The sequence below is a fragment of the Tinamus guttatus genome, unplaced genomic scaffold (assembly GCF_059628265.1).
Source record: "Tinamus guttatus ecotype Peru unplaced genomic scaffold, ASM5962826v1 Tinamus_guttatus_pri_ptg000327l, whole genome shotgun sequence".
Classification (NCBI taxonomy): Eukaryota; Metazoa; Chordata; class Aves; order Tinamiformes; family Tinamidae; genus Tinamus; species Tinamus guttatus.
In genome coordinates this window covers 5,750,199-5,894,377 of record NW_028288861.1, presented here as the reverse complement: position 1 = coordinate 5,894,377, position 144,179 = coordinate 5,750,199, and the positions used below count along the sequence as shown (strand labels likewise).

Genomic DNA, 144,179 nt, shown 5'->3' with positions numbered 1-144,179 from the left:
ATTCAGCTTTGAAATTAGATGCACTTCTTTAGCTGTGAAGGTAACTAAATAGTGTAACTGCTGGCCAAAAGGAGAAGAGTCACTAGGCTTTGCTGTTTTAAAAATAGACTACATTGGGCTTTATTTCAGGTTCTGGCTGGCACCTTACACTGCCTGTGTATGCATGTGAACTGAATCCCTACACAGTCAAAGTCATGCTCTTTGGCCTAAGGATCTCTGAAACTCCATTTCCTGGTTCACCGCCTCCTTCTTCCGTGGCCCTTTGGGAAGCAGAGGGGAGAAGGGTTTGCCCACCCTGCTCTCAGCTTCCTTCATCCCTTGCAGCTCTGCAGTCAGACAACAAGTATGATCAAACCTCATCATTCAGAGTTTCACGCGCTGCTGGCCTAGGTCAGTGTAAAGGGAATGGAGATGGGCTCGTGCTCAGCCTGTGAAATGTAAAGTTGGGGGTTGAGGGGGACAAAAGGCCAGCTGAGATGATCTAGCTGTTTTCTTTAGATGTAGAGTTGAGGAAAATGTAAATGCTTGTCCAAGCCAGCGGTGCCAGGCAACCTTGCTGTCCACACACCTCTGTTGCCTTACAGAGAAAATGCCTCTGAAAACATGGTTTATTCTGTTCAGGGGGTGCTCTAACTGCTGAGAGCAACAGTCACTCATGAAGATCTGACCTTCATCTATTCCTCTTGATTTTCCTTTCAGTTAAATAGAAGTGGCTTCCTCTTAGTGCTGTTTAATGGGTCTTTCCTGAACTTGTGAAGCATGATTCTGCAAAGAAACTCTGTGGTAATAAGTCCATTGTCAAAATTTGGTTCTTCCAGGCTACTGAGTTGTCGCATGTGTACCATGTCAGTGTAGAAAGCAGCTGAGGAGCCTTCTAGTCCTATCGTTTCATATGGCTGCTGCATGTGTCTGAGGGGGCCTGGGAGGCCTAGAGCCACCTGGTTCAGGAGGGGGCCTTGCGGCCATGCTGCCTGGGGAGATGGTTACTGAGAGATGGAGCAGTAGCTGGATGCCTTCAGGGGACTGCATGGAGCCTTTGGTGAAGCTTGTAAGAGCTTCCGAACTGCGGCTATTATCTACCCCTGCATGATTTTCCTGAGAAAGGAGTGTGGTTTCTAAAATACTCTGTATGAACAATTAAACTGTTTCATGGCAAAAATAGACCCGGCTGAATCCAGGACACAAAATGCCATTGAACAACATCCTGAGGTGGGACATGTAATCCTCTCAGGAGACTGGTTGGTTTATGTGTTTCAGATAATATTCCTTATCAGACCTAGGATTTCCCCTAAATTGAGATAACAGGGACGCTTGGGTGATTTTACTTCCTCCTCAGGGTGAAATGTGTTTCATCTTCTACAATCAGCACATATTTTATCTAATCTGACGTGAAGGATGACTCTGCAGCCACCGTGTTCTCACTTGCAGTTGGAGCTGCTTCTCATGCAGACTTGACTTGTTTTCATTCCTGTTGATTTTTTTTTCCTTTAAGTTCTTTAAGTGGGTCGGCACTCTGCAACTCACTCATATTTCTTTGCTAGTCCTTATTCTGAGATGCCCATGCTTCTTGCCATCACTTGCCATCATTTAGAAACAGTGACTACAAAAGCGTCTGAGGAAAGAGAAGGGGAGGCTACTCCAGGGGTGCTTTGGCAGTCATGACCATTTTACCTGGGATGCTATCACAAGAGAAAAGATGGTCTAGAGCTGTGCTCCAGCTTGTCCCCGATAGCTCTGCTCGAAAAGCTAATGCATGTTGCCATGACCTGGTAATCACTGTCCCACAGCTGCCTGTCATTAATGTGAACAGGCTGATATCCATCAGGAAGTGTGCTGGCAGCTCAGGGTCCTGCATACCTGGAAGTTCCAGCTCTCTGGAAAAAAAAAAAAAAAAAAAAAACTTTTATCGATGTATTAGTGAGATTTTTTTATTAGGTTCATCTGTCTGTATTCAGTTATGTGTGCATTTTAATCAACTATTGATATTAAGTGACGTACAAGAGTAATGCCCCAAAATTGTGTTAAATGTATAGGAAAGTAAAAGCATACCTATGGTGTATTCCACCATAAATTAACCATCTAAATTCATACTGAGACTCAAAACAAAGAGGCAAGGTGAATTAACCTGGAATGAGCTGTTAAAACTTCATACAATCAGTCCTTTATAGAGGCTGGGAAAAGAATGAGGGGAGTGGGGGAGAACAGGGAAACTGGCAAGTTGTTCCAAAACATCTTCCAGCACAACAGTGTAGATAGAAAAACGGGAGCCCTGCATAAGTTTCCTTTTCTCCTGAGTTTCAAATTCTCTGTTCTAGTCCCACTCACTGTAAAATTTAATTGTCTCATTTCATTAGGTACTTTGTAGCATTTATTCTGTACTTCCCTGAGGCAGGCCTCACCTCTGTGTTTGTGTATTGTGACAAGAACACTTTGCGTGTCTGTGCATAAGCTTCCACATCCCTGCAAGGAGGTGACAACCATCCACTTGTCCAGTGCAATAGCTTCATTTTTTTACAGCGACAACTGCTTTTCACCCCGAGTTGCCTCCTGCTTTAGAGGCAAGGATGGAAACTCCCGTGGGTGCCCACACACTGGGCTGGCCAGGTACTTGACTGTTCCTCTCCAAATGGCAGAGGATGCAGGTTCATGAGATCTATTTGGTGTAAGCCTACAAGTGAAGTTGATTTTTTTCCACTGTGAAACAAGGCAGACTTGTTAGGGAACTGCCTGACTGTCAGAAGCTCAGCTCAGGACTCACACTGGGCTCCCAGCCATCTGCCTCTTTGAGAGGGGTTATTGCACTATTCAGACAGGGCTACAAGAGCAGGCCTGAGGGAAGTCAGATAAGGGGACTCCTTCACTCACCAGCAGAGCAGCAGAATCCTTTTAAGGAGAAACCTATGTATTCTGTACCTTGGAGCTAAGAGAGAAATGGGTCACTGGCCTCACAGGTAGATCGTTAGTAATTGCAGCCATGTAGCTTCTGATGAGTTCTGCTGTAATCTATTCTTTGCTGTAGTAAATAGAGATCTTAGGCTTTGTTTTTCCTGATTTTTTTTCTCCTGATGTTGATGATAATCTCCAGATAAAATCACAAAGACAACTCATTTTTTTCCTTGATGTAGTTGGCCATAGACAATTCATTCAGATGCCCAAGGATAAAATCTGCAATGTCTTTTCTTACAGAATGCTTATGCTAAGAGAACTACTTCAGGTTGGTCTCTTGCTGTAAAGCTGAAGGGTTCTGTTGTTCTTTCCTCACATGGCAATCTAGGGGAGTTCCCTCCATCCAAACAGCTGTCACAGGCTAAAATGTTCTCAAGCAAAATGGGAAGGCATTAAGATACAGTTAGCTCATAAAAGGTTTGAAGTATCGTCACAGACAATGTTATGTTCTTCTTATGTGTATGCGAGTTTGACAATATTAATTTGAAGATGGATAGTTTTACTGCTCCTTTCATTTTTTTTCCTCTAATGGACTGCATTATTGACAATGGTGTGTTGTATTGTATATCAAGTTATAACACGGTACTCAATGTTTTCTCATAATCTTCTGCTTCCAATATATTCGATTGCCTGTTTTCATACTAGTCTTTTGAATAATGCTGATTTTCCCAACTAGCCATTAGGGCTGAAGCTTACAGAAACTTTGGCCTTCTTCAAAGATGAATAGTAAAAAGCTGTTTTGAAATTCAGTGGTGCTGTCTGCCTTGCTTGTCTCTCAGTGGAAAAAGCCCCCAAACCTCTATGGGGAGCCTCTTCAAAGAAAGTAGAACATGAACCACACACAGAATTGTAGCTGACATTGAATTATTAAAATAGTCTGCTGCTCTCTGACAGCAGGGTCAGAAGTCCTCATTCCAAGTCCATATTTTATCTTTCCAGGCTTTCTTTCCCTTACTGCAAAATCTGTAGCTGACAAAATCCAATATAGTTTCTGAAAGGACTCTGAGCACAGTTGTTGAGTTCTATTGTGTTCTTTGATTGCTTTGGAGATGTCATAAAAGGAGTAGCAGGGATAATATTTGAAGAACTAGTAAAACAAAGTCAGAGGTGGCAATTTGAAGAGAGTCCTTGACTCTTTTCCGGATTGCTTTCAGTATTTCCATCTTCCCTCTGTAGTTTCCCACTGTGCAGAAGATGTACACTTCAGGATCAAGAGAATGGTCTCCGTTGTATTTCCTGGGAAATGTCTTTTTTGAGTTAGAGGTAGAAGGAATGCACATACACTACAAAGGTTTCTTCTGTGGTATTGTAGAGCAAGATCTGTGGAAAACACTCTGCCCATGGACTGCGTACTTTTGGAAGTCCAGTTCTGTGTTTTTTTTTTTTTTTAAAAAAAAGCTTTAAAAGTGATACAGTTAGACAAATAGTAACCTTATAATTAGAAATGTGATTCTGAAAAGGGAGTCCTGGGTTACTAAAAGTGCTACTGCCAGACAACCAGGTCATGTAAACTCCTCCAGCTGATCACACACAGTTTGAAACTAGCTTTTCTTTGTACCTTTTATCCTTACTGGAAGGCTGCTCCAGAGCCTGCCTGCTATTGCGTGTTCTTTTGAAACTTATGGCTAACTCTTGCAGTTTGTTCTTGTGCTGATGTTTTCTTTTTGATAGTTCCTTTCCTCTTCTATTTCCCCACTGTTCACAGACAATGTTTTTATAGGCAGCATCCCTCTTAGGCATCAACCTGTTAGACAAAAAATGTCGTGATCTCCTAGGCAATGTCATGGGATATCGGCTGTGCTTTTCCCTTCATTGTTCAGAGTGGGGAACCTGTTGTGGGATACTCTACTTCTCTTCTAGCCCAGCCATCTTAGCTCTCTTCCTGCGGAAACTAGGACACAGGGGAAAAAGAGGGCAGTGATGTGTCCTGAGATCCTATCCTGGAACAGGGACGCAGTCAGGACAGCACACAAACTAGGAGTATGAGACATCCTCTAAGATCTCGCAAGTAGGGAGGTCTTCTACCCTTAGCACCCATTCCACCTACAGTTCATGTTTTTCGGTCGTGGGGCTGATCACTCAGAATCTTCCTTGTGCTTTGTAAAGTACTGTTGACACTTCCTGGCATCTTTTCAAATTTTCTTGATCCTGGTGTTCTGGCTGTCTCTTTCACATCTAGATTGTACTGGTGGTTCACCAACATCCAGGGGTTTCTAATACTCTCAGGTCTTCATCCCCTTTGATTATTTCTGATAGATGTATTTATAACAGGAACCCATGACCTGCACTGGTGACCTTGTACTTGGTACCACTTACTTTAACTGCATATATTTCTTCCCAGTCAGCAAGGTCATCCAATTGTTTTTTTTAATAGCAGTCTGATATTCCTCTGTGTGGATGCCATTATATTTTGAGACAGTAGCATATTTTATTGATGAAATCAAATTTTAAATCACTTATTAAAGAAAATATGAATCAAAATTATTCTAAGGCGTAGTCCTGAGAAACTGCCTAATAATCTACTTTTTTCTCCAGTTTTTCATTTTGCTGTCCTTGCTCTTTAGCCAGTCCTTGTCCTAATTTGTAATTTAACAGTATATTAATGTGCAGCTCTTCGATGTAACATTGCTTTTCATGTCACATCATATTAGGAATTGTACTGATGTCTAGGTAGATTGAATCTGCTTTGTTTCCTCTGTCTTAATAATTATTTGTTTACCCTTACAGATTCTTCTAGCAAGCCTGTAAGCATTTCCTTCTGTGTCTTTAATTACGCTTTTCATCAAGTTTGTTTTAAAAACTTGAGTACAATTGTGGTCAAACTAATGATCCTCTATTTATTTTACAGTTGGACTAGATGATCTCAGAGGTCTTTTCCAACCATAATGATTCTATGATTCTAATGATTCTATGATTCTAACCACATTATGTTTCTTCCTGCTCTGTTATCCTCTGTCTGTACTGCCTTGTGGAAGTTTTGAAGACAAATTCTAGGTAGTGGACATAGACTTTCAGATGCGACTTCTTTTCAGGACTTGGAGATAGCCCCTCTGACAAGTTAGAATGAATGGAAGTCCCTAGTCTCTCTCTGCTTTTGTACAGTACTTTCCATCCCTTGTTTTGGTTCTTTTTATCCATTCTTTCGTTACATCTGTGTTCAAAGCGTGCAATGTATTTGATAACTGATATGATGGTTTTGATCTGAGCAGTGATGATCTTTAATCTACATCTTACTCCACTGCGATTGCAATACCTGTCCCCACCTTTTATTTTTATGTATATTCCTTAAAATTGTGTTGCTTTTAAAATATACAAGATCTAATTCTGCTTGATTTGTAACAGAATTGCTACATTCCCATTAGGTTTTGATAAGATTAAGTAATTTGTGGATTCTTCTTTTTAAATGCCTGGCAAAAGAAAGACCCTGGGATCAAAATATTTGGTACTTGTTTCTGATTAACAAGATGCCCCATCAAATTGGTGAGATTTATCTGCTTGGATATTGTGTTGGAAGAGGTAACCAGTGAAAGATTTAGCTTCCCTTTCTTGGTTTTACCAGAAGATATGGTGAATGGTTCATACACATTTTGGGCATTTTCACTAGCCTTTTGTTGAAGGGATGGAGAGGAGGAAAGCATAATAAACAATAAATTTCTTCCCAGTATCAAATGTAACCTCAAATGCCCTAACTATTAAACAGTGATGAATAAAAGAAGTATTTCTTAGTCAGTTTGATTTCCTTGGTAACTCTGCTACTATTAACCTTCTGATTCACTCTTCATTCATTTCCAAGGTAGAGAAATCCTGAGGTTTAATATAAAAACACAGATATAAAAAGGGAAAAATAAAGGGTGGGATTTTTTTTAAGTCTAGCTAAAGCACACTGAATAGACTGATCTTTGTGGGATTGGAGAGGAGGAAGGAGGACAGCACAGTCTTAGGGCTTATCTGATAAAGGATTTTCTTCAACAAAATATATTAGTGTCAAAGCAAGGAAATCCACCAAAACAAACTCGCCATCAGCAAAGTGGCTGTTCTGCTGTGTTAGCCATTAAAAGCCATCTGGAAAAATTTGGTGATGTTGAAATCCTGCTGTGGTATTTTCAAGATGGAGTTACTCCTGCTTATTTGAACAACTTGTTTTGACACTTTAAGCTGCTTTATTTATGAGATGAAAGTGTGGATACAAAAGATTTTCATTGGCCTTAATCCATTTTGCCCCAGTTTGGGACTGGAAAAGTTTTTGAAATGGTGCAGTTTTCCCAGGATGATAAGACAATTTCCTCCTCAGTTCCAATTAGCGTATTTGAACTATAATCTAAACCTCATAATTATAACCAACTTAATTTTGAGGCTACAATCCTTGTTTATTATGTCTATTGCCTAAGAGCTCTTGGCAAAGTCCAGGAGTACATGTAAAGGCATGGGGAAAAAAAAGGGCTTGCCTGAAGAACTAGCAAACAAGAGACGGTTTCTGGAGTGTTGTGATATGGGTGTTTCAGGGCCCAAGCAGACCTGGAGCTTCCTTGAGAGATGTTCCTAGTCAAGTTTGAGACCGACTAGTTCGGTCCATAAACATGGGACTGCTCTAGTGTAGCCATCAGAATTTGGAGGATTTGCCCGAGTTCAGTACGACACAGCTAGGCTTTATTTCGGTTTGGAAGCTCATGTGCAAAATATCTGACTTGTGGTAAAAGCTTATAACAATTTAAATAGAATATAATCAAGGATTTGGACATGATGCCATGGAAATATAAAACAGAAGCTCCAGTTATAGAAGCCTGTATTTAATGTTGTAAGGCACTTAAAAGTAAGTTATTCTAAAACTCAACATAAGAGCTGTAAAGTTCAAACAAAATGATTTCCATAGCTTATATAGACCCCAAATTTCATGAAATTCAGACCTATCTTATTATGTTTTTGATCTTTCAACAAGAAAGGAAGGAAAATGAGAATTCTTTTGCTTGCTCTGCTTTTCTTAATGTTCTTTATCTTGCTTGGCTTTGAGTTACAACTGTGACATTCAATTAGGTGCTGAGAATGTACTAGTTGATTTGATGCTGAAAGAAAAAATATGAATAATTCCTCATAAGAAATACTATTTCTAGAGGATTTCAAGCTCCTACTTAATAACATAAAGCCGATTTTGTGTGTGTGTGCGTGTGTGAGACTTTCCTACAAAGATTTTGATGGGAATTTGTAAGTATTAAACATAGCCAGAGGAAGGACCTTCTAATTGTTCTATGCATGCAATGAAAAAACTGTTGGGAATTAGAAAAAAAAAAGTGAGGAGCAATTCAATCAAAGCAAAAGAAAGCCCTTTCTTAATTCCTATGGCTTTCCATGGAAAAGCCTCCATCTAAGCACACTTATTGCAGGATCTTTTCCAGTGTTTGCAGTTTAATGGAATCTACGAAATCTGACTCATGAAGTGCTCATAGCTGACTCTGCAGATGCTGCCCAAACTGTTGAATGCTACCTCATGCCTTCAAAAGTTGGCCTTCCTCCTTGTCCTGTCACAGCAGGACAGCTTTGCATTGTCCTATCTGACTTTCCCTCCATCTCTTCCCTTCCCCCAGGTCCTTGCTGACTGTGCCTCCTGTGAGCTGCTCTGTGGGGCAGCTCTGGGTGATGGGGAGAGCAGCAATAGTGTGACTTGAGGGAGGGGGGTGAGATGGAGGTAAACTTGGTACCTATTGTACCTTGGTACCCCAAGCTGAGCAAGGGTGAAGTAATGGGAATGTTGTGGTCATCTTGGTCTGATCACTCTGCTTTGGAGAGTGCAAACATAAAAGATTCTCTTCACATCCTGAAAATGATCTAATTCATATCTGAAAAGCAGTAATTACAGGGGAATTTCCCTAGCTGTTAAATCCTCTTTGAGTCTTTAACCATTCTCCCTGTATGCAAATAAATAAAACATTCTGAGCAAAATCATACCTGAGATTACAGATTTGGGAATAATTTGGTGCATCTTTGTCTCTTTTCTGACTGCTCTATCACTCTGAACATTCAAATTGCTGTGTTTGTGCAACTTTGTGACATGCTCAGCCTATCTTTTTCTCTTATGCTTTCTGTATCTAAGTAGGAAAAAAAACAAAAAAGATATAAAACCAAAAATTAGTAAAGCCTGAAATCAAGCTGTCTATAGGACTCATTCTTTCTTTTTTTTCGCATATGCATATGGCATAGACTTTAATGACATAACTATATAATTTATTTTCTTTCTTGCATGAAACTTGCTTTACTTACTGTGCAGAGTAGACATTCTTGGTAGATTTGTGATGAATAGGGCAGTGGGATGCATCGTTACGTCCAAAAACGGTGTCGTTTCATGGTGGGAAAGTCATGAGCGCATCTTCTCATAAGCGACTGTTATCTCCATTTTCCTCCTTTTCTTTGTGCCTGCTGTGAGGTTTTTGCTCCAATGCATGTGTGTGCTGGTGTTTATAAGCAAATGGTTTCTGTCCTACACCAAGGTGAGCTCTCTGGAAAGTATTGCTCCCAGGATGTCTGCCTGGCTGCAGAATCATTAGTCTTCAGCCTTTCTCTGTGCCCCTGTTTGCCTTATGCGAAGATCATGAAGATCATTCTGCTTCCCCACAGAACTGAATCTAAAACATCTATGCAAGTATTCCTCTGGTGAACAGTGGGGACTGGAGCCTGTCCCCTGGGAACTGCAGTGCTGTAGTCCTTTTCATAGGTGAGGCTGCTCTTTGAAACTCTATAGAATTTACTCTTGGAGCAGTAAAATGTGTCTGCTTAGGAAACAGCTCTTCAAGTGAGTGACTTTTTGCAGTTAACAGCCCAAATGCTTTCACTCCTGTAGTGCATTAAGATGCAGAAGGTTTTCTTCGAGGGCAGTGCTTGAACCCATCAGCTGAGTATAGTATTCACACTGCTTGTTTTTTTTTTATCTTGTACATCTGTGCTCTTTGATGATGTTTGCATTGCAGTATGAGCTTGTGCTTATGAGTCTTGCATTAGAGGCAAGAGTGATTCACTGCCACACGTGCAGGGCAGACAGGGACAGAAAACAGATTTAGAAGAAATAGGCTTGGTGGATTTCTGATCTCTTAGAGCTTTCAGAAGTTAAATACTTAAAAATCTATTTCTGTTCTGTCTTGTTCTGTTAAACATCCTGGTTATCTGAACATACATAATACTAAACATATTCACTAAACACCAATTAAACAGAAGCTTTCTACAAACTTGTTCAGTGACACAAAAGGGCTCCTTCAGCCCTTCCTCCTTGGTGCATGAAGGATTTCCAGCAAGATCTCCAAAGGTCAAAGCATGATCAATTATTGCTTAAACTAAAAGGTTAAGGCACTGTGACCAAAAGAAGTAACAACTTCTGTCATAAATGGACTGGCACTGAAGGGGGAGTTATAATTTTTACCACCAAAGTCTCCTTTTTGCCTTCCTTTTGCTCTACAGTTCCGACACCAATAAGTTATTTTAATAGTAATTTGTATTCTGTTACTGTCTGGTTGTGACCAAAGCCTTAACATGCAGTGAAAAATTTCTCCTGAGGTCCTCTCCATCTGGTGCCAAAAAATTTCCATTTCCTTTTGGTGTGAACTCTTTTCCAGAGATTCTTCCTGTATGATAGAAATACGTGATTAAAAAAATTGCTTCCAAAACTCCTAGAGGAAACACTCGTTTGACACTTGTTCATTCTGAGAGTACAGGTGCCTGCTCAACTTCTGCCACATGTGATTTTAATTTCCTTTTGTTTATTTGTTTTAAGGGTATTTACCCAAGACAATGTTCAAATCCAAATCTTAGATCTTTCCAAAACTCGCAAATGAATGTTTTGTTTTATTCCATTGCAAAAATGTAATTTCTGGTTTCCTGAGTAACATGTGAATAAAGACATAAGGGTTAGATGTCAAGACCATAGCTCCAGAAATGTGCAGTGCAGCTAAAAGGTAATTCCACTTCATATATATATATATTTACTTTTTTAGATTTATACTTCAGAGAGTCAGGTATTGAACTACACCCCAAATGCATGTCCCTTCTAGCTGCTGTAGGTTTCAGATAGAAATCATGGCACTCTTCAAGCTTTTCCTCTGACTCTATCATCTGATTCTGACTTGCTTGAAATCAGAAACTGAGATCCTTCCGGACTCCTTTCAAAGATTCAGGTTGATGTTTTCAGACCATTCCAAGTGTTGCAAGCCTTTAGCTCCAGGTCTGTTTTGTGAGACCTTTCACTTTACAACAGTTTTGCCCAGACAGTGGCAAATATCAATTATTTACTTTCATGAGCTGCTGTAAATTTTTAGTGTAAAAGAAAGGATGAAAGTGCGCTTGAATATTTCCTTTTCTGAAGGTACTGCATGAACATTTCTTTGGTATGCGGGAATGAACTGCCACTATCTGCATTTCTCAAAGCTATCTAAATTCATCTCAACATGCCATACTGCAGACAAAGCTTTTCAATGTTCAGTTCTCCTCACTGAGAAGTGTTTTCCTGCCTTGGCTCTCAGCCACAGATTAATAGCCTGTAACCGAGCTCGCTCTCAAAAATGTCAAATTTAATTGAAAAAGGAAAATCAGAAAATAAAAAGTTATCTGGCATAACCCCTCTGGGTCCTGCTCCTACAAGCTCTGCATGTTCCTCTGCTTCATTAACCAACCCTGCTGCATGGGCGGGCTGAGCTGTCCCACGTGCACCTCTGCCTGGGGTCCCGGCAGCGCCATGTGGGCACTGGAGCAGCCCAGCCAGCTTCACGTGTGGCTGTGGGCTACGCAAAGCAGCTGTGGCATGGAGCACGAGTGGAGGTCTGTGGTCCCCCTTGCCTCCTTCCTCTGTGAATACGCTTAAAAAAGCAAGAGCATGAATATGGTGAAGGACTTGGTTGCCCTTGATACTCTGCTACTTCTAGGTCCAACCCTGCGCGCCCTGATGTGGGGTAGGTGCAGAATAGAAGATCTCAAAACTCAGGCACCAATAACAGAGCTCTTCGAGGAGATCATGGGTAATGTGGGCCAGAAGTTTGCTCAAGAAACAAAAGGTTAAGCACGAAGCATTTGTATTAGGACCTCCTGATTTGTTGTGTTTTGGGTGACTCCAAGGCAGAGCTGTGAAAGCGCACGACGTCCTTCCCTTTGGTGAGCTGGGAATCCGCGGAGCTGCTAATGCCAGCAACCATGTAGCTCTGGGGCTGGGTGCTGGGAGCCACCCGCTGCTCTGTGGAACTGCCTGCCTGCTCAATGTTGCCTTGCACATGGCCTGGAAAGCTGGTAGGAATATCCCATTTTCCTGTAAACTTACTGAGGGGCAGAACCCTGAGCTTTGGGCTCAATATCATTCTGGGAAAAGCTGTCAGAGCATAGAAGTTTGTCCATGACCAGCTGTACATAGTGGTTGTGAACGTTTGTCATCAGTTATTAAAACTTTCCAGTGCTTTTTATCTGACTTAGAGCCCTGCAGACTTAAGAAATTTTGTATCTTGCATCAAAGAAATTTGTTATTTTGTATCTTAGCATTACAGTATTTCCTGAAGATGGTAATAGTGCCTTGATAGGAGAGGGACTCAATATGTACCAGCCAGCCGAGGGAAGATCTCTTCAGGTGGGCCTCATAAGGCTGCTGTATCTGGATACCAGCAGAGTCCAGCTGAGCCTGTTTTCTAGTCTGCAGATGGAAAGCTGTGTTGATCTATAAAGTAGCATAGTGTTGATGATTATCCATGCAGAGAGAGCACACAGGTAAGGCTTTTCATATTTTTTTATTATTATCATGCCTGTGCCATCTGACACGATTCTTCCATTTCTTTTTCTGAGTTTTATCTCATTGGGAGGCAAAAAGCAACAGAGAAACAGCTGAATGCAAGTTAAAAAAAAATGACTTAGTCCATTACAGATGTGCAGAGTCCTCAGTATCTATACAAATCATAGACTTTTCTCTATCTGAACACAAGACCACAGAATTGTAGGAGGAGAGAAATTTATAACTGATTAGGAGCTATCATAGAACTTACCACTTGCCTGTTTATTGTTGAATTTGTTATGCAGAGCAAAAAAAAATTTGAGGAACCAGGACTGTTTTATGTGAGGTATCAGCTGTGAAAGTGTTAATTTTCATAGAATTCTCCTCCTAATTTCTTTAAAGGGCCTTTACTCTCTGATAGTCCCCCTAGCAGAGATGAGAAGACTTGGTATGGACACAGGGGGTCACTCTCAGGTAATTCATTCAGAAAAGGAGTCTGCCTGCTCTTATATGATTTGGCTCCCTCGTTCCAGCTGGACTCTTCCCCAAAGGCGGGGAGGACTTGCGCTCCTTTTGGGAACCAAAACTGGGGCATAGGGGTTCCTCAGGAAGGAGTCTTTTCTTCACTGATGCCTAAAGCAAAGAGGCAGGAACTAGAGTTGTTGGACATTGTTAGCCGACAAGAAGGTGCCAGAGCAGAGATAATACCCTCACTCATGTTCTGTGTCCCTGGCTAGTCTGTTTGAGGGAGTGGTAGACTGTAGCTGCCAAAATACCCCGTTCCTGTAGGATTGGATGCTGTTCTGATTAGTGGTTAGTAGAAGACTAACCACGGGGGTAATAGATGTTCTCTACACGGCTCTGACATTGGTTTTCCTTGGGCAAATTGCCTCAGTTCCCTTATTCCTAAATTTCCTCAGATGTAAACTGGTAATGGTCACACTTGTGCCTTTGCAAAGCCTTTTCAAGAAGTTAGGCAATAAAAACAAAGTATTAATGACTAGTCTAGGACTGTCTTCTTGTAGACAGACAATGTTTTCCCAGTATACCAAGAAAGTGCAGCAGATATTGTATTACTTTTTGTTTGTATTATAATCTCATTTTTCAGATGAAGTAGGTTATATGTTCACTTTAACTTAATTCAAGATGTTCTTGTCCCTGCTGGTGTTTCCCCTCCTATTTGACAGTGGTAAAGATCTTGCTTCCCTTTTCTATTTTTGGCATGACAGTTAAAGGCAGTTGTTCTCAGGATTTTTTTTTTTTAAGTGAATAGAAAGCAATCTGAACCAGCAACAGTCACGATCCAGCCATTTTCCAGAAAAGTAGAGAATCTACTGCAATCTCCCATGGAGTCCTCATATTCATGGGGAGGCTTCCATTTTCAAGCACTTCTAAGAAATGATGTATGCCCATGAAAGCAGAACATTCAGCTAACACTCAGCCTGAGTCTACTCATATGAAGGAATCAGCTCAAGCTGATTTTAACAAACTTACGATCCCTTTCACAAAGACTTGTTGGAACTGGTGAATAACTATTTTCAGTAAAATAATCATCTGCTTTAAAGTAACACAAGGTGAAAACGGGGAGAAATACCAGCATACAGAAATGCTAGCAAAGATGAGTAAAAGCTAGTCTCCTGGGGAATATAATGTATTTGCAAAGTTACACTGAAGGGCATTTACTGCCTACAGACATTTTTCAATTTGAACAACTTCATAAAGGCAGTGAGAGTAGCCGTCGAGCATTTATAGCAGTTTCTACTCTCAAAAGACTCTGAGAATAACTAGGTAGATTTCACTTACAGGACTTACCTACCTTCCAAATGTTCTCTTAAAGGTTAAGTACATTAACTGTAATTTGCAGTCTATCTCAACACAAGCTTTGTAAAGTTTGTGTTGGAGCCAACAGCCCCACCTCACAGAAACCTCACAGAATGGGTAGAAAGAAATGAAGATAGTTACGTGATACTAATAATTGCTGCCTAAGGAATGGAGAACTGATAATTGTTGCCTGATGAATGCAGCTGTAGCTGTCTACGATGCTGCAGGATCTCTCTGAAGCCAGCCAGGCAGTAGGTGCCATAGAAACATATCTGTCTTCAAGGTATCTTTGCAACAGATAATATGATTATGAGACAAGGCAACAGACTGAGGGTTGCAAGTGTGTTGTTACATCTGTTTCTTTGAGGCTGTGGGGCTCTGAAAAAGTGGGTCTGAGTCATTATATGTTTATGAGATGATAAGCATCATAAGGAACATCTTAGTTCAAGTGCTCTCAGTTATCCAAGCAAAAATCTCTTAAAAGCTGTTGGTGTTTCCTTCAAATTGCAGGAACGTTACTATTTTATTAGTATGTTGGACATAAGGATTTGAAATCTTCAAAATTACTCATTACAGTAATGGCTACTTTCTTTTTTTTTAACTCTTAATAATTATTGGAGAAATAATTCCACTTCTCTAAGAGTTCTTTAATAAGGAAGTGCAAGCTGTCTTTGAAGTACTAGCAGCCCAGTTTTTCCTCAGTGTTATATTGACTCATTGTGCATCCATCGTCTTTCAAGACTTTAAGCTGTACTGTTTATCAAGCAAATCAGCAAGTAAGTGAAAGCTCCAAAACTGAATCAGCCTTATCAGCAATACAGGAAATAGAATTCTGCTAGTATTTTATGGTACACACAGCCATCAAAGAATAGTCTTTATCCAAATCAGATTAAGTTTTACCAATGTAGCAACTGAAAGTAAATTATGGAGGAAGGCAAATGTACATGAAGATAAAGGAAAAAGTCCTAGATCTCAAACTAAGTGCATCTCTGCTGAAGACATGCCACTGATCAAAAAGAATTATACCAAAACCAACCAAACAAACAAAAAAAGAATGAAAACAGAAATCTAAAACATTTCTTTAAAATCCAGTGAAAACATTGTTTAAAAATCTCCAAAAATTCACAGGAGAAAAAGGATTCTTCTTAATAAAGTAGAATGATGAAAGAAGTCAAGGAGAAGGATGTTCTCTGAGAAGAGTCTAAGCCTTTTTCCACAGGGAACTGTATTTTTTGGTTTTGTTTTCCTTTTACTCTCATTATTTCTGAGATGATACTAGTAGCTTTGCAGAGTTTGTCCACTTTATTTACTTGGTTAAATTCCCAGCAAGTAAAAAAGAAAACCATACAGGCCTGAATTTTCTCAGAATAATTGCATGTCATGCAAAGTTCATCAGAGCTTGCATTCTGTGACTTTGTTTTCATTGTTGGTTGTCTGCTAGAATCTGCTGGATTTATCAGCCAAATTGGAAAGATCCCATGATTTCTCTGATCTTATTGTTCATATGTTTTTAATGGTTCCAACACTATTTTTATATTGCCTAAGGCACAATTGAACCCTGCGAATTAGGGTGATCTGTACACTGGGATAGACTTGGATGATTCTGGATAAAGTTGGAACTGCTTTTATTATAGCTACTATTGTGCTGTGTGGATATCATTTGAGATGAAGGAGGAAAAATCCATAGCGGGTCACATTAGAGGTAATTTTAGCAAAATATCCTGTCCCCAGCAGTGAGCTGACATGCAGGACAAGGAAAAAGTATAAGAACGGGAATGGATATAATGAAACTTTAAAAATAAGTGTTTTTCCAAGTTATTTTGTGTTGATGGTGCTTTGCTTCTTGTTTTGCTCAAGCAGCAGCACTGATGGCTAATACAGGCAGAAGATTACCTAAATGAAAGTATACTATCAGGTGTGAAGTAATCTGTCCTCATTTGGTATTTCTCACCGGATGACTGACACTATTCATAGTGAATTTAAGCCCTGGGATTGCCTTATCAGACCAAATGAGCAAAATGAGAATAACCAACAGTAGCTGCAGAGCTGCAGGATCTGGAAGGCGTTTGGCATCTGAGATACCTGCGGGTGTCTACAGCGCACCACCAGCCTCACCTTCCCCTTCAGCAGAGAAGTCTCTGCCAGCTGCCTTGGTGTTACACCTGAGAGCCACCGGCTGAGCAGACTAGCCCTGTGTTGGCTCTCCAGGTGGCTGGGTTGTCATTGCTGATGGTGCGCTGTTTGAGGGGGTGCTCTGTCCTCATCAGCAACACCAAGCAATAGATTTGCCCAGTTATGATTCCAGTGAAACACAGAGGTCGCTGGTAGATCCTCGGTGCCAGACTCTCCAACATCTTCCAGTTACGTCAGTATTTCAAGCTCAGCTCCCACTCAAGTTGCCTGTTTATTTGTTTATATGAAATTCTGAAGCACAGTCTAAAATTAAACTTCTGATTTTGTCTGTGGTGAAAGTTAATTAGCACCTCTCAACTTGCCGCCCAATATCAGTTTCATTTGGTGTTAAGAACAAGCTTAGCACGGAAGTCTCTCTTTTTCATAGCAAACAGTCTTTCCTTATTATCATATTAAAGGAATGCCACTGGTTAAATCAAGCAATGAATATAAATAGCTGTATTACTGCCATCAGGCATCAGTGTTTATTTAGTGGATGTGAATCATGCGTGCCTCTTTGATCTGGCTTTGACTAAGCCATTGCTGTTTTCATACAAAAAAAGGTTATTTGCAAATGCTGCAAGAGTATCGTATACATTAAACATGCAATTAATCAATATGGAATGCTCTCTGCCACTCCTGCAGCCCTGTGCACTGCCACAGTGTTTTTAAGTGTTGTGACCGTCTCTGTGAGGACCTGGGTCCCTGAAGACACTCTCTGCGCCTTCTTTTCGAGTAAAGAAGATCAAGACTGAAATCTGGGCCCTACTGAAATTAATGACTGTATCACTATCGGGTCCCTGCGAAGGGTATATATCTGGCAGCAGCAAAAAACAAAAACAATCAAGGACAACACTAATTTATTTGTGGACTGTTTTGATTATAGTGCATGCAGGAGCGTATTTGAAAGAGAAAATTTGTTGTTTGTGCATAATCAGATAAGACTACTTGTGCTCATTACCCACACTGAACTTTTTATTACTTCTCGCTCACATAAAGCTCCTGTGCAGAATTTTAAACCTGGGTGCACACTGCTCCCTTTCAACAAACTATATGCAGATTGTTGTGAGTGTTAGAAAGGCAAAAGATAACCAATAGGTACTGCCAAAATGATATTATCACAGTCACAATGATAAGCAATTTAAAATGGGACTCGTTCTAATACCAAATATTAACCTGAGCAAAATAGCTGATAGCAATACTGTTTATTCAACCAAGAGACATAACTGACCTCAAACGTTCTCTAATAAGGGAGTTGGGGGTGGCGAAGGAGTGGAAAGAATTGTAGAGATACCCTAACAATTAGATGATACTTAAACCCAAGCGTACATTTCTTTCTCTGTCTGTTGCTTCAGCACAAGGTCAGAGAAAGGTTTAGCTTTCAAAAGAAAGCTGGACCTCAAGGTTTTGAGAAATCTTGGCCTTTATTCCCACATTTGTAGCGAAATCAGACCATTTTTGTATGGTATGGGATATTTCATCATCATTTGATGCTATTTTAGATATTATTTCCCTTTGCTTTTACCAGCAGGTTTTGCAGAGAAGCAGTTTTGAACTTACCTGGAATAATAACTGTACTAGGAAAGTATAGTGGACTAGCAAACTGTTTCTCTTTCGATCTCTTATATTTTACAATGGACTGAACTATACTATAATTTTGTCTAGTCTTGAAAAAATGGTGGGAATCTTTATGATGAAAGTAAAATGGTTTTGAAAAAACATTCACCCGAAGAGGAGAAGAAAATACTTTGGTTGTGCCCTTTTCTATAAACACATTCACTCTTTATGACAATGGTACGATGTCCTCTTGTCTGATTTCATGTTACTGCATCAAAGGGCTTGTCAAAGGAACCAAGCCAGAACAGCTAAACAATGACCCAGATAAGAGTCCTTGAGGAAACAATAGAGGAGCTGTTATTGGGGAATGCCTTCTAGCTGGCCTCATCCCAAACTGGAGTGGCTTATTTTTCACCAGACTAATCTAGAACCCTAGAAATGCCTGAATCTTTGGGATACTGATAAATTCTTGATAAATTTCATGTAAAGTGAGGAGTTATGGCAAGCTTTCAGAGCTTAAATGGGAAAATCAACCAAAAAGTTTGTTCCTCGCAGCCCAGAAATGAGAACTAGCTGTACTGAAGGTTAGAGAGACCAAAGTGCTCTTATTTTAAGGGATGTTCCTCTCCTCATTCAGTGCTACATGAACAAAGGGAAGATGGGTCAATCAATCAAACCTTTGTAGAACAACTGTAAGCAATGTGACTATTGATTGGAGATGTTTTCCACTGTAGAACTGAGTCTTTGAGCACAAGCTAAGCTAAAGCTCTAAGAATGCTTTCAAACTGTCTTTTTGTTCTTTAAGGAGAGCCCAGGATTGCATCCCTTGTATGAAAATCATGGCTGTGACTTCAAGGTGGGAATTCAACCCGTTAAAATATGACATTACTTCAGACTTCTGCTTCTTGCATCTGTACCAAGGTGAGGAAAAGGCATGCATGCAAGAACATTTCTGAAAAAAAAATAATATTGATACAGCTTGTTCTGTGTGTTACTGAAAGGTTTCACTGGGTCTGTAGAGATAGTAGTGTGCTAAGTAGTGTCTTCTCACCCCAAGGACGGATGACTGCTAGGCCTTGTGTTTGGGTGTAGCTGGGCTTTACCACAGTGCATGTAAGTAAGACTGCCACAAACTCAGTCCATTTCTCAAGGCATTTTGACACTTCAAAACCTGTTTTCATCCCCTCAGTCAAAAGCTGCTTCTGTCTCCATCAAAATCATTTTTTTTTCCAATCCTCCCTATGCTGGAGTGTTCCCACCAGAGTACCAAAACACAGGTTACTGCCTTAACGAATGTTGTAACAGATGAGAGCACTACAGAAGGCACCTGAGGAAACAGCCTTTTCCCTGCATTAGTTCTGATGAACAAACCGCTGGTGACATTGTGAAACACGTTTCCAACCTTTACCCCTGCCCCGCTGCCACCCGCCCCGTGTGCCTTGGCTGTCGCTTCAGCGGGCTCGCAGGTAAGTGACGAAAGGCGAGCGCGTTAGCACTGGGGCAGCCAGGCTGCTTACCCTGCCCCAGTTCAGGTGCACAGCCAGGTGCTTCTCTAACATCATAAAACAAACAGCAGAAACTGCTGGTTGCGAAGATAAACATTTGCCACGTTACAGAACCTTATCGGGGGAATGTGTGCTTGCTGTTTGTTGGTGGGACTTTCCAGGAACTGGAGATACACGGGGTCAGAACTCCTGCCAGCTTCACAGCACTGAGTTTCCACCCGGGTGTCTCTGCTATTTGAAACCACAGTTTGTTCTTTTTGTCTTTTCCCCTGTCTGTCTCTGTTTCCTTTTTTCCCTCTCTCTCTCCGTTTCTGTCTTTCCTTCTCTCTCTCCTCTGCTCTCCTTTCTGTCTCCTGCTCTTTCTTTCCTGTTTCTTCCGTCTCTGTCTCAGAACTGCTCTGCCTTGCTTCTCTATTAACTCTAGCCTACAAACAAGGCCATAGCTTTCAGTTCTGCCCATGTCTAATGTTCTGGACAGACAGCCTGGGCAATCGTTTTTTTAAATGCACATGAGGCTGCATGTGAGGCTGCCTCTGGCTGGCAGTAGCCCTGCTGGCCCTGTCAGAAATTAGATCTTCTCTGCAAACCACTTTTTAAGAAAACTGTACACACACACACACGCACATACCTACATACATATGTGTGTATATATGTATATACATATATATAAAAATGTGGTTTACCAGACCCCTAACTCAAGGTTTTAGCATGTGGAAGGAAACAGCTCTAATAGCTCCTTAGAACTTACAAAGAGGAAACCCTTCAGGAATTAGCATCTTAATTTGCAAATTTCTTGAATAGAATTAGGCTGGTTTTCTAACATGAACGTACTCATAATAGTTTTTGAGCTGGCCATCCAGCTTCAGTGGAGGAGTGCAGAATCTGAAGATAACTAAATTCCTAGTGAGTCTATCAAAAAAGTTAGGTTTAGTGCCACAATAAAACTCAGTGCATGGAGCCTTTCTGAAGTCTGTAGATGTCTGCACAGATGGAGAGCTCTGCCTTTCCATACTTTATAGAAGGATTACGATCAAACCAATTAACTGGGCATATTAGATCCTATAAGGATTTATTTGAGCCAGTGAGTTTCCATGTAATATAATAATGTTATATTGTATTTAGATAGCTGAATATGTGATCAATCAGTCTCCTGCAGGGCTGTTCTACAAGTAGGGTTTCTAGATTCACTAAACCATTACTCTTTTGGTCTGCCCCTGGAGTTGAGTTAATTTTCCTTAATAATCAATATTGTAATGATTTATTTCTGTGTGCTTTAGATATAGATCCCAAGGGTGAATCTAAAAGAAGGGGTTAGCGGTATGCATTTCCTAAAGAAGAAAGAAGGGACGATTTCAAGTGTGTTTTCCTTTCTTATTTTGGTGTTGCAAGTTAAGCTCCTTGTGTCTTCTGTGTGAATGTACACAGCTCCTAAGTGCTTAATGTATGTTCGTTCATGGCTTCTTGCTCACCAGATTTCCTTGTATCAGCCTCTTCTCTGTGCCCCTAGCCTTGACTTGTTCCCAGCCTGAGGAGCACTCAGAAATCTCATCACCCTTCATACTGGTGGCTATCCTCCTGAACAAGAGGAGGTGAGTGTGTTTCCAGTATTGCTCCTGCACGATTTGTGAGGGTAGAACAGTCTTTATTTGGAGAAATTACTGAGGTGGGCAGGAGCTAGATGCAGTTTGTGGGTACTCGTACGTATCTGGAGTGCTAGTATCTATCTGGAGTGCATATCTATCTGCTAGTATTGCTTAGAAGAAAATGCTGGCATGCTATGGGCAGGATAAGCAGACTGGTGTGCAGAGCAGGTTTTAGCACAATGTTCTGACACAAAATTAACTCTGGTCTGAACCTTAATGCTCTAACCTGGGCACTGCTCAGAATACTCTGTTCGTATACAAAGTTAAATATGCAGCGAAGCACAGAAATCCCTAAAGACTGTTGTGCTTCCAGATGTGCTCTAGGGGAGAAGCTGGGATAGACTCAGTCTCTGACTGTAATTGCGAGACTGCCTCTTTCCCCGGGTCCTCCATTGATCTCAAGTGTCCCATGATCCCTCCCACAATACAGGCTCTAGAATCCCAAAGAAGGTGCTGATTATCCAGAATCTGAAGCCACGGTTGTTCACTTGAGGACGAGTTGGATGATTTAATCTTGTAGCTGGCTCGTAGCTTTATGAGCCTGCGGCCCAGAAGCCCAACCCTTTGACTGCTGTGTCAACTCTTGACTGCTTTTGCCAACTCTTGGGTATTTTTTATAGATGATTTTTTTTTTCTTTTTAAAGTGGATTTGAAAATATTGGTGGTGATGACAGTGCTGAAAATTATTCTATCACAAGGTTTGAGGGGGAGAGAAATGCAGATGGGATTGCCTGTTACCACCAACTGCTTCCTGGTTTTGCCACACTCTCTAAGTGTCTCCTGATGTTGCAATGAGAGAAAAGACAAACAGATCTTCAGTTCTGCAGAATCATTATGTGAAATCTACAGGGAGTGCTGGGAATGAATGAATTTGCTGGCTTTATTGTTCTGAAGAGTTGAGCTGTACTTTGTGCTAGGAGATGCCTACAGGTGTAAATCTGTCTAGACGAGAGTCTGTGTGGTGAATATTCAGTGTAAATGAAGGGTCACTCCTGGGGGATGGGGGCAGGAGCTTGAGGGAAAACACATTTCGTTTAAGTATCCTGCACTTTTTGTTTTTTGCATAGTCTTTCTTCTTGGAGGGGAAAGCCATTCATTTCACTATGAGCTATTCTGGGAGATACAAAGGCAAAAATAGAATGTGTGGTTAAAATAGAGATGGCTTATTTACTCCTCTTTCCCTTTTTCGTCCAAGTCAGTATTCTCTTTTTCTGTTTACCTGTTTCTTTCCCCCTCTTCCTCCTCTTTTATGTAAGACCCAGTTTGTTCATTTCTGTTCTTTTCCTTTCATTGTTTTTCTGTTTCTCACAGAAGTTCTCTTCACCCTAGAGCTCCCTCTTCCAGGCTCTGGGCTTTTTTTTCTTCCTTCCTTCCCAAAACTCCATCTTGCTCTACGTTCCTTCTCTGTTTTGGGGGAGGAGAAGCAGTGTGGTACCTTGGTTGCACACCTCTTCCTATCTGTTTTAAGATTTCACATCAAGACTGATAATCTGGGACTTGTGGTGGTCTCCTGAGAAGAGTCAGAGCTGTATCCCTCTTGAGGACCTGAGATTCAAACTCACAGAGATTCTGGGCTTGCTCAAAATGTATTGTTCTGGTCAGGCATTTAAGTTTAGCTTTTCCATAAAACTTTTGCTGTAGAATTCAACTGAGTTTTGTACCCACTGTTATTCAGCTGAAATAGCAACTCAGAATCTCCTTCCCAAGCAAATGCACAAAGAGAGCTTTTAATAACAGCAGCGTGACAACTGTGTGAGGCTTAGTTCTAAGTGGATAAACAAGCCCCTGAGAGACAGGGAGAGGAGGAAGATACTTACTTTCTCACGTCTCAAGAGGCACTGATGGGAGGTAAATATCTCATGATAACCACACCCCCTGTCATCCTCTATTAGTCACATCATACGCTTCCTGAGCACAACACTTCTTTATATTCCCCTGACATTTTGCACGTCTCATAAGAGCAGTGACTAGTTCTGATCCTCGGGGCTAACAGCAACTCAAAATGCAGTTCAGTGAGCCCTTACAGGAACGTTTAATTGTCTACATACAGCGTGCAAAGCTTCACAGAAGTTGTATTTATTCTTTCCAGAAAGAAAACGCAATCAAGTAAGATATGATTGGTATGTTTTGACCTTAAGCTTTTGCTGGATCAGTCAAAAATGAGCTGTATGCTTTCTAACTTTTACTACAAACCCCGAGGGCTACATGCTATGGCTCTGTCAAGTGCTTGGAGCAAGTCTGCAAGGCAGGACAAAGCTTTCCTTCTGCTCACTCCTGCATTTCCCATGCCTTGGGATCATGGGACACTGCTCTGGCCAGTTCCTAGGACAAAGACTTCTAGATGGTACATCTGGATGCTCTAAAGTAATGGGTGAGCTGATAGCTGGAAGAAAAATTTCTGTTCTGGCTGCAAATAAGTGGCAGTGTGTAAGGTATCAAAGAAATTTTGACAACTGGGGGCTATTTCAGCTAATCCTTCTTGTCATTTCTCCATTCAAGCATCATTTCTCCATTCAAGCATCGCAGAAAGGTCTTTCCAAGGAACCAAGGAGAATTAGACAACAAAATCCTATTGGCTTGTTGTGAATGATTTTAGTGGACCTCAGTAACCATCATGCCCAAATGCTTCCCTGTCCTTAGGATTTGTGTATCTACTTGTCTTTCATTCTTCTGAAAGTTTCGCATATGCAGCTTTGACAGCAGTGTATTGCAATGCTGTTTTATCTTTTGAGACAGAGGAGGCACATGACACCAGCTACATTCATTGTGGGCAGTAAAGGGTCTTCCCACTTCTTGTCTGGCCTGTTATCTCAAAAAGGTGATTTTTTTTTTTTTTCACTTGCTGCCACATTATGGATGACGACATAGAGTGGAGACATAGAGGGGAATTGGCTAGAACAGATGCTCATATCACTATGGATCCAGTCCTTCTATCAGACAAATCCAGATAAAGTCCTTCAACCCTCCTCAAATATTCCTCTTCCTACTGTAATAGGATTGAGTTAAAAATAGTAAGTTGAATTAGGCAACTGCTGCAAAGGAGGAACACAACCAAAGGCTGTTGTGGTTCAAGACCGCAATAAAAACACTATGTCCACACATGGGCCAAATACCTTTTCCTGGAACATAGGATGCTTTCTTTTGTGTGTCAGGCTCTGGCTACTGAGTCACTTCCTGTGGGTTTGCATTGTGTAGATTAGCAGGTGCAATTCTAGGCACGTATAGAAACTTCCTTTCTTACTGCTCTCACAGGGTTTTTCCTCAGCTTCCTCAGAATGTCAAACTTCTCTGCTTCCTTATCCACTGTGTATCTTTCTTCATCTCTGTCTCTAAACTGCCCTGTCCCTGCTATCTGCCCAGGCTTTCTTCCTGATAGTTTCTTTCATTTTTTTTTTTCTTTTGGCCAGCAGTTTTAGAAAAGATGGCCAGATGAACCACTCTGTTGACTAGTAAAGCTAAATTCTTATCAGAAAGTCTTTTCCAACAGCCATGGCTGCTAAATCTTGAACTATGTTTGTTGGATAACTTTTTACAAATAGAAGAACAGAGGTAGGAGAGCTTGTCAAAGATTAAATAGTCACAGAACTGGAATGGATCAGGAATCCTAGTTCTTCAAAAATACCCTACTGAAGCTATGGTCTGCATATCTTGATACTAGAACAGGGATTTCAGCTGAAGCAATGAGGTTTTCATTGTCAATCCAATGTCCTGTGAATTCAGTTGCCTTGTATTACTCCTGTATTGTCCTTCTGCCTACATATGAGAAGCTATGCTGGGATGTTACCTTCACCCTCCCAATTTTTGTGCAGCTGACCTCTCTGTTATGTTTACTTATCTTGTGAACAATTACAGGTGCCTCTTATGTGGTTTATTTTTCAGAAAAGAAAAAGAAAAATAATGGAGTATATATCATTCTTCAAACACAAATCCATCCCTTCTTTGTCTGTTTCCCTTGTTAAATTTGTAGCTTAATCATGAGCACTTCTTTTTAAGTACTGCTACGATCTTCCTCCTTTCAGACAATTTCACACTAGTCAGGAGGGACTCCTCTAGATTCTAAAGAATCGAGTATACAGTCAGGAAAAATGAAAGAAGGAAGGAAAGAAGGAAGGAAAGAAAGAAAAGGTATTTTCCCTTTTGAAGACTTATTTCATTTATAAGGATTGCATGTCTAAGGACTGCCTATCTGCCAGATAAACCTGAGAGCACAGTGATGAGTTTGTTGAACAAGAACACGCCAAAATGGAAGGCAGGAACTTACCACCAAGAATCATGCTGTGATTAACTCATATTCTAGAAGGAGAATTAAAAATTATTGTATTGTATTAAAAATACAATGGCAGAGGCAAATGGTTTCAAACTTTGCCAGTACAAATGGGCACAGGGGAGAAGCCAAGAACAATCCTGCCTGGGTTCTGCCTTCTCCAGAGCTTGCCCCTGGCCAAGGATGGGTGAGGGATGGGGAAGGGGGAAGGACCTGGACCCAGAAGTGAGTTGAATGTTTGTTTGTTTTTCCAGAAGAAAAGGAGAAGTGATTGAGATGATGGTGCTTCACATCCCAGAGGGAGTTTCGTTTGACAGATAAGCACCCTGAGTCACGAGCTGAATACGTGCCTAAACGTTTCAGTAGTCGAAGGAAATCCTATCAAAGTCTGCTGCTTGTGGTTGAACGTGCTGACTCAAAGCACCTCGTACGTGAGCTACTGGGGAGCAAATGTGGCTGGCAGGCAGTCGTGCTCTGGGCTGCCTGGGAGTCAGGGGGGCAGAAATTATTCTGTACATGAACTGGAAGCAATCTTGGTATGTGAAAATGCAAGCTGCATGTTTCAGGGAGGAGGCTGGGTTTGGCTCTATTCCATGCACTTATTTGAAGGCTATTGAGAAATGCAAATCATGATTTATTTTTACTTCGCTGTGTGATGAGATTCAAACTTTGCAGGCAGAGAGACTAGTTCCTGGACTCTGTCCAGAAACCTTCTTATGAAAAAAAAAAAAAAAAAAAAAAAAGCTCACACTTGATACAGTTTGTTTAAAATGATTATGAATACCTTTTTTTTAAAAAAAAAAAAAAAAAAAAAAAAGCTTACACGTGATCTACCAGGGACAAAAGCAGCTAATTGTCCTGGAGGGGTTAGCTCCAGAAGGAGAGACATTTTAGTCTGCTGGACAAATAACGTGAATCTACAGGGGTGATTAGGCTATTTTCCATTAATTGAATGTGCGACACAATAGGGGTTTTCACTTCTTCCCCTCTTGTATTTTCACATGTATTTAAAACACGCTTAATGTACTTCTTGTATTGCATTCTTAGCTAGCAGAGACCTCACAGAGCCTTTTTTTATTCTGGCTATGAAGAGGGCTGGCACAATTTCACAATTATTGAAAAACTCACTTTTTTCAGATTACTTTTAGAATGTAAGGTACGAACTATAACCTGGCCCATGCTGCAATGCCTTTCATTTATCATAAATCATTTATTATGATGAGGCAAAAAGACTGGAACTTAGCTAACTGTTCATTTGTTCTCTTATTTACTGTACTAAGAGAAATGTATTTCTGGATCATGCTGCTGTGCAATGCTATTTCCTTCCTTTTTACTCTAACAAACCAGAATGGTTGAAAGTAAACCTGAAAGAAACTTGTTAGAAAATACAACTCACAGAATCACTTGGGTTGGAAGAGACCTTTCAAAGATATCTTTTCCAATCTTCTGCTTAAAGGAGGCCAACTTTAACATTAGCTCCAAGATTAAATCAGTTAGAAGCTAGTCACTTGCTGAGATCTGCGAGGTCCAATACCTGAAGGACTAGTCTAGCTCTCCCTCTCAAAAATATTAAGGAATATTTAGCATATAAAGGAAGCTAATATGCAGGTGTTTTTTTCTAATTTCTGATGCTGAGTTACATGCACAAAATACAGCATCTGAATTTTGTGAAAGAGTGGTGACATCGTGTTGTTTCTGATTGCTTTACAGCTGCTACTTTTATCAACATCAATTTCCCGAACTCGCAGTCTCTCGTGATGACTGTCATATTGACCCAGTACCTTTCCCACTTGGCAATTTGAAGGGCTTTAATTGCGCCTGCTGGCGTGACTGCTCGCTGAGAAGCGAGCGGCAGGAGCGTTGCTGCCCGCGCGCCGCAGGGAACGGCGATGCCGGGTGCTAGCAGCTGGAGAGGACGCGTGCTCCTACGGCACTGGGAAACGCAGGGGCTTGGCTTGCGAACGCTCCCTTCGGGACTCTCACTCCTACTTTCTCTCCAAGGCAGGCACCCAGTTCTGATTTTCAATCCAAATACTGCCTGTGAGAACAAACCGCAGTCTTCAGAGTACAAACACAGTTGGAGCTATCAGACCACCCCAGACTTGGCCTGGGAGCCTCCTCAACAACACAGGCCTGTAGGTGCAAGGTTGGCAGCTTCTGGGCCTTGCCATTACTTGCTTATGTGTGGGAATGCCTGTATTTTCCAAGAAGAAAAGGCAAGGTAATAATATCCTTCGCATAATATTGGCCTTAAACAGTTGGTATAAGTGTGTGTTGCTCTGCTGTAAATAAGCTCCAGTACTTCATACCAGCTGTACTAGTAATCCTATTTTTGTTATGCCTTTTGCAAAGCAGATTCCACAGTGAAGAAATGGAGTTGCAGTAAGAGATTTATGAAATTGCCCATGCAATGTCATGATCATTTCTTGCCTTCTTCCAAAATTGAGAGTCCTCCTGAGAACCGAAAAGCACTGCTAATCAGGCTAGGGTCCCTAAAGCCAAGCAAAAGAGGAGGCCGAGGCTCTAATGGGTTATTGGTATGTGACCCTTAATGATATCACGGACACCTAGATGTTCGCATTAGGGGTGAACTAGGAATGCTTAAAAGATTAGCAGAATCATTTACTGCACACCAGTTGGTGATCTCCTTTCTTCCCTGGGAACGCAAAAAATAAGCAGTTCGGACACTGAGCGGGGCAGCAAGACCATGCAGTAGAAACTGTAGGCACATCCAATTTAGCAGTGAGTTGGCAGCTGGCTGGTGTACGCCACAAAATATGCTATATTTCTTTATCAAATCAACAGTAAGTGTTCGTGTTTGTTTTGGTCTGTGTGCAGGAGCTCACGTATGCCTGCATACCTCGTAACTCTGCCCAAGCAATTACATCCCGTACTTCCCTTTTGTGTGTTTCTGCTTTAAGAGTTACAACATTACATAGCTCTACAGAGAAGAAGCCTATCAGAATAGTTATCGTTATACAGCATTTCCTTACTCCTTATTACTTTGGAGCTCCAAAATATCTTCCTAATTCTCTTTTCCTTATTTATTTTTAATCGTCTATATGTCATCTTCTGCGTTTGCAGTTTGCCTTTGTCCTCTCTGCATTCTGGCCCTTGACTGTGAACTCTTATCTCTCTTTTTTTGCTAGTCAAAAAATTAGTGGTGGAGATTCACCAAGTCTCTTCTAAAGAAAACATAAGAAGCAGGAAAAAAAGTGGTGTAGAGAGAGGAGAGGAAAGAGCACAGGATTAGCCTGGCAGATGTTTGAGGGTTATGACTGGACTACACAAAAGTTAGTCCTCATGGTCACCTCAGGGAGTCTTGGAAAGCAGGGCCAGACTTGTTCCATTTACCAATTGAGATAATAGTCTGATCTTAAGCACGGGATAGAATTTGTTCAGCTCTATCTCATCATCCTTGCATGTGCTTGTGGGGTTCATTTTGAAAGCCAGCTGACATGTCATTTCTGTTCTTGCCCACCTTTCTGTTCTAGCCCCCAAAAGAGATCTTCTCTATTGCCTGATCTCAAGTGTCCATGCTAGCAATGTGGCTTTTCAAATTTGTCTTCTACTCTGTGAGAACTTTCCGTAACCCTGTAATTATCCATGTTTACATGATGGAAGTCTTTTTGCATGTCCTATTTAGCATTTGCTAACTGCTGTTTGTGCTTGCCTCTCCCTGCTAACAGTGGACTTTGGATTCTTTTTTTTTTTTTTTTTTTTCCTGCATGATTAGGACTTTGTTTTTAACTCTTACATAGTTTGGTCTGAACTACTTTAGTAAGCACTGCATTTAATATTTCCTGCTGTTCTTTACTAGTTAAGGATCCTATTTTAAATTTTCAAGAATCTTGTTTGAAAATACCAGCTAAAACTGACCTTGAGATTATAGACGAGACTGAATTCTCATGCTAATTCAATGTGATATGAAAGCATGCTGTGCAAAGCTTTTCTTTCCCTTACACATGTGAAAATGGCGAACTGATTGACTACTCCTTTCCAAAACCATGCCAAACTTGTTTACAGTTGAAGCTGCTATTATTATTACAGCAGTTCTGGATGCAGCTTCAGTATTGCTGTGATGGTTGTACAATGCTGCGTGTCCTTCCTTGCTGACTGCTGACAGCTGACTTGGGAGGGGAAGTGAGTAGAGAGGAAACTATATCTTGCTGAAGTCCTTGTGAAGTCTTAGCATGTGAAGACACTAAATGGGTGAAATACCATAGAAGGATTAATGGTTGGCCAGGCTAATAATAAAAATCATCAGATCCATAGGGGACTAAACATAACAACCCCTTTTAAATATGTTTCGTAATATGTTCTGGGTCATTGTGATTAATTTACATGGAAATGAATAGACTTAAATACAATTGGTAAAAATATGTGGACAGCTCATACAAGGAGCAATCAAAGTCATATTTTCTCCTTTCATATGACCCCTAAGAACTGACCTGGTTGTGAAAAGCCTAAGAAGTGTCTCTAAACCAAGGTCTAGTCAACAGGAAACTATAAGAACAAGAACTAAAGTGTCATTTAGGTTGTACCAGTCTGACCCGGTAACTGTATCCACACTAGCCCTTTGGCTCTCTCTTCTAGACTGTTGGTCCACATCTACTTGAGGCTCTTCTAGAGATTTCTGTTGCCTTAGGACACAGCACCTTGGGCAGACAATTGGAATCAGAGAGATTTCAATGGACAGGAAAGGCAGAAATAGACCTACGAGATGTCAGCAATATTCATCCTCATGGAAATTAAAACAGTGCAGGTTGCCAGAGCAGCTGAACAGTATTTTGCAAGTACACGCTCTGTTCAGAGCACTCTTGTATGTTGGTGCGAAGAGTTTTATGAGCAAGCTAGAAGGAATGGTTGTTAAAATGATAAATTTCTCTAAAATAGAGCGAATTTTAAAGCGCATTCTAAAACAACATCAAAAAATTTTTTTTGGGGAGGGTCTGTATACACACTTGAGCCACTTCCAATATCTGTTTGAGAAAAGCCATTTTCAAAACCAGTTCTATTTCCTTCTATAGACCAAGCTGTGAAGTGAACACACTTGTTTTAGATCTCCAAATTAAATGGTCAATGACTCAGCATGAAAACTGGTCCCTGGCAGCAATTGTGCCTTCGTTGGGATGGGTGTTTGGAACAATCAAAATGAAGTGACGGAAGCAGAAAAAAAGGAGATGAAATAGACTCTTTCCCCCTACAGATTGAAATCCTTCCTCCTTTGGTCTTCTTACTACATTTGTTTTCCTTGCAAATGCCTGGTAAATATAAAAGGATGTTAACTTTATTTTTTTCCCCTTTAAAGCCAGAATAGAAGTTTTTGGGTAAGGATAAACATTTTGTCTACTGAAAAAGGCCACCCATGTAGGTTCTTAAATATAAAACTTATTTTATATTTCCAATAGACTATTGAGCAACTGAAATCTTTGTTAAAGTATTGGGTTAGCAAAAAAAAAAAAAAGTTTCCCATAGCAACATGTTGAATAGTTCTTAATTACATCAATAGTCACAGATTTCTTTCTTTTCTTTTTCAAACTTAACATTTGCAAGTGAATGACCAGAGTTCTGAAGTTTGATTAAGGGTGAATTTTCTTGAATCCTAGCAGAACAGTAGAAAATATTTCAGGCAGTACTTTCTTGGTTTTCCTGCTATGCTGCTTTCATACTGAGAGAGATGAGAAGGTAATCTTGAGTCCCTATTTCTCATTTAACTTAATGTCCTTCTTTCATATGCTACCAAATGGAAAATGTTCAGATACATTTCTTTGAGTACGATGTTGGGAGCCTGCAAATGTGATTTCATTCAGCAATGGTATTTCTGCTACTTGTTACTGTGACAACAGAGCTGCAGTGTTTTCTAGATAGTGATAAAATAAGGGTTCTGGATACGAGTGAAATCTTCTGCTTTAAATATTCAGAGGTATCTTCCATTTTATTTTATTTTATTTTATTTTATTTTATTTTATTTTATTTTATTTTATTTTATTTTATTTTATTTTATTTTATTGCTAGTTTTATCAAAGATCCAGATGAACTTTTTCTTGGTGCATGCATCTTTTCCCAGTTGCAAGTTGTGGAAATGGGATGATATTGTGCAATTGTATAGGACCTCTCAATCTTCAAGCTGCCATGCAAACCACTGAGGTTTGGTGTGTGTAGGGCAATATGCTTAAGGCTTTGTGAAAGACAGGACTGCTGGAATTTCACAGTAGATGACAGAAGCATTTAGTTGGGTGGTGAGGAACAGCACATGTTGGAGTGCAGGTACACAAAGTATAATTAGCCAGACAGGAAATTGTTCAGACTGCAAGGGCTAACAAAAACACGCTGGTTGGGAGATGACTACATGCGAGTTTTCACAATCTGTGGCCGTGAGCTCCCTTGCAGCTCCCCCGTGGCTGCAGCACTCGGAGGGACGGTGACCAGCTCTCAAATCTGTATTGCAGGCTGCACGGAGCTGGTCATGGTCCCTTCTGAGAGAGTGATTGATCATCTTCCTTCCAGTTTATGAAACATCAAACCTCTAAAGATAGAGCTTCACAGACATGGAGGTTGCTCAGGAAGGACAGTGTCACATACTTTGTATGTCTTAGCCTTTTACTTAGTAATATGGTTCAGTGAGCCTCGTTGGCACAAAGTATTGATTTTTAATAGCACAACTTGCTGAGAAAATACAAAGTTTCTTGAATTCTCTGTGGCTTTATTTGCTATTGTCATCACAGCTTTCTAATGTGGAAGTCATTTACCGCAAAATAGGTGTGACATTAGTGCCAGGGTTGATGACTGGGCTCTGACCTCCACCAGCTAACGCAATGGCACCAGGCAACCTCCAGGTAAGGAAAATGCCTGTCTGATTCAGCTCTTGAAACTGGAGCAAATGCTACTCAGTGAACACTAAAATCTCAAGTGTTTCGCATTTGTAAACATGGGCAATTTAACTTTCTGCAATGTAAAATGTTTTATAAAATTATATTCCTTCTTCCTAGACTACATACAGGTACAAATAGGAAGCCAAGATACGTGAAGGCTCCTGACTTGAAGGAATGTTATTTAGCATGGATATTTCTCCAAATACGCAGCACATTAGGAAGCACAGATTATAGAAGGACCACTTTTAAACTCAGATTTCCATCTGCCTGGTACGGTTTCATGCTATTCCACTTACAACAATCCAGAATATAAAATAAGTTTGATTAAAGCTATACTCAAGTACAATTTCCATTTAAGTCGGTAGGAATTTTTGCTTGATCAAGAAGTACAGGATTTAGTACGCAGGAATTCATAGTAATTATTTATTTTAGTGGGAAGTTTAATAGTCTGTAATAACAAACAAAGGGGAAATAAGTTGGGATAGGGAATTTATAAGAAAGTTCCTGTGTTTGCATAAAATATTATCCTAGTTATTTTGTAACTCTTTTTCCTCTTGTAACACCTGTGTTGCAATAATCAAAAACAATGCTGCATTTTAAAGTTGGCTCATTAAAAATATTTTTTTTCTTCCCTTGTTACTCACATTTCTTTTCCGGTTTTTATTATCCTGCCCCAATGGGGATTTTCTTTTAACTTTTTTATAATATAATTGTTAGCATGTGTATATGAAAAGACCATTGACCTTTTACTGACTTGTGAGTCAGAGGATTAATAGCTCTGCATATGGCCTTTTGAAAATAGTGGAAAATTTTCCCTTAACCTGCCTTTCAGGTGAACAAATGTTGAAAACCCTACTCAGTATTTTTCCTCATTTACAGCAATGGATTGTTTCTCTTGTGTAACTGGCTGAATTTTAAAACTTGTATTTTTTTGGCTTACTAGTTTATAGAGATATCTCAATGGTATAGGTAATTTTAAGTAGTTTTATGTTCAATGCAAGTTTTCCAAATGAAAAGATTTTGTGCGTTTTGGAGGACACAGACTTTAGAATGTAAGTAATTTTTGAATCAGTGTTGATTAAGATTCTGATCCCTCCAATATCTGAATTCATGAATATCCTTACTCATGTGAGTAGTTTGAATAAAACATACTAGGAAATACAAAGCCAGTCATTTCACTGACCACTGGCAGGAGGGCAACACAGTGAAGCAGAGGATCCTCCAATAGGTTCAAAAAATGTTTAAGTAGATAGGCAAGCAATGAAGGAGCAAGGAGGCCATGGCTTTTCTATATGATCTATCCAGCAATTGTGAACACTGGCATTAGGACTTTGGATTTGCTTTCCCCAGTGACCTTCAGACTAGTGAAAATTTTCAGAAGCATTCCTTAATTTTAGAAGTCCTGGACAACAGCAGCTTTCTGTGAAATGCTTGGGAACTAAAAACCTCATCCCCAGGACATCACTGTTTTCAGGCAGCCTGTATCAAGATATCCAAAAGTGGAAGTTGCTTAGGTCAGTGTGGCCTTAACCTCTCTGTTTCTGTATAACCATCCCATATAACGCATGGAGGTTATGAAAAGTGAGAAGGACAAGGAGATATCGTGGGAGAAAGATATTTGGCAGCGATGTTTCCTGCAGAGAAAAAGAAAATAAGAGAAAAGAGACTCAAAGTACCAAGGAGCTGTTTGGGCTCAATAAGAAGGGGGAGTAAACTGGTGTAAACATCAGTTTTCAAATGGAACAACAGTAACAACATCCAATCTGTTTTAACACCCATTTTCCAGGCACACTATAGAGCCTGTAGAGAGTACCTCATTGTTAAGGTACCATGCCTACTGCCTAGAGCCAATATAATATTCCGTTTGCATGTTATTTTTAATCCTTCTTATTTTGTTTTCAGCACTATAGGGCTTTCATTATTTGTGAGTCAGCCGTACTGGGGTAGACCAAGGAAGCGTATCCCTTAGCAACAGAAAGCACGTTAGGGTTCTTCAAAACTTCCCTATTCATGTTTTCACTCATTGTTAATAGCTCTTTTACAGAGGAATTGGCTCACACTTCATTTGGAGTGCTTTAAACCCAGATTTTAGGCAGGTTTAATGAGACAATTTTGTGCATTTAATTTGACACCAAACAGTTACTGAAAATCATGTACTGGATTTTATCAATTGTGCCAAACACATCTCTTCAGGAAAAAAAAAAGGGAGGGGGGAACAGGAGAAGAGAAAGAGTTATGTCATTATTTTTGCAGGTATGAGCTAATCTACCTCAGCTAATCCACAAAGTCTATGCAGGGTAGATCATTGTAACTTAACATGTCTTCCTATGGTTTGCATCAGTCAGGCTTTAGGCATTAAGAAACTGGTTGTCCTATCAGATGTATTAATCATAAATGATTTTAGCTAAAAGGTATTTTAAAAATACAATACTTACCATATGGGCAAACTCTTTAGTTGCAGTTAATCACCAGTGAAGACAGACAATCAACTTAGATTTGTCCTTCTACACAAGTGTATTAGCTGCTTTTAAAATCCCACCAAGCTAAGATGGATGTAAATTCTATAGAGGTAAATTCTGCCCATGACTTTGTTCCAGAAGAGGCACACAAATGTGCCTGAGAAGGGAAAGCAGGCTCCTGTGACTCCTGAAAACATATTTAATGCACTGTATTTGGGCATATTACCAATCTCAGTGACTGTTTTACTTCAAGTAGAAGACAACAGTTAAAAGTAGGGAATGTCACCAGCTCTCAAGTTCTATAGGCTACTCATTTCCTTCAGCCTCCGTGAAAGCTGTGCCTGGTACCAGAGGATACTATTTGACCCTGGTTGAACTTAATTAGTTGTGAAACCTCATGAATATTCTTCTGCATGCAGTTGCCTGATAATGCTTTTCAAGGAAAACAGTTAAACTGCAATAAAACTGCTATTTCTGTATGCAGCATGAAGCAAAGTTCTGGAGCTCTTTCATACTCATTCTTCACTATCTCCCCCTATGGATCTGCTGCTTTCCACCACTCCATCATACCTGTATTGCCGGGAGCTGTAGGACCTTTCAGTACCAGATCTAGACTCTCACCCTTTGGTGCGAGATACTGTATTTTTTTAGCTCGTACTCACCAGTGGTCGCTGCCACTGTCCACCCTTCCCACCCCTCCTTGCCTGGATTCAGACAGGCCATGGATGTGGCAGCAAAGGGCATGGGACTGCATTCCCGTTGGTGGCACCGGGGACCCAGGCACAGGGCCTTCCCCGCCGTGCCCCATGCATGGCAGTGCTGTTGGCAACACCAGTTCCCACTCGAGCGGCCCACACTGTGACACTGCTTGGTTCCACACTGGTGACAGCCGATAAACCCTAGTGCCTCGTATTCATATGCATCACACACAGAACCCATGCATAGGCATGTATTTCACAAAGAAAAAAAAAGTTAAAAACTAATGACTGATTTCATTGTCCCCTGAGTATAATAAATCATGTGGCAAAATCATTAAAGGCTAAAATGGCCAAGAAGCACTGACAGGAGACGGGAATATTTCTCACAAATGGAAATAACAAAAATTATCTTGTGTGCCTTTGCTTGTTAGTGGCATCATTCAAAACACAATTTAATTGTTTTCATTTTAAACAAACGTGTTAAATTTCAAGTGTTAAAAAGCAATCTTAGCAAGCTAAAGAAAACTAAATCTTTTCCTGACAGTATTACTTAGTTAAATGAAGTGTGTTGCATATTCCTACTTCAGACCTTTCTTTAAGTGTCTGTTCTGGATTGTTGACTCAGTGAATACTTCATTTATTTTCTGGCAGTTATCTCTGAGAGGAAAGCCAAGGAACATCATCTGAATAAATAAATGTGGTTTATTTTGGCAATATCTTGTAAGAGCTCAAGTGGTCAGGTATTTTATTTTTTAACTGCAACACCCTGTCGTTTTGGATCCTTACCAACCACTTTCTGCCACTTCAGATAACTTAGTTGTTTCACTCAGCAACGTGACCACACTCTTGCAGTTCATGCACAAGACTTCTAGCTATATGTTGCTGGTTCTACTTTTAAGATGTCTGTCCTTAAAGAAATAAGCCTAGCTCTGGAAAGAGTAATGACTTTGTGGTCCACAGAGGGATGTAGCTGATGTACTCACCAATATTGTCTCTGTGGCAAATCTGTAAGTAGTTTTTATGGAAAACCCCTTAAAAACAATAAGAAAAGGAATCCTTAAGCCTATGTATTCCTGAAATTTTTCTAGTAGGCTTTTGTGAAAAGGTCTCCCCTCAAAAACCTCAGATTTGGGTAAACGTTGAGCCCAAGCCACCAATTTTTAAATTTATTTTCCCTACTCTTGGAAAAAAATATTGTCAGTGTAAATTGGCAAATCCTTTAATTCAAAAGATGCAGACATTTTCCACCAGGAGAAAAAAAATAAGGGAGGAAAGTTTTTATTAAAAAAAAAAGACCAACTTTCTTGTTTTATGCTGGCCTAAAAGACTGCTTATGTAAGTTCATTTGTATAGATAATTGTGATAGATAAGTAAGCGAGTGACTGCATATTGAAAAACAGATGCAGGCTGTAGCCTGGTGTCCTGATGTAGCCCAGTGCTAAACATACTATTGAAGAAGAAGGTGGTTCTGAGTTCCAGTTCTGCCTGTTTTGTGTTTTCTACCTGCTGTGTGAAACCCCTTAGCCATCCCCGGACAGTGCAGCGGCCGGGGGAGAGGTTCACGCAGGACCTCTCACTTGTACCAAGCCTCAGACCTGGACTCTGCAGCTGAAGGGACATGCAGCATTCTCACCATAACCAAGAAGTGTGTTAACTTCTTGGCTTAGCCGATTTTTATAAAGGAATAGTCTGAAGAGGATCTGCTTGTTTTTAAATGTCCTTCTTTTGCTTCTATTTCTACAGATGCTCTTAGGGTAAAACTCATGCTCAAAGATTTAATGATTCCTTGAGCCATTTTTTCCCCTTCCTAAATCTATTTTTCCTCTCTCTTTTTAAACAGAGAGCCATAAAGTGTGAAACAGGAACTATATGCTTTCAGAGTTTCATTAGAGAAATCGAAGTGTAACTATTGTTGAGTTCCACCTTGGCATATCACGAAGAATGACTGCCTCCTCAGTGTGTTAAAGGTCTGGTTTTTGGGAGGAAGAGGGTTCCAGCCTAATAAAAATAGGTATCTTCATAAAGAGAAGGAGATCTTCGTTATAACCAAGGGTGAAATGATCTATAGTGATTTATATCAAGCTGAATGCATGAGAAGGCCACAGGCCTAATATTGGCAGCCAAAGGGGTTCAACTCCAGGTCTGTGACCCCTGGCTAGCCCTGTATTGCAGAATTAAGCCTGTGCTGGCTGTGCTTACAGGCAAACTGTTTCTTGACTTATATTTCCTTCAGCCTTTACTTAAGTGGAAGGGGGTGAGTGGCTGATAAGCTAGTGCAAAGTTATTAGGAGATGGGATGCAAGAGGTGGTACTTTGCCGTTAAGTGGGCTGCCCACAGCTGCCAAGGAGCTGCCGCCAGTGGGATGCAAGCACCTGCAGACAGAAGCTGGTGAGGAGAGGCTAGCCAGGTTGCACTGACCTTGCTGACAGGTTACGGAGGTGTTGGTCTGGCTGTCTGGGGCGCTTGCTCCAGCTCACATGGCAATTTGCTGTGAGAATGCAGCAAAGAGTAAATCTGTCAAGTGGCATCACTACCTTTGCTGGCTTTATTTGTCAGGGTGGCGGGGAGTTGCAAAAGCCTTGGAAACCTTAGGTGTAAAGGACTTTCTGAGAATGAAGAATACTGATTTTGGAGTTGGGGGTTGCCCTGCATATATATATATATATATATATATATATGTATATATTTTTTTCCCCTAAGTTACTTAGTTGGGAAACGGAATCTACTTTTCCTGGAAAACAGGGGGAGGGTGGCAACAAGAATCACTGTGTTAGGTCATTAGTCACCAACTGCAGGAGTACAAATATTGACAAGGGCAAAGGTTTGGTGGTCTTGCTATTCTGCATAAATATCAGCAATCAGCCACACAAAGCTCGCCTGTATTTCCAGGAGGCCTGTCCCTGGGAAACATGATTACTGCAGTGTAATAGGGTGGTAAATGGTTAGACATGGGTAACACAGCTTCCACTGAACCTACATTACCCAATGTCTGGTTATGTAGAATTTTGTCTTGCAACACAAATCTCATAAACATTATGGTTCTAAAGTCAGCAAATTACTTCCTGCTAATGACAATCCTGTAAATTCATCTCTGATGACCTGATGGTAGTTCTCTGATCCCCATCTTTGGTTAATAAGCATCACATGCTCTGAAGACTGTCCCCCGCCAGAAACTGTGGTTATGTTATTCCCATGCAAGGAATAGAATTGCTGCAGGAAACAGTTTTCAGAATTCAAGCGTTCTGCAGTGAAATGGTCAGTGGAGTCCGAGCAGGGATTTTTAAGTGGCAGTGTAGATGATAGCCTCAAAAGTCTTGCTGATACTTTAAAAAGAAAATTGAAAGCTTTGAGCTGTTGCTAGGGCTGGCTGAGCTCCATCTGTTTGCAACATTGAGTGTTGTATAAGCTGAGTCACTGGATGCCACGGACAGTTTCAAAACCTTATTGATGAGACCTGCTCTGAGCAAGGCTGGAAGCTCCAGTGTTGGAGATGTCTGCAACCTGGGAGATATGCAGCCAAGGAAGGGAGGAAATCGTGGTCCTTCAGCCAAATGGTCTGCCTCCAGCCAAACTGCATACGCGCTGTCCCTTCCCCCGTATCCTTCAAGACTGAGCTGTCTCTGGAAACGTATGGTCTTGTCATCTTGTTTCATGCTGAAAATTGTAAATCCCTCTCTGCACAAGCCTTTATTTATTTGTTTATTTATTCTTTTTTAGCCAGACTTTATAACATGCTTTGGGTTTTAGGTTACCTTCCTAAGAGCAGGACTGCTGTGACAGATGCATACGTACCTGTATATAAGTAAATACTACAGACTAAGAAGGGATGGTATTAAATGAGACTTCCACTGCAGAATTCTCTTTCTGATCTAGCTTTTAAAAAATTCAACTCTCTCTAAGGAAATGCCTTCTTGATGTCTCCATTTTCTCATGTTGAGACTTTGAAATTGAAGATGTGGCCAGATTTCCTAGTTGATTTTTCTTTAATAGTAGATGTTATAGATGTTTTTTCCTAAAAGTGTTAGGTACTCCTTCCAGGGTTATTATACAGAACTTCTCCTTAATCTAAGGAAACTCCTTTCCTTAATCTAAGGAAAGCTTTTGTTTCAGCTAAACTTTTCTAAGTTGTCTAAAGCTACCATTTTCAGAAGCAATTCCATTGAAGATATTCTGAGTGACAAAGGTTTTAGTGTGTTCTTGTGCAAGGTCAATGTTAGATTCTTGTTAGCAAAAGCATTCAATAATGGAAATATCCATTTTTCAATAGCCCCCCTGAGTTTTCCTGTGTTTCAATCCATAAAATTAATTTACTCTATTTAATTTCTTTTGCCAAAATGTTTTCCTCAGCTGTCTGTGTTACATCACCTGTAGCCTATCAGCTCACTGATAAATGTGTACTTAAGGGTCATGCTCAGTCTTGGCACCAACGCATTGACTCTTGCAGTTATGACCTTCCATTGTGAAAGTAGTCACACTGATGTAAATGGGAACTCTGCCTGAAGAGGAACTGAACAAACTGAGCAAAGAGTTGGGATTTGGCCAGTGGTGTGACTCATATGAGTTGGGTTCTAAATTTACATCCTTTCCAGTAAATTTAGGGTGTCACCCAGTCACTTTCTGATGGTGAAGAGCTTGAAGCATGCCTTGCTACGTGCCTTTATGCTATCAGGCAGTTAGATAAATGTCTGCCATTTGTGAATATCCCTGGAAATATTTTTAGCATGACTGAATCACTTAGAGGATACTAAGAATCCTCTGCTTCAAGTACAACATCCATCATGCATTTTCTTCTTTGCTGTGTCAAATTTTAGACTTGATACTGTAGACACATGCAGGAGTCAATTTGTTTATAGATGTGCATTTCAGTTACTTGACTGTTCCCACAATCAGGTCCTGTTTTTTTCAGGCCCAGAAAGTGACAAAACTGATTGTTTGTTTTATTGAACCCAGTAGGGGTAGCCTACCATACGACATATACAGTATATCATACGGCACCATCCTGAGGGAAGATGGAATACAGTCCTGGAATTCTTGCCTGAGACTTACAGAGCCCATGTTTCTATTTGTATAACTTAAATGCTGCTTCTCATTCTTAACCTCTGATATTTGTCATGGGGTATATTCCAACCAGAAGTAGGTTGTACAAGTTTGAAAACTCATGTTCTGGCAAGGTAGCTATGAGGCTATTTTTTATAGACAGGCATTACTCTTAGTTTTTTTTTGTTGTTTTTTCCTTCCTTCCTTCCTTCCTGCCTGCCTGCCTTCCTTCCTGCCTTCCTTCCTTCCTTCCTCCCTCCCTCCCTCCCTCCCTCCCTTCTTCACAGTAAATTGAAGCTCATCATTGATGTATGTCATTATATTTCAGATCTGTACCTTTTCTGGTCATTCTAAGTCTATTCTACACCATAGAATAGGCATTATCTTAGCTGGGCTTTACTGCTGATTGTAATATATAACCAAGTGGCATCAGATAACTCCTGTGAAGAGGGGAAAAAACTCCCATCAACAACAAAGTTTTAAAAATTATAATTTTGCTAATACTCTTCTACCAGGCAAGGCACAAATATAAGGTTTCTGGTGCAAAGAGTTGGAGTTGTTATTGGGATTCATTGCAACAGTCATAGCGTGATTTTCTCATTGTCTGATGTTCCTCTTTTGAGAAGAGGCTAATAAAACTTCTTTAATTCATTCATAATTCTGAAGGGAATGGCAGTTTTGAGAACGAGATCCCAGACTCACTAAAAACATTGTTGCTCAGTGAACAGGGTTTTGTGGCCTGGCTCCTCAGTGTTGCACGTTTCAATGTAGATAATTTCTATGTAGTTATACATCGGTTTCTGCGAAAGACATATGCCTTTTCGTTGCAGTTTCAAAGATACATGGCAGTATGGAAATGATGAATGCCACAGGAAAAAAAAAACAGCAACAAACCAATAAGTAATCTATGGCTAGAACACAGACCACCAGCTTTGAGACCATTTAATTCTCAGCCATATTCTCCCAGTGGAGTTCCCATTGTGCAAAAGAATTTTCCAGGAAAATTCTGTTTTGCCTCAGCAAACCTCATCATTTTAGAAATGATGCTTTTTTGAACTCTTCGCAAATGAAAGAAAGCAGGAGACAGTCTCTGCTGTTTTGCTTATCCAGTACATTGTGGTTAGTTTTGCCCTGTATCCCGCGTATTCAGTTGGGCAATCAATTTCTTGGGAAGTTTTGTGGGTTTCTCAAAATGCAGTATCATGTGTTGCTATTTATAACTCTTGGGGATTGTGACAGCAGAGGATTTATCAGGGAGTACAGAGGCTGATGTAAAGCTATTTGTTGTATTTGGTGTTGGGTAGAGGGATGGTGGAGCTGCCCTCCTCTCTACTCCAATGTGGGGATTTTCAGAGCTGTGGAGGGCATTTCAAACCATGGAAAAAAAGAGCTATACATTTAACGCGTATTATGAATCACATCTCCTACTGAAATCATAGCATCTACATTAGATCAGATCTTGAAGCTGAGGTAAATATCCACCAGTGGCTGTTGTGTGGACATGAGTCAGGTGTTAGCGGTTGGGCAGAGCTCAGATCTAAACGAGGCTGTGGTTTGGATGTCTGATTCTGCCTTGCAGCAGGGAGTCAATGGGTGACCTCTTGAGGTCCTTTTCTGCCTTTATTTCTGTAATTCCAAAAGCTAAAAGTAAATAGTATGAGGCATAAACCATAGATGAAAGATAATGTCTGTGACAAAACCTATATGTAGCTCAAATACTTGTTTTCTTGTTAGCATAACTACAACAAAGCTAAAATAAAAAGTCAATGGCGCAAAGCCATATTTGAAAGAAAATCTCAGTCTCACTCTTATTTCCTGTATTAGTGAGTGATAATGGAATAAACATGGAAATGGATGCACTTACATAAAGGGAGAAAATAAAAAGACATTGAAGTGAAATACTGCCATTCTGCCAGTTCAGTTACTTGCCATACCAACATGAGCATGGCCTATAAAAGCAGCATTGCTAATTCCTTCAGTGCTCAAGTACTCGAGCTCTGAAAAATAATCACACTGCAGTGTAGTTATTACCTATTATTGCTTATGTCTTGTTGTGGAAAACAGCAGTCACATAGCAGTAAAATGTGACTATAAGCACTGGCTATTTTAATGTCTATACAGAGTAATGTTGTATGACATAACAAGTAATTCTAATCATTTGCTAACCTTTGTGAGTCACTTCGTAAACCTTGAGATGACTGGCCTGCAGGAATATCCCCCATCTCTCTCCTGATTCTCTGTACCAGCTTTTACAGAAAGTGGACAATATGGAAATTTTATCCCCAAAATAGGATGTGATATGGTGTGAGGTTCCCCCTAATGCTGAAGAGGGTTTGGCTAGACTAATACCTTCATGGAAAATCCATTAAAACTTCTATATGTAAGAAATTTTGACTAATCTGAAGGAAAGTGCAGTGGCTGACCAGTATTTATCTTCTTGTATGGATAGTCATATTCAGAATATGTGACTTTAATATCACTTATTCCCCTAAGGTTAGATTCAAACAGGGCTTCAGGAGCATATAGCCTGAGTTATTTCCAGACCTGTGTCTCAAGTTTAAGGACTAAGAATATCTTTCACTTGATGTTTAGGACTGAAAATATTTGGACTCCTTTAAATTTGGGCCATTTGTTTCAGAAATGTTAGCATCTGCCCTGGCTACATTCCCAGTTACATTGAGAATGGATTTAAGGAATGTGGAGAGGAATCTTGGAAGACATGAAGGTATCCTCCTGTGAGGACTGTGAATAATGTGAATTTAATTCTCTGCTTTGGCAAGTCCATGTTTCTTCCTTCAGCCCTCTCCAAAAGTTCAAAGAAAAGAGGAGGATTGCTGATGGGCAGGGGTGGGGGAATAATGGCATTTTTTTCTGTGAGTAGTTCTATGAAGATAGACATCCTCAAGATTGTCAGGTTTTCAGAATTTCTGCTGGTACGAGAAAATTAGGACTTGAGAGTTGAGAAGGGGAGCCATGTGAGAGGTGATGCAAAGATGACCATGGGAAAAACAACCCCGAAAAAGACTAATAGAGTAGAGTGGCTGGACAAGTGTATGAACTACATCAGAGATGGAGAGAAAATGTCTGCAGAGTAGAAAAGACTATGGGAGTTGATAGGTGGCTGTTTGAGGTCCTAAGTGGTATTAGAGTTCCTTCTGGAACTGGTGTACTGGATCTGTCTCTCCTTCTGCCTTTGGTAGCTCTGGAACTGATTTACAGATTAAATAAAGTACTTTGTCGGCTCTGTGTATCTAGCACTGAATTTGTAAATCCATCCTTTCTATTTCAGTCAGGCATGACTGGGTGAACAACCTCTATAAGTAAAAGAAGTGACATGAATAATTCTGCCTTGAAATAAGGTCAAAGTTATCCTCGAATGACTTGAGCTGTGTGGAAGGAACAAAGACTTACATCAACCTGGTGCCTTTAGCAACAGTAGGTGCAGATGTATTCTGTAATAATTCTCAGCTTATAATTAAATTCATTATAGTTTTCTCTGTTTTTACAAAAACCACAGTATTCTTCATAGAAATGTATTTCAGCATCAAATTCACCTTGGAATGAAAGAAATTTTAAGTCATAACATAACAGCTTTTGTGCTTTGCCCTTACCTCAGCATTCAAACTGAAAAATTTACTAACCATATTTCTAGTATTCATATACTTCTCATTTGGTTTTCTGTTCCTTTAGGTAATTCTAACCTCCCATTTCTGTATATAACAGAACTTATTTAAATGACTATGTCAGCTACCTTTGCTATACATATGGTATTTTAAATGTAAAAAAATGGTAATGGTTGGTGCAGCCTGCTGTTGTTTTCAAACGGCACCAGAAGGCATCTTTCTTTTAAATGTGCAATCCTAAAATAGCTTAATTTAGTGTGGAAAGCCTATTTTGTACTTACCACGGACAGAAAGGCCAATTCATTATTTTCCCCCACAGAATGATAGAATAGCACCAGTTGCCCTGTAAGAGTAAAGAGCACTATATATTTCTAGTAGAAAATGACAGTATCTTTAGCAAAATAGATTTTTGCGTAGACTTTTATTGCTTAAAGTATTTTGGATCAAGTCATAGGTAATCTCTTTAGAAATGCTTAAATTATCTGTTACTGTCATATGATACTTTTGCTAATCTATCAATAGAAACACACACATCACACCACATCTGTCTCAATTTATTTAGGAAGAAGCTATAAGATAGCTGTATTTACACTGTAAAGCCTGAATTATTTTATTGTTGTCTTTCTTTCTTTCTTTCTTATTTGTAGCCATCCTGAACCTAAATTAAACGGTACAGGTAGGAAAACTTCTTTCCTATATTAAATCCATGCTATGCAACTTATACAAGCAGACAACCACTTTAAATATATAGTGATTTAAAAATAACTTACAGAAAGCCTATGATTTATTATCAAAGCATCACCAAAATTCTCTCTACTAGCAAGACTTTAGCATGGAGAAATGTTATATAATATTTTTGTTACCAATTTGCTGATTAAAATGCTTTGAAGTCTGTACTGAGTTCTTTAGGGTATCTCTGCCCAATTCTTAGCTCTGGCTGAGCTCTGCTCAATGGGAAACTTGCATTTTAAGAGCAACTCACAAAAACAAAATGACAAAAAACCTGTTGGAATCAGAGAGCCTACATAAATTTTCCTATTACAAAATATTTAGTTTGTGCACTTGGAAACATTTGTGACTGATATAGTAACATTTTTTGTGTGTGGAGGAGGCATTGGCACATAGCATCCTGCAGGAGAGAGAAGGGGGATGTTTCGGATAGGAATTTGTCTGGAATTGAGAGGGCACAATGCTAGTTTTGTAAATGCTCCCCCCTTGTCCCTGTGGTAATTAGCATAGTCAAAGGATATGCTGAGTGCATCTAATAACATCAGTCTTGCAAGACACGTCAGAAAACAGTATTCTCTAATTGTGCATTTATGAGTATTGCCCACGAGAAGAAAACATCTGAAGTAGCAGCATATACAGCAGAGATGAAGTAACTGGATGTGAGGTGCTGCTTTATTATAGCAACTATTTCTAAAAGCAGACAAATTTAGGCTGTGACTTTCAGGTTTTCTTCGCATCATGAAGCTTGGCACTTCTGCAGAGTTTACCAAGGTTGAGTCAAAAAAAAAAAAAAAAAAAAAAAAGCGGCTGCAGATATGGGCAAATTCCTTTGCTGATGTTACAATATTTGTTGATGAACAACAATTCTGAAATGCAGAATCACTGCGTTTTTGGTATTGGTATCTGGCACAAGTAATAAAAGAAGTAATAAAAGACTGTATTTGAGTAATCCTTTTCTTATTACTGCTTTAATTCTCTTTTACTCTTGTTGTATAAATGCAGTCTGCAATTATGTTTGTATTCTCATTCCCTGTGATGGACATCTATTTCCAGTGAGTGTAACTACCTTTCCTCTTCCTTTCCTCTTCCTTTCCTCTTCCTTTCCTCTTCCTTTCCTCTTCCTTTCCTCTTCCTTTCCTCTTCCTTTCCTCCAATTCGAGTGGACTGCACAGACTTGGCTTCACTTCACACTCTTTCCAGGCATAGCCACAGCCACTAACAGCATATTTACACCTGCTGTATTCTAAAGGCACAGAATTCTGGCCAAACTCATTGGTCACCTCAGTGATGGTGGAATATGACCGAATTTCTTATTCAGTGAAAGCAAGACAGGAAATTAAAAATAAAGGAAAGGAAAAATAAAGGAAATTAAAAATAAAATTAAATAAAGGCAAAAAACCCACCTCTTTCTTGGGTTGTAAAATAAATTCTAGAGATATTAATTTAGCAAATTAAATTAAACTGAGACGTATTTGTTTTTGGGGAGTTATGGTGATCTAGATCCTCTGCACCTTTTGATTTACATAAGTGAGTTTATATGTAGTGGTTTCTTTGAAAATGTTGAAATTGAATTTTCACATAGGGTCAGATTTTTTTTTGAGAATTAAATTAATATACTTTTCTTTAAAACCATTTTTGTTGTCTTTTTTTGTTGTTTGCTTGTTTTTAAACACTGCTTCTTCTTCCAGTGAAAGATAACATTGTAATCATTGGAAAAGTAGAACTGAAAAAAATGTGTTAAAGCCTTTTTCTTCCATGCTCAAGTTACTCCTCTGCTAAACAAATTGCTCTGCAGTATCCAGGGTCCTGCCTTCAATGTCCAGTGCAGGGTCAAAAATGGAATTTGCACACCCTAACCATACTTAGGCTGGTTTTACAGAAAAGAAACTAGATCTGATCTGTAAATTTAACCTCACGTCTCAACAATACAACATACTAAAGCCATTAGCTCTTTAGTGCTAAACTTAGCAATGAGGAATTCTCTAGATGATTTTAGCATTCCAGGGCTGCTACCACACGATTCTTGGGGATGTGAAGAAGATTCATGATTCTTAACAAATATACCTACCTACATATACACAGACATATATATATGCACACACATGTACACATATACATGCATGGTGTATATAAAAATTACTTTCTTCCCCAAACTGCCTGATGAATTAACATTCTTTTTTTTAACATTGTAAATTAAGTCTTCAAAAATTCAGTGGTATCACAGATGCTACTGCAGAGGAAACTACCCTGGCAAGCAAGGAGGAAATAGTAACAGAACTTTTGTTAATTTAACAAATTAGGTTGCTTAACCCTTTTAGTGTAGGAACAGCCTCTGATGTTTCACTTTAAAGGTTTTCCCCCAGTTCAAGGTGTTTGTACCTAAAAGAGGCTTTGCAGAATCCAGCTGGATGTTCTGCGTAGGCTCCATTTCATTTCCCCCCACATGACCAAATGCCAATGTATCACAAGGTGAACCTTGGCCTTGCTAAAGGACACGAGGTCAAAGATTATTTTTAGTGATCAGATTTAAGACTCTGTTGCTAGAGCTGAAAGCAAGGTCTGACTCCACAGACCAGAAGAATAATCATCTTCAGGGCAAGTAAAAAGTAGTCATGTGTTATCATTTTAAAATATACAAGCAATGCTTGCGACTACCACAAGTTTGTTTCACTGCTTCATAACCCACTTGGTCTTGTCTGTTCTCTGTTGCTTGTCTCTTGTTTTTTTCTTCCCCAAGCTGAATCAACTCTGCCTTAAGAGGATGGTAGGCCAACATCTTTACCTCAATTTGGTTAAAGATATTTACTCTTTTAAAACAAAATAAAATAATCCCATTCTTGTCAAACTGTTTGGGGGGAAAAAAAAAAGTTTTCATAGCTGTAAATGGATAACTGGGCCTGCCTGTTGCAGGTATTTTGACTGCCTGTGAGTGTCCCAGAAGCCACTGAGGTGTCACAGTGATGTTTGTTTGCCTAGTCCCTGGCTTGGGTCAAAACAGAAGACATCATCTGGAAAGTCTCTAACTCTCATATACCTGCTTCAAATGGTGGAAAATTTGCTTCTGCAGTTGGCAAATTGTTCCTCTTGTTGTCACCCTCCTCGCTAGTTTGAAGTTGAAGCCTTGACTTCTACCCATGGGATTGTTTTATGTGTTTGTGTATCATGCTAAAAACCTCTAACTATGAAGTACAATGGTCCCAGATTCTCTGTAAAACAGTTTTCTGCTCTCTTTAGAACTCACTGTTTATTTATTTATTTATATTTTGTTTTCAACCTATGGACACGAGGCTGTGTTATCCAGTCATGGCCTGGAATATTGTTGTGTATGGTGGCATCAAAAAAGAGTTTTTTTTTTACATACATTAGCACATACCAGTTAGTTGTGCTTGTGTCATTCGTAATCCACCCAGAAACCAGCTAAACGTGGAAGTTGCTGAGACAGAAAATAATTGATTTTACTCAATCTAAACAACAGTGCTGAGGGCGAGGCTGGCTCGGAGCCCTCCTCTCTTGTTGCATGCCAGTTCTTCTGTCCACATAGCAGGGTGTTGGGCCTGGAAGCTGGTAGATAACTGGTGTCCCTGATCTCACTTGCTGCATCTGTGCTTTCTAGTGGAACTGTGGTGCATTTGGCAGCATCGCCTACATGGATGAGGACAAGTTATGAAGTCCTTTCTCATAGTTAGGTGAGGATATGCAGCAGTTGAAAGGATATACTGGAAGTGCATAGACCCACCATGGGTGGTGGTATAGGAAGGAGAACAGGTGTTACAGGAAGTAGTTTAGCTGCTTGCAACTGCTGTATTTGCAGGACGAACAGACGGTTTGGTGAATGTGGTTGTTGTATTGGCCAGCAATAAAACTAAAACTTTGGGGTGCAGAGGGTTACATCCTTGCAGTGTGGATTTGCAAGTGAGAAAACAAACATGGTGACTGCTGTCCTCTTTTGGAGTCGCGCTAATTCCTGAATTGCTCCTGAGTGCCATTTTTGTGCCTTCCTCACCTACCTCACTAACCTAGAGCTGATAATTCACAGGTTGCAGCAGATCACTGTGAAAGCCTTTGCGCCATTAGTTGCGGCTCCGTGGTGGCAGTGCACTGCGACATTCGGGGAACATTTAGCAAGCAAGGACTCCTCCCTTCCCCAGTTACTTCGATGGTGCTAATCAAAATAGTAGCTGTTCGTGCGTGTTTGTTCTTTTCCGGGCTGGTGAAATATACTGCTGTCTTCCATCTAGGAGGGGCAGGGAGTGACGGGTAGTCACAGAGGGTGTGGGGCAGGTCTGTGGAAGGCTGATGGGCAAATGGAAGAGTCTCATAACATGGTTTAAGATCAGTAAGAAAACTATACTAGATTCTCTCTTCTGCCTTTTTTTTTTTTTTTTAATTTTACATAACATTTGTGGAATTAAGGGAAGTGCTGTCACCAAGCTGGGGAAGTGTCCTGAAGAGACTGTCTGGTAATTTTTATTATGTGGGTACTCTGCCGGTCCAGATGGGGTTAGGGAATGCAGTACAAATTTATTTTAAGAGGTGATAATGATGTAATAGTTCCTTGTCAAATTGATCGAGAGGTGGCACCTTGGTGCTTATCTCTACTGTCTCTATTGTTCTCCTGTCTATTGTTATGGTTATCGCTTACAATGAAAGCACATTTATTTACAAAACACTTGAACTTTATTAACAACATCTCACTGTAGAATGATGAATTCAGTTTGGAGTTCCCTGGGAGGAAGAGGTGACTTGACGGAGTGAGACATATCTGGTGTATGCAGCCTGTGGCCCTGGCTTGCACTTCTGCTCTGCAGCTCAGAGGCCCTATTTCCTGTGGTCCCAGTGTATTCCCTACTATTGTGTCCAGGAATTCTCCCTTGTGTTTCACTGCCTGGATTATATCCAGTTGCAGGTCTCTGTTCTTTCTCTTTCAACACTTCTTTCCAATTCCCGTAAGGATGGCCATACTAGATCGGGGCGAAAGTTCAGTTGCTTATCATCCTACTTGTGGCATTGGTAGATGTTTAAGGGAAGTGCATAATAGTAAGATATGTCTGAAGGGATCCTTTCCCAGGTGTACCATCCTACCTTGCAAAATCAGAAATTTGGGATTTCTCATTCTGTTGGTGTTTTGTTAGTGTTTGGACGTGCATTTGCAAAACACACACTCACCAGTCTTTTTGTCCCCATGATTCAAACATTCACTAAAAATTCTGCAAGAGTGTAGAAAGACACTGCAGAAGTTTGCTCCTTGAGGTCACAGATGAACTGAAAAAACAACAACAACAACAACAGCAAAAACCCAAAGACGAGGTAATTGTTATTGATCCTTTCATATTTTCACTCTTAAAGCATATATTTAAACTTCAGTTAAAAAATTGAAGCAAACACTCCAGCTACTATTTTGATTAGCATCATCGAAGTAACTGGGGAAGGGAGGAGTCCTTGCTTGCTAAATGTTCCCCGAATGCTGAGTATTTTTTATCCTTCTGTGCAAGATCAGTATGCTGTAAAGCTTCTGGGAATACTGGAGCAATGTTCTAGAGACAGGTAAGGAGAGGGTGCAAGTAATGAAGGAAGTTAATCAGTCAGAATCCTTGAGGGAATATATTTCAAGAAGAATCCAGGAGTGGTAGGAGACAAGCTAGGAACATACACAGCCAATAACTTTTACAGCCTTCTGAGAGGGGCTGGTGGAATACGAGTGTTTTGTTTCCTGAGCGCGTTAATACTATTATTACTATTATTATTATTATTATTTTCCTATATGGACAAAGTGTTTTCTGTGAAATATTGCTTTTAAAGATGTGAATGATAATGGTCTGCTATGGTTATAAGACATGGGACTGAGTACGACTACTTCAATGAGTTTTTATAGGTCTCAGCCAAGCTATTTCTTTTGTTCCCTCCTGTGCGCTGCCTCTCTAGTACCGTATCATCAACAGCACAGATGTTCAGCGAGAACAGAGCAGGTCCCTGGGTGACCGTGGCAGGCTCCCTGGAGCACTATAAAACTGTGTAGATGTTGCCACTGTTTCTTATCCCTTAAACAAATACTACTATGACGTGTTTGTGTTCTACCACATGGCAAGACAGCTGGCGCAGGGGCCTGAAAGCTACGTGGCCCACTCCCATGTGCGAGTCTGCCTGTGTCTGAGCAAAAAGGGGGGTTTCTGACACATGCACACTTTTCTTATTTTTGGCTAAGTTTATGGCAGCAAAGAATTCTGCTTGTGTGCAAAATCACATATAATAGCTGGAAAATAATGTAGCTTAACTTCTGTAAATTCTCCTAGATGCCTTTCCTCTTTGCTGCTGCTTGGGTGTATCGTATTCCGTAGCACATGCTCATTCACACCACACATCTGCAACAAAACCAACTGATGTTTCATGTGCATCTAGCACATAATTTACTTCTTCTCTATATGATGGCATTTACAATAAATTAGTCTTGTCATATCCGCTACATTATAAATACTACATAATATACTTCATGCGGATTTAAAATGTTTCATTAAAGGATTGGATTGCATGCTTTAAAAAGAACCAACAAGCTATCACCTACTCTATCACTAAACTGAAAATGCTGCCATTCTCCAGTGCTGACTTTTGCTATTGATTCAGCCTGTGCCTTTGGCAATAGTAAAGGTGTCTTTTGGGGTAATCTGAGGATGAAGGAGGCAACTGTTTGGAAATTACTGAACTGTGTAAAAGAGAAATTAAGTAGGTTTGAGGCACCTTAAGGACTAGTTTGAGGAAACTGTATTGTTTTTCAGGTAGTGGAGAATCAGAAGAAAAAATCTTGCCAGAGAGGAAATAGGAAATGGAAGATGAATTGGGAGAATCCTAATGAGCTAGAGCAAAGAAAGGATCCCCCTATTCCTACTCATGCCTGCCTCCACTGAATAGGGAGGTAGTGATGAGAGCTGCTCAGTCACAATTTAAGCACAGTAAACATTAATTTGAATTCAAGGTTTATTTTCAGAAAGTTGTCAGAATATTAGTGTGGGTATTCAAAGAGTTTGCTGAGCTTCCTTTCTTGTGGGGTAATAAAAGTTCAGTTGGACTATGTCTGTGTGTTAGGGTTGGATCTGGACCAATGCTGGGCTTTTAGACAATTCATTGTGCTAATTTCTTTGCCTCTGACTCCAAGACAATTTATGGCTTCCCATGTGCACCTTATTGACCATCCAGTTCATGTTCAATGACAGGGTGTGGAGTAGTTCATTTTTTCTATATATATATATATATATTCTTCCAGGCATTTTGAATTATGTATACTAGAGTTCCAAAAATTTACCAGAGTGACCTGTATTCAGCAAGCTCTATGAGTATCAATATGAGTCACTATTTTCACTGCTCTGATGTGCCTCCTTTGTAAGGATTTGAACTACTCCTGGAAAAGAGTATGCCAAATCATCATGCAGATGTGTCAGTGTCAGGTAGATATGAGCATGGTGTACTCTGCTGTCTGCTAGAGCAAAATAATTTCTCCCAGTTTAATCCTTCTATTTAGACCAAGAGTCCTGTATTGTATAGTTTTCTCAGCTGTAACCCTGCAGAGAAAACTCATTTTCCCTGACTTTCCCTGTCCTTTTCAAAATCGCTACAGTATGTAGATCCTAAAGCACAAAATAATATATAGATTGACTGTTGTATATCTCTATATACACGAGTAAAGAAACCCTCTGGTCTTACTTAGGTTCTTTGCTTCTTAATGAATAAGTTTGCTTATATCTGCAACAAAATTGTTCAAATGAGATATGTCAATAGGACAGTCCACTTTTCTCTGTAAAATTGACCTATACTTATAATTAAAGCTGTAACTACTACTGGTCATATATTTAATACACCTGTACTCAGACAGCTTGATGCTGAAATAGCAATCTACTTTATAAGGTGATCTTTACAATGTTGATTAGTCTTTTCTGTCTTCAATGGGAAAAGGTACAGGAGTTTTTAACACAAAAACAGAAAAAAAAAAGATTTGTCAATTCTGTGATCAATATAATATAATCTATTAAGATCCTGGAGAAGCAATAACTTCGCCAGAAGGAATATGTATGTTTTTCCTTACCCAGAGTTTATTGAGGTCACATGAAAGACCTCAGCGGGCTTTGCATCGGACTGTTTGTTCTTACATTTAAAAGGCAGAGTAGCTCCTTGGAATATATCATGGCCTTAAGGATAGACTCCTGAGCCCCTAGGATAGACTCCTACGCAGAGCAAGCCTAAAAAATCAATGTAATCAACCTCTCAAATTACAGTGCAATGTGGCACAGATCTCCTCGGGTGATTCCTCACCCGCAAGCCAGAAGGCATGTAATAAGTCCTAGTTAATTGAGGGTGCGGTCATTTGTTAAAATCTTTGTTTGCAAAATATAAACAAGTTTTTCTTCCTTAGGGAGGAGAGGAAAGGCACAAATTTAAGGCTGTTCTTTTCCTTATTCAGGTCCTAGTGCCAGACGGTTCAGAGCAGGGAACATTAGGGCTCAGGTGATGTTTTCACTCACCACCACACCATGGGGAGGCAAGTTTAGTCTTGAGGGTCATCCCACTCTTTTCCAGTTCCTCATGTACACACAGAATAATAGATATATTTTCTCAAAATTATGAAAGATTGAATTGCAAGGAAGTTCACTTACCGTGGCCCCAAGAGCCTTGAGCATGTGCCCAGTTGCTCTAGCCTCTGGATATGGCACTGCCTGGCATCTGCTCACATCATCTGAGTTCAAGGTGAGCCTTCATGGAAGACCTAAGTTGCTGCAATGCAGTTTGAGGCCCAGATCCCTGAAGCTTCCAGATGGTGGTGTGGGCTGTCTGGGCTGGAGCTCACTTGAGGTTGCTCTTGCACTTCATTGGGCTTGTGTCAGTAGATGCATTGAGCTGCCTACCCTCTGACGTGTGAACTTCCAGAAAGGCAAAGAAAAAACTGCAAAGAGGAGATCTGCATATTGACAAAAAGTAATAATGGTGTTGTAGGCTGAGCCTGATAACTGCAAGTCCCCTGCAGAAAGGACAGATTGCCACCACTGTGTCTAAGGGTTTGATTTGGACACACCACCTCTGATATTTCACAGTTAAAGGGTAATCGTAGTGCAGCGAAAGAAAGAGTGCCCAACAATTCAACATAAACCTCCATGGACAGATGATGGGAAATATGAATTAAGGCCAGTTAATCCATCATGAGAATGAACTAGGACTTACCAGAGACCTGCTTTGGCCACAGCATGAGTTGTGGGAGCATTGTCTTTAAGAATGGCTTGAATATGAATATGAAAACACAAATAAAAGCAGCATTTTAAGTAAACCATGACTTCCTTTGTTTACAATATTTTAAATTCCCTTTAGTGCTATAACTTGTAAGGCAAGAGAGAAGTTCCACAAGTCTGTGTCCATTACAGCCCTCTATCTAGCAGTTGTCATGTTGTGACTGAAGAAACCTTTGCAGTCCTCTTTTTTTCACTTTTTTGTTTGCTTTTTCTTTCAGATTATTTTCTCAGTCTTCCCATTGGACAGGGTAAACAATAAAACATAATATTAACACTTAGGAGAAAATAGATTTTTAGCACAATACTTTTAAATCCTCTTAAGGGTCTGCTTTTTTCTGCACATAGTGTGAAATCTTGGATTTTCTTTTTGTCACTGCTTTTAAAAAGCTGTCTGGGAAAAGATACTCCTGGCTAGGTGGAAACAGAAAAGCATGCTTGAAAAAGACACAATGATTTAAGCCAGGTATTCTTTTGCTGAGTTGCATGGGGAAGCCAGGAGAGCAGGAGCCCAATGTCACCGATCGTAAAGCTGTCTCCATCCTAGTTAAACCTAGTTAAAGGACTTGGAGCTTTAAGAGGAATAGTGTAATGTTTGTCCAACGTGAGCTGGAAGCTCTGGAAGTGTGACAGCTACTGTCAATTTTGACCATTAGGTTTTAACTTATGATAATTACCTAATAACTTATTGATTTTTGCCGCTAATAGATGGCTGGATAGCTTGCTAACAGCTCTTGAGACAGGGAAAGATTAAAAGAAGCAAAAAATGCCTATCAGAAGATCAAATGTATGAACAGGAGGGCAGCGCCCACAAGATCCTCGGAAGTGCATGAGTGTCAAGGTCTTAATTAAACTGTATTTACAGAAATGAATTCGTATTTTAAATCTAACATGGCATATGTCCTGCCATGATGGTGTTTGGGGCTTTGTACAGGACAAATTGTCTACAGTCAGTTTAATCTTAAAGCTGACGTTGCAGCTGTTTATATGTGTATTTTGTTCATTTTATAACTTGATATAAAATTGTATTTAACGTTTAAAGCAGCCAAAGTAATACTCAGGGCTTGCCCAGAGCAACATTTGGCAAACATTGTACAAAACTGATGCCAATTGCTGCTTTAATTTTGTGCCTGAATAATTTTATCAAAAACATATTAATTTAAGAGAGGAAAACAAATCTTTCATATAAGTTTTATTAGCAGGGCATTCTTAATATGCAGAAGAGAATCTATGGAACAGTATTTCCACAGATATGCATTAGGAAGGGAAATTGCTTTAATTAGATATAGCCGATGATCAATTCTGCATGATTATGGGGCAGTTCTAGGAATTACATCTACGATAACATGTCCATGTTGATGAAATACTGCTTCTAATCAGCAAACTTAGAATTTAGGAAAAACATTTATATTCATTTTGTATTACAAAACATAAATACAGATTTTTTTTTTTAATTCTGATCTTTATGCACAAATGGTAACTCTACTTTTTAATAACATTTGAAAAAATACGGCAAAGTATATGCTATATATTTATCAGCATAACTGAAAAGTCTTTATGATACAAATATTTTGGTAGGTGAAAGTATCACATTATTTATGGTCTGGCTATGTACAAAGTTTGCAATCAATATTTGTTAGATTTATTTTTTTGTTGTTTTGTCATCACTACTAGTGTGGATATAGGGTAGAAATGGCAAAAATACACTTTTTAAATTATACCATTAAAGTGGTACAAACTTTGTAGGCAAAGCTTACGTAAACTAGACAATTACTTTTTATTCAGTTAGTTTATAAAAAATCTTTTTTTTTTCTGCACATTCATTTTCACTCATTTAACTGATTTGTAGATAACGTATTCTAAAAACAAAAGACAGCACCCTGGTTCTTTTGCTAAAGCATGACAGTGAAAATGCATGTTTACCCGAGTCCCTCAAAAATTTTGTGTAATAGGTTGGAACCTTCCAAATAGAAGAGCAAGCAGGGGAAATAAAACATTATCTTTACTCATTTGTATTGAATACAGTGTTTTCACAGCCATATGAATCAGAAAGATGTAAAAAGGATTCTAAGTGTGGTTCGTCCCCTCAATGCCCTCAGCAACCCTGTTGTCTTACTGACTTTTCAGTGGGACAGCTGACAGCCAACTGAATTTTCATTTCCAGATAGAGATTTTCCAGGTTTTCCAGAGCACATAGTGAAAGCTTTAATTATAAAATTCAGATTAACTATTTCTCATTCATCAGCTAATAGAGCTGGAGAAGTGGAAGTCTGTTCCCTGCCCTGCTCAAGGGTCCCATTTGGTTCCCTTGCTACAGGCATTTATTTCACCTTAGCATCAGGCCCAAAGATCTTTTTGTTAAAAAAGAGGGTTCCTTTTATGTCATGCGTTTATTTCTTATCTTCCTTGGAAGCTGTGTGAGAAGAGTGAAATATCAACTAACTCCTGCAAAGTGGCAGGAACAGAGAGAGGGTGACTTTTTTTTCTTAAACACTTAATTTCTGGTTTTGTTCTTCACCATATAGATGTTAAAAGACCAGTTAATTTCTTTGAGAAAGAAAAGAAAGCTCAAGGATTTCAAAGATTTCTTAGCAAAAATTTATTCAAAGTAATATTGAGCCCTTTGCCTTTTGGGCTGTACATTTCTGAGGGCTCTCTGATTTGAAATCCTTAGCAATACCTCTAAATCATCTACGGCTTCACTCTTGTGATTGGTGGATTATTTATCTAAGACAGATTCTCTATTTTATTACAATGCACCATTCTGGGCACACTTATTTCTCTGTTGCCAGGATTTAATGTTTAATCCCAGAACCACTGAGATATCCTTTGCTATCAAGGGTATAGTTTCTGGAAAGGAACATCCATATTAAAAAACAAACAAGCAACAACAACAACAACAACAACAACAAAACAGTTCAAATGCAGTCAAAAATAATTCATGATAATTTTCTATATCCTTTCTAATGTAAGCACTTTTCCTAGATGCAGTTCTTAACTTATCACTCCAAACCAAAAAGGTAAGTCATATACAGATGTCTGTAGAGTCAGATTCCTAAAGAGGTGGCTTTGTAGCTACCCCAGCAAACAGGGCTGACTCTGGAAGAGTCCGAAAAGCGCCATGGTGAGTACACGGAGCGGGGAGAGGGAAAAGTGCTGCACGTGTTGCTAGATGAGCCCAAGATGTAACAGGCACCTTTGCCCTTGCACCTGCTCTCAGGATGAGATAATATTGAGGGCGATAACGAGCGCACGCTGGCAGATCTGTCTGTGGCGGTCGCGGGGACCCTGCACGCAGCTGCCCCGTGCCCGGAGCTGGATGGGGACAGCCCTGGTGCGATGCCAGAGCTGCCTCCCCGCACAGTTGGTGGCTGAGTCACAATGCTGGTCAAGGTGGTTTTAAGGGTAGGACTTCTTTTGGGAAGGGCAGGTGGGGCTAGTGACATCTTAAACATTTGTGGCAGCATCTGCCTAGCCCCTGTGAGACCTTGCCCTGCAAGCAGAGGCCCCGTCAGTGTGCTCACGGGTACGCTGTAACCACGCGATCTGGTCAGAAAACTGTTGTGCCCGGGGCTTCAAGTATTGTTTAACTAGGTCATGAGATACCAGCTCCTCAAACCACATAATATGATATTAAAAATAAATATAATTTTTTTCAGTTTCTCACTGATGTTATTTCTGTGTCTGGGAACTTCGCAGTTCAGCTCTCGCCATTAGCCATTAGAGGACAACAACAAAATCACAGAATCACAGGATGGCTGAGGTTGGAAGGGACATCTAGAGATCATCTAGTCCAACTAACAAGGTGTCAAGGCTTTATTTGCACTCTGCAAGTGTACCAGACCTCTCAAGCAAAGATGCCAAGATCATTCTCCATACACTACAAGGAGTCCTGTAGTCTGCCTCCTGAACTTGTCTGCACAGGCAGAAGCAGGCGGCAGCTATACAGTACCCAGAGGTTTTGCAAATGAGTTTCTCAAGTGGAAACTAAAAACAAACAAAAAAATCAATTCTTAGAAGGGAAAGTTTCACCAATGTAAAAATAAATAGAACTTTACAGGGCAAAGGGATAGCTCATCTATAATTGAAAGATGTACTGGTTTCTAATTAAAACGTGGTGGTGCCTTTCATGTCTGTGATACACAGCAGTATAAACAATGCGTGTGCGTGTCCAAAGGTGAAGATGACACAGCCGACTGCTTTATTTCACACCTCTCCACGCTTTGATTCATGGCCCATGGGACGCCGTCACACGGCGTCCTGCTGGAGCTGCTGCAGCTGAGGCCACGTGTTGGGCACTGGCGGCTCTGCCGGTCTCTGGGAGCTCCTTGCTGTGCAGGTGGACACCCCGGGTCACCCCCAGTGGGTCACCCCCATTGCCAGAGGGCTCATGAAGCTGGCGGGTTAGCTCGGCAGTTACTGCAGTCACCACCTGTCATCTCTCCACACAACCCTGGCACAATTTCCATCCCAAAGGAGGAAGAGGTTGCTCGGCTAGGCATGAATTGGTGCTTTCCCTGTGCATACACGTTGGACCCAGCAATGGTCCTTCCTTACTGCTATAGTACAAAGAGTTGGCACCCAAATCAGCTGCAATCTCTGTCATGCGCTTTTGCAATCCTCATGCTTCCCACAGAAATCGGGGCAGACAGACCAAGTCAAATAGCACCTGTAAAAATAAATAGATAAACCCAGAGCTCTTGGGGCTTGTTTCTCCCTGTGGTTTATCTTCATATGCTTCAGCCTTCACTGCATTCGGAGCACTGTTGCAAATGCTAGGTGTGAAAAACACATCCTCGTGCTTCAAAAAAAAAGCACAGTTTCCACCAGAAAACTTGACTTACCAAGAGACGGTAGCAAAGGGCAGTGGATGCCGTCCTATTTTAGCACGTCTTGGTGTTTACATGGCAAAGTGTGTAAACAATACACTACCACCACCACAGTAATGTTTCCTAATGTAGCCAATTTTTTTTTAACATCGACACTTCACAGTTGGATTAATCTCACATCCCAAGCTGCTTGTTAGAGCTGCTGTTAGCTTACCATGCCTGACTGACTTTCCACATAGGCATTAAAGGATTGAGAATTGTATCTTATTAATTATAACCACACTTTAATGCAAAGTGTGTATCTAAATCAAATGAAGCCCTCCGATGATTTAGCGCTCCCTAGTTATGAATGTATCTGATGTAAAGGCAGTACTTGGCGCCTGTGAGGGATGTGGAGGAGCTGCTGGCGGCTGGCGCAGTGCGGGGAAGGGGAGCGCTGGGGAACCTGCTCCGCTGTGGAGCAGTGTGCAGGGATTGCAGCGATGGGACATTTCTGCCCCATCTCAGCTGGCAGCCGCCTGGGATGCTTCCCCGGGGTCCTTTTGGAATTTCTGCGGGGTTTCCGCCCATTCCTGCGGTAAAGCCAGGCTGCGGAGCTGTTCATGCACCTTATTTTCATCCGTTCACCTTAATTTGGCTCTGTGGGGGGCTCTCAGGTGGGCGCGCTCTGCATGCTCGGGGGTGTCCTCGTGCGGCCAAGTGTCCCCGCAGGACATGTCGGGAGCAGGATGCGGTTCCCTGCTCAAACGCGCATTTTCGCCCCAAAGCGAGGGACGAAGTTTGCTGCAGTTGGGATGAAGTTGGTCACAGTCGCTCAGCCTGAGCCACAGCCCGGCTGCTCGGGCGGCGCTCCTGCCGCCCAGCCCGGCCGCGCCCTGGGGCAAGTAACTGAGGGAAGAAAGATTTTGGCGCAGAAAACGTTTTTTTCTAAGAAAAAAAGAAAAGAAGAAAAGAAAGGCAAGAGGCAGGTACTGCCGGTCCCGCGGGGCTGAGGAAGCCCCTGCCCGCTCCGCGCTCCCGGCGCCGTCACGGCCGCAGCGGCGCTCGCGGGAGGCCGCGGCGCACGCGCAGCCCCAGGGCGCAGCGGGACCCCCGCCCGCGGGGGCGGGGCCTCCGCCAGAGGGGGCGTGTCGAGGGCGGGGCTCTCGGGGGGCGCCGACATGCGAGCGCAGAATTCCTCAATGGCGGGGCAGTGGGCGGGGCCCGCGGGCGGGAGGCCACGCCCCCTGGAGCGCACGTGCGGAAAGCCCCGTGGGTGGAGGGCGGGGCGGCACCGCCCCGCGCGCAGCCCATTGGCTGGTCGCGGCGGAGGGGCGGGGCGGGGGCGGGGCGCCGCCCGCGGGCACGCCGCGGCGCTCGGTGCCGGGCGGGAGCGCGGGCGCGCGGCTCCACCCACGTGGCGCCGCCGCCGCCGCCGCGGCGCGCGAGAACACATCGCGCACGTAGCCGGCGTATTAAACGGCGCGGGGCCATCTGCCGCGCTCCGCTCGCCCCTGCTCCGCCGCCGCGAGCCGAGCCGAGCGAGTCCCACTGCGGGCGCCGTCCCGGGGCGCCATGCCCCTGGGGCACATGATGCGGTTGGATCTGGAGCGCATCGCGCTGGAGTACGTGGTGCCCTGCCTGCACGACATCGGCTTCTGCTACCTGGACAACTTCCTCGGCGAGGTGCTGGGCGACCGCGTGCTCGAGCGCGTCCAGCGGATGCACCGCGACGGCGAGCTCGCCGACGGGCAGCTGGCCGGCCCGAGCCGCGGCGTCGCCAAGCGGCACCTCCGCGGCGACCAGATCAAGTGGATCGGGGGCACGGAGGAGGGCTGCGAGGCCATCAGCTTCCTGCTCACGCTCATAGACCGCCTCGTCATGTACTGCGGCAGCCGGCTCGGCAAGTACTACGTGAAGGAGCGCTCCAAGGTGAGGGGCCGCCGCGTCCCCCCGCGGCGCGCACGGCGGAAACGCGGGGTGTCCCGGTGGGCGCTGCCGCGTGTTCGCTTGAAAAGGCGGCCGCGTTTCCCCCTGCCCGGAGGCTGTCGGGGCCGCCCGGGGCCCGTCGGTGCCGGCGGGACAGCGCCAGGTCCCCCCGGGGCTCCCGGCGTCGCAAGGTCCCGCAAGGATCCCCGTAAAAAGCCTCGGCCGGGACTTCTTCTCCGGGCTGCGGCAGGTAGGCAGGGGAGCTCCGTGCCCGTCCCGGCGCACGTACGCGGCTCAGGTCTGAGGATTTGGTTGCGTGTGACCGAGTTGTCCCCACGAGCATGGCTCTGCCACCTCGTGCCGGGCTGAAGAGGTGATCCTTGGTGTCACGGGTGTGCAGCGCAGGATGAGCGAGGTGCTCTGTTTGGACACAGCCAACTTCTTGAAGCGGAGAGAGATTATTTGGCTTTCCTTCCCTCAGAAAGGAGAGGACACATAATACATGGTACCTTAAGTTCCTTTCCCCTTGAAATTCGTTTGTATTTGCAGTGTCCTTGCAGTTTAGGCCAACGTGGCTTTTCTTCTTTTGTCCCTTTGACTATGGCAAAGTAGACCTGTTTGGAACTAACTTTTCTTGATGTTCTGAATGCTGAAAATGCCCCTACTTGTTTACCCATGACTTGAATTCTGTAATATATAGCATGTTTGAAAACATATCCACTTCTTTTTGGGATGTGCCAGAAGTTGAAGAGATGGAAATTTGTAAATATTAAAGGCAAGTTAAAACCAAACATTTAAGGGGATTTGTGAGTGGTGCTGAGGTTTCTCTTTTTTTTTTCTTTTCCCCTCTTAGAAAATGAAGAATAACAATAAATATGATGGTATTTACCAAGTGGGAAAGACCTTTAAAACTGCACATACCTTACCTTAAAAACTTAAAGCTTCATGTACACAAGAAAACGCAACAGTAGGATTAATAGAAGGTTGAAACATTGATCTTATGCTTAGCAGTTGACTGTTGATCAGTCCTGTCAAAACTTGGCTAGATTTAGCTTAAAGGAGCATGGACTGGAGTTCCCTTATTCCTGATGCAATTGTTTGCTGTTAGGAACTACAACTAGCCTGTCTGGTATTTTTAAAGGGCAGCTTAGTTCTCTGAGGGACTTCTGTTTGCCTTTTGATGTTCAAAATATGTTACCAGCCACTCAGTTGAAGAACTAGGGGCTTTCATTAAAGTTAGACCAGTGTGAAAGGAGATTGTCCTGCTCTTTTACCAAGATATTTGGGAAAAGAGAGGCAACTAGAGGCATGAGAGCATTTGGAATAGGCTAGAGGGAAGGGTTTGTTGGAGAGGAACCTGGGATACGTAGAGGTGATTTTTTTTTTTTTAAAAAAAACAAGTTATTGCAATCATTTGTGCACAATAGTAATAACAAACAGGACGCATCTTATAAACAGATACAAAACTACTTCACTGAGAGATCCTTTTGGCCACTGTGCTTTAGTATGGAAGGTGTTAGACTCCAAACAACACATGGAAACACGGCACGTCAGCTCAGGACTGAAAGAAACTCAATATAGCTTGTAAAATACAGGTTAATTTCATCAGAAATTAATAGTAAACAATCCCTTTATTATAATAATAATGACTACCATAGATATGTGAGGCTCCAAAGTAGCAGTTGTTAGTAGTAGCTGAGATCTGGGACACTTTTAGCAGGAAGATTTTTCTTCTGACTAACCAAATGACTCCTACGGTGCATGCAGGTTCTCACGTCATCTATGGACGTTTCCTGTCCACCACTAGCCCGGCTCATTTTTCTTACCTTTTTGAAGGTTTGTGAATGCATACATGAAAATCCTAATTTTAAATTCAGAATACATTTATTTTGTCAGGTAGATTACACACCAATCAAAAGTATTTTTGATGTTTTGGATGCCTAGAATGGCTAGAAAACTTCCAGAGCTCAGTGTCTATTTTTGCTTCCACACAACTAGACCAGAACTTTGTGGCTTTATGTGCGTTGTTATGATATATGGCTTGATGATATAAGATAGAAGACACATCAGCCTGCGAGTCCAGAGCAATTTGTTTATAATGTAAGTCTTTGGCTACATGCTAACTACTGAAATAGTGGGAGAAGGCTGCTTAGGAAATGAACTTCTACAAGCTCCCTAGCAACTTAGTGCAATGTGCTTCATTTTAGCTACACAAATATAAGGAATCCCGGAAAATAAGGGCAGCTTTCCTTGTGGCTGCATATTAACGAGAACTGAGTCAGTTAGGATCTTGTTGTTTTCCAAATGACTTTCAACATTTGGAAACAGCAAATTCACGAAAGTCAAGATTGCATCAAAGAGAATGGATGGAAGTTACATTTTATAAGGGTACTGGAGACCCAAAGGAGCTGTTGGTTGGTATTTGGTGACTGATAAAGAAATAGAGCATTTCATCTTTGCAGACCAAAAAAAAAAAAATCTATCTTTGCAGTGAGTCATAGTTAAAAATATTATCTGACATGGTTAAGATAGAAAAGCAACCTGATCTGTCTTCTGAAGGACTCCTCTGTTGAGAGAGCCAACACAGCATTAGCTTCTGCTTTATTTTAAATGAGAATTTCCCTTTTCTAGTAATAAACGCAATGATGCCTGTTTTATAGTAGTTTCGTGGTGAAGGATTTCACTGCAAACAGAGTTGATCTAGGTTCATTTCGTTGGTGGCATGAGAAGACTCGCATTCCTGTGCAGAGGGATGCTTGGCCCCTAAGGCCCAGGTCACTTGGGTTCTGAAGGACGTGGGTTTTGAAGGACGTGTCCCCTGTGCTGCAGCTCCGTGTGGGAGAGCTGGCCAGTGGTGAGGCAGGGAAGTGATGCCGCAGCCTTGTGCTGAGGCTGGTCACCTGGAATGCTCCTGAGTCAAGCGATGCTCTGGGGTTCATGAGCACCAAGGGGATTTACTGCAGCTTCTGCCTTCTTGGGCATGGGAGTCCCTCCTTAGAGCTTGGTAGGGTCTGGGGCAGATTTTGGGGATGGTGGTGGAGGGGGCTCCATGGTAAGACTGTTGCTGAGGAGCGTAGCCTAGGTGCAGGCATGGCACCAAGACCTGCTGCAGCCTGTGAAACTTCACTGCACAGGCACTTAATTGGATGCGCAAAACACTGCGGCATTCAGGATACCTGTCCCTTTGGCTGTCCCCGGAGTGCTGCAGAGGCTGGGCAGCCAGGGCGCCCCTGGCCAGGCCCCAGGCTGGCCAGTGTGCAGGGACGTAACGCCTGGCTGCCAACAGCTGGATGTGGTTCCCTCTTTCTCATTTGGCCGCTGCCGGAGTAGGGCCGCTTTCCCCACGGCTGTGCTGCTGGCGGCGCCCGTGGCGTCGTGCCTGTGGGGACTGAGCGGGAGGCGCTGCTGGTCCGGGGCGGAGGGCACTTGAGCTGTCTCAGTTCTGCGCAGCGCCAGCTTAGCCCCATGGCCGTGCTGCCTGCTGCCGCACCTGCCCGGGCACTGCCGGGCTCGAAACGGGTGCACGCCTGGCCTTGAGGCCTTCTGGAGACCTGCGGGCGGCCGGGCTACACGTGGCCGGAGGCCGTAACCTGAAGGGCCACTGCTGCATCACGAAGCCTGCACCTGGCGGGCTTCTCTCGGCTCCCATCGTGGAGAAAGGCTGTGATCTGATGCTATTATAAGATGTGGGATGAGCTCTTTAGAAAATGTGCCTCAGCCTTTTCCTCTTTTTTTCTGGGATGTTTTCTCCACCCTCCACTTGCAGGCCATGTCTACCTGCTGCAGGGGAAGCATGGCTCGTGCAGTGGCACTTCCTTGCAAGCAAGCCTGTTGGCTAGAAAACACAGCGAGTGCCTGTATCTACCACAGGATGGGGTGTTCTTGGGTAGTTCTTGAAATGGTCTCCTGCCTAGTGGATTGTTAAAGCGTTTTTTGTTGGTGGTTTTTTATTATTATTATTTTAACCAAATCTCTCGGTTAAGGAGGTGAAATATCTTGTGCTTAAAAACAAAAAGAAAAATGATCCTTGACAAGTCAAATGTAAAGTGAAACTCTGCATCTTCTGGTTTTAAGCATGAGATGTAAGGAGCAGGATAACAAGAAACCAGCTGCAGAGCTGTAGTGGAATACTGCTGGTACAAGCATAGTAGTTTATACATTACAAAGGGTTTTTGTGATTCTTGCATAGCAGCATGCCTCACAACTGGTTTACAAGGGGACGTCTGATGCATACTGCCACCCAGAAGAAATATGTGTAATTTTTAGTTCCTTTTTTTTCTAATCAAATGCACATGTTCTAGCCTAACGAACAAGTTCAAATCTGTGTCCCCGGCTGGCTGCTGGCAGAGTCCAGAGGCACTGGAACTGTAAATACAAGAGACAAGTCACTTTATGATATCAGACCGAGGAATTCAGTGTTGGCAAAAATCCTAGAGTGGTTGCCTTGGCTGTGGGTCAAGACTGATGTTTATATCTGTGTTTGTCGAGAAAGATTAGTTAGTCTGGTTAATTATACACAGGAATGTATAATTCTTACTTGACAATCATAGCATTAAATGAGTATAAACCTGGGAATACTAGGTCTTGTTCTTCTTCAAGTTATGATCAATGACCTTTTGAAATTTTCAAAAGATGCTATTTTGAAACAGGTACTTGATGAATCTCTGATTGCTGCTTTGCTTAACAGGGATAGGTCCTCATGAAACAGGTCAATATTTTACAGGCAGCTATGCGCATGTCCACAGCCAAGTTTAAAAACATGGATAGCCTGTATTGAATGGTCTTTAAGAAGCTGATAATTAGGTATTAAACTTAAGTTACTTAATTTGGAATCTGTTATGTATCATCACTCTCACGACCCTGAACTGAATGCACCAAGGAGACTTATTCCACTCTTGGCATCAGACAAAATGCGTTGTCATCATTGTACATTAGACTGGACCCCTTTCCAGCCAGATAGCTGCTGTTGGTCCTCTTTTCCTCCTCTTGTGCAGGGGAAGTCTGTGACCACCCAGCGACCTTTCTTACAGTGTTGTTTTAAGAGTCTGTCCATGTGCTCTACAGCCGTAGTCTCACGGAGGAAGGCTGGCTAATCCAACAAGAAAAGGGAAATACGTGTGTGTTCTGGGACAGTGTAAAGAACAGAGTGGTCTGTGTATCCTGAGTTTGTGCACGTGTATTGGTATTTATGGGATCAGGGCAAGTTATTTTTGTTTTTCTAACTACATTGTCTGTAGTTTTTCAGTCAAGCAGTGCTTAGATTTATTGCCTTTATTAGACTCTTGTGTGATAAAATGATGGCAAAGCAGAGCTTTGCCAAAAATCTGACATGAAATGTATTTTTAATGCATTTTTGTGTGTTCCCATAAGTACGCAGGTACCAGGCTTTCCCAGCCCCACTACTTGAACCCTTACAGCCTCAGACTTGCTGCAGTAGCTGTACTTGTATGTCTGCCAATATCTCTATTATAGCAGGCCTTAAGTGTGTATGTGCTGTCCAGAATTTCTTTTTCTGTATAAGAGCTTATTGGTCAGTGAATGTCAGTGCAGACCTTACCCAGGTGGCATGAATGCCTCTAGGTCCAGGACCTGTTTATCCTTTGGACTTGCAGGCACGTGAGCAGTATTGCAAGGCAAAGTATTCCTGACCTTGTGTTTTTGAGAGAGGAGCTGGTCCTTGCTGTTAATATTTGTACACAGCTGCTTTCCAAAGCATTTAATAATGAATAATTCAGTTCATTAGCGCTCACTGCTACTAACCGTATGTGTACAAATGAAGATGCATGGACACTCATTACTCTGATTGATGCAGGAGAGTGTTGCACAGTAAAAGTGAACCTGTTTGGCGTTAAGAATTGCAGTGTCCATGTTAACCCTGGTATCTTTATTTGTTCGTGTAGTGAACTCTTCTTTCTTTGACTTCCAAACTTATCTGGGTGGTAGCTTGAAGCGGTATGTTAGATAATAAGCCGATATAACAAATTATCCTTCATATTACCTCTTGAACAACTTTCTTAATTTAATATTAGGGATCCTCTTCTCCTTCCTTTTTCTCCTCCAGTGCCTCTTCTTGTCTTTGAAGATGAGTTTCCCTTTCCTGCTACATGAGGTGGTTGTGGTAGCAGCCATGGCAGGGTTCAACAGCAATTCCTTTACATTTGTGGCAGGGTGGGATACAAGGAAAAGCTAAAACCACACCAACCCAAACATGACTGCACCCGTGATCAGATAAAATCTTGATGTTTGCTGAATAGTCTAGCCACTTCAAGATCAATACTTTTATCAAATGTTTCAAGAAGGCCCTTACAAAGGCAAAGTACTCTTTTTGAGTTGTTCACTTTTTAGAAAGTTTCCACTCTGCTTCTAAATCTTTTTTTTTCTCCATTGTGTAATAGGCCAGGGACAAGTTGTCTCATGCTTGTTCACCTCGTGGTAGGTGGCTAGCAAGAATTGTGAGAGCGGGGAAGCCTGCAAGGATATGCTGCTGGTTTTAGACTTAATGGCATTCATGCATACCAACTATAGGGGTTTTGAAACCACAGATCAGATTGATCCTGAGTGCCACCCTTCTGCCACAAAGGTAAAGACTGAAACAAGGTTGTTCCCTTCAAGAAAGTGTTGAGAAGTCCTCCTGGCACCTGTGCCCAGAGAGGCAGATGGCCCCTCGAGTTGCTTGCGGCGCCATCACTGGTGCGTTCTCATTGATGTGGCAAAGTCACCTACACCTACAGTTACATGGCAGTTTTAGGGCTTTTGAAAAGGGATAACGGGGTTAGTCAGCAAAGCAGGAGGAAGCTGAGGAGGAGCTGTTCAGGCGGTGAGATGGAGGAAGGAAAAGCATGAAGGAAGCGCACGTCGCCCATGCCCTCCTGCCTGAACTCGCAGGCACGTCGCTGTCAGCGCACCTCTCCGGCCCTGCCGGCGAGGGAGGAGGAGCGGGCCGTGAGCTCCGTGTCCTCTCGCTGCTCGCTGGCCTCACACGGGTGCACCTATCTCGGTGAGAGAAAGGAGCTTTTCTGGACAGTCATTCTTCTCTTATCATTGCGTTATGATAAGAGCAGTAGAGAAAGGAACTTGATGCCTCTATGCAAAGCACTTAATAGAAAGTAGCTGATTAAACGAATCACTTATTACTCTGATTTCTACACAAATAACACATGAGGTGTAAGAGGTTTAACTCTTTTTTTAAATACAAAATGCTTTATTCTAGCTTAAAATGAATAGTGTAAACTTTACAGGTGTGCGGTTTGGTGCTTTCTCCATACAGTCTGGAAAGATAGAGTTTGTCCAAAGCCTGGTCAGCTGGAAATGACAAGATATCTACATCTTTGGCAAACATCAAGTAAAACCTTTTTTTTACTCCTATTTTGAATAACAGTATATCTCTAGTTTATATGAATCCTGCAGTTGCAATCGACTCTTTTCTGTGTTCTTAGACCTCGAAATCCAAACAAGAAATAAGCTTGCATTCTTTTATTATCCAAGTCATAATCATAATTGTCGTAGTTGTTTACATCTTATTTCTTACCCTGAGTCTTTTTTTTTTTTAATACAAATCAATGATTCAAATGTCTTTAAAGTTTTGGCTCCAGTTCAGAAACACACTTTTAAGTGCTTTCTTAAGGATGCACTTAAGTCCCATTGATTTCAAAGAGTGTTTATGTGCTTGATTTAAAATACCTTAGAATATGTTTAGAATACATAAAGAAAAGCTGCATTGATTTCTGTGCTGCCCTAAGATTTTGTCAGCATTTTTGCCTTAGACTTGCAATATGAACTATCCTTAAATTTTGCCTTAAGTCTTTACAAAGTCTTTAAGTCTTCACAAAAGACTTAAGTATCAGTACTTTTCACATTATGGATAATCATTATGATTTTTATCTGACCTTTGCAATTGACTAACTTGCAAAAAACGTGAATTACACTGTTAATAGTAGCGGTTGTTCCAGTAATGCATGCAGGCAATTCGATGCTAGTGAGTTCGCACAAGGAATGCTGCGCTGAGCGGGAACGGCCTGCGGCACAGGGCCCTGGTGGGCGGCAGAGCTCCCAGGTGCCATCCTGAAGCCTCTGACTCTCCCAAGACTGCAGGTGTCCCCAGCACGCAGCACCCTGCGGGATCGTGCTGCGGAACAACTTGCAGAACACACAGGGGAATTTGGGAGAGGAGATGCAAAATTGTATCAATTAGCTCTTAGCAATTAGATCTTAGCGTGCCTATTCCCGGGTTGTTAACACCCTTAGGATGATATGTTTGCTGCTGAAGACTACAGAATGTGTGAGTGCACCTTTCCCTCCTGTTTCCTAGAGGGAATCTGCTCCAAGTGGTTTGAGAAGTGATTTGAAGGCAGGAAAGGAGGAGCTTCACTGTAAATACTGGAATGCGTCCTACTACTAAGGCATATAAACCATGGCATATGACTATGCACATGGAAATGAGAAAGGTCCCTCAGGATATTCTGATAACTCTGTTCTTTACAGTATTCATTAATATTTCTGTTTCCTTGCCTTAACTTACACTGTCTTTGTAAAGCATGAGCATAGTCTCTGAAGCAGGCCGACAGGAAAGGTCACTCCTTGGTTAAGCATTTTAGACTTCCTTTTTGCAGGAGCAGCAAGGAGAGGGCTAACACATGCCCTCATTGGGCAATGCCAAACCTCACTGCCAGATATATTATAATTCCACATTTGATAGTGGTCAAAGGCTGAAGTGTCAAGATTGTGCGTTTCACCACTGCATTTCTAAATGCACAGCCTGACCTCTCACTGGTGACTTAAATGAACCATCTGACTCTAACACATGGGGCTAACTGCTTGCTAAGGAGTAAAGTGTATTTTATTTATTTATTTATTTATTTTGCTTTCCTTCCTTTTCCACTGCAGAGGGGGGCTTACACCCCAGCCTCCCTCCCTCATCCAGTTCCTTCCCCTCACCTCCCAGGCCCCTCACTGCGCAACCACCTTCTCTCGTCTCTATGCCCATCCCATGGGTGCTTGTTGGGAGCAGCCCTGGCTCTCTCTGTGGTGGCTCTGAGTTGCTCTTCGCGTGCTGGTGGCTGGAGAGGAAGGAGTTTTGGGAGAGGAAGAGGAAAAAGGAGGGAATGGAGCCAGATAGACCAGGCTTTCCACATCCTCAGGACACATCCTGAACTCTCACCAGTGAGAACACCTCCCTGCCCGGCAGCTGCTGGGCTTCCTGCAAATGGGCATGCCAAAGTCACGGCTTTCAGCCTCAATCCTGAACCTGGTCTTGAGAAACCAGGATGCCCTGCAGTGCATGGCCGTCCCCGAAAGGGGCCGGCGCCTCCGGCCAAGGCCTGCGCGGGGGCTGGCCTCTTCTGTCAGGTGGTGGCAGCAGAAATCCATGCAAGAGTCCCGCAGCCGGGGAAGGATGGACGGAGGCAGTCAGCAACGAGAGCTCAGATCTGGATTCTGGTCTTGCCTCTCAACTGGATTTGAGGCAGGCTCGTAACTAAGCCCGGCCTTGCTTGTGTATGAGCTGGGTGTTCTTGTGGGTAGCCTTGAGCAGTGCAAACGTAAGGTGAAGGATGTAGTTGAATGTGTTGTGTGCATGTATGTATTTATGCATACTTTGGTCAGAGTTGCCTAGTTTCTGTCTACACACAGTTTTACTGGTGCAAAAACCAGGTGTGTGGATTGGGGAGGCACTACAATGCTTATTAGCCTTTTTTATTAATATACTTTTATTGCCTGACCTTAGAGCCGCTCTTGGGCTAGCTTGTTTTCCTCTCTGTGTGCAAAGGTGCTGTGTCATTGTGTACACATTCATCCCCGGCGATTGCCCCATGTGCTAGATGGACGGCTGGTACGGAGGTTGCTGTACCAGCGTGTCGGAGAAGTATGCCTGAACATGCAGGCCATGCACAGTTTAAGGCTACCCATGCCATTTGAGCCTGGCTTAAATTTCTGGTGATTTTAATGGGCTTTACCCATAAATACTCACTCGCACAAACTTCTGTGCAGGAAGAGATGTGCTGTTAGCTAGGCAACGTCATTGTAAAATGTGGAGGGGGAGAAAGATGGGCAGGGGGTGAGCTAGAGGTCTTAATCCCAAAGTTAACATGGGAGATAGCAGGTCCCATCAATTAGAATCATAGAATCATAGAATTCTTAAGGTTGGAAGGGACCTCTAGAGGTCATCTAGTCCAACCCCCCTGCACACGCAGGGTCACCTAGAGCACGTGGCACAGGACTGCATCCAAATGGGTTTTGAAGATCTCCAGAGAAGGAGACTCCACAACCTCTCTGGGCAGCCTGTTCCAGTGCTCTGTCACCCTCACTGTCAAGAAATTTTTCCTTAAGTTTCTGTGGAACTTTTGGTGTTTCAGTTTGTGGCCATTACCTCTAGCTCTGTTGGTGGCCACCAGTGAAAAGAGGCCATCCTCCTCACTGCCTCCCTTGATGTGCTTATAGATACTGATTAGATCCCCTCTCAGCCTTCTCTTCTCCAGGCTGAACAGGCCCAGCTCCCTCAGCCTCTCCTCATAGGGCAGATGTTCCAGGCCCCTGATCATCCTTGTGGCCCTGCGCTGGACTCTCTCCAGCAGCTCCACATCCCTCTTGTACTGTGGGACCCAGAACTGGACACAATACTCCAGATGTGGCCTCAGGGCTGAGTAGAGGGGCAGGATCACCTCCCTCGACCTGCTGGAGACGCTCTTCTTGATGCACCCCAGGATCCCACTGGCCTTCTTGGCCATGAAGGCGCTTAGTTTGCCGCTACTGCTGTGATACCAAACTCTTGAGCACTGTGCATTTCTGTTCATGTGGTGCAGTAACATCTCAGCAGCTCCAGCTGCTAAGGCAGACTGGAGAATTTGGGAAGGACGCTGAGAGGTATTTCGGGACCTGCCAGGCACGCAGGTGGTTATCTGAACCCTGTTCCTGTGCTGGCTGGGCTGCTTCCAGTGCTCCGGTTTGGAGCGTGTTGGGCTGCAGGGACCCTGCCCCATGCAGCCTCCAGCCCGTCCCGTCCCAGGTTCCCATGACCAGCCTGGGTTGGGGTGTTGACTCCTAACCACTTGTGCCTCCACTGCCCTGGGGCTGCCCCCCAAGTGAAATGTGCACCAGAAGTGAAATGTGCATAGAAATGTTACGTATACGTCATACCACATGTGGACTGATAAAGTCTTGTGGGCAGCATTACTCTCTGTCTGTGGGTCCGCAGGTTAAAAATAAATGAATAATAATGAAAAAGGAATGTTGGCTAACGCAGGCAGTGCTGATATGAGCAAAACTCCCACATAAGGCTTGCCTGTGTTCTGGCCGTCTCTCCTGACTTACGTTAATGCACCCACAAGAGCCTCAAAACATGTAGAATTTCTTTAAAAGTTGCAGGTAAAAGGTATTATATATCCAGCTCCCTGTCAGTAGTCCTCTGTGTGATTAATAGCAGAATTCAAAACTCCTTAAGTGCTGACAAGGAATAAAAGGATCAAATATTTACAGAGCTATGAAATTTCTCATCTATTACATAGAAGGATGTAGTCTCCAGAAGATGTATTTTCTGGTTTCCGTGCCTTTACCTGCCACAGGGAGGGTCCTTGCAGATTTCCTTAATGAGCTTGCACTTACATATTTGCTTTTCTGCAGAGGTGGAGTTGTCACCGTGTCCCGTGGGACTCATTACAGGAGACGCTTTCCCTGTCTATACTGTTTATGATGCTTTATCATTAGTGCAGTTCATCGCAGGCTTACTCGGTGGGGACTGGGAGTTTTGGGTGATGAAGGAGGCCTTCAAGCAGAAAGTACAGGCAGAAAGAATCCTAAAATTTAACCTGAAAGAAGTGTAGGGTTTTTGTGTGTGTGTGTGGTTATGGGCTTTTTTTTTTTTTCCCTTTTTTTAAAAAGATGCAATGTGTGTAAGAAGTGTGAGTGCATGCAGGAGGTCAAGGGAGACCAGTAAGAACCAGAAAAGAGAAGTGCCTTGATTGCCTGTACTATAAGCGTGGGTTTTTCCTCTTCCCGCTGCAGTTTCTCTGTAAAGTGTACTCTGGAGTAAAGTTTGTGTTTGATTGCCGATAGCCTCACGCTCTGCACGTAGCACTGTCATTAAGCCATCATCTAGCTGGCCAGGAGCCAGGGCTCAGCAGCAAAGGGGCAGGCGGTCTCTCTAAACTGAAACAGCCCTTATTGATACACTGATGCACTGCGCATGTTTACAGCTGCTAATTGGAGACTTAATCTGAATATCCTTGACTGAAACTAATTCACTGGCAATAGCCTTTTACATTTCAGGTCCTAAAGCGATGGTAAGTCTGCTTGTCACAGCAAGTGAATCTCTTCTGAAAAGTGCATTGTCTCTGTGCACGTACAGAGAGCAAGCACTGAGTAGCGTTTCAGCCTAATACGTAATTTTTAGGTCAGAGCATCATGTAAAATAGAAATCTTACCTGATTTTCCCATTGCAGAGCGCAAGACAAGAGCGGTGAATGGGGCAAAAGTGTTAATTGACTTGCATGCAGAAATACATAGACCAACTAAATATATAAGGAAGAAGATTGATGCTTTTAATGATTGGAAGTACAGCTGTACGCTGGAAATACAGTTGTAACCCTATGGATTTTTTTTTTTTTTTGTATTCTGCTCTGAGTGATGGTCTGAAAGCAAAGAGATGTTGTTTTACTTTGCTTCTGAAAATACAGTCTAGACAATGTACAGAGGAAGATGAATAGTCCCTGTCTCTTTTTTCAGGGAACCACAAGTGAGATACCCCTCTTTGGAAGCTTGGACAACTTTTCCCTCTCTTGGCGCCTTTTGCAGCTTCCCAAATAACTGCTTTTCTTTAGGCTCACAGGAAGTATGGGGCAACAGGGTCAGTTTAGCAAAACTCCCTGCTGTCTCCAAGATGCAGTAATTTCAGTTCACAGACTTCTCCACAGTCAAAGACAACCACAGCTAACGTGAGGCATGGCTGTTTCATGCATTCCTCCTTCACAGAGTCACTGCGTTGGCAGCCAGCTTGAACTTGAAGGGCATCCAGATTTATCTCTAAGTGGATGATGTGCTAAGAAAAGAAATAAAAACTTCAGAAGACAAAGCTGTCCTTCATATTAATAGTACTCTTCAGGCCATGAAGAACTAAATTTTATTGTCAATCATTAGAAAAGCTTCCTAAGCCCCATCACAGATTCATTTAATGGGGAGCTTATTTTTAAGGCAACATCAATTTATGATGTAGCTTCCTAGACAGATTCCAGAAGATTTGAAAGCTTATTAGGGTCTCCTTGAGCTACTACAAGATAACATGCCAGTCATCAACAGCTGTGTGGCATGATGATAATGTGACCAGAGCTCTCCTGGGTAGTTCTTTGTTTCTACCCTTAGTTCTGGTGATTAGTGAAGATAATAAGCAGGAACAGTTTTCCATCTTAAGAAAATTATAATACCAGATGACAACCTTTTGATTGGTAAGCAAAGAAACTCGTTATCTTTGTACACTTGGAAATAGCAGTTAAGCCCCAAATGAAACAAAAAGGGATAGGTGTGATTTATTTATTTCCAGTTCTTCGGTGATCTGAGTCTGACAATCAAGGTCACATAATTCAAGAGGGAAGCAAGTATCAGATCACCTGGCTTAAAATGCCATCCCTGGAAACAGGGTTCCTGTGAAGATCTTCTTGCCCAAGATAGTATTTTAAAAAAAGATAGCATTAAAAAACAAACAAAAAAAGTGGAGGGGAGACGAAAACAGCATTGTGGTCAAATGAGAAATTCTGAGAATGGGTGGTTCTTATGTTGCTGGGTCAGTTTCCATGGGAATGTCATCTTGTTATGTCTCAAAATTTCAGGAAGGTTGATATATAAGAGTATGGAGTAAAAGTAGCTTGATCATGTTAATTTGGCCATCCACATTTCTATAGACGGGCCATCTACCAGCAAGGCATCCTATCTATCTATCTTGGTCTTGTTTCTCAGTCCTCAGCCAACCCTTGAGTAGACACTTGTCACCTGCAACTAAGGCACCTTCCTCTTGTAAGGCTGCTTGCATGAGCTGCTGGCTTGCAGCAAACTGTGCTTATAGATGAATTTAGGGAGTCTGATGTGCTCTCTTTCATGAAAGAAGGCAACTGCTCTAGAATTACTGTTCTTTCTGTTAGCTTTTTTTTTTTTGTCTTTCATTTTTATAGTTCTTCGATCAGTTTTGGATTTAGAGCTCAGTGAGAAGATAGACGTTGTTGTGGCTTGCGTTGTCAAATTCTACCTTTTCCCCAATGTTCCTTAGTTTCTAAAAATGGGTTCCTTGCTCAGATCCTTTCCCCTCTCCTGCCTTCATCCCAAGTAAGAAGCCGATTAAATAGAGTATGTTAACTTTAGCTCTGTAGACCCAGCAGCTGTTTGATTAAAGAAATGTAAATAAGTAATGGGTAAGTAAATGAGGTACTACTTGCCAGGCAGCACTGCCACTGTATCCAGTTTTAGGTTCTGACTAGAGAGAGCAGGATTAATCCTTCCCCAAGTGGAACTGGCAATTCTTCTTCCAACAGACACAAAACTAATGTCTCTGCTTTTAGTGTTTTAACATCATCATCTTCCTACTGTTCCTTCCCATCTCCACAGACTATTAAATTAGTCCAGTTTTCCTAGTTTATGCTTCAATATAGTAGCTGAGTGTTTTAACTTTCATAAATTCAAATAAACTAATACTTAATAATAGTCATGAATATTTTATATCTAACCATTATAAGTTACACAGCAGAAAACACTTGGGCACAATTGGGTGCAACAAGAAAGTACTTAAGAAACACCCTGTTGTGCCTGTGTGTCAGACAAGTCTCAGCTGAGAATCTCTTGTCTTTGATCATGAACTGTCAGACTCCTCATGTTCTTTTAATGTGGAGCATGCTGTGTGCCTCTTGTTTTCTCTTTCTGTCTGTGCAGAATATGTGAATCTGCAAACTAAAACCTAGCTGAGTATAATGTGCGCTTGGGCTTATGCTGATGAAGTGAATCCTGTAGTCCTCACTTCCCAAAACCAAACTGGTTATGTGGCTTCTTGTTTGTTTGTTTTTCGTTTGTTTGTTTGTTTTGGAACTGTTCAAAGTCGAAAGCCACGTATTCGGCAGAAATTTGGGAAGCTTGGAAATGTGTGACCACATATAACATTTGAAAGCTGCAGAGGCTGTAGCACCATTAATTCTTATTAATACCTTGGCTTTCCAGATGACTACTTTAGTGATGCTGTAGATGTGTGTTGATTTATATCTATATAACACCTCCATCTAATGCAATTTACAAGTGGTGAACTTAACTATTTGATATACAAGTTGTATGCAAAGATTTCATCCACTCTAAGGATCAAAAGTAGCAGCTGTTCAACAACATACAGGAGCAGGAAATGAAAAGACATACTGTGACTTTTCCCTCTGCAAAGGGGATTTGTGTGGGCAGGTTTAAATTGCGCAGGTCAGAATTTCTTGCTTCTGAGAGGAAAATGCAGGATCAGTGCAAGGTTATCACCTATACAGTCTGAACTAGCAGTACCTGGAGGCTTTGGCTTAGTACTAGGGGGAAGGAGAACACCCCTGTCTAATCCACTGTCATCACCACTTTTTGTTCAGAAGAGTCCATTTCCACTTAGCAGCATCTTCCGTCTGAGGTATTCCTTGCACTGCTTGTTCCAAGTATCAGTTCACTCTGCTTATCTTACGAAATAGAGCAATATGATGCTTTGCAGCATAGTCCTGGCTATCAGCTAAGAGAAATCTGATTTTCTGCTTGCTGAAAACATTGGAAGACAGGGAAAAAAGTTATGGAACCATTATTTTTTATTTTTATTTATCACTCTCCAAACTTTGCTGGTCTTGCATTATGACTTGCAAATTGCTCACGCTTATTTGAGTGTAATACTTAAAACTAAATGCTGAATAACTTGTTTTTGCTGGTTTCTGTGCAACATGGGGCTTATTGACGATCCCTTGCTCCTTACTAATGCTCATAATTACTACTTGTTTAGCTGGTGCTTGATTTGCACCCTCTTGGAAAACCTAACATCTCTGATAATGATAGTTCAGATGATTACTTTTTATTTTCCAAGTTGGCAGGCTTTAATTTAAGCCTGAAAACCAATTAAATGGTCATCTAGTTGGCCAACTATTATGTGCATATGTGTCATTGCACATGCATGCATTTGCATATTGTAGGTTTTAACTGTTTGGCAGTTGCGTATTTTCCATATCTAGAAAGAGAGGGCTAGTAAAGACAAACTTGTTAAAAATATATATTATCGAGGTAAGGTGATGGTGGTGCTGGGATGTTGCCGAAACTTGCATTGAGTCCTTGCAGTAGAAAGTTAAGCCAGCTAGCATTCATTGCGATGGATTGTATTGGTTGAAAAAGAAAAGTAAGAGTTAGGTACTTTCCTGCTTCTTGCTGCCAGGTGGGGTTAGCTTAGGATTGGAGTTGGTTGGTGAGGGGTGAGGAGAGAGGACCCCCAGAATGGGTGCTTTTTCTGGACAGCTGAAAATGGAGAGGAAATGGGTTTTATTGAGGCTCTGATCATTTGTTAGAAGGGCTTTTTGATTAATGTGATCCAGGCTCCATCTTTTATAGTTAGCCTATCCACCAAACTGACAAATACTTGTGTTCACCAATTACCTAAATTAAGTCTGGGTCATGCATCTCATCTCCTGCTCCTTGTTTGCTTTGAATGAATCCAAAAGTAGCACTAACAGCTGGAATCCCTGCTGAGGCCAGCTTGATGTGCTCTGGAGCTGCTCCAGCCAGCGCTCTGATAAAGCTTGATATCGTTTCAACAGGCTCTAGGAGAACCAGAATGATTTCCCTTCATTGTTTAGGGTTTCATTCAAATTTTCTACAGGAAAAAGGGTATTTCACTTGTGCTTTTCTCCCTTTGCTGCTGCTCTGCTAGAAAACTTTTTTCTTTCTTTTAACGTAAACTAGAGTACAGCCAGTGCTTATGGAATTCTGTGGGAATTGTTCTGCTTGCACGTCCCCAGGGACTATGCATGTTGCAGTTGCAAAAGGTGCACAGTGTAAATAAATAAATAATGCATCAATGTCTCCGAGTCAAAGCATGTGTTCTTCTAACAGAACGTATTATATGGTAGGAGCAGGGGGAAAGCTCTGGCCTTGTGCCCAGATTTCTATGGGAAGTAAAGCACCTAAATCCCTTTTAGGATCTGGCCTGAAGTCTATTATTCTTTGGCTGCTTTTTTTATTATTATTAACGATGTAATCAGATTGTTATTTGGGCAGTGCTCTTTCAATGGTACCTGCCCTCTGATTTTGTGTTAATACCTTTGATTTTGTTGTTGTTATTTTCAGTGTGCATCAGCCCACCCAGGAGCTTTGCTCCCACCATGCATCTTGTTACGTGATCAGTAGGGGTCCCCAGTATAAAGGGACCAAGTTTAGCCAGAGGTTACTGTGTCCATTAATTGTTGAGCCTGATCCAGGCTGTTTTGACTGTGATGGGTGAAGGGAGCTGCTGCAGGAGCTGCTGAGCTTGCAGATGGGACAGGAGGAGCCCCTCACACAGCGATGAGCTCTAGGAGGTGTGCAGAGGGGATTGTCCTGCTGCCATAGGTTTCCCTTGGACCTGGCTTCTGCCAGGCTTCTCCTCCACCGATCTTGTTTCCAGTACTGGCTTTAGCCTGGATCTTCCTGTTGTTCTTGGGCTGGCAATGAAATATCATTGAATTTGAGGTTACCAGCCAATTCTAACTGCAGAGCCACAATAGAGCAGATGGGACCTAAAGCAAGGCATCCAGCCAAGTGCCAAACGTGCTCAAAGAGGGCTTATTACTGAGAATTAAAGGTACTTGCTGCTGTAGGGCATAATCCCCTACTGCTGTAGGGCATCAGCCCCGAAGCAGCCATGGCCCGAGGTGTGCAGGCTGAGAGGTGCCTTCTGGTGACTACCACAGCCTGCAGGTATCCTGGGCCAGTGGCTATGGAGAAGATGGGCAGCACAGTGAAAGCCAATTTGTGCACGACTTCAAATACAGAGCAGTGTTTTTGCAGCTGTACGTGTATGCCTGTCCTAACTGGCCCACTGCTGTCGATCCAGGCCCTTGTCCTCGATAGCAGGGGGTCCAAGGGATCTATTATCCTGACTGATAATAAATTTTTGTCTTAGATTTTGTCAACACAGCAAAAGAAAGTCATGATTACAGTGACATGTACTATACTCTAACTGATTGCGTGTCTAACAGCATAAAATAGTGTGGGTTTAGCTTGCACTAGGAAGTGGAAGGCAAGACCCCTAAGGTTCCTTAGTAATGAATTTAAATTTCCAAATCAGTAAAGCCACATCTTCAGTGTTATTAGTTGTGCTTGACAGATTATTAGGGGAAGGTCAACCAACCACTAGACAATCACACCCTCGTTTTATGGGACAGGCATATACAGTTTTCTGTACCTAAGTTAGGATGTTTATGGTCTGGATAGATGGAAAGCTTGATGGGTAAAAACTGTTTGGATGGTTGGGTGCAGGCAGCAGTGATTAATAGGTCATGCTCTGCCAGAAAGCAGGCTGGTAACAAATAGTTACTGCAGGGAACCTGACTTGTTTAACATCTCTGTCCGTGACCTGGAGCAGGGCACGGAATGCACTCTCAAGTGTGCAGATGTCACCAAACTGGAGTGATCTGTTGATTATATTTGAGAGAAGGCCTGGATGGGGTAGCGGATGAGCCAGCAAGTACCTCATGAAGTTCAACAAGGACAAATGTAAAGTTCTGTACCTAGGAAGGAAGAGCCCCTTGCAACGATGCCCCAGCACAACAGCCTCCTGGGCTATATTGAGAAGCACAGGCAGTGTGTTGAGGGGAGAGGTTTTTCCCCTCAGCTCAGCCCTGGTGAGACCATATCTGGGCATGGTGTCTGGGACTCCAACCTGAATTGCCCAATGATCATTGTCTTCACAGGCAATAAAAGGAGATGTAGGAGTGACGGGCCAAGACTTCTGTTACCACAGTTTCAGTGGACCAAACTCTATGGAAGGTGTCAGACCCTACTGCCAAGCAGGACCAGTAGTGAAGGAGATCATGAGACACAGATGTGGCACCCCACCAACAGCGTCATCTCTTCCACCCCTCCTGCTTGGGGTTCTGATGGTGTAAACTCAAATTTAGTGTGTTTTTGCCTTTTTTTTAAAAAAAAAAAAGAAAAAGAAAAAAGAAAAACCTTCAAAGACCTGTTGTCTTCAGTTCAGTCGTGTGGTTTGGAGTCATTCATATTAGGCTTATCTCATCATTCAAGGTGAAATTTAAACGCACTGTGAATGACTGTATCAGCACGTCTGCAGATGATCAAAGAGAGAAATGCACTTCTGAAAGCTGTTTGGTTAGTTCTGTGGCTCAGTCCATGAAAGCAAACATGCACTGCCCTGTGCAAACACAGCACAAAAGAGTTACAGATTTCTGCAGACTTTGCTCTGTGGACTTTTACCCACTCCTCCTGGGGAACTTCAATTTTTGTTGGACCACAGGGATATGTATGATAGCACCATCATCCTCCATATCTTCTAGTCCTTAAAGCCATCTGCTTTCATTATGACACATCAGTTTTGCAATGACTGCTCAGCTTTAGAAATCCAGGCAAACTTTAGCTGAAACTGCTTCAAATAATGAGATGACAGTCACATAGCTTGTAGCAAAAGATAAATTTGCACTGTATATATGAATATTTTTCATGCGTTTCTTCCCTAACCCCCCTACTCTGGTGTATATATGGTGAAACCTGAAGGATACTTATTTTCTGTTTGGAATTTCTGACTGGCCTAGACAAAGAAATTTGTATGGAAATTCCTGCTGGTGGTATCTCCCGCAGCTTTGGGATTGGTGGTCTTGAAGAGCCAGACTGGTGGTTGGAGAATTCTTAGAAAAGAAAAAGTGAAGGTGGGTATCTTGAAGAATTCGTTTTCCAGAATCTTTATGTTTCTTTCAGGCCATGGTCGCTTGTTATCCTGGAAATGGAACTGGGTACGTTCGTCATGTGGACAATCCGAATGGTGACGGGCGCTGCATCACCTGTATTTATTACCTGAATAAGAACTGGGACTCCAAGGTGAGTGAGTCATGGGGCCAAGGCAGAACATAAAGGAACAAACAACCTGAGCAGAGTTTTGGAGCTGTCAGTTGCTTCTGTGAACTTAGGTGAACTTCTGAACAGCTGGTCCCTTCTTCATCACTTAACTTTTGTTTTCTTGCTGTTTATAGCAACCCTTTGGAAGTAAGGATCTGAACTGTTTCTTTATCTTTCTGTCTCCTATCCCACACACATACTGTTTTGTTGTTATAGGATAAAGTTTCTCAGCACGAGGCTGCTGGCACTTACATTTTGTTTAGAGAAAGGGTAATGGAGCACTTGGAAGAAAAACATTTTCCAATAAGGAGTAAGTGGATTCTGGGAGCAGAATACATGGCAACCCTGATTTGGGACCTTATCATTCTTGAAACTGGTCCTTCAGTCTGATCTGTGGAAGATCTTTACGCAGCTTTATCTGTGGTTTCCTTCCTCCTTACGGTGTGTGAGAAGCCTTGGAAAGATCTGTTCATGCTTATTTTTTCACTAGAGATGATTTTTTGTTAGAACAATTAGAATTGGGGAGCGGATCCTTTCACTTTTTTGGGGAGTGTTCTTGGCAACACTTTTTTTATTGTGAAATATTGGTTTGTAAGACCGTGTTGAACTAGCTTTGAATCGACGCCAGAAGTACTGAAGGACATGTCTTAATGAACGTAATAGCATGAAAACAGGCTTTTCTCAGCAGCCTTGTCAGCTGCTTCCTGATAATTTACAGGTTGGAGTTGGGAAGAGTTTTTGCAGAAGCTATCCAGGGCTTTCAGAGTTTAGAGACCTTTCCCTATGTTTCCCTCAAATCTGTGACCTCTTTTCATGAGAGGAAGGGTTCTCTGCGTGCCTCACGAGAGAAATGAGCAGGTGGCTTATTTTGGGTTCTCCTTCTCTGACTCCACTACTGGATCACCTGGCAGAAGAGTGCTCTTGTTTATCTTATTACTGGACACTAAAATCAGCCTTGAATTTACCATATCTTTAAATTAGAAAAAAAAATGCTTGTACAAATTTGTAAAATTGAAGAATGTCTCTTTTGACTTCTGCTGTCATAGTATTTCCCAAAACATTCACAGGATTATTAGTTGCATATTGCCCAATGTTACTGTCTCTCTAACCTGTCTTGGCCATCTGGGATTGATGTTCCATAGACAAACAGAAGTATTATGAACCCAAAGAAACAAACTCAGATTTGGAAAGTATTGAAAAATGTGATGTTGGGGAAAACCATGTTTCTTCACTGGAAGTATGATGGGGAAATGTCTTGTTCTAATAAAATAAAGAAGGGGAAAGGACATAAAAATGAGAGAGAAAATGAAATGTGCAATTTGTTTTGTGCACTGGTCCTTACTCTGATAGTGAGGAATTACCCAAATAGGTTCTGAAAAGGATAACTGGAAACCAGACACTGGTGGAGAGTATGACACAAGTATGATGCTGGAGGAGACACCTTATAACCATGCTGGCATGTTGAAACAACCGTGTTGCTTTAAATCTAAGCTATTACTTTCTGAGGCTAGTGTATGGTGTGGAGATGCCAAGTCAGAGTAGTGCTGGGTTGACAGTCTGTGCGCAGCCCAAGTCTCCAAAGAGCCTGCTGACAGCAACAAGGGGGAGGCATGGTTCACATGGATATTGGAAGTTTCTCCAGGATGTGTGGATAACCACAGTTCCCCTTCCCACACCCAAAACATGGCAAACACAGGGAGAGAAATTATGTGGTGTAGGAATCAGGTTGTGTCATAAGAAGGGGGAAAAATGGATGGGGGATTAAATTTAATCATAAACTTATTAAACTACAACAATGTAATGGACTTCACTCTTCTTTCCAGCATTTAAAAGATAACTTCTGCAAGATCAGATACAAGTTCTTGCATGTGTTGGGAAGAGAATCTGATCTCAAAACAGTCAGCTGCAGCATCCCTACCTCTCTGTGGGTATTGCGTAGTCTAGAGGACTGTGATGGGGAGCTGAGAAGTCGCCCAGTATTTATGACAGAGACAGAGTTTTCTTCATCTTGGATTATTTGCTTTAGCCAGATGTTCATGTTCAAACATGACAAATGGGGAAAATGAAGGTGGCCAAGAGATTCAGTATACAGTTCTCTGGCACTGTCTTGTAGCTTCCTTGGTTATCACTAACCATGTTTGCTTGGTACTGGCTAGGGAAAAGCAAGTCATTATTCAAATGAATACTTAGGTGGGTGTTTATATGTGGACAAAGTAACCTTTCCTTGTCTTTCAGCTGCATGGTGGAATTCTTCGGATATTCCCAGAAGGCAAGTCCTACGTAGCAGACGTTGAGCCAATTTTTGACAGATTACTCTTTTTTTGGTCAGACCGAAGGAATCCACACGAAGTCCAGCCTTCTTATGCAACCAGGTAAGTGGCATATTTATAGCCATGGAAAAGCAGTGTGGTCTACTATTATCACATTATTAAATAACCACATATGGTGATTAATCAAGTACTTGCTTTTATATATGTAGGTATAAAAAGAAAAGGTATTTGTGAATGGATTTTTTTAAGGTATCTTTTGAGTCACTGGAAATTTCCTCATCAAATGAGGAAGAACAAATTTAAACAGTAAGACTTCTTATGTGGCAGAAAAAAAATGCCCCTTTGCCAGGGACAGGAGAAACTTCTTAGACTAGGCAGGGCTATTTAGCTGGAAAATGCTGTGTTACACCTTTACTCTGTTTCATCAGAGGGATTTTTGGGGCAACCATCTATCAGCAGCTGGTATTACCTAGAGCAGCCCCCAGGCTGCCTAAGGACATCCCTGAACAGAATAAAGCTCCAGTGACTGCAAGCCACTTTTGGCTTCTGTCACCAGGGGGTATGCACTCTGCTGTGCCTCCAAGCAGAAATTCTCACCTATGTTTCTACTGTACTTAATAAAGTACACATTTAAAACAGTGTCTGCATTTCCCTGCAGAGAGGTGCCATTTGCATCCTATATTTTTTGTCCACTAAACCAATTAGGTCTGTATTTGCCTTCTCCATGAGAATAAAATTCTAGTTAGTACTCTATTTGAATAGCAAAAGTTGAAAATAATACATAATTTCCATCTTTTACAGATATGCCATGACTGTGTGGTATTTTGATGCTGAAGAAAGAGCTGAAGCCAAAAAAAAGTTCAGGAACTTGACTGGTACGACACTTCTATAAATGTTCACAGAGTAGAAGTGAATGCATTTTGATATTTCTAAAGCCAGAGGGAGAATGCGAGTAAATCTGTAGTTAGGTGGTGAACACATTCATTTTATTTAGAACTTATTTTTCTCTAATCACTCAAGTTATTTTATACAAAGCAGAAAAATTTTGTCAAAAGAAAGTGCAGGCCTGGCCTCAGGCTGGCAGTCTTTGTCCCCGAGTGTAGTTTGTGTGCTGCAGCAGCTGCAGAGGACTCTGCTACCTCTCCAAGCTCTTCTTTTGTTATTTGGGAGGCATGTTTGTCTCTTCCAAACTGTGCTTAGCACATAGTCATGAGGCTTACATAAACAATTTCATAATTACATTCTTCAAATGTTCTGGCCATATAGGGCCATTTTACATTAATTGAAGGCAGTCATGGCCCACACTAATGCAAAAGGGATTTGTCTTTTATTTACAAGCAATTTCTAAGTGGGTATATTCATAATGGCTTTGGAATGTGTAGATCATGAGTTAGAAAGAAACATACATTTAAAATTATATGTATAAATCATCTTTTGGCAGGTAGTTGCTAGAGCTGCTGTGACCTTGGTGCCCTTCAAGAGCTACCTGCCTGCAGCTAGGTTCCGTAGGCAGCCTGGGGTCAGCCCAGAGACACTTCTGCAGAAGTCCAGGAGTAGCTGATCCCTGCTTATCTAATTCCAGCCAAACTTCCTGGTGCTGTAGAAATGACATACTAGTGATGGGCTGAGTATCCAGATGTGCTCTAAAGCCCTACCTGCGGCCATGCAGTGTCACAAATTTGCTCTTTGGACAAGTTAAAGATTTGGTCTGGAGGGACTGCCTCAGGCAATTCCTTATAATCCCATGTAGACAGCATTCCTCTTTTTTAAATATGTATGTTGCACAGCTGGAAACAGGCAAAGTTAAGATTAGTTCAATTAGTCCTTTTTTTCAGAAAGGAATTTTGTAATTTCTGTGCCTGCTAGGTGGAAAACCAAATTAGCTTTGCCCTTGAAGGGGATTATGAGCAAGGAGCTAGAAGTGGGGAGGAGGAGGAGGAAACTATCACGGACCTGGAATCTGTAAGAGTTTATTGGATTACTTAAATGTTGCGTGAATTGCATCTTTCCCCTGCAGAAACTGAAGATCAAAACTGTAGTTATGTCTGTCTTGTTAACTCTTGTAGTTGTGAACTCTTGTAGAATTTCAGTTTGTGTAGTGAATTAAATCATAAGTTTTGAAGTGCTATCCGCAGAAAACAAAACATTGTTTTTTAGTCTGTTCCTAAGTTTTCAGATGAACACTAAACACTATCAAATCAGGCTTTCATAACATTCTGGCTTACCTGTTTGTTTTCTCCTTCCCCCTCCCCATCTTTTCAATATAGATGCACGGAAGAGAGAAGCAGCTCTTAATGAAGACTAATCAACTGTTTCTGAACTCTTTATGCACAATAAGATCCCAAAGATGACTTCCACTTCCAGTGAACCGTGGCACATTCTTGTCAAGCACAAGAGTACACCGGTTGTATGTGTCTAGCATGTGCATCTTTCCTTGATGGTACTTAAGGCAGCCTCCTGTCATGTCTGCATATGGCAGAAGGAACCCTTGTTTTCTCTTTGCCTTTTGCTGGAAAAAAAACACCCAGGTTTTTAACTTAAAAAAAAAAAAAAAAAAAAAAAAGAGAGAGAGAGACAGAAAGGAGAAAAAAAAAAAAAAAAAGAGTATCTCTAAGCCTAGTGGTAGTGGCTCAGCCAACTGGCTTTTTAATCACTCTAGTCTAGTAACCAAGACAACAATCATTGGAACTAGTTGGGAAAAATATGAGTCTTATTTGCACTTTATGGGGGGGGGGGAAGTGGAATCTAGTTCAGTGGGAAGGAGCTTTACAAGTTTAAAATCTGTGGCAGACTGCTGGTGGGCAAGGAGAGATATTGGAAAAACTGGGTCTTTGTAGAGAGTATTCTTCTGTTATGCTCCCCATGGACCCAGTGACAGACTGCTCATCACTTTGCTGCACATAACATTGGCCTCACTCTCCTACAGGATGACTTTCCAAACAGAGTTGTGTCTATATAGTCATCACATCTAATGGATTTTGTTCACTCTTCGAGTCAAGTCATAGCTGTGCAGATGCACTGCCCTTTCAGTTCCAAGACGGAGGGGGAAGTAGTTACGCATCTGTTCAGTTTTGTAAAAACATTTCTTTTCTGCTGTGAGCTAGATTGATTGTATGTTTTCTATTTTCAGTTTGTTTGGTAAAACAGCTGGTTTCTCCCAAAAGTTTGGTAAACTTGGAAGAATGATGGCACACAATACATTGGTCCTGAAGGTTGATTGTATGTGGAATTAAATGATATTTTAGTAGTTTCTCTATCTATCTACTCTATTTTGTATAACAAATGTGAACCTGAGAGGAAGAAATACCTCTGGCAGCCTGACAAATGAATGCTAAACAATGATTGACTTAGACTTGATTTCTGTGCTGCTTATCCTAAGTTTACATTCTGTGACTTTATTTGCATGTGTCTAATTTGGATGAAACAGAGATTCTGTTTCGATTGGTCTGTTACACAAGGTAACTACTTTTGTGTTTGAGCAATGAGATAGACCAAGGATTAGGGTTATTCACATGACAGTTTTTTTTGTGACACAACTGAGAGTTATTCAAATAATACACATTTTTCTTTATTTTTAATTTATTAGACATGTTGAGTAACCTGTGAGTTATCTCCAATCTGCCTGAGCTTCTCCAGCCAGCACTTACTACACAGTTCAGAATAGCTCTTAATGAAGCTGAGAGCTAGCAGTGGATATGTTTGTCACTCACACTAACGATTCTCAACCGCATCCTCTTAGTGTAGGCACTTGCCAGGGTATTTGGCTGACAACCTCATGCTGTCAGTGTATGCTGGACCTCACCACCCATTTCAGACCTACCCTCTCTAGTGACCTATATTTTCTGTTTCACCTGCCCATGCTGGCCAAGTTGTATGGTCTGCTGGAGCTACTCATCCCTGAAGCCGTTCGTGACACAGTATGGGACTGTCGTGCTAGTAATGGACCTGAGGGCAACTTCTGTTGCATTTGAGCCAGGGCAATGAAAAGGTAATGTGCAATGGCAAACTGTTGACTTCAGCAGCAGAAGGTGACAGCTATATAAGACAGAAAAGAAATAACTTCCTTGACATAAAATATGGTGATAGAGAGGGGCTTAAGCTTGTCCTCCAAAGTAAGAGGGGCATTTTTTGAATTCTGAATGTAAATACAGCAGTACTCTGACTTCTCCTAGAGTTCCAGCAATGATCATTTGGATAAGACGTTAGCCTGACCACTGCGCACCTTAAGAGAGGAACACGAGGGAATATGTATGACAGATTTATTCTTATGACTCAAGACTGGAAGACCAATAATCTGGTAATTGTCCTTTCATGTTGGAAAGAAAAATAATAATTCTACTATGGGTATAGCTAAATAGCTCAAGCATAAACTTGAAGGAAACATAACAGTAACTTGAAATTCTCATTCTTCAATGTTTGTGTGGAAGGAGAAAGTAATTTACTCAAGAGCAAGCAGTAACCCAGGAAAGGTGGTAGGTTTTGAGTTGTCTATGAAGGGCAGTTGCAGCCTTGTTATTTAAAAGGGGAAGAAAGAATCCCGACCTGTTTTATTGCTATGCAAAGTTGATAATGACATGTATGTTTTAAAAACTCCTATAAGGTTTTAAAAGGGTCAAAGACAGTTAAAGCAACCCAAATTTTGCTTTGTCTTTGGCAACTGTAAACCTAACGGTGCACTAGAAAGATAGGTTAGTATAAATCTTACTGAGGCCTCAAGCAATGGACAAATGATGGAGCAGGAGGGAAAAGGGCTTATATAAAGTTTGGAAAAGAAAGGTACTTTGGTTGCCACTATTGCTGCCATCTAGCATTAGAAATGGTCAGCCACACATTTGGTGGATGGAGTATGGAACAGTATAGATTTTCTGTAAATAAATTATATGTATATATATATTTTCATTTTTAGTCTATATTTTCCTGATCTAGATATAGAACTTGAGTGGTTTTTTTTTTTTTTTTTTTTTTTTTTTTTTGTCTTTGCCAATTGAACGTCTGAGGTTGAGGGCACAGGCTTTTGAAACCAGTTCCTCTACCTCCATTCCAGACCTTTATCCATTTCTAGATCACTTTGGAGATACTGTAGGTTGATTTATTTAATTTTTTTCTCCTCCTTTTTGGAGGAGGGAAATATTTGGACTTGTAGAAATCCACAACTTTGACCTTTTCTACATAGGTTTTGCTTACTCGTCTTTGAAAATTTGGGAACCACTCTGAATGACTAAAAGTATCTATATCTTAAGTGTGTGGACAGCGTGCTGCTGGTCAGGGGGCATTTCCAGGAGCTTCCTTCCAGCTTTGGGTTTTGTGTCTTCATAGTGAGCATTTGAAACACCTACGGCTAAACAGCGTTTGTCAACGAGTTGTCCAAGACTTCTAAATGTGCCTTCATTCATACCTATGAAGCTGTTATATGCCAAATGTGCATGTCATGCAGGTGTTCATGGCTCCTTGTGAAATAGATTGCCTTTCCAAATGCAGTTGCATGTCAAACTAGGGAGATATGCAGTCACCAAGCTGCAATTTCCAATATGCTGCATTTGTTGTGGGGGGGAGGAAAAGAAAGGCAGTACTGAAAATTAGGACCTTGCTGGCCTTTTGAGCAAAGTAGCTTTTAGTAAAACTTCTTATTTTCTAGAGCTTACTTTTGGTTCTGTGAGGAATGGCCTCTGCAAAGTAGTATCTGAGGTTATCATCATCATCATCTGATCTGTTTTCTTTTCCTTAGATATCTAAACTGTTTTAGTCCATTCATTCCTGTTGAGTTATTAAAATGTTGGAAAACAGTGTACATTTTTGTTGTTGTTGCAAAATAGCTGGCTCTAACACCACTTGCATCTAGAAGAAAATGTACCTATTTGCAGGCAAATAACTAGTTTTATTTTGACTGTGATGTACTCCTAGCAGATATCTGAGAGCGAGTTATGACTACAGCTTCTCTTGTCAGGTTGTATGCTGGTCAACAATGCTGGCACTTTGCTTTGGATTCATGGAAACATGTAATAGTGTTTTACCATCACATTTGTGTTGTTGTTAATAAAAAAGGAAAAAAAAAAAGAGAGAAAAAACCAGAATGTCACAGGAGTCAATAAACACTGGGTCGTGCTACGCGCGGTGCTGTGCTCGTGGTTTGTCCCGTCGCGCCGTGGCTGAGGGAGCGCGCGGGGCCCCTCCGGGGAGGGCCGGCGTTCCCATCAGCTTGGCACTTTTCCTTGGTCACTTCCTGCTGTTTTGACGTTATTCACCTTGCTCGCTCCCCTCTTCTTCAAACGCCTGTTTGTTTTCACGCTCCTGTGGGGCCAGATAACATTCTCAGCCTGCGATTGTCATCTGATAAGTTTTATTTTTAACCAAGTTCATATCCTCCCTGGGTACTTTGCCACAGCGAGTCCCACAGGCTTCCCCAGCAGCAGGGGGACAGCTTCTCCCCTTTTCCAGGCCAGGGGAACTGAATGAAAGCCAAGACATTATCCCTCCTCAGTTAAAGCCCTGTGAGCTCTTTTCATTCTTCTGCAGTGCTGTGAATAGTGGGAATGACCTTGTCTCCACCCCCTCTTTAAAACAGGCTTTCTATTGTGCAGGGCTTGGATTGGATGTTTTTATATATATTTTATACTTTTATACATATAGCTTAGTTGAGGAGGGGAAATCTAGGTAATGCCACTTTCTTTAAGCATTTAATTTACATGGAGGAATTTTCAGCACATGGAGGGAAAGATCTATACATAGTAAGAGGGTCACTCTTCTGAGTTTGTTCCCTATTGAGTAAAAGCCTGTGGAGGTGGCTCTAAATGAAGCTGGCCGTTGGCTTTCCAGCTGCCAAAAACTTAGTTGTCTTTCCTCTGAACTTTGACTAAGCTTTCTCCAAAGAAATATGCTTATAGTAATTTGTTATCGTACAGCTATTTAGGGGTTTCTTCCCTCCCCCACCTACCCCAAGGAATATGGCTAAATATACTTGCACTGAGAATTCCCATGACTCCTGAGAATGCAGCTAATATTGGAGGTTGAAGTGAAAGTTAAAAAGAGCAGTGTGACAGTGGGAGAAAGCTTAGGAAAAAGGATTTCCTTCCCCACATAATTTCAGCTGTCTGTAATATTCCCATATGAGCAACCTTGAGAAACTCCCATTCTCTTTCACAAAATGTAGTTGGATTTTTTTTATTATTATTATTTGCCTTGTGGAAAGGGAGGATAGTTTCAGCTATTTGTTTGTGTATTTGCTTTTAACAGGGCTGGAGACCATGCACAAACGCTACACTAGGGCAAGCACCGTATCCAAAGCAATTCTCAGGTGCTGTCAGATGTAGTCAGTGCCGGCACTCAGGTTTCTTCTGTGCTGGGCACCACTGCAGTGGTAAATACCCCCGTGATGAGCCAGAGCAGAGGCGATTCGTGGTCCCTGCTCAAACTTGCATCCTGCAGCCTTTATTTGCAAGGGAGTGAGGGGAGAATCAGCTGCCTTGTCCCACTTCTTTTACCTCACTGAGGAGCACCAGAGATGGTTGCACATGGAGGGCAAGGCCCTGTTGAGAGGATTAGTCCAACGCTCAAGCATCCCTTGTGACTGCATGCAAGATATTCTCAAGTTCTTTAATTCCGCAAGTTTTTCAGCTCACAACTGCTGGGCTGCTTGTGCTGAAACACCTCCAGAGGAGCGAAATCAGAACAGCTTGAAAATAAAGCACTAAAGGGAAAAAAAGATTTATGAAGGGTAGAGCCAATGTATGAAACAGGAGCGTTTCTGTGTCTGAATATGTCCTTTTTCCCCAATTATATCAGTTTGATCAATGAAAAGAAATACCATTTTCCCTTACAAGCCTTAACACTTATGTGCTCTAATAGCTGTTACTGTTTAGTAACCTCCAGAACTGGGGACTTTTAAAGCACTTTCTTGGTCTCTCAAGCCCCAAGGCCTGATCTATCAAACACTGTTGTATATGAGCTTTCAAACAGTGTAATGCTGTATGCTCTACAGAAAAAAATGGAAAACTCTCAACTGAGAAATCACCATCCAAGGTATCCAGTCACTATCTCAGCTAGCAAGTAAGTGCCAGGAGGGACAACACTGCTCCAGACTGGAGGGAAAAGCTGTTGGAAGCCCCTTTGCTCTATAATACTACAGGTAGTGCTGGGACAAGCTGCTTTTGCTGTGCTTGAATATGTGTGGATTTTAGAGCATGTCACACATGTTTGTGCAGCCTCAGGGGCACAGCTTTGTCATGGCAGCCTACATTGAGCCCTCCTGACTGGCCGTCCCTTGTTGCAATTAAAAAAAAAAAAGAAGGTTTTATTTCAATTTTCTTGCCCAGTCTTTGGCTGCTGATCTGTCGGGTTGGTAATGGTGATTCATGAAGCTTTCTTGGGGAGAAAAGCTGCCTTTGAAGCCGAGCCCCTATGGATGCTGAACCTTGCTCCTCAAGGAGCCCGTGCAGCACCCACTGCCAGCGCCCGTGTCCGGCTGGGTCAGCCTGTCCCTGCGGAGGACGTGGCGCTACTAAAGTCTATGAAAGGTGACGTTACTGTCACCATTCCTGCTCTGCTGGCCCTTTGGCTGCGAGGAGCATGCAGGGCGGTGACTTAAGGTCTGTGTGTGCCCTGCGTCTGTTTGTTTAACTCTGTGCATCACTTGTCTTTCATCAAACGCTTCCATGGTGCAAAGAGCAGCTCCAAGCAGGTTTATGAACTGCTGCCTGAGAGAGGGATGGACCCCAGGGCTCAGCAGGGCAAATCTCCAGAGTCCTGTTGCTCAGGAGCTCAATGTTCCTACTTGCGCATCAGGGATCTTTACCCACTCACCGGCTCCAGCTGAAAGCTCGCTCCTGAGAGGACTCATTCCTCCAACGAAATGGAAGCTCATGCTTTCTTTTAAAGCACAGGTGACAAAAGGAATAGTCATGCATGTTTAGCAATGGTCAGGTCCTGCCCGGCAAGGTTCGTCAGCTGGGGAAGCCTTTTGATCAGTGACAGCCTTTTGCAGACAGCACAGTCCTGGCAAGGAAGCCAGGAGGGTTATCAATACTTCCATATTTAATCTGAAAGGGGAGGGAAAAAAAGAAAAAAAAAAGGAGAGGATAGCATTTCATAGTGGACAAAAAAAAGCAACATAGATCAGCCTGCTGACCATGGTATTTCTAACCATATGCAAAGCATCCAAGAGGGTCTGTAAAGGTACTGTAAATTTTCTTATCACCGATGGAAAATGTGATTGTGCTGCTTGCAGAAAATGCTACTTTTTTTTTCTGAAAGCAGAGAAAAAAAATGTCTTTTATGTTGGAAAAATCTTAAATACATGTTGTATTTATAGAAAGAAAAAGAAAAAACTAATCAAGGCTCAGTTTCCTTCTTGAACTTGAATTGAAAACACTTCCAGAAAAGTGAGAAAAGAGGATTTAATAGGATTTTCTGGCAGGAAACTTGGTGCTTAAAGTAAGGAAAGAATTAGAGCTCCCTTGGTGGCTAGACCATACGCAGTGTGTAAAGTTGTTATACATAATGTTTATGGAGAGTGTACAAAGGGGATAAAGTGGAAGCACCATTACTGTTTCCCTTATTGTGTTTAAAATAAACAGCACCGTGGCTGCTGTTGCTGCATTTTGTAGGACCCTCGAGTGTTCAGCTGGGCAGGGGCAGACAGTGTCTATGGGCAGTGGGTGGGCGATTTTCCTCCCACAAAGGGAGGATCACCTTGGCAGTCCAAATGACTTTTGGTGCTTACATATAAACTGCTTGGTCACTTCAGGACACAGTCAGTCAGGGCACTGGACAAACTGATGATTAAATGTCTGAAGTAAGTAGAAAATAAAAGGTTCTCAGGGAGCTAGATAGAGGCACTTGGCTAAGGGATCTGGGGATCACATTTGAGGATCCAGAGAGCTGAGAACTACCATCTGTCAGACTGCATGTTACACATTAAAAAAAAAAAAAAACTTAAAAAAAAAAAAAAAAGTTGTCATCGCTCTTGTTCCCTCTTCCCCAGCTGCACTATGCCCGTGCACGCACAGACTTCCTTGATAGCAAAAGGTCATGGACTGATAAGACCCAAAAGCTTCCCGCCTCACCATCTTGTTACACTGCAACAACAACAGCAACAACATTCAGATCTTTCACCCACATAGACAAAGGCTTCATTTCCATCAATGAAAGATCTCCCGGCCAAGAAAAGGAAGCCATAGGAAGGGAAGCTTGGATGAAGCTCACCTCCATACAATCACAAAGGCCAAGAGGTTGGCACAAAGGCTTCTCCGAATGGACAGGACAGCCCTTGCACAGGCAGCATTTGCATCTGGCTGGGCTGGTTGACAAGGAGCCCCAAAATCTTGCCACAGAGCGTGACATCATGGCATCATGGCATGCAATGATGGGGTATTTTTTTTCTTCAACAAGCAGGGTGCTTTGTGCTAGCTTGGGCACTTTTTTTTTCCCTTTATCATGGCTCACTAGATGCCCCATGTTCGTCACTGTGACGAACTTGCTCTGAGCAAGGGCGAAAATGTCCATTGGTAAGCGGTACCAGAGGCTTCTCTTGTAATTAGAAAAGAAAAAAAAAAGACATTTGAATAGATATTTAATAGGTGAGGGAAGAGGCTTAACAGACTTAAGCTCAGCTGTCTTCAGAGAGTTTTCAAAGCTCACTGCAAACACTTCTGTTTCACAGCTTATGCTGCTTTATCTATGAGCAGCTAAACATTGGTTAATTCTTTAATTAGTTCCCAGCGCGATGTTTTTCTACACAGTCCAGCCTGCAATGGCATAATTATGTCTTTTGTTTAAAAAGGAAGTGTAAATACAGAAATTACTTCGATTTCTCTAACTTTAAATGTTTTATTTCCCCCTTTACTTAACCCACTCTGTCCGCCCTCACTCACAACATCTCCCCTTTATTTGAGAAAAGCTTAATACTTCCTTATATTTTAAGTTGGAGGTGTAATCCCAATGCATGGGCACCATAGGACTGAAGCTGAGCTGGTGCCATAAGCCAGCACTGGCCAGGGCTTGGGGTGTGAATCCCCCAGGATGGAGCGGAGCTGAGGGTTTGTGCCACCATAACCAGCCGTTACACAGAGCCTAATGCTAACGCTCCTATGTCTAAACTGCAGTTACTGACTGGCGCAGTATTAGGCTGCACAATGTTGGTATTTGTGGTGATGCAGCGTTTAACTGAGCTGGAATACCGCATTTCAGTTTGGACAGTATCCTTCAAGAATGATGTGAAAGGAAATATTCCCGTTAGCCTTCTGGAAAAAAATGAATGGGCCCAAAGACATAAAAATGTAACCTATGGGGATATGGGGTTGTTTCTTTTAGAGATAGAGAGACTGGGGAGAGAAGCAAAGCAAGAAATAAAAGCATGATAAGACTCTTGAAATACTTAATGGCTGCTGCAAAAAGTAAGAAAATTGTTTTTTCTCTATATCTGTGATGCATAACACACACACACAAAAATATGTTAAAATTGCAGCAAGGAAGTTGAAGGTTATCTACAAGGAAAAGCTAGCTAGGCTATTGAAGCTTTGGAGTGGGTGAAGATGTTTTGGAGGTGCCATTATTAGAGATTTTTAAGATGGGATTGGACAAACCTCTATCAAAAAACGAAGCGGGTAGAACTCATTTTTCCTAGTTTACATGGGTTTCACTTACTCCATTCTTTGATAATCAAATCTTTTGAATGTGCGTATAAGGCTGTGGATTCTCCTACTCTTCTTTCTGTCTAAAACTAAAGAATTAAAATTCTGAGCCTGGTACTTCATTTGGATCTCTCCTCAAGGCAATGCCAAGAAAAGTTTTAGAGTGCACAGCTTGGTTTCATGACCATCAGTACAGCCACACAGCTGTATAGGCTCTCTGTTTTCTGCAAAATGTTTTTGAGGAAAAGTTGAGCTATTTCATTATCACAAATGGAAATAATACTGTGGAAAAAAAAAAGGAGTGATGCTAGCTCTTTTTGAAAATATTTGGTAGAAAAAATATATGGTGTGTTATCAGGAGCTAATCATTGTGAACATACGAGGTTTCAAAGGCAGGAATCTCTACTACTCTAGCCCTAGTTCATGTCCTGATTAGAGAGAATATGCATATGTATCCATGTGGAAGTGAACATTTGCTATCTCTTTTGGACATTTTTCTCCTTTGTAAAGTTATGTTGATTCCCAATATACTGTAAATGTGTCTTCCTTTGAGTAATTATTTTCTTCAATGTATCTGAGTAAACATGAGTTAACTAATGTGTTAATAAATTCTAGCAGTAGGAATACCATTACTTGTAGCTAGATGTGTTTATAATTCATGTTAAATCTCATGGGTAGGACTTACTTACTTACAAACTTTTCTTTCACTTTTACAATCCACCAAATCTTTTTATAAGGTTGGGCCCTGTAATTTTCTTGCTGTTATAAATGTATTAATATCATAAGCCAAAGGCTTCTCCGTTATTGTCAGAGCATTTCCCCTGCTTGGTCTCTGTGAATGTGCCCAGGGAGCACATTAAGTTTATGGGAGTCTCGGCTTGCTTCCAGAGCCTGGCCAGAAGATGCAGACAGGGCATTCTGGAGGAAGCGGAGGCTTCCCCAGCCATCCCAGCTGGCACTCTTCTGCCTTGGGCTGAGTCAGTGCTTTACATGGACCCATGTCCCTGCTGGCACATCTACAGAAGTCCCAGCCACTGCTGACCACGAGTTAGGGCAGAGGCCCAAAGTCTGCGACTTTGCAGACTCTTGAGCACCTTGCAGCTGTGGGGCCTGGGGATGAGCAAGGAGGGACCCTGAAGGACCCTTGCTTGAAAAATGAGCCCTGCAGCTCTAACTCAAACTGCTAGGAAAGGCTGTGGCCTGGTCCTCCTGTGGGGACCATGCAAGGTTTGGGGACCATGCAAGGTTTGGCTTTGGGGACTTCCAGCTTGGATGCCACTGAGGTCCATACCTGAAGGCTTTAATGACACATGCAGTGTAGAATGTCCCCAGAACGGCTGATCACTACAAGCAACTGACCAGCCCTGGCTGTGCACTGGAACAAACTGGGTTTGGCCACTTTTTCCAATGAGCTTGCTGTATGAGACCGCTCAGCCACGTCCCTGTGGCATGTGGCAGTTTCCTATTAGAAATATCTCCGGGCCTAAAGTAGCCTTTTAGGTGCGATTCCTGGGCAGAAGGTAGGCTGGAAAGTCACTCTGAACTTCTGGTTTTGTTCTGTAGAGTAATTAATTGTACAAATTAGGGCCTATGCTGGTTCTTTCAAGTATCTGAAGAATGGTTATGAGAAGGTTCAATAAATCAAACATGGAAGTGTTGCCACCAAGTGGTGCAAGCTAGGTTAGGCAGTAGCTCTTAATTTATAGATCACAGTGATGAATCAGAGATATCCTGACATATTAATAAAAAGCTTTTTGTTTTGCTTATTTAGTTGTTTTTGGTTTTGTGGGTTTTTTATTTTTTTGAGTTTTTGATGCATTTTTAATCCTGGGGTGCTAGATGACCATGCCAGCAGCCATCCCCATGCTGCCATGGACTCTTCCAGCTTCTTGGGGATCTATAGACAGGGGCGATGCAGATGTCAAGGCCCTCAGAGCACACAGGCCTTTGCTGCAGCCCCTCTCTGACACAGTCCCACCTTGCTGGGCTGCACCGGATCCCTCCATAGCCCCATGTGTGGCACCTGGGTCAGGCTGCCTGGGAGGAGGGAATGTGGCCCCCCGAACCCAAAGGAAGTCTGAGCAACAGCCTGGCCTGCCACAGCCATCTGTGTGTGTGCACACAGTGCCTTTCATGTGACTTTGGCACCCTTGAAAACTTGAATTATATTGATTTTAATGGCACTTAGGTGTGCGCTGAAGTGTTTGGTTGTTAAGGCAAAGTACTAGGCACCTTGTAGGCACTCCAGCCACGTGTTTTTGTTGCTGTGTGGGGGGCTGAATAACACGTTTTATCTGTGCAACTGAAAGGACTGTTTTGGGAACACAAGAATGTGCAGTTTTTAACACTGTTATTTGTATTTCGGGAAACATGAACTCCCCTGTTAACCTGCAAAACCATGTACCCCTGCAACCCCAGTTCTCCCTGTAAATTCTCAGCGCCTCATGGGGCTGCAGATGGTGCAAGGGCTGGGTCTCCCTCCTTGGAGGCGGCCTGCGGAGTCCCAGAAAACAGGAGCCTTCGTGTGACAGCCCAAGCACAGCACTGGGTGGTCTGTGCAAGTAAACTGAGCAGCTGGAATAGGAGCCCAAGAAGAGGAGGTCGAAATGATGCTTTTTCGAAGCTAGGATCTTTTCTCAGCAGACACCACTTCTTAGCTTTCTTTCAACAACCTCTCCCTTTCTCTGTGTCTTTAGATAAATTGCCTTTTATTTCTGAGAGGAAAGCCTGAGTGTTCTTCCTTTTCCTTCCTTCCTCCCTCTCCCTCTCTCTTTCTTGTTATCAGTGTAGCCACCATTATCTTCAGAGCAAGGAAGTGATGGCAGAAGGCAGGAGCAGCCACCAGGTCCTTTTTATTCTAGGTTTAGCCTCCAAACCACAGTAGAGGTATTAAATTAATGCAGGTGGCCTCCTGAAAGGAAGCACGAGTTGGAAATGGGCAAGCGTGTGTGCTGGCGAAGCCTGACAGCAGAGAGGTCTCCCCAGGGCAGAACCTCCAAAGCTCTTACAAGTGCCCCTGGGAATACATTTCAGGTCTGCTTTTTCACATTAGAAGGAGAAAAACATACGTAAAGGAGGTTATTAGCCTGCTTAACACCTATCATTGTTATCCAGAGGGAAAAGTCTTATAATTAGGATATCAGATTTATTTAAAACACGTCTTATCAGGAGAAGGAGATCTTGCTTGAAATGGTTTATTTTCTACTCTATTAAATAGAATATGTTTAATTTGATCATTTATGAAAAACTAATTCTTTTCTAATATGGTGACTTGCTTTTTAGACAACACATTTGCATTTGACTGGGCCACTCCCTTTTATTATTATTATTGCTACTACTACTCCTTTGAAAGTAATTAACAAAGTTAAATCAAGCAGACAATTCGATATAACAAATTCACAAGCGGATGAAGCAATTATTTTGGAAATTATTACAACAAGCTGAGGTTTCCTTTATTTTACCACTGGGGCTTTTGCAAGTGCAAGAGGTGAAATCTTTATGCCAGCAGGCATATAGATACATGGTCGTATCTACTGTATGTTTGTGCATCTGTTGCATCTTCATCTGTTATCAAAATACATGCTTCCCCCATTAAAGTATTTCTCTTATTGAAGAGATGGAAAAATAAAGAGAAAATGCTATAAAACCTTATTAAAATGATACACGAGTGCGGAAGCCTACAAGGACATCTTTCTATTAACGCAACTAAAACTGTATCTGTTGACAAAGAGCAGCTTTAAGCAACGTGAATAAAGCCTTGACAGGTATTTAGAACTATCTTATTTTCATTCAAATTTAACATGGCCCACAAAACTGCCTAGTTGCCACAACTACTCATTTTGTTTATGGACGTAACAGTGCCAGCCATGAAGATGTGAAATCCTCAGCAAATGCCCCCAGTGTAAAAACAAAAACGACAAAAAAGTGTCTTCCTCCGCAAACACTGGCAGCGCACACAGACATCCCTGGGAGGGATTAGGGTGTAAAGGCCTGGGTTCACCAGCATGGACTTAAATCTAAATGATGATTTAAATAAGCTTCAGACTAATCTCTATAGGTCGCTTGAGAGCGACGTCTCCCGAGCAAAAGCCACCTCTTGCCTGTGCTGAACCACCCTCTGGAGATGCCCCTGGCTGCTGCCCACCGATGAGGCTATGCATGCTCATAACACGTGTAGCTCCCCCAATTTATGCAACTGTGAGTGGGGATTAATTCTTGCTAATTAGCTGCCAAGGGCTGCAAAGCTAAGCAATTGCTGGCCCTTAAGATTTCACTTGATTTATTTGTTTCTTGGTTTATTTTGCAGACATTTTTGAGGGAATGGGGATAATTAGCACAGGGCATTAAAGCTGAATCATCTGAAAAATACCCCTTTTTGGGGGGTGTTAGAAAAAGCTTCAATATTTAAATAATCGAGCTATACGGCTAATCCTAGGTCAACCCTGAACTGCAAATTAGTTAAAAATACATTAAAGGATTATAAAATAATCATCGCATTTGAATTACAGGGAATGAGCATCAGCGTAAAGAGACCTCTGCATGCCTTCCTTACCCACACTTACTTAACGTTACTTTTTGAGAATAGCTCACGCGTTTATTTTTAGAGGAAGAAACACCTGACATTCGTATATTCCAAGTTTTTTTCCCCCCCTTTCCACAGTATTAATTGCTTTAGAAAATGTCCGAGCTCAAAGTCCCCTACCCAGAAATCGCTTTTCATTTCCCCGCTATCTTCCCATGTTGTGAGCTGGGAAACATCTTCAGGGCTTGATACTAATTAACTTCAGAAACGGCCTAGTGAGATGTGTCACAAGGGTGCTTCCCAACCATAGCTACCGGCACAAGCCGACCTTGGGATTTTCCAGATGCAACATTTCCTCATTTTTATGAGGAAAAAAAAAAGGAAAACAAAGTAACAACTGAGAAGAACAGGTATCACCCCGATTCACTGCAGCCTTTTGATACAGATTGAAGCAACAGGAAGGGTTAAAAGTAGCTTATACTGGATATTATAAATTCACAGGAAAAAAAGAGATTTCATTCTCTCAATGTGAGAGGACACAAAGGTTTAGGTGCTTTGTCCTTATGTGGGGAAAAAGACTGAGACTGTTTTAATCCATGACTGCTTTTGTTGTTAAAATGTATTAAATAGGACCCCTCACTTCCCTTTTCCACCACTGTCAGAGCAATTGCTTCTCACACAGTTGGTGTGTCTACTAAAACCCTGCCACTAAACTGAAAAAAAAAAAGAAAAAAAAGTTATGATAAAATACAGCAGAGCTGCTCCACACTGCCTGCCTGTGCCTGCTTTACACATACCCAGTAAAAGCTCCTTGCCACACGATTTGGCTTGCAGACTGCAGGCCTGAGAAAACCATCCGAGTTTGAATGGAAGATGTGGTAGCATGATGATGAAACTGCATCTTCTACCTCCCAGCTCAGAGCCTCAAAACCCTCCTGCTTCACTTTCTAATCATATCCCCCTAGTAAACATGAAAAAAAGAAAGAAAAAAGAATGAAAAATAAATTCATAGGCACACAGAGTGAAGGATCATGCAGTTTTTACAGTCAAATTTGAAGATGAATTAGTCTTTGAGATACCATCTGTTTAAGGATTATGTTGTTAATAACCTAAATTTGACACACATTTTTTCCCCCTTCAGTGACTACCTGCAAAGCCTTTCTGAAAATTATCTCTTATGAAGCTGTGTCATTAATGGCTTCCTGCGAGGTTTCTTTTGGAAGTGGCAGAAAGGTAAATAAAAATGAATTAATACAGTATTTTGGGTTTGTAGGCAAAATATGCAAATAGCTAACTGGCAAAGCCTTGGAAGCTTTAAAAGCTTTCAGTTACTGTCCTCAGAGGCTTTGTGTGGGGAATCAGGAGCCTTTAGGCAACCTTTAACTTATTTTACATGTACTATGCACACATGCACACGCACGCATGCACGCACCCTATTCCTAATGTCCTCTTAGGCCAATTCCCTCTAGTACAATTTTCAGCTTCATAGTTCATAAATTTTATTTTCAATCAATAAATAAATGTCATTTCTCCTAAACCATTTCATTGTATGGGGCAGCTTCACTGAGCACATGCCACTTGCCTGTATTTCTCAGCAGAGAGCTGTGAGATGTTCAAATGGGATGTCTATATGCAATCAGATTTCAGCTCTGACAAATATTCAAGAAGTCTACTTATCAATATTCATTATTTTTATTATTGCTGCTGCTGTTGTTACTACTACTATTATTCTACCTGTGTTGAAGTGGTGATTAGCCTTCCGGCATTTTGGAGTCCTTAACTCTAACATTTCCTTAGGATCTAGAGAAGAGAGTTGCTTTGCAGGCCCCCAGACCAATCCATATCATTCAAGAAAATGTTGTTTCTGATGTGTAACTTCTCAGGATTTATCAGGCATTTTAGACAACTGAAGAAAAGCTCCTTACATGCTCCTTTAAAGGTTACCAAGTGCCCACCATGGCAAATTATAAAGGAAATCAGTTTGAGAGCCAGTGACCCCCTGTGATGATATTCCTGCTAAATGCTCATGCAGGTTTCTTTAGGAAGTATTAGCCTGGGTATAACTTGAAAAGACAGATGCCTTCATGGTCATCAAGCCCTTGGGTAGTTACTGATTATGTCTTGAATTTTATCTGTCAGCCCAGACAGAGTGTTAAATGCTGTTATCATACACAGTCATCAAATGATAGCATTACATGGTCAACAGAAAAATAATATTCCATACTAAAGCTTCCCAAAGGCCTACTTTGTTAACCTCTGATAGTGCATAATCTTGTGTAGAAATGAAAAAAAAAAAAAAAAGAGTTTATCAATGACCAAAAAAAAGAACGGGGCAAGCATAGGGTCAAGGAAGTTGGACATAAACATTCCCTATCAAGCACACTCCCATAAGTGTAGGAAAATCCAGCAGAACTTTGAGTTTATCTTGATGTCATCTCCACCTATTTATTACTAATCGGAGATAACTGAGTGGAAGAAGTCGTTGTTTTCTTAATCCATTTAAATATAGCTCTCTCTAGTACTTTTTTTTTTCTTTTGAAACTGGGAAAAATAACAAGGGAGATATTGGAAATTGAAGCAAGAATCTCCCAAAGAAGACATTTGGGATTACTGACTTACCTGTGGGATGTGTGTGCCCCAGGAAGCTTTTTTCCATTTGCGTTTTGTGCAAGGAAGGAAGATTAGCATTTATACTTGTTTCTTCTTCTAGGTAAGTGTCAGGGATATTATAATTTTCAGATATGTGTGGGGGAAACCTCTTGTCTTCATTAGAAAATGAACTTAAGTAACAGGAATAAATACATGGCTTGGTCAGTAAGTCTGTGTCTCGTAGTACCGATACGAGGCTGATGTGGTGCACGTGTGAGTCAGCGCACATCTCAGCACGGTGTCGCTGAAGTGATGGAAGAACTCCTGAGCTTTGTTTCTTCTTGACTCTGGTATTGTGCTATTGGTGAAGTCAATATTTTTAAGGTTTGGTAAATTGTTTTCACAGTGTGTTTGCTGGTCATATGAGTTTCAGCATTTTATGTATCTTGATTTCAATTTAGATGGCCCCAGATTTTTCCACAGTGGGGGTCAAGTGTAATATATAGAGATGTCCAAGCCATGCCTCATTGAAATAAGGAAGGTAGGTGCCCTGCAGACACCTAACGCTGAAGTTAAAACAGCATCTCCTACCTCCAGGATCAGTTCTTTTCTCCTACTGATGACTTCTCTGGGGTGAGCTACTGATTTCTGTAAGTACAGTTTACAGGTGCAGGAGAAGAAGGAGTTAACACAGGAATAGGAGATACCTTCTATTCTTGACAGAGCTTTTCTACATGCAAAAAGGTCCTGAAAAGCACAGGCAAAGACTTGCAGACATGGCAGATAATTTGGTTTCTGGTTTTGTTTTATATTTTTTTCTTCCCTTTTTATTATTCCTGATTTGTCTGTTTTTTAACTCAACAAATTGCACACTTTTGGAGAGGATTCCCTACTAATGTAATCAAGATCACTGTTTCAGGGAATCTTCTAGTAACATGGGATTGATATTATCAATTCATTGTTCACCCGTGATCATATTTGTTCAGAAAAATAACTACAGAATTTGTATTTGAAAGGTTTGCTATATAAATTTCTATCTGAAGGAACTTTCTACAGTCCATGGTTAACCAATAGCTGGTTTCTTAAGGGTGTCTGTTTGATATCTTGTATTGTATGTATAGCTTTATCTTAGGCACTTTATATTAAACTATTCATTTTTGCTCATGGAACTCGACATAGATGTGATGTATCTTTATGCCAGAGACAAGATTGTATGTTTGAGCTGCAGATAGCTGCAGTGTTTTTCAACACTGCTTGATTTGTTTTTGGTTTTCTACATTTTTATTTGCCTAAAAAACCCAAGCTAGTTTAACTTCTGTTTCAAGACATCTTTTTCATCATAAAGTGTACAAGCAATCCATGCTTCCAAAGAGTAGAAGCTGCACTCTGAGTCTTTCTTTATAGTGTTATAACACTTCTTTAAGTTATGCTTTGCTTTGCTGACCTATTGTTTTTGCAAGTTGTTTTTCTGAGCATGTCTGGAGTGGCTGTTTCAGGGTCAAGGCCTTGAAAGCAGGCCAGGCTCATTTGGGAGCCTCTTTCCTTTGTTTTAGTGGACGTTTGCCAGAATCTCTGTGTCCTGTTGCAGCTCTGATTGGGCTGAATCTTTCCAGCATACATTGACTATTGCATTCCTCATTCAAAGGCACAAGGGAAACAAATATCTGTATACATTATAGCAATAAGGCTCTACAAGGTGTATGTTAGTGAGCTCCTTGTGTGCACCTTGGGTGTGCTGTGGCAGAAGGTCAGAGGTTTTTCCCAAGGGACATATTTGACTTCTTCTGGATCTCTGAGTGCTTGATGCGTATGTCGTCCAACAACCTCCAGACATGCTCTTAGGGGCACTTTCTCCCTACCCAAACCAAAGAGAGCTCAATGATGCTGACCGCATTGAGGGCGATATTTCCTGCACGGATGTGGAAAGGCTTCAAAACATTTTACTGACACTACTGCAGGTCTGCTTATGCCAGTTGCCATCTTCGTGCTCCTGGAAGCTATGCTTCCATGGGCAAGGAGGCATCGTGCATGAGTCACTTCAGTGCACCCTTGAGATTCCTAAATTCACCTCTTGCTACAAGTTTCTGTCAAAAAAGTTGCCTCTCTGGCAACACTCAGTGATGGGATGTAAAGAGTCTCTGACTTTCATAATTAGTATATTCTTCAGAGGAAGCAAGATCCTAGACACTTTCATGTCATAATCTAATCATTCCCCAAGGAACCAGGATTAAATCACTTTCACTCTTTCTTTCTGTCTCTATGCCTTCTTCCCACCCTCTTCTTTCATTATTTTGAAAAGAAGATGGAGAAAATTTTAACATGTGATGGAGCATCTAGTCGTCCAACACTTTAGTCAAAGTATAGAGCTCTCTCAGTGTCCTTTTTTTTGTGCCTGTAAAAGATGCAAATGTCTGTGCTGCCTTTTGTCATGATCATTAGATAACACAGATAGGGCTCTTTTTAGAAGGAGGGAGGCAATATTCCGTTCTCCTCTGAGAGTTGTGATGTGTAGCCAGGATCATTCTTCAAAGCACATAAAATAGAGGTGTCCTGGAGGGATCCATCTTCCCTCTTTCATGGGACAATGAGATTTAGCAGTGTCTTTCTGATAGTGGCTTCATCATAAATAAATAAAAGCAGAAATCCGTTCTCTTCTCATCCTCAATGATCACCTTCACTTCTAAGATAGAAACATGCTAGACAAATGCAGATAAAAGCTTTCCTTTTCTCCAGTGGAGCTCTGGCTGCCACCCCGGGGAGGGATCTGATCACTAATAAGTTATTGGCAAACCATCAGCCCTGGTGTTGTTAACTTCGAGTGTATCAGTGATTCTCACATCTCATCTCCACAAGAAGCAACCTTAGGTTACATTTATATAGCAGGCCCCCTATGAGTCTGTGTCTTGATTTAATACCAATCTAATATAGATTGGTTAGAGATAGTCAGCATGGATTTACAAAAGGGAGGTCACGCTTAACAATCTTGATTCATTTCTCTGAGGAAGTGACAATGAGAGTGGACAGGGGTGAAGAAGGAGACATAATTTACTTGGACTTGGAAAGGCTCTCAATACAGTGCCACATAACAGATTAATTTATAAGGTTAGCAAGTATGGTACTGATGGTAAAATACTCGATTGGATATAAAATTGGCTTGGTAACAAGGGCCAGGGAGTGGCAGTAATAGTTCTAGATCAGTCTGGGGAAGCAGTAGACACCCAGGCAGGGTGTGTTCAGACATGGCGAAGCTAAGAAGGAGAGGCAAAGCCAAAAGTAAAGGCTGGGGGAAAAAAGAGAGAACTGGTGCTCTAGAGAGGATGTGAAGCATGGGGCTACAGCTGGGACAGAAGTGACACCCCAATGTTCAGTGGAACATTTCAAGCAACACCCAACTAAGAAAATTATGGAGGAACTGGAGAGGGCCAAGCCAGACCCAGCAGTAAGGATATACTGTAAGTGGGAAAGCAAAGCTTGTTCACAGTCCCTTGCTATAGGATGTGGATTTCATCTCAGAGTCAATCTTGGGGAAGTTGTAGTTTTTCACATTCACTAAAAGGGGAATATAAAGAGAAAGGACTTCCTGCACTGAGGCTGGTCTTTGCCACTCCCCTGCAAGACCCTCTGTTACAGTTTGTAATAAAAAAGAGCCGGCAAAACAAAAGCACAAGAAACCATCTCAGAGATTCACAGACCAGAACAGACATTGGAAATTGGCTTCAGTGAATAGTCTCCTCCTTGCAAGATGTTGAGTTTTCCCATATCCTGCATCATAATCCAAGAACGCCAGGGAAGGCTGTGTTGATGATACTTATGCTGCCATCAGGGCTTGCACTGCTGGTAGGTCAAGAAAAGACAAGTTTCAATGATGTTCAGCACAGTTTCTGCTTCAGAAGACTTAGCTTTCCATTAAAGCCCCAACCTTTCATGCAGACAGGGAGAAACCTGAGTTTGCTCAGTCCTACCTGTGTTTCCATCTCACTTCCCACTTGGTTTAAAATAGGAATCTCTGGAAGCATCAGAACATGCAGCTTGGGAAGACTGGGAGAGTCTTCTAACTAAGCAAAAAAGAGCTGATCTCTTAGCATGTGAACAGTGTGATCCAGGATTAGAAAGAAAATGTGATGCATTGTACCAATCAGCAGGACTCGTTTGTCCACAGTTTGTGCTATAGTCTGTGCTTTGCTATTTGCTTACGTGTATTGGCTCAAAACTTTGGTCCTGTTCCTAAAGCCATTAAAGTCATTAGTCAAGCTCTCATTGATTTGAACAGGACCAAGACTTGACCCTTTGTGACCATTTAGAGGACACAGATGAACTTTTAAATCAATCAAGGGTATAGACTCATTCTGCCCGGTCACACGGTTAATACATCCTGTTCTTGTCATTTCCGCTATAAACCTGTAAATGCTCTTAAAATAAGAGGAAAATCTGATTCCCTTCCTTTGAAAAAAAAAGAGAGAAAAAAAAAAAAACTATTACATTCTATTTCATTACAAACCAGGAGGCCTTTTCCTCGCAAAAACTTGTAATGGGAAAGGTAATATCAATACTCCATGTCTCGACAGTTAATGAAAGGCAATTAGAGACAAAGTATTGGGCAATAAAGTCTCCCATCTGAGAGCAATGCAAACCTTCTCCCACTGTCTTTCCATATGCCTTTATTGTGCCCTGATGGTCTTTTTTTCCTGAGCATTAAGTCAGTGCTCACTGTAATGCTGGACTCTCTTTTCTGCATCGCATCTATGCTACACAGTTCCTACAAGATGGAAAAGATTTTTTGCTTTCTACAACTGTAATCAAACTCCTGCTTACTGACTTCATTTTTATGGCTCTGGACATTTCTCCTGAGTCACTAAATTCTCTAGTTTTACCTCTGGCTTGTGATGCTTCCAGAAATGCTTTGGTTGTATGAATTTGTATTCTGAATATTCTGGACTTTTTTATTACCAAAAAGGTCACCCCACTGTAATTGTGGAAATTAAAAACTTTTTTTTCTTGCTCTCTCCTCACTGAGTTTTAGATTCTGAACAACATCTACTGGAGAAGACCTAGCCTCATCTGGGGCAATTAAAAGCAGAACCGTATCCTGTGCTTACCTTGAGCACTATAGCTTTCAGAAAGATCTTATTGGCTCTGGGGAATAAAAGTGTTATATGCAAGTGGATATGTTTTATAGAACTGGTGTCTAGGGCTATTTGCTGGGTTCAAGTATTGCCCTGTCCAGTCTGAAAGCCCCGCTGACTCTCAGTAGTGGTAGTTCTGCATGTGTGAGTGCATGTGTGTTTTATAAATGGTTTGATCTTACCTGGACAGCTGTGGATCTGGTGACATCCCACTTGTTCACACTTCTGCAGGCTCCTTAGTAACCTCGCTGGATAGATGACAGTTCATTAAATTAGCTGACAATGCACATCCAGCCTTTCCTCCATCCTCCCCTGGCCCAAAACGTAAACAGAGAAATTACAACGGCAAGAAGGAAAAATACTATGCAATTGGCTTTGAAAGCATTGGCACATTTAAATTAGCACAGTTCCTAGCATTGTAACAATAAATGTGCTGTTGTGGGCATCGCAATTACTGCAGTGATACGACCACCTTGCAATAGCACCTGTGTAGGCTGTCAGAAATGGTTATCTAGGCAGTTCTGAAAAAAAAATCTATCATTTCAATTTTCAGAGTCATGATGCTTCAAAAGAACTATTTCCCTTTCAAATCTTCAGGTGGGATTTAGGTACTAGCATACATTGCTATGCAAAGACAGTGATAATGAAAAACTTTACAAAAATGGCAGTTGCTGAGATCAGTTGCTTCCGAAAATGTTCTTTGATGAAACTACTTGCTGGCGTGTGTCTAACTTTCTGCATGGCAAACTGTTTTATCTCCAAATATTTTAAGAATTGCAACTACACCAACCCCAAAGAACATTTTACAAACATAGTGCTACAAATAATAATTTAGTCGATGCTTTTCCTAGGACGGTCCCAATGCAACAGTGTCACCAACCTTTCTGTCATTTTCTTTAAAGTAAAAACTCTCCTCTAACTAGGAATCTTAGAGCAGTCTATTCCTTTGGACCATCAGCTCTGCACTGTGAAGCAATATGCAGGCAGTATGACTGAGCAACAGCTTTCGAAACAGCTCAAATCGTTTTCCCTCCATCCCCCAAGCTCTTTGATGAAATTAGGGTCTTTAGTTAACACTGATTTGGAACAGCCATGCTGCTCTTCCTTTAAGCTGCATTCTGTTAAAATTAATTCTATCATCTCCATTTAAATTCCATTTTTTCTTTTGGTTGGCATCCACACCCTTAGCTACCTCCCAAGCAGGACACGTTGCCAACTGGAAGAGGCGAGAGCGCCGCCAGCCCCTGCTCCTCTCCACCCCTGCAGACTGGAGACGCATCCCACCCCGGGCTCGGAGCTCGGAGCTCGGAGGCGGGAGCCCGGAGCTGTGCGGACACTCGAGAGCTGCAGACTCAGGCTGCTTCAGGACCCGCTGGTGGCTGCTCGCTTTCTAGCGTCAACCACCACGTATGGGTTTCTGTGTGATCAAAGCTGCATTTGACCTGGTTTTGCTTCTAGTCATGAGGTTAAGACTTTGCGCCTTGGTAAATGTTTTGCTCCTTGGTTTGGAAGGCAGAGAGTCTAGCCATTGAGTACACACAACACCAACAACTTAAATGTAGCTAATCTGGGGAAAGAAAATAAGTATTTAGAAGCATCACCAACCTAGATAGGATATAATGTGACTGAAGAGTTTCACTATAACATTGTAGAGTACAAAAATGAAAATATAAAGTGCACTTTAAATGATTAATGTACAAAAGCTGACCTCTTCCGCTGTGCATTACTCAAGAAAAAATGCCCGCCTTCTATCGTGGTTAATGTTGAAGGTCCATCACTTAGCTTTGATAATGTGCATAAAAATGCTCAATATGACAATGAGTTGGGGTAGCTGAGAATTTAGGATGGTGGCAAGTTTGGTGTAGTATTTGGATTAGCATTCTTAACCTACATCTTGACAGCTTCTTTTCTTCAGTTCACAAGCATTAATACAATCTAGTTGCATCCTCTTTGTTTTTCTTTTTTTTGTTATTTTTTTCTTTTTTGTTTGTTTTTAAACAAAACAATTAACAAATACCTGCTCAAACAAATACTACCAGCATTCATTAGTCAGGATGGTTATATGTAAAAGAAATGATGCCAGATAGTAACAAATCCAAGAGAAGTTTATTATGAAAATGGCACCTGCGGGATGAAAAAAATTAAGTTACATAAAGACAACCATGTATGACATGTATGAGAATCTACAAAAGTATAAAAAGAACCCTGTTGTAAATGAAGTATGTACATTTCTGATTTGCAGCATTATCAATGATCAATGAAAAAAATGTTTCAAATAAGCCAGGCACTCAAGAAGTTAGATTCGGTTAGCTTAACACAAAATAAATGTACCATAGCTGTCACTTTTTAACATTTTAATTATTTTTTTTTATATTGTAGAGTTGGTAACACTGCTAAGATTTATACGAACAGAATCCCTTTCCCCATTATTCAGCTACTTGGCACCAGTCTCCTCATAAAAGATTTCATATATTTGTACAAGAAATAGTTAAAAACACAGACACAGTCTTCACAGGTAATGAAGTTTTTTTTTCATTTTGTAATTTTAAACACTATGGATTTAGACAGCAGCTGTGATTATCTGTTAGTTTAAATCACCAGAAATCATTTTGACACAACACAGAAACATTTATATAAAAAAAAAAGAAAACAACAACAGCTGTCTAGCTGTTCTTTGTAGCTGATAGGTGCACTCCTTTGATTGTTCAATAGCTAGAGTAGAGCTTCCAAAATTAAACTTTGAATTTCACAATCAGCTTTCTCATCTTTTTTAGACCTACTTAAATCCTTCAAATGTAACCTTTAAAAGCTCATTAATAAAATTTGTGGCATCCAATTCCTTTTTGCTATTATTCCACTGTGGCTCGGACCTACTTCTCAAATTCAAAGCTACTGCAGGAACTGACTTGACACAGTGAGTGATCAAAAATTCAAAGGACAGCTGAGTTAATACATTAGCATTGCACACATAAGCAAATATATATGACAATTTGAAGCTCAGTTTCCTTTCTTAGCGACGTTGGTTGACCTTTGAAAGAATTTTCTGTCTCACTGGCAATTGCTCTGTGCGTTGCTCCATCCGCCTACCTGGGAGAAAACCAAAGAAATGCACCCTCTGCTTACAGTTAGAGCACAAGGGACTCCGGGAATGTTAACAACTGAGGCTATATGGCATCAATTTGTTCACTACATCTGAGCATTACTCTGTCGTGCCTTGTGTGGCGCACTGGAAGAGTAAGTCGCACCCAGAACTCCTCCGTGGGAAAAATGGCTCCATTAACCTTGAGCTAGTTAAGAGTCTTTTATCTCTGAGAGTGAAGAGGAGGAAAGAGCGAGAGAGAGAACGAGAGAGGGCAGAAGTGTGGAGGGGGGAGAGAAAAAGAGAGAGAAAGGTCTGAGAATACACAACAGCAAAGCAACAGCAGAAATCAAAAAGTATACAGACAGTGGAAGCAGCATAAGGTGACATTACAGAGGAAGGCCACCACACAAAAACCACTAACCCCCAAGAATCACTGGTTCACTAGGACTGCAGGAATGGGACTTTACCACTCCAGACTAGAGATAAAGCACAGAGAAGACAAAGGACAAAACAACTACATTAGCTTAGTATATACTGCATATAGTAACACACATTGAAACTGCAATGGGACTGACAGCCAAGGACACTTACACATTGTACACATTACAGTTCTCACATCTGTTATTAGATGCCTTAACAAACAGCTGCCAAAGATGGAGTGGAAGAAGAATTTATATTTGACAGTCATTTGGAGTGCTTGACACTACACTGTGATTTCTGGCAACGAAGACAAAATAGGAGATTTCTTTTCTTTTACTTAATGTGCAGTTTTCAGTTGTAGTTATCTATTTCAAGCTTATTAACCCATTCTTTAGTTTTAAAACATATTGGTTTCAACACTAGAAATAAGGAAAAACAACAAAAAATACCCAAATCAAAGAACGGAAAAAAATTTACAACCTTCCCTCTATAATATTAAGTGAAAAACAAAACATGTTAAATATTTTTTCTGTTTTACTCCGAAGTGTTATTTGACGTTGTAAAATTAGCCTCAGTTACACTGAGAAAAAAATAAAGCAAAACAATATGCACCTAAGAAACTGCTCCTCGCGTCAATTAAATTGAGTTTTTTTTTTTTTAAGCGCTTTTTGAAAAAGGCTTCCTGACCCATTTAAATTTGATGTGAGGCTATGCTTGTTAGTTTGGAGGTAAAAAATTTTAAGTCCTGCAGCAAATGTTAATGAGGGCTTTTGTCTTAACTAACCAAGGAGACTGCAGCACCCGACTATAAACCAGTACGGAACACATTCTTTCCAAAAAACCCAGCCCACAAGCTGCATATTGTATGAAGACATTACGGATTAATAAATGATAGCACCATGGTTTTAGAAATTAAGTTAAAGTTTCAGTAATTAACATTTAGTCCAACTTTTTAACATTCTAGTCACAGGCCAGAAATTAACTTTTTAAGAACCCAAATTATTTTATGTGCAAGTAAGAAAATCTTAACCATAAAAAGAGAATTAAACTCTGCATAAAATTCTAAAATACTATCCCCTATTTTTAAAGGAATTAGGAACAAAAACCCCTTTTCATTTGACTTAGTCAAACAGGGCACATTGTTTATGCTTGTCTCTTTTAATCTTGATCATATCAAGATCATTTTGAAGTAAAACCAATGGTTGTCACTTTAAAATCTCTTTACCACAACACTGAGTATTCTATGGCAGAGGCATACACGTATTAAAGGCATCTTAATAAAGATGCAAAGGAAAAAACACACATCTTAGAAGAAGACAAAATGGCAGGCAACTGGTACTTCGACTCTCTGAAGGCAAAAATAAAAAAATATCTTTACATTAAAGAATAAGTCAAGTTAACGAGAAAGGGAATGGAATGGGGACCATCATATTGAGAGAATAAGCTGACCTGCTCAAATTCAAAGTGCTAGAATTAAAGGTCTAAATTAAAACATAGTCTATGCCTCAGAGTATAACACTGAACACAGTATGTGGTCATAATTCAATCCTCTTTCCGTTCCAGAGTCTGTGTAGTGTGAATGCCATTGCTGTACACAGGAAATGGAAGAGTGGAAAAAAGTCCTTCGGCAGTCGTGAACACGTTCCCTGCAGGCATTTGGGTCAGACTGGCCCCGCTCACAGCACTTCCAAATGGTCCCGACATATTGAGTCGGTGAACGTGGTGGTAGAGCATTTCCATCGGTGTTTTAGGATCCAGCCCAAAGCTGGGGCTGTTAACATCAACAAAGTTAACAGCATGGGTGTTGGGGAGGAGGTTGCCCTGCATGGCTAAAGTAACTTCAGCTGGAGCATACCGAATAGTGCCAGTGGTGTAGACCCTCTGAGCAGCAGTGCTGGTCGCAGCAAGGGTTCCCGTTACCCTGTGAACCAAAGGAAGCACCACATTGCCTGCTTGTAACCTCTGGAGGGCTTCCAGGTCCCCAGTGTACAACAAAGAGTTGGAAGTGCTGGGACCTCCCGGATGCTTGTCCCGTGGAGATGCTGAAAGTGGGGGCGACAAAGGGTCAGAGGATACAGGAGCCAAGGCCGAGCTGGATGAGGTGCTGAACTGAGTTTTACGGCTGGCAGTATTTTCAGTCCCTGGCGGGGTGAGGACGGAGTCTGGAATGGAGACGTGTAAACTACTGCTGGCTTGGGGGGAAGGGAAGTGCTCGGAGCTGGGGGGCTTGGTCATACTGTAGGGTGATTCATTCCTTGAGATTTCCCTGTTGGGTGGGTAATTCCAAATACTGCTATCATTATCAAAATTGATAGGTTCTGAGATTTCTGTTTTAATTTTGAGCACTGAGGCACTGTTTGGCGACGAGAGCAGCTGGGGCTGGTCCACCAAAGCTGAGTCAAGTCCATTAGGGCTTGAAGTGCTTGACAGCCTTCTCCGGGTCATGCTGCCTCCCTTTTGCTTTTTCCTCCTCTTCTTCCTCTTTTGATGTTTGCTGGAAGACTGGGCATTCACTTCCCCTGCACTGTCTGAGTCCTTGGCACTGTCCGAGGTCAGTGATTCACAGTTCTGTAGCCGCAAGTCTGACTCACTCTCTACGTAACGCTCCACCTTGATCTGCATAGAACCAAGAGTGCCAAAACTGTCCTCAGGGGCCTTTTGATTCTCAAAGTCAGAGTTTTCAAAGCTGTCGTCACTGTCCCTGCTGTCCTGGTTGCTGGAGCTGTTCCCATCATCGTTGCAGTTCATCTCATTATCCGACTGATTCCCTGACTTCTTACGATCAGACTCAGGGTCTTCACTATTCTCTGACTGGTTTCCTTTCTCATCTGACTTTGAGTTCTCGTTGTCCTCTGGAGCAAAAGGAAAGTGAAAGAAAGGATTAGCAACTAGAACATAATATTATAACTGGAATGCAGATTTCTACCTACCAGTGAGATTTGATCACTGTAATATTTCTGGCAAAAGACATTTTCTTCTGGAAGGGCACATTTTTTACAATATTATGTTGGTGGAGTTTTTGATCATTATCAACTTCCCTGACCCAGGATTGTCAATGCACTAAAAGCTTATGTTGTACGGCTTGAATGTTCTTCAAGTGAGCTACGGCAAGTTCTTTTAGAGGGGCCCTTCCACCCACTCTCCTAGCATGAATCATTTTGACAAAAGTGAGCACAACTGCCTTCTAGTTGTGGCATTCAAGGAGGAGTCAGTGAGCACTCCCCTTACGGCCAGGCATTCTGCTAATTGTTCCTTCACATCTGTGTTCCCCTGAAGTGGGCAGACATCAAGATGTAACACTATTAACTAATGAAGACTCCAGTCTTCACATTGCCTTTTCCTCTCACCTTCAACACTTTCCAAGTGGCACAATGCCTCTGACCTTAGTGGAATTACTGCTGACTTCCTCCAATGTGAGAGGAGAAGCAGGTCTTAAGTGTATAGATCTGAATGAATAAAGCAGTTAGAACAATTTTGTTATGTTGCTACACTGTCTCTTGATATTCTCTTGTTTTCTCTTGTAGAAAACAAGAACATAATTTCAGGCACTGAATTAAATTCTTGGTTTATCCAAATCCTCTCAGGGCCATGGAAAATAGTCCAGGCACAACGATGAGAATCTATCACTCTTCTTGACGGAGTTTTTCGTTGCATTTCAAATTTGTACCTAATGTTAAAGTGGATGAGATAACAAATACTCTAGTCCACTGGACTCAGGCAACCAAAGTAACTTTGAGAATACTCCCCGTTATCACACATTTCAAAGAATCATGGGTGGCTTCAGGAGAACTTGTCTTTTATGGAACAGCCAAAATGTTTTTTTGGGAAATAAAATACGTTCTTTTTCCATTTTTTAAAAAAAAATTCCATTTGAAATATTTTTTTCATTCCATATGATTTTTTTCCACTTACGGAAAGTAATATCTATAATAGAAAAACAACAGCCACAAAACCCTAAATCCCGGCTAGCATTTCTTTTCACTTAGGGCAGAATTTCTCTTTTTTCTTTATTTTTGAAGGTGCTCTCTTTTTGAGGCTATGGTTTCTAGCTGATTAAGAGAGGGCTTAAGGCGCGTTAGTCTGAAACAGTTTAAATTTGCCTAGGATTTTATCAGAACTTGGACTTGACTTGTTGGTTTTGTTCAAGACACTGGTTTAATTTCACATACTTTGGTACTGCTAGTTAATCCTTTCACAATAAACAGCGCACATTTTAAGATGCTCTCATTCTCTGTATCATCAGCCTTAGCAGTCATGAATGCACATGCTCTTCTCACCTGGAGAAACCTACAGTGTATCTGGGAAATGCAAACTTTACTCCACATCTGTGTTATTTGGCTTTTTAGAAACAATACACTATAAAGAAAGCATTCAGAATGAGTGAAGAGATTCCTAATCAAGTGGGCATCATGACTGTTTGTGTGCCTACCTGCCAAAGGGGAACGAATAAATACAAAAGATGAAAGAGAACAGTCATATAAAAAACATTTAAGGCCTGATTCTCTTATTGTATTGTTTGATCTCTGTCACTGTGATCCATTTTTCCAGATAATTTTTTAGACTGCTAATAAGAGAAGAATCAGATACATATTGCATATTATGGCAAAATAACTTCTTCATTTCTTGGGCCACAGGAAATCATACTCCTTTAAAAGCCATCTGATCTGTACCTGTGTCTAGGTAAAGAAGACTAATGGGGAACGTGTGAACCATCTGTGTGCTGGGCCATCTGTAAGAATAACTTATACATTGAGTTCGACATTTAGCTTTTAAGAAACAACAGAACTCCCAGACTTAAAGAGCTTACAAACAAGGGCTTGAACCCATTATGCGCTAATAAAATGTAATTCTTTTAGCCCAAGAAAAAACCCTCAAATTTTGCAATCTTTACTGCCCCCTAGTGAGCCAATGACAGAAATCTATTTACACAGGAAAAGGGGCGCTAAAGGTTGTCAACACACATTTATGTTCCGAACATAGAACCGCCCTTGAAAGATAAGAGCTAGAATCCTACTCAACTGGTACAATACAAAGTCCTTGGACAAGGCACCATGCGTGCTTATGAAGCTTAGCTAGGGAATCAAGTAGTATTGAAGCTCAGCACAATTTAGTCATGGAAATACTGAGGTCATTAAAAGTTTTGACACCTTTTTTCAATTTAATTTTAGAGGATTTTGGGTTTTGTTTTAACAGAACAATCCACGATAAATATGAACAACTGGAAAGTGGCTCCACTGATCTGGATTTCTCTTGGGGGGGAAGCAGTAGGACTGCCGTGTGCGTTGCTAAGTGTGTGTTACCTGAGTTGTCCTTTGAATCCGATTCAGAGTCAGAGGTCTCTGAGGATTCTGAGGTTTTCTCTGGGAGATGAGGAAGTTGTGCAATATCCATCGGAGTGTCCTTGTACTCGGGGTTACTAAAGAAGAGACAGCAAATACAAACACATTTGGACACAGTACAAAATTATACATATTTTTCCCCTAAGTCCTCATAGTGGGGATCTTATGAAGGTTTGTTTTAATGCTGCTTTCAAATATCTACATTGACTAAAACTTGATTAGTCAAGTGAAGTTTTAGAGCAATCAAAGCATTCTTACCAAAGCGGGACACCATGACTTGCGTGACACCTAACAGTAAAGCTACACTATGTAATCATCCAACAACAGAATATCTCGAATCTGATCCCATTTCTGTGCCCGGAAGGACAGGGAGTGCATTTTAACCTTTCCAATCTGTTTCTCTCCCACTGGCACTGGCTATTAAGAGTTATCTCTGCAACAATGTTCCCTATCAATCCTGTCAGAGCCCTTTCAATACCTGTTTTTCTCAATGTCCTGTCTTCCAGACTTCAATCAAGCAGACCATACATAAAGTTAGTAAGAATGTTCTTGGTTAGCTCTCAGGAAAATGACTGCTGCTCAAATACCGCCAAAGAATTCAGTCAAGAAATAAACAAAAAGGGATATAAATTTTTTAAATAATGCACACATCCATGCACATCACCAGGAAATGGAAAGCAACCGTTCTAACTATATGACAGATGCATATGTGCATGTTAGGATGCATATGTTAGGGATAAAGAACTGTCAACACACCCATTATAATCATATCTTCATCTGCTCATGTGGTGCTCACCTGTGACTTGTTAGCAACGAACATGACTGCAATGTAGAAAAGCCACACTACCAGAGAGAGTGAAAAAAGGCCTATGCTTTTTCTAGGTTTGTACCTTCTAAAATGTATTTCTTTCTGAAATCAGTGGAACAGAGGATCAAACACAGCTAGACATAAGTAAGTGGCAAAGGAATGTAAGAAACAAAGTCTTATATCATTTTTGAACAGGTGAGCATTTTCACATGGCTCAAATTGCAGGCTGGTGACAGTGCAGTCTTGTGCAGGGCAATATGAACCATCACTGGGAGGGACTGACACAGTGTCACAGTGACATTGTGCCCATATCCAGGCTATTACAATATATTTCAAAAATCCAGAGTTTGCACAGTTCACACTGAAATGCCATTCTTTCGATTGCCATCTGTGTGGTTCTGTCCTGACAAAGTGACTTAATTCCGTTGCACCCCAGTGCAGCCCCAAAATTAGTCCCCTCCAAGCAGAAGATGCTTGAGGGCTTTTGCACAGTGAATAACAAGTTGCTAGAACAGGAACAGCATTAATCCTCTCTGTCACTATAATTAGTCTATCCTTTTACAGATAGCCGAATCACACTTTCCAATGCATGGAAACGTATACAGACCAGTACTCCTGCTAAGAGTAGACCTAATTATGCCTTGATCTGTCATTAAAATATTATTTGGACATTTAGATTTTTCATGTATTCTGGCATTAAGAGCAATCTAAATTAAAAATACAGACTCAGTGGAGAAGCTAATCGTGCTCTAACAGACCAGTGGAGGGGATGCATCAGAAATATCAAGTTCTTGAAGGCATCTTTGCAGCATGAGACCATGCTGCTTCTCGTTTTTTTTGTGGAACATTTGTGGACTAGGTTCACCATTCTCTGGAAAGCAGCAAAAGGGGATAGAGGCTACAGCTTCCAGTGGTGGAACTTTTATGGAATACTTTCCCAGGCAGAAAATGCACAAATTTCTGGAAAGTCTAAAGTCCTGATTAAAATTAGGACAGTGAAGATGCACTTCCAGCCCAGAATTGGCACCCTTACAGTGAATTCGAGTGTTCCATTCTGCCTAATTCTTGCTGGCTCGGCCAAAACTTCACTCTGTGGACATTGAGGGAAAAAAAGAGGTAGCAGAATAAGAATCAGGCTATGAAAAGCCCATGCCCAGGCATACCATGATAGAAGCCTCCAGGCACCAATCAACACACGTTACTGTAACAGGTTACCCCAGCATTCCCAAATGCTCTCCTGTGAGGGGTTACTTCCTCCTCCGTCTCAGAAGGAGAATCAGAAGTCTTAGAGCATGTAATTTTAGGCAGGCGCAGCCTCTTCAGGACTTGTTGGACCTGGTCACAATCTAGCCCCTAGACATCACTTTGAACTGTCATGGCATCAAAGGGAGTGTAACAAACCATGACAAGCAACTTAAGGGAGGAAGAGGCCAGAAAATGGCAATTGCATTTCATGACAATCTCAAGGTTTCAAATTCTATTTGTTTGTTCATGCTCTGGCATGAAACAGAGAATTCACCAATCTTATTGAATATTTTCACAAAACAGAACGTGTGGATAGGTATTTTCAGATCAGAAAGATCAGGTTTATACTTCATTGTCTTCCAGTGACTGTTACAGTCTTGCCTTCAGTTCAGAAACCAGTCCTTAAAAAAAAGGGTTTTGGTAAAACAGAATTTTTCAAGGAAGAACATTTCCTTCAAGATGCAACCACAATTTCTGTTTAAAAAAATGCTAGTTTTATTTATAACTGTCTGATGCTTACCAGAGCAACACAGTCTTTCAAGGATTTTTTTTTCTTTTTTTTCTGGAGAAGATTACACTCTTTGGACTCTTGCAGAGACACCTCTTTTTTTTTGTAGCATTCCAGGAAATTTCCTTCCATGCATTTCCAATAAGCAAATAACTCAGTGCCCAACACCCCATACCAGATTTTTGTAACACAGCCACTGCAAACTGTGCCAGATCTGTCATCATGCTGGGGATATTTTAGTGCAGTGGAGGCAGGTAATAACATGATAAAGGGTTTATTTGAAGACCAAGACAGCATAATTATTCAAGAAGATTACAGTATCCTGCGACATAACAGATGTCTTAATGTATGTGACCATCAACCAAAAGGCACTGTTTTGGAAGAGGATCATGTGAGAAAGTTCTTCTCATTAACTTTTTCCAGCACAGTAGGCAACTGTCTTTGTTGTTGTTGGTGTTTTTTCCACCTAAAACTCACAGCACTAGAGTCAAGCAACTAAGACAGTGGTTCAAGTGCTGGACATGACTGGCAGACATACCTAAGAAGGTAATTGACCCAGATGATATTCTTCTCACTTGCATTCTTGGCATTGACAGCTATGGTGGCACTAGACTGTATCCAGATGTACCCTCCGTTCTTCTGCATCCAGCGGTAATACTTTGTTACACACTGCCCCTTGTTCAGCACTGGGGAAAACAAAACAGAAACAGGAAATATGGTATGTTGGCATCGCAGTAAATAATCTGCATTATGTAACACGACAGATATCGGATGAAGCTACTGCGCCTCTTTTAGGCTTAATGTGGCACACCATTGGGATGACAAACAGGATCTGACCTCAAACAGAAGTAGTTGTATGTTTTACAAGCTTTTCAAATAACATTTTAATCTGTTTTTGCAAACTCTAGTCAAAGAAGAAAAGCAGAAGGGAACCTACAAATCTCTTTGATTCACAGAATACTTATTGCTTTGTGGACATTTTCAATGCTTACAATGTCGAACACTGTAAAAAAAAAAGTAAAAAAAGGCAAATTTATATGTGATTTATTCATAGCTCCTAGGTAGACCTCTTCGAGATCCTGGATATTTGAAAGGTTGGGGAAGATACTCTACCCCTGCTGCTTTGATCATTTCTCCTTATTGCAGGCGATATCAACTACTGAACTTACACATCTGTTCCTTTTGATCTTGTCAAACAGAATTTACAGTTCTCAGATGAACCAAATCTCCACTGGTCAGTAGGGGGAAAGTCTTGGGAGAATTTACTTACTACCAGAGCAAAGTAAATCCACCAACAGACTGAGAAAGAGGCCTAAGGGATGTGCAGAATGACTTGGTTAGAGCCTAAGAGTGACGGCTCTCTCCAATGTTTTAAATACCCTATCCAGCAGAAAAAAGCTAAAAGCAATCAGCAAACATTGTTGTTAAATGCTCACAGGAAGAAGGCTCCAAAATACAGATGTTTAAATAATACTTTAACCAAAACGTTGGGGGTGGATTTGATTTGTACCTGATCCATCAGCGCCAGGAAAAGGGGGCAAAGCTTCTGAGGGAAGGATGAGGCAGTATATGAAGCAATGCCTGAACTGTGGGAAGTGGAGGTATTTCGCGTTATTTGAGTGTAGCAATCCAGTGCCTCTCTCAGGAATCCCCGCATCGCTGTGCACTAGAGGGCAGTGTGCATTCACACACACCCTCTGCTTTTGTCATGTCCTTGTCTCCGACTGCTAAAATGAAAAACCTCTAACTGCTGTAATAAATTTGGCTAAATTAGCTGCTAAATGGTTATCTCAAGTAATATGTATTTGCATTAATCATCTTGCTCTAAACCAGAACAAGCCAGAGTCCTAAAGATGTAGTAAATTCATATTGTCCATTTAATTACGGCTAATAAGTGCTTCATATACAATAGTTTCATGAAGTACGTTTTGATTCCTTTTTTTTTTTTTTTTGTAGAGAGAAAAGAAAAAAGTCACTTTGGAAAAGAATAAGTATTTAAGGCAGTTAAAGTTCCTACCATAAACGTGACAAACGACACTTTGGAGCTTTCAAGTTAACCAAACGTCTATACCCCTAATTATACCTATGAATGTATCTCTATCTAAATCCCTGCACAAGAGATATCTACAGAAAAAGATATTTACAAAGGCAGCCATTCAAACACAGATGCTTTCCTTCCTTGGAAGGACCCCCTACACAGACACACACACACACACTTTTCAAGTATTTAATGAAAAAGTGCATGTCTGACAAGAGAATGTAATGTGTACGTTAGGTTCAGCTGCAATATGAACAAGTGTTTGCAATCCAGGTCCCCCCCCCGCTTTTTTTTTTTCAACTGCCTTGGCTTAACTAGAGCTTCTTTCTAACAGAGATCCATAAGTTTCCTCCAATTTTTGTGCTTTATATTCCAATCTCTAAATATTCTGCTGAGGTGATTCATTGGCTTCGAAACCTCATTATCAAGGCAAATAAAGATAAAATACTAACAACTGACTCTCCAGCACTTCTGTCAAACCACTGATGTATGCAACTTTAGAAAACAATCACACATAATTGAGCCCAACTTTATTAGTTACAAAGAATAAGGGAAGAAAAGTACTGTTGAAGTTTTGATTACAGCTGACTTTTCCAGTTCAGTAAAATAGAACATTCAAAATACTCTTGTTTACAGCTGACAGTAAAATTGATACGCCTGGAAGTCTGCAGTGATACTGTCTGCTTTCTGGAGAGCTGAGCATGGACAGCTGCACGCAGAAACCGGTAAAATCTGTCTGTACTTGCATCTATTAATTATACCATCCTGATCTTTACAACAGTTTTTATCTGAGGAGTTTACCATGCTATACAACTATAAAAGGATGCGTCTCCACAACTACCTTCATGTACACTTGAAAGTCAAGGGACCAAGCGGGTTACTGGCTAGCTGAAGAGCACACTGGAATTCAGCAGTCTCTCTGCTATCCTGTAAAAAAGTCTCTGTCATGAGCAAAGCAGCACTCATTTCCAAACTGTGGAAAAAGCGACAAATTAAAGCCTCACAAATTATTTTTGAGGCAAAAGGTGACTAAAGTTACATGCGATTATGCAGGACTGGGTATATTGGTTTATTTGTAGGAATAGCAGGGATGGTGACTCCTCTTAAAGGTTTAGTCTCTTCTGCCAACAAATGCGTAAGTCTCCATACTGGGGAGTTACATGTTTACAGGAAAGAGGAGAAAACAGATCTTGTTACTAAGCCAAATTGTGTGGAAATACAGTGAAATCTTTCTAACACTGGTTTTCAGCTTAATAGCTGTGAGAAACGATCTTTACAGTGACTATAACTGTGGAGAGGAAAATGAAAAAAAACTTGAATATCAGGAATAAAATGACAAATATAATTTCCTTTGATTAAAGGGTTCTTATATATACATATATAAGGGTTCACAAACCTTAAACACTACTTATATATATACAAATCCTTATATGTATAAAAAAAATATTTAATCAAAGGAAATTACTGAGAGTTAATTTTTTAAAACTAGTGACCTTTATGTTACCTGAGCAGATATATTCCCTACAATGGTGGATGCTAAATTTGACTAAAATTTGCAGAAATATGACTTAGTTATTCAGTTCCATGTCAGAGGTAAGCATGCAAGAAATGTACACTGTATGTGTTCCTAAGAACTAAAAAAAAAAAATCTCACTTATTTCTCCAGTATGAATATATTTCTATGTACACAGTTCCCAAAAGAGGGATTTCAGTCTTCCTTGGAAGCTCTGTGCACAGCAATATACTTGTAGCAGTGGAGTGAACGAGGGGGGAGAAGAAGAAACAGTCAGTGTTCTTTGCAGGAACCCAATTCTGTTAGAAAATCAAAATAAATCAGTACAAGCTTGTCTTCAGAAATATGGTTACAAAAAGAAAAAGAACATGGTTTCTTCCTGTAAGGCTGTTCTGAGAAATCAAAGCCAAGGCTTCTAAATAGTGAGTTGTTTTTTAAAAGAAGGAAGTAGTTTAATTCAGTTTGAAGAGGAGATGAAGAAACTGTATATCAAAAGCAGTCTTTTAGAAAAGTCTTTTACAAAAGGACATTTTACTCATGTGCATATGCATTTAAAAGCTACACTATATTGCGTATTCAGGTAAGTATAGAGTAAATAGGAAATGATGAGATCATCTTACATATTCACACGGCTTCACAAAGAGGTTCTTTTAATTGGTGAAAATATTGAGGTTACATCTGCTGGGCTATTCATCCTTCTCCTTGAGATACCTTTATCAATGACTGTATGGTATTGATACTGAATTCCTCTTGCTATAAACTTGGAAAAATATTTTTAATTTACTACATAAGAATGAAAATACCATATTTAATACCACTGTTGGATACTTAGCTGTAGCCACAAGTACTCTTCCTACATTCACAAAACTGGCAGACGAAACATGAAAAGGAATACTGACTCTTTAATCTCTACTTCTCCACCTAAGGCCCAAGGCAAGCTGACAGGGTAACTTCATTCTGGAAACAGAGGTGCTTTTTTTTTTTTTTTTTTTTTTAATTCTGGTTTACTTTTTCTTCTGCTTTTGAAAACTGTGGGCTGTTGGGGAATGAACCTGGCATACACTTAAAACAAGAACAAGTTTCTTTATCTGAAAAGTTACAGTCCTTGATGCTTATAGGAAGGTCATTTTCAAAACCCACAGGAAAAATAGCATCACAGGCAAAAAGACTGCATTAAGTGCCTTATTTGCTTGTAACAGAGACAGTTTTTCATTTATAACAGCTCTGAGGATCAAGTGAGTCTTTGATGTTATAAGGACTTTTCTATAGATTTTGCAATTAGTGAGTTAGATATTTTAAATAGTGGGCATCCACAAATTGGATTGTAGCAATGAAAAAAAAAGTACTGAGCAATATTTAGCAATGTCAATTGATATGCAATACTTATGCAGAATTATGAGCTAGAAGACCTGTAGACAGTCTGTGAGCAACTGCGTAGCACGTCCCTCCTTCTCCCCAAATGCTTCAATTTACTACAGAAGAGTGAATGTGGCGTATGATGGGGTGAGGACGAGGTCAGCAGGGACTATGTGCAAACGTGTCCCCTCCACGCTGGGCTAAAAGTGTGGGCTCCACATGAGCTTCCTGGGCAAGAATCTACCCCCTCCTCACAAAAGTCCCCCTACGTCACGCCTTCCCTCAGCACAGACTGCTGCTTACCAGCCCTCGCCGACTTACAGTCACCAAATAGAGTTCTCGTAACAAAATAAAAATCTAACCAGCCAGGAAAATATCAATTCTGTGCAGCTTACATAAAACTGCATTTTGCTCTTGCCATATGGCATGAACAAGCCTTCAGTGCTGGACAGAAAGTATCTTTCTTTAGGTTTGTGTGGAATGCAGCAAATTACGTCAATAACACTGACCAAGACAGGCTGCTATTGCGCTATGAACATTCGGAAGTAATAATGACAGCACTCTAAAGATAAACTCATCTTTTCCAAAGACAAACAGGAGTTAGCAGTTTGTATTCATGAAATAAAACCGTATCTCACCAGTACCTCAACTCATTCTTCCGGAACAACACTTCTAAGCATATGCGTTCATTCTAAAAATGCTAAGTGTGGCAACTGATTTGTTGTTTACTTGTACAGTGTGGAATATTGTTTAAACTTCCAGCACAGGACTGTTATTCATAGGAATACCAAACACATTAGGCATAAGTAAGATTCAGCAGCTTTGCAGGAAGAAAATGAAAGCAAAAATCCATTCTCTATGCAAAGGACTGGAAAAATTAATAAACTTTAAAAAATAAACAGTATTTGTCCTGCAATTCTGTGTCTTTCAAGAGGTGCAAACGGTTAAAGTAGTCCGAGTTGAACTGCTGAAAAATATGGATTCGTATTAGGATCCAAGCTTCGTAGCTCAAGGCCATCTCTTGTCAAATGCAATGAGACTAGTCTTGTGCGCCCAGCCAGGGAAGAAAAGCAATTCCAAATAGTGAAAATTCCATGCGTTAGTTTTGCAAAAGCAACCTGCAGATTTTGTAACCTGCCCTAATTCCAGGACAGTGGTTCTCCAGCCCTCTGATAATTGCTAGCTGCCATAAGAGATCCTGCCTTCATTTGATTCCAGATTATTTCAAATAAGGACCAGGAAGATCCTTTGCTTAAAATCAACCAGATGTCACCAGTTTATCAACTCATAGCAGCAGCAAAAAAAAAATTAAAATTAAAACTAGCACTATGTTCAAATCATCACCTGCTTTTTGAACAACAGACATTTTACTTCTCCCCCTCCCTTCTTACATAGTGCTCATAAGATATCATTTTCTGCTGGTCCATCAATCAAAATGGCAATTTTATAATCATGAAAACATATGTTTAACATTAACTATTAACAAGAGCAATAATACTAGGGAGAATATTTATTCTGAAACATTATGTGGGTATTGATCAAATGTAATGGTAGAATTATAATACCTAATTCAATGAATCAGCAGATATGCTCTCCCACAGAGGCTAACGGCACGCGTACCAGAACAGTGTTCTGTGGTTTCTAAAGACAGTGAAGGTTATAGTGCCCAAAGACAACAATTTACTACATGGAATCCACAGTCTACTTTTTTTTTCCCTTTTTTTTTTCTTCACATTCTTTCCTTTTAAGTTCTTTGTTTAGTTGAGGGGATGTCATAGGAGGGATTCGACTACTCTCTAGTTAGTTTACCCTCTAGACTTCCTTCTCTATTTTTTTCTCCCTCATAATTTGTCAGTCTCCCCATGACACTTAAAACTTCAGTCCTGCTAGGAAGTGATTTCTTTCTGCTAATATTGAAATGGTCCTTTAGAAACCCGGGCCCATTTTAATACCAACTTCAGACATAATGTCCATTTGCATTAACGAGCTCTCTGGGTTCAGACTGGAGGGGAAATGAAATTCCAGATCCAAATTTTGTCCTCAGCTACTGAAATGCAACATCAGGTGAGAAATTTGGCCCTGCTTGCTCAAGGAGTTCAAACCCATCTCTTCACTAATATTAATGTCCATGGCACAACTGAATGTTTGAGACCCCTTCTCACCACCATGAAGATTCACCACCAGCTCACGTTTGGCAATAAGTTGCATTTAAAACATATATAAACATATATTTTTAAAACACGTTATCACTTTTAAACTAGATCACCTGTAAAAAAATAAACAAGCAAATCAACTTTCTACAAGCCCTAAATGGGTAATTTAGACTACCCTTCCCAAAGAAAAGAAAAATCCATTTTAAAATAAAAATAAAATAACTTTCAAATAGTTAGCATGTTACAATTTCAGAACCAATATCTGACCATCTTTGGAGGTTAGATACAATGAAAGCTTTAGATGCTTGGAGGGGGATGCCCGTGGGGACACAGTCCTGGACACCAGCACTGGCACCTCACTCACAAAAGGGAACATCACAAGTGATTTATGTAGTTTCTTCCAAATGAGTGCTTATAGGACAGACCTATGGCATACATACTATTTGATATATGCCACGCAATTTATTGATACTGTTTTCATCTACTTTTCTCAGAGACACGAGAAGAGGGGAGGAGGGAGAGAAAAGAGAATTCCTAAACTCTAGGAATCTACAACTGTTTCTTCTTACCTTAGTGCAGTAACAGTTCAGGATGGAGTTTTTCACAGTACAGTTCAGTTAGAAACAAAATAGTTAGGCCATCCCCTTATTTCTAATAAAGTAGCACTTATTTTCTAGTTTATATTATAAGACAATGAAAAATTCGGGTCTCAGGAGGTCTGGAGTGAACTTTGGCAATGAAGAGAAAACACTTTGTGGCCAGAAGTATTTTCCCCCTCCTTTTTAACATGGCATACATTTAACAGGGCTCTGCCAGTTGGAATGTAGCAGAAGGCACCACGGAAATAGTTTAATGGACAGAGTGAAGGTGAAGCTGTCAGAGACGCATGATAAACCCTGTTACTCCCGTGGCTTTGCAATTTATCATGTGCTTCTGCAAACTATCACAAGAATAATACCGAGGTATAGATTCATCTTTGGAATTGGAAGTTTTTAGCTCAAAGAGATTTAAAAAACAAAAGGAATGATTAAGCAAGTAACACTGAAACCTGAGTTTCTAAACAGAAGTTCAAGCTCGTGCAGTCCCTTATTGCAGTAGCTCTAATTATACAGTCCGAACCGTGCACATTTTTACTGTAAAAATAGGAGAAAAGTTTAGGTAAAAATTTCAGCTGACTAAGGCACAAGGACAAAAGCAGTTACAGTGATACCAAATGAGAATTCAATTGTCATTCGAAGCCTGAAAACACTTCAAATCTGGTGGTAAGGGCAGACTTGTGGGAAAGTTTTCCCTTGATTTAGACAATACTTGGCAGATCTCCCCAACTTTCTTTCCTTGGCTTTCTTTTGTGCTTTTCATCTCTGCGCACACCTCCGTGCACAGACCACTTTTCTCTCTTTGTTTTCGTGGCAAATGACGAATGCGCGGAGGCCATTTTGCGTTACTGAGGCAGCCAGGGCATTTGGGGTGATTGATGCTCGACTGTGGGGAAAAAATGAGCTATGAAAGAATTACAACAGAGCGCCTACAAACTGAAATGGGCATGTACTAATTAGCGTTGCATTAAACAGTTGGATTTAATTTGAAGATGAAGTAGCATCAGAAATGAAGTTAAAGGGCTATCGATGCAAACTATATTTGAGGCATCTTGCAAAATAACTGTATATCGCTGTGCAAGAAAAGGCAAAAATTTGCAATTAGGAAATGGCAGATTCACAGCTAATGGTTTAAATAGCTTAAAGGTTTAGCTTTGTAGAGTTCTCTGGTTTATTTACTATCCAAAAGATCTGACGCTTCTGGTAAACTCTCTTAGATACTTTATAAACACAGAAGAAAACCTGCGCCCAGTAGCACACAAATGGCATGTGAAAAATTTAGCCACATGATATCATGGAGATCAGAAATCTATCAGGATTTAAAATATCTGAATATTTATATGGATAATTAGAATATCTAATTTTACAATAGCAACCTCCAAAACCTGTAATTTAGGTTGTGGTTCAAACCCTCATCTTTCAAAGAAAGAACCAGTCATGAACAAATAGTGGAGCATAGCCAAAAAGGGTGCAATGTATGCATAACTACCTGTTGCAGAATGTTTTCCACCTACTTTTAAAGTAACTGACATTTTTCAGAGTACAGAAAAAGCTATTGAGCTAGACAGACCAGAATCTCACATAAACCAAAGAAGCATTTGCCAGAGCACACATAGTAGCTGTCAGATGTCAGAGCATGGCTAACTCCATAACTCTGAAAGATGTGAAGGATATGTGCTCTTGGTTTGGTACAAGTCTTGAAATTCAGTGTTTCTTGCTGTGTCAGACTTGTGTTGGTGAACAAATTCACTGGCATGAGTAATAGAGAGACCAGATACTCTGGCAATGGCTTCCATACACCTATCAAGATGGAGTCTAGTAGGCATCTTCAAATAGCTAAGAGTATCAGATGCGGAACCGAAGACAACAATATTATTCTGGAAGCAACTATTATACATTAGTACAGAAAATGAAAAATTAGGTATGTGTTAAAAAAAAATCTCTTTATATGTTTTGTTTTTCTACTTTCTTATCTCTTGCTCCCTCTTCTTGCTTTATCACCACCAACTCCAGGTGAAAGGACATAAATATGGCAGTCTCTGAGGCAGACATCTTTGCTGGCCTATAATGTGGGCAAACAGGCCGATTGTGCCGCTGGTCACACCACTGCCTTTGCAATACTTCAAAAACAAGATACACCAGGCTGTCATCTGAATGCCAAGCAGGCTTGGTTTAAGAATTAGCTAAACACCAGACATTTTATCATCCTAATTTAGAAACAATCTTGCTTTTTAGTGATGATAATAAACTTGTACAAACATGAGATTCATTTGTATATTTTAGCATTTTATTTCAGTCACAGAATGCAAAACCTGACATTGGAATCAGTTTGATTCTTTTTTTTTTTTTTTTGGTGATTGAAGATATTAAGTACTACAAGAGCATTGAAATTTCGATCTGATTAGGATAAAAATTCCTCAGGATCAAAACACTTCTTTTTTTCCCCCTACAGTTTTACTAATTGTGTGCTACTTGACATTGCGGAGTTATTCCACAGCATGATAGCAAAATATGTGAAGTGTATTTTACTGTTAGAAATTATCAACTCATTCTATTTGTTTTTCATGTGTTTGAGGTTATTAAGAGAATGAAAAATTATAACTGATGTGCATAAGTTAAAAGGTTTAGTTCAACTACAGTTGGTAGACTAAATCACCAAGCAGTATTTTGTGTGTCAATAGGAATTTTCTACTCAACATACATAAAAGAAATCATGAATATATAACTGATTTAAAAGCAGGCTGAGGGGCAATATTCCTTGACAAATATGGCTGTGATGAAAAAGGTGAATGTGAATAGTTTATTTTCGGAAAGACGGGATTATTCTAAGCACTGGAAACCAAATAAAGTAGATCAGAGGGAATGCTACCAAACATACTCATCAGAGACCTTTGCTTTATGGGAAATGAACTGCCCTAGCTCAGTTCCTGAGGAACTGTATTTCTTCTAGCTGTAAATCCAATCCTCAGGAAATAGAATGACATTTTCTAAGCAATAGCCGAGGACAACAAGCAGTTTTTTTTTTTGTGTGTGTGTGTCAGTGTTGGGTTTCTGAATGTAGACATCAATTAGGATTCCAAAATGAAAAAGCCCATATTATATACCAATATATATTTGTGACAATGTTCTTATGAACAATATATTGATTTTCAAATGGTGGCACATTGTCATATACTTGTCCAAAACTATATTCATGGCTCACTTTAAAGGTCTTGACTTTAATACGTCCTGGCCGCTTCCTTAATGAACCCCATTGAACAGTAATACCAAGTACTTGATGTCACTGTTCAATGGAGAGCATTAATTTTTGCAATTAGATGGAAGACATATACTCCTACAGCATGTAACACCCATTCATTCTTAGCAGTAATCTACTTCTTAAATCAAGAAGGGATGAAGAAGGGATGGTACAAGTCCCTGTATGAGGGGTGCAGAGAGTGGCAGCCAAAGAGAAGCCCCTGCACACAGTGAAGCAAAGTCCGACTAAAGAACAGTGACCTCACAGGCAGTAATTTCATTAATTTGCTTGATTACTGGTATAGAACTGACATAGATGTTTTTCCTGCTAGCTTTAAGACTGGGGGTATTTCCTTGTTTTTGGAACAAAGGCAGTTCTGCCCATTGAGCGACTTGGTGGAAGCCTATTCACTGCCTCTACTTTTTTTGCTCCTTAGCCTTGCAACACTCCTATGCAGGGGTAAGTGTAACATATTCTGACACCTGCCCTGCTCTGACAAGTGGTAAATTAGAGGTGGACACATCAGGCGGGTCTGCTCATCTGTTAGCTCCAGTCACATAACAACCGTGTGGTGTAAAATGTGCCACTTCTAGTCTCTCAAGCCACATACACTAACGAAGCCTGTTACACAGCCAGGGTACAGCTAGAGCTGTGTGTTTTGAGAGCTCAGGCTGAAACACAAGTTGACGGCACCTCAGCCCGTTGCTGTGTGTCATCTGAGACATGATGCTATACTGTGTGTAGGCTGTTAGCTATAACCTCTGTGAGAGAGATTTGATTTATGGGATGCAATATCTGCCAGGCTTTCTACCAGCAATTTATTCAACGAATACAGAAGAGATAAACAAATGGGAAGTTTCCTAAACTTCTGAAGTCATGAGGCATTATAAGATGAGAAATGCATTAATAAGGCAGAATTGTAGCACCAAACAACTGGCTGGGGGATTTATTAAAAACAAAAAACACAACCAACATGATCACTGAAACCTTGAATAAACAAGATAGAAACAATATCCCTAATTTTTTTATTTTTGTTTGAAAAAGCTGACATTTCAGCAACTGGTGGGATCACCACCATATATTATTGTGTGGAAATCAATGCTGGCATATGCGGGTCCGAGTATAAATATAATTTTATTACTCTACAAGGGCATCAATCTCTAACAGACATAAATCTCTAAGTAAAATTTTTGACTCCACTAAACCTAATGGAACTTTTGCTATTTACTTCACTGAGGTCAGGATTTTAGTCTATAAAATTGCTCATTTAGGGCATAATCCCCATGTCCATTGAGGCCAAAGAAAGCTTTTCCACTGACTATAACTGACCTTTCATTAGCAAAGCAGTTAGTTACCTTATAAAAGACTGTTGCTGCTACATTCCTGGAGATCTTCACTATTATACTTACTATGGTTTATTCCTCAAACTTCTATTCCTCAAACTGTCTTCTTTTATTTGAGATAGAGTTAATAAGGCCTGCTTTTCAAAGTTTCTAGTGGACTACTATGAACTGCACCCATCAACAGCCCCCTTGATTTTTCTGTATGATTTTGTGCAACATCTTCTTTCCCTTCCCCCTCTTTGATGTCTATGATTAACCTGGCAGAGAAGGCAGGATGTCCTGGTCTTACTTGTTCCTTCTTTTTACCTGATGTGTTTTTAGTGAATAGGTAGAATAGGGGTTTTATGTGACTTCGTGTTTACACCCAGATCCACCACTGATATCTGGAATCCTTCTTGTTTTAATTGCTAAAAGTTATTTTCTCTTCTATGAAAGAACATTCTGCAGTCCTCTATCAAATGCATCCTCTTGAGTTTGCTAATTTCTCCAGTTTGCTTCTGCTTTGTCACAAGACTTTCTAACCATCACTTTGACTTCCAGTTCCTCTTCAAACCATTGCTACCACGCATTGTAATTTTAAGTAATCATACCCTATGTAGTGCTGGCAAATCTCCATTATTTATTTTGGGGAATTGCAGTACTACTGGGTTTTGCCTCCTACAGATATTGCCTTAAGTTCTTGAATTTTGTCTCTAATCTTATTTTTGCTAAGCAAGAGGATTTTCTCATTCTAGCTTGGTTTGAACTTGATTATCTGGAATGGACAATTTGCTATGATCTGTTGTTTGGGGTGGGGGGCTGCAGATTTTTTTCCCTTGACACTTCTACACTGTTTTATTTTTTTTCCTCTAAATGCTAGAAAAAATGAGTGTGTTTCTGCAAAGATACGAACCACCTCTCAGCTCCTGCAATAATTATAACAGGCAGGTATACTTCTACTTTCCAGAATTACATTTTTATTTAGAGCATTTGGTTTTCCTTTGTTACTAACTGAAAATATCTTACTGCCATGACTTGACCAGTATTTCCAAGTCTAATTCAAACCCTACTGTCTTTCCTACAGAACTTGAGTTTGAATTATAGCAAAAGAAAAATGCAAAGTCCTGCACCTGTGATGGATTAATTCCCTGCAATGGTACAGACTGGGGAATGGGACTGGGTAACAACTTTCCTGAAAAGCTATAGGCTAAACATGAAACAGCAGTGTGCCCTGATAGTGATGAAGAACAGTATACTGCACTGTACAAAAAATCAGGGTAGTCACTAGGTCAAAAGAAGTCATTACTGCCCTTCACTCAGAAGTGTTTAGAGCACATGTGAAATACTGTGTCCAGTTTTGGGCTCTCCAGTGCAAGAAAGACTTTGATAAACTTAAGTGAGTTCAGAAGATCACCAACATATTGAAGGGGCTGGAGAACTTGCCCTGTGAGGAGAGGCTAAGCAAACCATTCTTCATTAGCCTGTAGAAGAGAGCTTTGCAGGACCCAACAGCAGGCTCTCCATACTTGCAAGGAGGGTCCTAAGAATGTGGAGTCACGCTGTTTGTTGAGCTGCACAGCAGGAGGTAATGGTAATAAATCAAAACAGGGAAGTTCCCAATGGATAGAAGGAAAAAAATAAAAATCACTATGAAGAGAACCAAGCTTCTATTAAGGATAATTGGAACAGGCTTCTCAGTGGAGTTATGGAGTACCTTCTTTCAAGGCCCAACTGGATAAAGCTCCAACCAACTTGCTTTGAATTCATTGTTGATCCTACTTTGGAAGTTGGAATAGATGACCACCTACAGTCCTTTTCAACCTGCCTCATTCTACGAACATGTTATTCCTATAAAACAAGAGAACAACTGTATGTAAAATATCTAACTGGCCTAATCTAGTCGAAAATTGGGTTTAGTAGAATAGAAGTAAAAATAATCATACGAAAGCCTCACTGGCAAGTTTTGAACCTCACTGTGCCAGATGCTGATAAACATAAGTCCTTGTGCAATCTTGCAATCCAATTAGTTAAAATGGACATACAGTGAGAAAGGAAAGTGAAGTGAGTCAAGTGAAGAGATTGTCTAGAAGTTGACCTTGAATCCCAGGTCTGTGCAATCCTAGCCCATTGCTCTTTCACTGCCTTACACTGCTGCTTATACTATCTGCATAGGTCTCTTGGATTTCTAAAGATGAATGTTTCACAAAGCATATTCTATTTCAGAGAGAAGTGGTCATTGAGAAGATTAAGGTCTTTTTCAAATGGGATGTTCATCTCTGCCAGGTGGTATGTTAAGACTGTGACTCATAAATATCTTTTATTTCCTTGGTCAGATAGTGCAGTGGAAGCGCAACTTGTCTTATGTTTCAAGAGCCCAAGTAAGTTCCTGAATTTGTTCATTCATTTCTGTGCAAATGTTATATCCTCCTGGATATTTAATACTGAAAATGTAAATGATGCAAAATGATTTGCTAACTGATTTTTTTTTCTAGAAATGTATCTAACCTGACCTTCTTTGACAAATGCAGTTTACATGCTAGAGACTTCAGGGATTATTTTTTAAAGAATTACAGATACGAGCATCAAAGATGGCTGCTATATATTTATTATCATAGAAGTGAAAATCTAGAGTCTAGAAGTGATAAATATCTCTTTTCTAACTTTCCACATACAGTTATCCGCCTATCTTCCCTTGCAGCTGAAGCAAGGTACTTTTGGATTGAGGATTTGTATTGCCCTCCGTTATAGCCATATGGTTTTATGAAAGGCTATTAAAGATGGCTGGATCTGGGTTGCTCCTCTTTTATCAGTAAGTGTTAGCAGGTCATGGTACTGGCATTCTCAGCATTTCATCATGGGGCATTATGAACACACATGGAGAGCAGAGTTATTCAAACCTGGGACCTCAAAACTACAGACATGTGGGCTACAAAGCTGGTAATACACTGGTTGCTTAAAACACTGGCAGAGCTGCAGCTCAGTGGTGTCTGGAACAACCTAGTAGAATCCCAAATGCACTGCATTTTCTGGCCTCCCTGTCCAAAAAAGGAAGACAGGAGCTCATTTGCTGGGGTAGGGAGGTAGTTTCTCAAAATAATGCACAGCACATATAACTGAACAGCTGCTGGAGACTACTGTAATACAAATCTATTTTTTTAAAGCCCACCTACATGAGCATCTTACATATCTATACAAAGACTTGAATATATAAAAAACAAGTTATATTTCAGCCACCCACTATGGAATCCTATGACAAAAAAAAAAAAAAAAAAAAGCAGGTGCAAGATGGAGATCCACAGTTGTGAAATATAACTACTAGTTCAGGAGCAATCAGGTGTTATACTGTTATACCAGATAATTTTGACAAAAATAGAGGTACTTACAGTCTAAGTGACTATGTCTGATGCCTTCCACATCTTCAGCGTGAATGAAGTGGTAACATCTCTTTCCTACGATATCTACTGGGGTCAGATCCATGTAATCACTAATCCTAAAAACGGAGAAAAAAATAAAACATACATCCTTATAGTTTAAGAAGGAGAAGAACACTCCTGTGGAATTGTCAAATAACTGAGAAACTAAAATCTGCAAAAGGTTTTTTTTCAATGCTGTATTAATTCTGTGAAGACTGTACTACTTTTCTGAATGGAATATCTATACAAAGAAGACATAGCATCTAAAAGAAAAGGGTTTTTAAAAGAAACCTTGAAATAATTCATTGAAATAGGTGTCAAGTCAAGCTTTAGCACATATTCCTCTCACAGCATATCACCAGGACAGTGTAATTCCATGAAATTAAAAAGCCTCAGCAACACTCTAAAATCCTTTTTGGAAGACCAATATGATTCAAGGTTATATAATAAAGTAAAAAACATGTTATGTTTATACCAAACGATTAGAGGCACCTTTCATTTCAACAGATTGGTCTTCTATTGGGTATATTCATGAAAAAGCTCTTCATTTTTGGCACAAAGTCCTAACTGGTATTTCAAGGGATGTAATTTAAATGCTGAGACATACAGATGCCTCAGGGTGTTATCTTTTTTAGTCTAATTCAGTTGGGAGCCCAGCTCTCACTTCAGGCTCTTTCAACTGTGACTTTGTGGTTTAATGCACATACAAACTTTAAAACGTGTTATGCTGATCCTTGTGTGTATCCATACATGTGTGTATCTGCGTGCATGTGCAAGCTCCTGACATTGTCTGTAAAGATGTCAATGTACTTAAACAGAGTGCAGAAAAAAAAAAATGCTTTGCTTACACAAGCATCACAAGCCTTTGGAAGTATGTCTGTTTTCTAGAAATAGAATAGTATTTAGGATTTTAGATATGTTACAGCAAGTGGAGTTTGCAGTCTTGAAATACAATTGCCATCTTCTATTTCCAGGATTTTAAGAAACACCAAACGTCTTTATATAGCGAGATAGCTGAAGCAACTGGTGCATGATCTAGAGCACGGCCCCATGGCTAGGCTCAAGCAGAAGCTGAACCGTGTACGTCAGAGCGGTTCCCCTGTGCAGATGTTGCAAACACTGATACCGAGGCACTGGCTGAGGCAGAATGGTGCTTGCCTGGGTGTATATGGGAGAAAGAGCATACAGATCAAAAAAGCTGAAGGAGAAAAGGTCTACGGAAGCACTGATGGTCAAACAAAAAAACAAGAGCACAAAACAGAGATTAGGTGTTCTCTGAGATTAGGTCTTGTCGTGTAATCCTTCTCCCCACCCCTTCTCCCCAGCTCTTTCTAGGTGGTCTCCAATCACGAGTAGTTGACATTAAAGCCTGATACTGTCCTCTAGCAGAAGTCTCTTTATTTTGGTTTTAGTTATTTTTCTCAGTGTAAGGTGAATTGTCCTCTGGAGGAACCTATCTTGCTCCACTGACTGAAAAAGAAATTCTAGACAATTTTAGACTAGATGGTGAAGTTTAGATGAAATAAATCCTGCACTTGGAAAGCACACATGGATTTACATACCATATTTTAGGCACCAAAATTTTAAATAATTCACATTTAATAGTCTCAAAGAAAAAAATAAAAAAGTTAGTTGTTAGAAATAGCTAACTGATCTTGCCTCAAGGAGAAACTGACTGTACACTAGTTACTGCTCTGAGTCCAGGATTTTGATGCAAACCTTTTCATTCAGAGTAAAGCAACAAGATGCACCCAAAGACTCAAGTAATGCCGCTCCTGCTCCCTGCTGCTGCGAGCAGGCAGCCACTTGGAAAACTAGGAGTACTATTGATTTCACTCCTGCTGATCCAGTGGTCCACTGTGAGCATTCATTTCAGTTAAGTAGCAATGCTTCTGTTCCATGCTCCCCGCGGCTGCCAGCAACTCCCCATCGCTCCATAAATAGTGCTTACAGCTTCCCCAGCAGGCATCCATTTTTCTGTGTTTTCATCAGTGCTGCACTTGTTTTCTGCTGCAGCACAGAGAATTTCCCTGTTTTCTCCGTGGGTCAGGAGCCAAGGATACTTAGGCTCCCCTCGTATAGTTAGAGAGATCCTAACTTCCCCCTGACTCAGAGAATTGCCTTAGCAAATAGCCAGGTAATTAATCCAACAACTTCACATTGGCTGTTCAGTCACATCCTTCCCTTCTGCCCTTCTCATGCCTCCAGCTTTAATGGCCATATTCTGGTTTGCACATCCTATGAAAACCAAGCCCTATCCATCTACCCCCATTTTCCACCAGTGGAAATCACATTGCCTCAGTGAGCTATTATGTGCCTCCTAATCACGGCAGAAGTGTTTCTGCTATGTGGAATTCCTCTAATAATTCATTTTTAACACTTCCACAGTGGCTTAAAATGAAACTGTTGCAACATAAAATCAAGTGCCATCATATGCATTCTACTCTAGCATACAAGTTAAAATCCATCACAAACAGGGAGAAGTAACAGTAGAATGTTGCCTTTATGTTAACTAATGAAAAACATTTGTAAACTCAACACAAAGCACTTCCTTGCATAAATCTGGCTTACCACAGTTACAACTGGTTATCAGCTCTTCCTATGCGATTAGCAATCAGTGCTCCATGTCTGATGCATCTTACGTTTTTCAGTGGTGCCTCTCTCAAGCTTTTGAAAGTTTTATTGCTACATAAAAGTACAGGGAAGGTTTGAGGAAAAAAAAGGTTTAATTAAAAAAAAAAGGGGGGCTCATAAAAATGCCAAAATTAATGGCAGAGAAAGCGTAAATCTTTCTAATACAGCCCAACAAATTCATATCATACTTGACCTGATGGAATAGTTCATTTTTCATATCCATTTGATTCTTGGATTTTTTTGTTGAGGCTGCCAACAAAGGTAAAAATAAGTGGGTGGGGTATATTGTTTCTTTGTTTTTGTTTTTTTTTGTTTGTTTTGTTTTTTGTTTTCAAGATAATCTGTTCCTTAGGGACCGGACAGATACCAGCAACCCATTTTAGAGAGGCCAGTGAAGAGCCCTGCAATGGCAATGACTTTCCATTACTATCACGGTAGGTCACAGTCAGATCACAGGCCCCAGGTTCCATCTATGTTCTCCTCCTAATCTACTGAATTTTTCACTAACTGTGTTAGGTTGTACATAATCCAGAAACTAGTTTATTAGAGTCATGGGCAACAAGTGACTCCAAACTTTAATACCATTATCAGCCCTCTTTATAGCTTTGTGCAGATGAATTTTTAGGGCTCAGTTTTTCCAACCTGAAAATAGGAATGGTATCTCCTCTCTTCATAAAACGCTATACAGTTTAGATGTACATTGGAGTTTAGCAACATGGCAATAAAGATAACTTTGCAATTGAAATCTGAGATTATTTTCAGTGGCCTAAGCACTGATTCAACAAAGCACTCAAGTTTATGCACTTCTCTATGTGTGATATGCCATGGTTGCTGTCAAACAGAAAGACTGCATTAGTCATCTTGGTTGTTCCACTTTTTGATGACAAGTCCTTTCGACAAAATCTCTTTTGGAAGGCATTTCCTCCCCCTCCTTTCCAACTTTCTCCCAAACCTCAGGCTTCTCTCCACATAGCCCAAGTTCTTTGTAAATTAAAGTTTACATTCTTCCCAAATCTTCACTTCTCTCTTCACTTTGCTTTAGATACTTGCTCCCTAAGTTTTTCTTTATAATCTAGGCCCAGAGAGCAATAGCAGTCCTCTCTGCCCACCTCCCAGGGGCCTCCCTTCACCCTTCTGCCCACTTCAGCCCCATCTGGGTTCATCAGTTGATGCTACTCCAACCTCACCAGTGCCTTGTCCCCACCTGGCAATGCCCCCTCCCCGACCCTGACTACGACCCATGGACTCAGCCTGTTGCTGTGGTGGTGCCCAGTGCCCAGGCCTGGAACTGCCCTCGCCTGCCCTGATGTCACATGGGTGGTGGGACAGGCCCTGGCTGCAAGGACCGGCCCTGCTGCCACGGGGAGCCCTCATCAACATCAGCCTTCACCCCTTCTGAAGCAGCTGGATATCACTGCCTCTGGACACATTAAATCCTAATATGTCCTGTTTCCTATCTTATACCTTTCTGAATCACTGTTCTTATCACATCCATTAGAGCTGCCACTCAAACAGCTTATCATCTACTCCTATTTCAGTCTTGTCTTTCCCAGTACGCCCTTGACCAATTTTATTCCCAATTTTCCTATTTCTTACTGAAACAGATCCCGCCTTTCTAGACTACTATCTAGGCCATCTGTCCTACCATTCTCTTAAACACTAAACATGGTGCCTTCTGCAAATCAGCTCAAAAACGGAAAACTTTAAAACTTCAAATAATAAAAGAAGAGGAAGGATTTTAGTTAAAATGTAAGCATGAAGACAGCCATATAGGTCAGACCAATGGCCTATCAAGTTCCATATCCTTTCTCTGACAGGACCCAGAAATTGATGTTGATTCTAAAAAACAAGGAAAACTTGAGGAGACCGTGACTGGTTTTCCTTCCCTATTTGAGCATGATGTCATGTAAATTGTATTTTTTTTAAATTTATATTTATCTTCTCAGAGTGCAAAGATACTGAAGATGATGATGATGAGAGCAAATTCAGTGCTGCCATACAGCATTAGACTGACATTACACGAGTCTCAACACTTTCTATCCAGCCCATGGAATACACAGGATACACAGAGCTAAAACAAATTTTTAAAAATGAGCTAAAAACTGTACCTATTTTCACAGTAAATGATATTGAGGTCCATATTCACTCGAGTGACAAACATGTGGCAGTCAATCCTGACTTCATTGATCGTAGGAGGTGGCAAAGCATGAGCAACAACAACAAGTCCCATGATCTGGCTCGGTACTGTCCGCCCATGGGACAGTGACACTCTCAGACGCAACCGGCCTGTTATATGAATCACCTGGAAAACAGAAAAGATAAATGTAGCCCCAGTGAATTTTGGATACAATTGCAACATCATCTTTTTAAATATATTTCATCATTATTCCTTGTATTACAATTTATGGCTGTGCTGAGTGGTCTAAATAGCTGCCAGCCTTAGTGCTAAACTTAATATTGACTGTCAACATATTCCAGATATTCTCATGGCAAGAAAAGAACATAACAGAGTAATGTTTTATATTTCTCCAATAAACACTCTGAATCTCTATGTTCTTGATTTTTGTTGTGATCATTATTACAAAGAGAAAAAAAAATGGAAAGAAAGACAAAATAAGAAATGAAGGGAGAGAAAACTGAAATAATGTGGGTAGAATGGGGAGCACTAATTTGATAACACTAGGAGATTAAATATGACACACAAAGATCAGCAGTTTTGAGACTATTAAAGAAAAGATTTACTTCAATTAAATTAACTCCTAGTCATCTACATCCTACAGACAGTACTGACAGTCTGAATTACATCTCTGTGGCTGGCAACTCAAGAAGCAACAGTCTACGAGTGATCAGTGAGCTCAGCTGCAGGATGGTCTTCCTGCATCCACAAGATTTCTGTTTTAGAGCTGGTAGCCAAGCAATGTCTTCACTTAATGCACTAACACATGTGAAGAACTTTGGAGACTGACAGTTTCTTTCCCTATTCATAAGATAATCACTAGTCAGGAGATGCACAGGAGATCAGATTCCACTAGTGGAGAGTGAAACTCTAAGAGGGCTGCCTGGAATGGAATAATTTGAAATTCTCTGGAAAAAATAACCAAACACTTCCAGTTTCACTCTATCAGGATTTCTATTATGGGTCAATAAAGGAGTTTTTCTTTTTTTTTTTTTTCAGTGAAAGAATATAAATACAGCACCAATGCCAGACACCGAAGTATCTACAAAAACTGCAGTTCGATAGTCATGAAGAAGAGTTTGCCATAGAGGCTCATACAGGGCCTGGCAGCACGTACTCCCCCAGAGTTTTTACCCTCAGAGTGTGTTCCAATATCAACATGCAGAGAAGGTTTCCAGGACATAGAGACTGTTCTGGGATTCATTGCACTCCCAGACTTCCTACCCAGGGATCAGTGGAGATGCTGGTTAGTACCAAGTACCCTGGAGGAGGTGACAGATATGATGCAGTTACACATCCCCTGATATTCAGGCATCACAAAGACAACAGCAACAAGTCTTTGGTCACTTCTAATCTGAGGCTGATTGCTAATAGAAAGTGAGAAAGAAGAAGAAACTCTGTCTTTCTTAAGAAAGATTGTAAACCACAAAGTGCATCCAAATTCAAAATTACTTTGTGATAGCAGATCTGTGATCTTGAAGTTTGTTTTTTATTTTTTTTTCAACCTAAAAATTAAAATACCTCTTCCCTAGTTCATGTGAATCCCAGCCAGCGTGGTGAATCTGGGAGAAAGAGATTATCTATCTGCTGTGTTTGTCCATTCCAGTTGCAGATTTCTGACCACCCACATTTGAAGTAATTATTGCCTAAACTCACACTTAATACACCTTCTAAGGGCAAAGTATTCTATGAATATTTGAAGAAGTTCCTAAAGGCAGGGATGCAAAAACACCATTTCAAACACACTTTTTTAATTTTTAATTTTTTTCTCCCCAAGACCTCATTAACTAATGAAGAAATAGCTAAAAGAAAAAGGATTAACTTCACAGGAGGGGTAGTAATAGTATATTTTCTTCCTTCTAGCTAGGCTTACATATACATATGCTTTTTATCATTATCGGACTCATTTCATCAGGCAGCTTTAGCTAACTGGAAAAACACAAATCTGTAAATGCTTAGAAAAATGCTGATGGATAACTAGCAATAATGTGAAAAAATAATCTTATGCTGAACGTGCTATGCAAAAATGTTGTTCTGTTGTTTTTTTAAAAGACTCCTTATGCTAATATGTTTGAAGTTGGCATTATCACTTGAGGGAATTTTTAAAATATATCATACTTAAAATCCATTTATCTCTTACTTGTATTTTTTTAAAGCCTCAATGTCATTGGAAGTAAAAAAAAAGCAACCTGATTTGTTCCTGAACTGTCTTGTCAATCAGCACCTGCTTTTCTGACTCCTCAGCAGTAGTACACCTCAGATGTAGCATTACCCAAGAGATGGCTCCAAACATACCAGACTCACTGTAGTTTAGCATTGTCAAATTTCAAGCAAGTTCACTTTCAGATTGAAAATATTTCGCTTGTTCCTAGTTTTAATATGAATTAAAACATGTTCTAAATCTCTATGTGAATTCAAATTTTAGGGGTCAACTCTCAATTGCCTTTTGATTCTGGGTGCAGTGGGAAACATGTCACATGTTCCAGTGCATGTGCATCTCTAAAAAAACAACACTGCCTGTGATCCCTTTCTATGATAACATTAGTGAAACCCACTGCAGAAGGAATCTAATTGGTAGTAAAAGAAACAGTTCTAGCTGTCATGACCTTGTCCACATTGTGAATATTGCTACTCTTTACACTGGTTCATTTGGACCAGGATTAGGGGTGATAGGAATTATAGGGTCAATTATCTTCAGTAGCTAAAATTAATCTCTTTATAATTCAATCCCACAGCACTAGTCTATCACATCCTAAATCATTATCAGACTTTAATGAAGCTAAATTGTAAGAATAAAATGTTTTATGAAGGACAATACATGGGTTCAGAAATAAATATATGACAAATACTAGCTATGAAAAATCTGAAAATCAAAAGTAAATGCAATTCTGTGCAATTTTCATTATAAATGCTATCTTTGAGAAGTGTGCAACAGTCCAAATCTATCTTTAATTTATAATGAATTTCTAACAAAGCTATATGAATACACTGGCACATTTAGATGTCAGAGTAAGAGAAGATAGGCATACTGCGTTCTGCCTCTTATATGGAAGTCCTTCTAAATGAACAAGGTGCACTGAAATTAGTGGCTAGACTCCTTTTGCACTCTAATGGAGCTAGACTGGGTTAATAGCTCAGAGATTTTTTGGCTTACAAACTACAGACAGATGTCGCAAATTGTTTGATGATTTCATGATATAGAAGCAGAAGGAAATATTATGATCATGACAACCTTTGTGACCTGATTCAGACCATTCTAAACTGTGCTATTGTTTATAGCATCACCTATAGTTGTATAATATTCATACTTAGGGATACAGGTGGGTAAACCAAAAAACATTCCATAAAAATAAAATGGTTAACATTGTGAAATGAGTCTGAGACATATACCGCTGTAAAGATGTCAGGCTGAAGAAAAACAAGTAGTATAAAAATAATCTGTACTATTTAATTGCTTTGTTAAAAAATCTAAATCAACTTTGCCTGACACTCCAGTATTGGGAAAAAAAAATCATTATTCTGCTTTTATTTTTAGCTGATTAAAAAAAAAGAATTTGCAAAGTATTGTAAGTACACGTAAACACAGTTTATGGTGGGTGTGGGAGTGTTAACAAGGCACACTGCTTGGACAAAATATAATTCTTTCCTCTGCCATATGCTCTCTTTACTCATCTGTTAGTGATAAGCACTTAGATGGGCGCTGCTAATGTCTACTCATTACAAAAAAGCACATTGCAAAGACCTTGATAAAACCTTTCCTCTGCCAATACTTAAGGAAAGGAAAGCCCAGCAATTGAAAAACACATCTGGAACCTGTTCATCATCCTTTAAACTAAATCTCACCTCTAGAGATGGAAGCACTTTCTTTATCAAAGACATCTTTAAATATTATGTCTATTATTTTTCACATATATGTGATGCAAGCCTAAGGACATGTATTACCAGAGGCAATAAAAGCTGCAGGCATGAAAAATCTGTGAATTTCACCTTTCAGATGTCTGTTTCCTCAAAACTTAAAATTCCATTATAAAGAAATTTCTAGACTTTTTTTTTGGTTGCTTGCTCTATAAATCACTATGCCAACTTGTTATGGGACTAAAATCACAGCTCTGGCAGAAGTGCTCCTTCCACCTTGTTTCTCTTAATGATGTAATAAATCTGAAGTCTTTAAATTATTGCTTAGACATAAATTTTGACATGCATGAAAGCATCCCAATGTAATTTGTGTGCCTAGATATGTATTTAGATGTCTTATGAGCAACTTGCACGTACATTTATCCCCCATTGTAGAAACAGCTATTTCCACATGGATTTATAAAGTTGTCAAATGTGTTATTCTACCCTTCCAAAATCCAACACCTCCATCTTTAAAAGGCACTTAATTTGATCTACTAAAATTGTCTGAAGAAATATTTTACAATTTGTTGCCATCTTCTCACGTTTTTCTTGTAAGAAGTTGTGCTTGCATCCACACACATATATGGACATATGAACATGCATCTCAAAACCAGCCTATGATCCTAGAGAGATGTTTCTCTTTTAACACCGGACAAGGCAAGTGGGTTACAATACAGTTTCAGGTTACTTCTAAGCTAAGAAGAGACATTTAGAAAAAGGCTTTCCTCTGAATTTATGAAGGAAAACAGTCCACTGTAGTATCTGGAGTTCACATAATTATATCCTTAGGAGTATCCTCTTCTGACATCAAAATACGTCCATGCGTATCAACCTGAATCAACATGAACTTCAATACAGGCTTCTTTATCTATTAAAGTTTTCTCATTTTATCCCTATACGCTATAGCGATCACCACAATGTTGCTAGCTGCAGTTAGTATCTCTTGTTGAGAAGCCATTTGCTTGTGGGGTCCCACTGCCTCAACTTTACTGAGGCCAGAAGCCTTCTCTTCAAGTCTTCAGGAAAGCTTTAAGAAAATAAGCAACTTGCCTATCCTGCACATCAGCAGCAGTTGGGATCAAAGAGGTCCGGTAAGTTCCAGTAACAGCTACATGTCCCATTGTCAGACTAACTGGATTTCTATAAACACTATATTGTCCTTAACAGAGGCCCCCATGTAATATGGCAT

General features: G+C 40.9%; 2 protein-coding genes across 3 annotated transcripts in view; one reads left to right on the top strand and one right to left on the bottom strand.

Moving 5' to 3' along the window:
* The first annotated feature begins 60,659 nt into the window (after window positions 1-60,659).
* EGLN3 (egl-9 family hypoxia inducible factor 3) lies at window positions 60,660-85,926 on the top strand. The gene is made up of 5 exons (XM_088529273.1): window positions 60,660-61,057; window positions 80,987-81,106; window positions 83,360-83,496; window positions 84,196-84,269; window positions 85,662-85,926. Exons 1-5 carry the CDS (start codon window positions 60,701-60,703, stop codon window positions 85,697-85,699), a joined length of 726 nt encoding a protein of 241 aa, XP_088385399.1. The 5' UTR covers window positions 60,660-60,700; the 3' UTR covers window positions 85,700-85,926.
* Window positions 85,927-109,339: 23,413 nt separating this feature from the next.
* Window positions 109,340-144,179, bottom strand: part of NPAS3 (neuronal PAS domain protein 3) — a 565,719-nt gene continuing 530,879 nt past the window's right edge. For both annotated transcript variants that reach the window (XM_088529242.1, XM_088529243.1), the window contains 5 exons: window positions 139,026-139,219; window positions 134,254-134,360; window positions 119,193-119,340; window positions 116,055-116,170; window positions 109,340-113,606 (listed from right to left, as the gene is read on the bottom strand). In XM_088529242.1, the coding sequence (XP_088385368.1) occupies window positions 112,297-113,606; window positions 116,055-116,170; window positions 119,193-119,340; window positions 134,254-134,360; window positions 139,026-139,219 (1,875 nt within the window). In that variant the 3' untranslated portion in view covers window positions 109,340-112,296. The remainder of the gene's footprint in view (window positions 113,607-116,054; window positions 116,171-119,192; window positions 119,341-134,253; window positions 134,361-139,025; window positions 139,220-144,179) is intronic.

What these genes read in the sequence shown, in the direction of transcription:
- EGLN3 (XM_088529273.1), top strand. Translation starts at nt 60,701, where the DNA reads ATGCCCCTGGGGCACATGATGCGGTTGGATCTGGAGCGCATCGCGCTG. An exon ending in CAGCCTTCTTATGCAACCAG is followed by an intron (nt 83,497 to 84,195) that starts GTAAGTGGCATA and finishes CATCTTTTACAG; the next exon opens with ATATGCCATGACTGTGTGGT. An exon ending in AAAGTTCAGGAACTTGACTG is followed by an intron (nt 84,270 to 85,661) that starts GTACGACACTTC and finishes TTTTCAATATAG; the next exon opens with ATGCACGGAAGAGAGAAGCA.